General features: G+C 39.5%; 4 protein-coding genes and 1 pseudogene across 13 annotated transcripts; all 5 read right to left on the minus strand.

The window, feature by feature from the left end:
* Positions 1 to 4,954: 4,954 nt before the first annotated feature.
* Positions 4,955 to 26,327, minus strand: TAAR1 (trace amine associated receptor 1). Of its 4 annotated transcripts, none has more exons than XM_027551578.1 (3): positions 26,287 to 26,327; positions 14,700 to 14,813; positions 4,955 to 6,259 (listed from the first exon to the last, which is right to left on the minus strand). In XM_027551578.1, exon 3 carries the CDS (start codon positions 6,138 to 6,140, stop codon positions 5,130 to 5,132), a length of 1,011 nt encoding a protein of 336 aa, XP_027407379.1. In that variant the 5' UTR covers positions 6,141 to 6,259; positions 14,700 to 14,813; positions 26,287 to 26,327; the 3' UTR covers positions 4,955 to 5,129. The 4 variants fall into 4 exon arrangements, with proteins under 4 accessions (XP_027407379.1, XP_027407378.1, XP_027407377.1 ...); XM_027551577.1 differs by lacking the exon at positions 26,287 to 26,327 and adding an exon at positions 25,622 to 25,857; XM_027551576.1 differs by lacking the exon at positions 26,287 to 26,327 and adding an exon at positions 14,962 to 16,320.
* A 6,644-nt stretch (positions 26,328 to 32,971) lies between these two features.
* Positions 32,972 to 52,702, minus strand: LOC113898438 (pantetheinase). Of its 4 annotated transcripts, none has more exons than XM_027551582.1 (8): positions 52,471 to 52,702; positions 51,083 to 51,213; positions 44,443 to 44,635; positions 43,180 to 43,471; positions 42,401 to 42,762; positions 37,339 to 37,509; positions 35,991 to 36,125; positions 32,972 to 34,320 (listed from the first exon to the last, which is right to left on the minus strand). In XM_027551582.1, exons 1-8 carry the CDS (start codon positions 52,681 to 52,683, stop codon positions 34,312 to 34,314), a joined length of 1,506 nt encoding a protein of 501 aa, XP_027407383.1. In that variant the 5' UTR covers positions 52,684 to 52,702; the 3' UTR covers positions 32,972 to 34,311. The 4 variants fall into 4 exon arrangements, with proteins under 4 accessions (XP_027407383.1, XP_027407382.1, XP_027407384.1 ...); XM_027551581.1 differs by having other exon boundaries at positions 33,259 to 34,291; XM_027551580.1 differs by lacking the exon at positions 32,972 to 34,320 and having other exon boundaries at positions 35,806 to 36,125.
* LOC113898941 lies at positions 45,388 to 45,484 on the minus strand (annotated as a pseudogene).
* Positions 52,703 to 56,055: 3,353 nt separating the features above from the next.
* On the minus strand, positions 56,056 to 77,640 carry LOC113898439 (vascular non-inflammatory molecule 3-like). The gene is made up of 3 exons (XM_027551585.1): positions 77,103 to 77,640; positions 64,374 to 64,544; positions 56,056 to 56,286 (listed from the first exon to the last, which is right to left on the minus strand). The coding sequence occupies exons 1-3, from the start codon at positions 77,202 to 77,204 to the stop codon at positions 56,230 to 56,232; spliced, it is 330 nt and encodes a 109-aa protein (XP_027407386.1). The 5' UTR covers positions 77,205 to 77,640; the 3' UTR covers positions 56,056 to 56,229.
* Positions 77,641 to 85,401: 7,761 nt separating this feature from the next.
* Positions 85,402 to 114,638, minus strand: VNN2 (vanin 2). 4 transcript variants are annotated; one of them, XM_027551587.1, is made up of 7 exons: positions 114,409 to 114,638; positions 114,158 to 114,288; positions 99,610 to 99,802; positions 95,684 to 95,972; positions 93,620 to 93,993; positions 91,939 to 92,109; positions 85,402 to 86,001 (listed from the first exon to the last, which is right to left on the minus strand). In XM_027551587.1, the coding sequence occupies exons 1-7, from the start codon at positions 114,619 to 114,621 to the stop codon at positions 85,810 to 85,812; spliced, it is 1,563 nt and encodes a 520-aa protein (XP_027407388.1). In that variant the 5' UTR covers positions 114,622 to 114,638; the 3' UTR covers positions 85,402 to 85,809. The 4 variants fall into 4 exon arrangements, with proteins under 4 accessions (XP_027407388.1, XP_027407387.1, XP_027407390.1 ...); XM_027551586.1 differs by having other exon boundaries at positions 93,587 to 93,993; XM_027551588.1 differs by lacking the exon at positions 85,402 to 86,001 and having other exon boundaries at positions 91,999 to 92,109; positions 93,585 to 93,993.
* Between the last annotated feature and the right edge of the window lie 7,925 nt (positions 114,639 to 122,563).

A 122,563-nucleotide genomic window follows, 5' to 3' on the forward strand; every position in this document is an offset into this window, starting at 1 on the left:
TCTTTATTGAATTTGTTACAATATTGCTTCTGTTTTATGTTTGGGTTTTTAGGTTGTGCAGCATGTGGGATCTTAGCTCCCTGATCAGGAATTGATTGCATTGGAAGTTGAAGTCTTAACCACTGGATCGCCTAAGGAAGTCTGCACATTGGGGGATTCAGAGAAGACCCCTACTTGATCTTAGAGAATTTAGATGGATTCCTGGAGAGGCAATCCTCAAGATGAGTCTTTTAAAATGAGTAAAAGTCATGGAGATGGAAGAGGGGAAGGAGGCGTTTCAGCCATGGGGGCTGCAGGAGCAAAGACATAAGCAGGGAAAGCACAGGAACCACGAGGAAAATGGACTTGACCTCACACTTGTCTGGTTTCAAAGCCTGAGGCCATCCCTCTATGCGGGGAACTTCAGAAATCTGGCTCTAGACCAGCAAGCTTCAGAGCTTATACAAAGTGTTCATCCAAATTCATTAACTACTTGGACAATAAGTAGGTATTTTGCAGGTAAATATCAATACTATATATGTAGATAGAAATATATAGTTATGTTCATATATGCCTTCTATAGAAATTATTTTTAAAGAAATAAAAATTCCCAATATGCGAAACTGCCACAGACTAATGCAGAAATGTATCACCAGGTTAACTTTCTTCTTCATAGAACTTGGAATAAGTCTGATATTCTTTTCCATAATTTTAATTGTGGAATTTACTGGGAAATAGGATGATGTAATGTTGCTCTAGTCTTTTTTTTTTTTTTTTTAAAGATATGTAATATCTGCCAGGTACTCCATGTGTACTAAGCATATTCTGAATGAACACTAGCATAGCACATACCAATAAAATGACAGAGAATAATGCTAATAAAATGTATTTGCTGAGTATTTTTATGTGCAAGGCCGCATGCTAGGCAGTATCTCTCATGTAATGATTAATGGTCCAGTGAGACAATATTATTGTCCTTATTTTGCAGGTGAGTAATTCACTGGGAGCTTACAGACTTCATAAAGGGATTTTACGAGGAGAGGAATATGGAATAGAAGGTCAGGACCTGTCAAAGACAAATTTACCTTCTCTAAATGCTTGTTTACAGTTGGCCATGTACTCAATGACCTGTTTGAAACACTTTGGGAAATGAATATATACTTTATCTTTAAAAAAAAAAATCTTCAATTTGATTCTTACATTACTTAGATTATTTGAGTGCAACACTCAAAATATCTCTCAATACTGTTTTTTTTTGTATACTTTATAGTCTACTAAATTTAAAAACATAAATCACTCTTCATGAATCTTTAAACATTTCAGTTAATATTCACACTCTGATTGACAGTGTACAGTTAAACAAACTGATTCACCAAAATCCACAATTTATGGGAGTTTATATAGTTTGCTTTACTTTTTTGACAAAAATTATGACTCTCCAAAAATTGGATTATTGACTTCAAGAACCAAGTTTAAAATCAGGCTGGAACTTCCATTGCACTGATCTCTTAAGATGGCAATATTATTATTACAAAAAAATCAGTTCCGACAAGTTCCTTGCTAAAACATTTTTATTTTTATCTCTTCTTCAATGGAAATTTATTTGAATATTTCTCTTTGAGAAGGGAGTGGAATATGATACTGTTTTGAATGGACATTGTTTGGACTAGGAAATAATGTTCTATTGTGTTGTAACAACTGCTTTCTTTATGTTTACCATAATATCGTATGTCAAGTTCAAGTTCTTCTCGTGCATGCAACCAAAAGCTATTCCTACTGTGAATTCATTAGAAGACTATCTGGGAGTCATGAAATCCATGAGAGAATGGAGAACTCAGTTTGGAAATGAATACTTGGGTATCTGTGGAATCTGGGAGGCATGAACTCCAACAACTCCAAGAGCAGTCAGGTCACAGTCTCACCATATGAATAGAATGGAAACCCACATTTTTGTTTGTTTGTTTTCTGCTAATGATTCTGCTAAAAATAGTTGTCTTTTTCCCTTCTTTTAAGGTTCAGTTTCTAAAGAAAGACCTTCTGAAATTTTTAGTGTAGGTTTTCTACCCATCTCTTTAGTTAAGGGGAAAGGCAGAAGGCCACTCTCTTCCTTACAGTTCCAACAAATTATATCTAGTCTGGATGAGAAATTTCCCAAAGCTAATCGAATTCCAGTTGAGAAGCAGATTCTGGACAACCAAAAGACTAAAATACCTCTGCATGGAGGAATGGAAACTAAAATAAAGCTGCACATAGGGAAAGACAAGGTGAGCCTTTCTTCTTGTTTGCTGAAAGGATGGGTTACTGGTTGTTTTTTATTAAGAGTATTAAAAACAGAGGCTACAAAGAGAAATAGGCTATAGGGGATTTAGTACTAAGTCTAAAAGGTAGAATTATCTGAGTCATAAACTTGTTTCAAGAAAAATGTGGTCTCAATAGTCATTTAAAATAGATGGAAGACAAGGATGACTTATATCAACATTGTCAATGCTTAGTTGCTGAGTCGCTTAGTCATGTCCAACTCTTTGTGACCCACTGGACTATAGCATATTGCTCTAAAAATTCTGACTCATGAAGTACAGCAAAGACTGTAGATAAGAATAACTATTAGAAAAGAGATAAAGTTTAGCATTTTTTGAGGATACTATGACTGTATAATGAAAATCCAAGCAAGTCAACTGAAAAACTAGAATAAATTTTACTATACACAAGCAATAATAATTATATAGAAAATATGATGACTTTAAAAAGATATATTCATAACAGGCAAGACACACACACACGAAAGTATAAAACATCTAAGAATGTGTGGGAGCAAATGAAGAAAACCACAGAAACTTGCTATAAGGTATAGTCAGTCAGTCAGTTCAGTCACTCAGTTGTGTCTGACTCTTTGTGAGCCCATGAACCACAGTACACCATGCCTCCCTGTCCATCACCAACTCGTGGAGTCCACCCAAACTCATGTCCATTGAGTTGGTGATGCCATCCAACCATCTCATCCTCTGTCGTCCCCTTCTCCTCCTGCCCTCAATCTTTCCCAGCATCAGGGTCTTTTCCAATGAGTCAGCTCTTTGCATCAGGTGGCCAAAGTATTGGAGTTACAGCTTTAACATCAGTCCTTCCAGTGAACACCCAGGACTGATCTCCTTTAGGATGGACTGGTATAGAAAACTATCTAAATGCTTTTGTTCCCTTTTTAAAATTTAACAAAAATAGTTTCACAAGTAGAAGAGTCAAGATAGTTTCTGAAACCAGGAGTGATTAGGGACAACTTTCTTACCATATACTAAATGAAAAAGGTTTTCAAACTGCTTTTAAAATCTATGAGAACAAAATCTAGTCACATCAAGGAAACTAAATATACAGTCCTGAAAGAGATTGTAATAGATAGAAGGGTTTGTGAACAGAAATGCATATACAGGAACATGCATTTTTAAATTTTATTTAAAATTAACTGCTTCACCCTAACTTACCCATGAGCATAAGTCACAATTGGGAAACAAATAAATTCAAATCCGTGGTGCTGCTTAACACGATACAAATTACATGAAGTCTAGATTAGAAACAGTTCAAATGCAAATTGATATTTATGATTAAGAATGCTTGCTCACTTCTATTAGGGGATCTTACTTGAAATCACTACTTCTCCTTATTTTTCTTTTCTATATGCCATAGTAATAGACATGGGATACACTGTGTCCAATTATAGCTCTTCTTTGCCTCATGTTTAGCTGCTCTGATGAATAACTGCTTCTCTTTCAGTGTAGCTTGGCACACAACAAGTGAATTTGCTTTATTTCCTACAGCTTGTATTTTGAGTCCTATCACACCAGGCATGACCTTGAAATGTGATGAAATCCTCCCAGATGTTTTTGTGGGCTTCAATAACAGGTGCTGTGTGCTTAGTTGCTCAGTTATGTGTCCAACTCTTTGCAACCCCATGGTCCTTTAGCCCACCAGGCTCCTCTGTCCATGGGCAAGTGGGTTGCCATGTCCTCCTCCAGGGGATCTTCCCAACCCAGGGATCGAACCAAGGTCTCCTGCATTGCAGGCAGATTCTTTACCATCTGAGCCACTAGGGAAGCACAGGTAACAGGCATTTAATTTAAGCTGTTCAAAAAAAAAAAAAAGGAATCAAAATGAACTAAGTGGTCAACAATGGGAAAATGGTTAAAAAAATTTTTGTGCATTCATACAATTTAACATTTTGCAGTCATTACAAAATGATGTTTTTAAGAACTTTGAATGATATGGTTCTTAAGTAAGCTATGAATGATATTTTTATTTTTATTTTGTTTCTATATATTATTTTTATTTTCCTCTATTTTCCAAATTTCCTACAAGTATGAAAATCAGAAAAAAACATTTAAAAAATGTAAACATCAATAGATTTAAAAATCAGAATATGTATTAATAATTAGTAATAAATAGCAAATTATGTGTAAGCAATAGTAATATTCAATGTACACTTTTAGTTGACTTTAAAAAAAGGCATATATATCCAAGCAAATGAATGACAAAGTCCTTCTAATTGCCATCTCCAAATGTAGCCTCTTAGTTTCCACCACGGAACAACTGAGTAAGGTACCACTGTCGGTTTCATGGCAGTTCATGTAAGAGTAGGAAGTGTTCTTTAAAATTTTAAGTTCTTAATTTCTGGACTTGTAAAGCTTCAATATACATAATACGAATGGCAAATAAAAAGCAAGATGTAAGCATCATATCTCACTGTACAATCTTTGAACCAAATATTTGATAAAAGTCCCTACAATTGGCACATGTGGTTGATATTATGCATGTTCATAATGATCACCAACTATTTTGTAAAACACTCGAAATCAGTCCTTAATATTCATTGGAATGACTGATGCTGAAGCTGAAACTCTGATAATTTGGCCATCTGATGCGAAGAACTGACTCACTAGAAAATACCCTGATGCTGGGAAAGATTGAAGGCAGGAGGAGAAGGGGACAACAGAGGATGAGATAGTTGGATGGCATCACTGACTTGATGGACATGAGTTTGAGTAAGCTCCAGGAGTTGGTGATGGACAGGGAAGCCTGGCGTGCTGCAGTCCATGGGGTCGCAAAGAGTCAGACATAACTGAATGACTGAACTGACTGACTGAAATCATAATAATTCTATGGATTTATTCTGAAAATAATTTGCTCCTAGATGAATCTTTTTGGAAAATTTTACCAACTAGAATTATCTTTAGTGCTTTTCTGAACCAGGGGTAGAAAAATGCATAAATCATTGGATTAAAAGTAGAGTTCAAATAGCCAAACCAAATCAATGCATCGTTCAAAGTAGGTGGGATAGTATAGTCCAGGAAAGGGTCCATGACCATGCAGACAAAGAAAGGACACCAGCATGTTAAGAAAACTCCCATCACAATCCCTAAAGTCTTCGCAGCTTTCCTTCCTCTGCTTCGTGAAATTCCATTTCTCTCTTCCAACCCAATTTGAACCTTCTGCTTTGCATCATGAATTGATCTTGCCTGGCCTTTTGCTATGAAATATATTCTACAATAGATGCACAGCATAATAGAGCCAGGTATATAGAAAGAAGTCATAAAGGCCAGAACCCCAGATGTTTTGCTGAAGAAGACAGAGCAACTCCCTATGCAGTGACTGTGTTTATAATACATCTCTTCAGCTCCTTTGAAGTTTAGCTCCAGAAAGATCATCCCAAATGCAAAAAGAGCAGGAATACTCCAACTAATGAAGATCATCAGAGAAATAACCAAGATGTTGATCTTGGTTTTGTATCTCAGTGGGTCACACACAGCATAGTAGCGGTCAATGGAAATGAAGGACAAGTGAAAAATGGATGCTGAACTCAGCATAATGTCAGTGCTGGTGTGAATTTTACAGAAGACTTCTCCAAAAGACCAGTGGTGCTCAATGGATCTCACCATGCTATAAGGCATGACCAGGCACCCCAGAAGAAAGTCCACAGTAGCCATGGACTGAATGAGCCAATTATTTAGGGTATGCAGTTGCTTGAAGTGTGATATGGAAATAATAACTAGCAGATTGCCAACCACTGTGGTCAGAATTATGAGCACCATTAAACTGTACAGGGAAGCCCGGATGTCATTTGACCAGCTGCTTTTCACACAGGAAATATTAATTTTATTGTGGCAAAGGGACATCATTTCTTAGGACAATGCACTGGTTGTTATCTTTTCCTTAGTGGTTTGAGGAGTCTCTCTTCGAAATCCATGATCAGGTTAGAGTTCCTTCTCTTACTTCCATATATATATATCCCAGAAACCTGTGGGGGGAAAAAAGGAAATTATCAACAGTTTGATTCTTCTCACTTTTAATGCATTTACCTGTTACTTCTTGCTGAAAAATGATTATTTTGAAAAGAGGTTTTATTTCCAAGTTCAGTTCAGTAAGTTCAGTTCCTATAAGTTTTTTTAACATCTACTTCATGTTAGTCACTGTGTTGGAAATGTAAAGCTGAATCATTAGTTTGACATATATGATTCTGTAATACTCAGCTAAATTGTGGGGAACTTGCAATATATTTTGCAGTATATGTTTAATGTATATTATGTGTAATATATAACATTATGTTATATACTTGCATATTACAAAGATAAAAAGAGGAGGAGAGAGAGTTCAGAAGAACAAAGTAAATTCTGGTTATCAGTGAATAAGCTGTTATTATATTGGGAAAATGCTAGGAAATAGCAAGAAGTCTTAGAATTCCAGGAATCTACTCTCCTTTTCATCTCTTCTCACTCCCTCTGGGATGACAGTTTAAATCAAGACCACATAAGAATCTAAGTTTATCCAAAACTGGAATTGGAGGAATAAAATAACTTTGCCAACAAAGGTCCGTCTAGTCAAGGCTGTGGTTTTTCCAGTGGCCATGTATGGATGTGAGAGTTGGACTGTGAAGAAAGCTGAGTGCCAAAGAATTGATGCTTTTCAACTGTGGTGTTGGAGAAGACTCTTGAGAGTCCCTTGGACTGCAAGAAGATCCAACCAGTGCATTCTAAAGGAGATCAGTCCTGGGTGTTCATTGGAAGGACTGATGCTGAAGCTGAAACTCCAATACTTTGGCCACCTGATGCGAAGATCTGACTGATTTGAAAAGACCCTGATGCTGGGAAAGATTGAGGGCAGGAGGAGAAGGGGATGACAGAGGATGAGATGGTTGGATGGCATCATCAACTCAATGGACATGGGTTTGGCTGGACTCTGGGAGTTGGTGATGGACAGGGAGGCCTTATGTGCTGTGGTTCATGGGGTCGCAAAGAGGGGGACACGACTGAGCAACTGAACTGAACTGAAAATGGATATTTTAATAAATTTGAAACATTTCTCCCCCTAGTCCCTTTCTGCCTTCTATTCCCAGGAGGAAACATATCAAATGCACCTGTAAGATTTATTTTAGTAGACACCCAGGCCCACTTTATGACAGAACAAACAGCAGACTAAATATATTTATATTACTTGAATTGTATAATGTTCAAATTATAATTGAAATTCACTAAATAAATGATGGATTTTTTTTTGACTACAAAATTTATGTGCTCTCAACTAAACTAAAATTTAAAGTTTTTTTCTCCCTATTGCCCCCTTTTCCTTCTTTATTTTACTTTTGTTGTTGATATATTAAAGGAATCAAACAATGTTTAGAATGTTTGCTAATAATTTCTACCAATTAAGAAAATATCTCTGCCTGGTATCACATTGAGCAGCTTCACTCAGCAGGAACTAGGGTCCAAATATAAGTAAGGGAAGGTGGGGGGAAAAAAACTGACTGCTCAGTTTTAGAAGATTATATTCATAGATGATGAAAGAGTCATCTGGCAACTTTGTATGCCTTGTTCTTCATTCCCAGATAAAAATCAAATGGCTTCCTCCTCATAACGATACATCTTGTTTTCAGAGAGATAAAGCCTGAAGCATTTTATCTGAGAAAGTATTGATAATATCAATGACACTTCAGAAGAATAATCTGTCTGGTCAACTTTAGAACTTGATGCATAAATTTTGTGCAAGTATTTTTAAATGTTATAATTTATTTTTTAAATGCTGCTGCTGCTGCTGCTAAGTCACTTTAGTCATGTCCAACTCTGTGCGACCCCATAGATGGCAGCCCACCAGTCTCCCATCCCTGGGATTCTCCAGGCAAGAACACTGGAGTGGGTTGCCATTTCCTTCTCCAATGCATGAAAGTGAAAAGTGAAAGTGAAGATATTCAGTCGTGTCCGACTCTTAGCGACTCCATGGACTGCAGCCTACCAGGCTCCTCCATCCATGGGATTTTCCAGGCAAGAGTACTGGGGTGTATTTTTTAAATAGATTTATTTAAATAAATGTTCTATGATGATATTATGAGTTGAACACTTATCTAAGAACATGACATAATAGTGGTTTTCTTTTCTTCCAGCTTTAAGAATTTAGCTAGCTAGAAATGATTACTCTCTGTATTTACAAATTACGAAGTTGAACATACTATAGCAATACAGAAAGTTAATCTCTATGATATCTAGCTAGGCTTCCCAGGTGGCGCTAGTGGTAAAGAACGTGCCTGCCAATTCAGGAGACATAAGAAACTCCAGCTGGATCCCTGGGTCAGGAAGATCCCCTGGAGGAGAGCATGGCAACACACTCCAGTATTCTTGCCTGGAGAATTCCAGGGACAGAGGAGCATGGTGGGTTACAGTCTATGGGGTTGTAAAGAGTCAGACACTACTGAAGCGACTTAACATGCATGCTCTGATAACTAGTTAACTCAACAGTTCTGTTCAAATTATCTAATTACCTAATGTTTGAAAATGACACATGATTTTAAAATATATTGTTACGCATTATAGTTTGAAGTAGATTTGTCTAGCAAGATGGGATTTCACTGGTAGAGTGTCCCCAACTTCCCAATAAAAGGCCATCAACGCTAATTTCACCATGCCATTTGTCCCTGGTTCCTTCAACTACCAATGTCTAATGGCTCAGACTTTCAATCCCATACTAGTCTGTACAATTACTAATGTGAACCTATCTCCTAATCTACTCATCCACTACCCACTCACAAACCCTTCCATGTATTCCCTCTGGAGCTCATGGTCATCACCCTATTTCCTCAGGCTCTTTTTAAAAAACTTCCCTCTCTTTGTTCTAACTGAAACTTTCTTTCCCCTAAGGATATCTCTTTCCCTACATCCTTATCAAAGGTAATTGTTTCCTCTCCTGCATCCTTGGCTATCTTTTCTATTACAGGACTTGGAGGAAAAACATGTCCTCTTGTACTCATTGACATTGCAAATCATTATCCCTCCTTCCTTCCTAACTTCCATCCCTTGCAAACTTTGAAGCTCTGTGTTCAGACTATACCTCCTCTTGCTGCAGACTTCAGACTTCAAGTCATTTTTCTATATCTTGAAGATGTTAGCTCCTGGCCTACTCTCACTTTCTCCAAAGCTACTCCTGCTAAAATTCTTCATAATTTTCTTGTCCACATAAATGATTCAGTAATGGACTTTTTTTTTTAAAACTTTACATAATTGTATTAGTTTTGCAGCTCCTTACTCCTCTGTCTTCCAACAAGCATGTCCTCCACACGTTTTCTCTGCATAGCTATCTCACTTTCTTATTTAACTAAAGACACCAGATATGTACTTATGTTCACATTAATACAATGCAGAGTTTAACTTTGCATTAGACATAATTTGTTCTCTTCCTATAAATCCAAAACCTCAAATTAACTTAAGAATCTCTTAATTTTGATGACCTAAATCTGATGCACTATTATATTCTGTGTACCATAGTAGAGATGCTCTCAGGTATAGTGTGTTTATCTTATCATAATATTGCTGGAGATGATTTTTCTCTCTTATCTATCAGTCTATGCTGATGTCTCCACAAACAGATGGATTTTGCCATTCTTCCTGTTACTTACAGATGGAAACAATTTACTTGCAGGGATGTCCCATCTGGACATTCCATGCTGCTTCTGCTTAGTCACTTCAGTCATGTCTGACTCTTTGTGACCCAATGGACTGTAGCCCACCAGGCTCCTCTGTCCATGGAATTCTCCAGGCAAGAATACTGGAGTGGGTGGCCATGCCCTTCTCCAGGGGATCGTCTCGACCCAGGGATCGAACCCAGGTCTCCTTTATTGCCAGTGGATTCTTTACTATCTGAGTCATCAGGGAAGCCCAATGAGTCATAATTTAAATATTTGGAAATCCTGTGCATGACTAAAAACTGAATCACTGAACTTGCGAATCAAGCAGAGGAATATTACATACTCTAAGCTAACAGACAAACAGAAAGGCAGTCATTCTTTTTCAAGATATTATAATCAAATGCCTTCCTCCTGTCAGGCACTATGTGCTGAGGCAAGAATGGTGAACAGACACAATGAAATTCCCTGCTCTTCTGGAACTTACATTCCAGTTGAAGGATCAGTCAGTTCAGTTGCTCAGTCATGTCTGACTCTTTGTGACCCCATGAACTGCAGCATGCCAGGCCTCCCTGTCCATCACCAACTCCCAGAGTTTACCCAAACTCATGTGCATCGAGTCGGTGATCCCATCCAGCCATCTCATTCTCTGTAGTCCCCTTATCCTCCTGCCCCAAATCCCTCCCATATCAGGGTCTTTTGCAGTGAGTCACCTCTTCGCATGAGGTGGCCAAAGTATTGAAATTTCAGCTTCAACATCAATCCTTCCAATGAACACCCAGGACTGATCTCCTTTAGAATGGAATGGTTGGATCTCCTTGCAGTCCAAGGGACTCTCAAGAGTCTTCTCCAACACCACAGTTGAAAAGCATCAATTCTTTGGCACTCAGCTTTCTTCACAATCCAACTCTCACATCCATACATGACCATTGGAAAAACCATAGCCTTGCCTAGATGAACGTTTGTTGGCAAAAGTAATGTCTCTGCTTTTCAATATGCTATCTAGGTTGGTCATAACTTACCTTCCAAGGAGTAAGCATCTTTTAATTTCATGACTGCAATCACCATCTGCAGTGATTTTGGCATCCCCAAAAATAAAGTCTGACACTGTTTCCACTGTTTCCCCATCTATTTTCCATGAAGTGATGGGACCATATGCCATGATCTTAGTTTTCTGAATGTTGAGCTTTAAGCCAACTTTTTCACTCTCCTCTTTCACTTTCATCAAGAGGCTTTTTAATTCCTCTTCACTTTCTGCCATAAGGGTGGTGTCATCTGCCTATCTGAGGTTATTGATATTTCTCCCAGCAATCTTGCTTCCAGCTTGTGCTTCTTCCAGCCCAGCGTTTCTCATGATATTCTCTGCAGAGAAGTTAAATAAGCAGGGTGACAATATACAGCTTTGACATACTCCCTTTCCTATTTGGAACCAGTCTGTTGTTCCATGTCCAGTTCTAACTATTGCTTCCTGACCTGCATACAAATTTCTCAAGAGGCAGATCAGGTGATCTGGTATTCCCATCTCTTTCAGAATTTTCCACAGTTTGTTGTGATCCACAAAGTCAAAGGCTTTGGCATAGTCAAAAAAGCAGAAATAGATGTTTTTCTGGAACTCTCTCTTGCTTTTTCGATGACCCAGTGGATATTGGCAATTTGATCTCTGGTTCTTCTGCCTTTTCTAAAACCAGTTTGAACATCTGGAAGTTCATGGTTCATGTATTGCTGAAGCCTGGCTTGGAGAATTTTGAGCATTACTCTACTAGCGTGTGAGATGAGTGCAATTGTGCAGTAGTTTGAGCATTCTTTGCATTGCCTTTCTTTGGGATTGGAATGAAAACTGACCTTTTCCAGTCCTGTGGCCACTGCTGAGTTTTCCAAATTTGCTGGCATATTGACTGCAGCACATTCACAGCATCATCTTTCAGGATTTGAAATAGCTCAACTGGATTTCCATCACCTCCACTAGCTTTGTTCATAGTGATGCTTTCTAAGGCCCACTTGACTTCACATTCCAGAATGTCTGGCTCTAGGTGAGTGATCACACCATCATGATTATCTGGGTCATGAAGATCTTTTTTGTACAGTTCTTCTGTGTATTCTTGCTACCTCTTCTTAATATCTTCTGCTTCTGTTAGGTCCATACCATTTCTGTCCTTTATTGAGCCCATCTTTGAATGAAATGTTCCCTTGGTATCTCTAATTTTCTTGAAGAGATCTCTAGTCTTTCCCATTCTGTTGTTTTCCTCTATTTCTTTGCATTGATCGCTGAGGAAGGCTTTCTTATTTCTCCTTGCTATTCTTTGGAACTCTGCTTTCAGATGCTTATATCTTTCCTTTTCTCCTTTTCTTTTCACTTCTCTTCTTTTCACAGCTATTTGTAAGGCCTCCTCAGACAGCCGTTTTGCTTTTTTCCATTTCTTTTCCATGGGGATGGTCTTGATCCCTGTCTCCTGTACAATGTCACAAACCTCCGTCCATAGTCCATCAGGCACTCTGTCTATCAGATCTAGTCCCTTAAATCTATTTCTCACGTCCACTGTATAACCATAAAGGATTTGATTTAGAAGAGTAGTGGTATGCAATGCTAAAATTTGGGCTTTCCTGGTGGCTCAGTTGGTAAAGAATCTACCTGCAGTGCAGGAAACTAGGGTTCAATCTCTGGGTCAGGAAGGTCCTCTAAAGAAGGAAAATTCCATGAACAGACTAGCCTGGCACTGTCCAGTCCACGGGGTCACAAGAGTCAGACACAACTTTAGCAACCAAACTACCGTCACCAAGAATAAAAGCAAACATAGTGAATAATATTATCTAAATAAAGATTTAGTTTATGTCAAAAAGAGTTATGACAATATGACACAATATAATGCTTTCTAAAAAAATTTTTAAATAGAAAAAAGTAAATTTCAAGAAAACACTTAATATTGAAATTTAAATTTTCAGCTATTTCAATAATCTCTAGTTGTAATCAAAGTTAGTGAGTAGCTGTCAAGACACTTCTTGCTGGATCCTAAGATGCAAAATTAATGATTTAATTTTGGAACATTTCTCCAACTTCGTGTTTTAAATTTTAAAATTCCAAGTTGCTTTACCCAGCAAACGTTCAGTGTGATGGTTTTCATAACAGTAACAAAAGAAAAAAGTAAAATCATCTAAATGTATATTAGACACATAAACCTCAGTAGATACATGTTCAAAAAGATGGCAAATTGGTGGAGTTGACTCTTTTTATATTAAGACATAGAGAGATGTCCATGAGATCTTGTCAAGTAAAGAAAAATACGCAGAGTGTTTTAAAGTAGCATGCACTTGAACACACACAGTTGTATAAAAGCATGAAGCATAGGCATGGAATAATAGCTCCAACTGCTCAAAGATGGTAAGTTTGAAATTCATTAAATAAATAAATAAATAACAAAATGGGAAAAAATATCAATTTTAGCATTAATTTTTCCTAGGTGAAATAATGGATGAGTTTTACTTTCTTCTCTATAATTTTTACATTTTGCAAGTTTCCTACTATGAAATGCTTCATTTTCATTTTCAGAAAAAAAATATTTAATAAAATTAAGTAGGTTGTGAATTGTTTCAAATGAAACTTTCAATGAAACTTTCAAAAAGCTATTGATAAATGATTATTAATAAATTATATTATTTGTGCTTCATGTGTTTGTATAATTCTTCCCCTGAGTAAAGAATTTATTATGAAAAATCACACTTTTGCTAAATTTCTTAACTGACCCATATGCTGTTTTTGTTCTGTTATACAAAATTTGGAATCAAAATTAGAAATGGACTTGATAATAATGTTATTCACAAATATGTTTGCAGCTCTGTAATTTATCTAGTGTTTGTTAAAATAATGGAAGTATTTTTGAAAAATATTTATTTTAAAAGAAAGAAAGAGATAAAAGACAAGATTTCCAAATATTTAAGTCATAACTCATGGGGTCTCTAGGTGGAACATCCCTGGAAGCAAATTGTTTCCATCTTTAAGTAACAGGAAGCATGGCAAAATTCATTTGTTTGCTTAGACATCAGCATAGACCAATAGATAAGACAGAAAACAATCTCCACAATATTTTGATAAAGTAAACACACTATACCTGAAAGCGTCTCTGCTGTGTTACACAAAAGATAATAGTACATCAGATTTAGGTCATCAAAACTAAGAGATTCTTAAGTTAATGGATCTAATACATGGCACATATAAACACACACGCAGAGGTACACATATTAAAGCACAACATCATCCAGAAATGCACCAGCATTTTCCCCACCAAACAGTATTTGCCACAAATAAGCTTTTAGTTCTGCAGTTTCATATATAATAACAATAAGATACAATTTAATTTGTAATCCTGAAAAATTTCCATGAATACTCCATTATTACATTAAAACTAGCCAAACACAACACGGAATTTCCTTCATTTTACAAGGAAAGAACATTTTTTAAAAATTCTTTTTCGAATTTTCTAGCCACCCACAGGTGAATTTTTAATCAAGGTGAAATATTTTGAAAAGCTCATATAAAGTAAGCTATTTAAAATATATGTAACTATTTTTATCCTCTCCTACTAAAATGACAGTAGAGAATCTTTCCATCAAATAACCCTAAATGTTAATATATTTGTAAGTACGAAACCATTGATAACTCTTACTCCCTTGAGCATTCTCCCTGTAAAAGATCACCTGGGCCTCCCGGCTAATCTCTGGTTTACAAGGCTGTTCATTGTGTTCAGACCTACCTTCTCAGGAAAGGGTCACAGAGCAAGTGGATAAGCAGAAACACTACCTTTGGGAGGAGGCCATCCTCACTCGTGTCCTGTACACCTGCTGCTGGCTTGAGCCACTGCTGATCAATGATAGACTGCAGTTAATGCAGACAGAATGACGCACATATTAACATCTGGAAAAGATAAGCTGATAATAAATCTTTCTGAAACAGGTAACAGTATACTATTGAGAAAAATAGGTGAGAGGTGTGTTTATTCTAAATGAGCACCAGGAAGCTAGCAGTGAGCAAATTAAATAGAGAAGGTAAATATCACTGTTACTTTAAAAAGTATCTCAAGCATGAGCCACCAGGAACCACAGTCATGGATGTTAACGGCATATAAATGAAAACAAATGTCCATTAAGACTGCCTTAATTGTTGATTGATTTGAAAGAAAAAAATACTCCTGTATTAGGCATCTGTACAAAGGAGATAACTAGCACTAAAAAGCAAAAACAAAACCCCCCACTTTCAAAATAGATGACTTGTACTTGATAAAGGGCTGTTTTTAGAGATTAGACTGTTTTTAAACCTAATAACATAACTAGAAAATAATTTGAGGTCTAAATCATGGTAGGAAAAATGCATTTTAGCTCATGACTCAATACATATATAAATATGCATTCATAACAGAAGCAATGCTGTCATTAAAAATACCCTTACCTCATTCAATTCACTCTAATATTCTATTTTATCCAATTTCACTTTTTTAGCTGAGTGGGGTTTGTACCTCAATAATGTTACTAATCACAATTTTAAGAAAACCACTTTAGAGATGATACATATTTAGCCCACCCATTTTAAAATTGCTATATATAGAACTTCCAAAATGACCTTCTTTCAAAACAAGGAGCCAGTGCCTTCAACATGGCAAAATAAATGGGTGAACAGTATAGTTTCTCATCTATTTCTATCAATCTGTTATTCTGCCATAGGAAATCATAGAATCATTATGACAGCTTGATTATTGGTTCCAGTTCTCATTCTTCTAGTATCTCCACCTTTGTCTTTGCTTCACTTGGAATGGAAGGCCCCGCTTCCTTGTCCTTTGAATTTGAACTTTGCCGTTTAGCTTGTTTTGGCCAAAAGAATGTAGACAGAAATAAAAAGATGCCAGTTCCAAGCTTAGTCATTAAGGGCTCACCTTTTTATGAATGTCCTGTGTCATCCCCATGAGAAGAACACACCCCAGCGAAGTCCACTTCTCCAAGGAGGTTGAGGGGCATGTAGAGCAAACTGGGGCATGTAGCTACCCAGCATTTGCAGAGCCATCCTTGCTGACCCTACTGATTCATGCACTGAAGTGGCTATTATTTTAAGCTACTGAGTTTGGGTTTTTTTTTTTTTTTTTTTTTTTTACACAGCATTTTCATAGGAATAACTGAGTTAAGTTCTATTTCTGAAAGAAGCTACTGAGATCTATTACCCATTCTCTTCCCTGGAGAAACGCTAACACCAGAGAAGTACTGACACCACACGATGGGCCACCTATGATCTAAACAGCCATTAACAAAAGCTGCAACCATACAAAGAAAGAAAGTGTAAAATAAAAATTACCCTTTACTAGATGAAGATGACCTTTTACTAAGTAAATGTAACTCCATCTTCAGAAATTCCCGTATAAAAGGTTACTCAGCCATTAAAAAGAATACATTTGAATCAGTTCTAATGAGGTAGATGAAACTGGAGCCTATTATACAGAGTGAAGTAAGCCAGAAGGAAAAACATAAATACAGTATACTAACGCATATATATGGAATTTAGAAAGGTGGTAACAATAATCTGGTGTACGAGACAGCAAAAGAGACACTGATGTATAGAACAGTCTTATGGACTCTGTGGGAGAGGGAGAGGGTGGGAAGATTTGGGAGAATGACATTGAAACATGTAAAATATCATGTAAGAAACGAGTTGCCAGTCCAGGTTCGATGCACGATACTGGATGCTTGGGGCTAGTGCACTGGGACGACCCAGAGGGATGGTATGGGAAGGGAGGAGGGAGGAGGGTTCAGGATGGGGAACACATGTATACCTGCGGCGGATTCATTTTGATATTTGGCAAAACTAATACAATTATGTAAAGTTTAAAAATAAAATAAAATTAGAAGAAAAAAAAAGGTTAAGAAGTAACACCCAAGTTTATTTCTTATTAACAGTACCTAGAAAATATTATTCGTAGTTCCAAAACTAAGGCCAATGTGTGCCTAATTCACATATATACCTGTCATTTTATGAATGAGTGAAAAAGCACAATATCTCATGTACTGGAATTTATTAAGTTCCAGGAAATTAAAGATCTTATCTGCTTTGTTCATTTCTGTCTCTCCATCATCTAAAATAGTGCCTTCACATCATAAACATTCAATGCACATTTGGTCTGTGAACATCGGCTTCCTAATTATAAAATGAAGCATTGGTTGATTTCAGTTCCGCCACTGAATGGCTCACAGTGAAGACAAGATCCGCGTCTCTGGCCACACAGGCTACCTGCTGATTGTTCAAGTGGGGCACTCTTATAGAATTCATGAGCTCCATGAAGACAGGGAACATATATGCTCTTTCCACTGCTTTATCCTTAGGACCCAGCACATAGTAGGTGCTCAATAACTACTGATCAGTTGACTGAGATTTCTAGCAGATTAGATGAATATTCACATTGGTAGCACAAGAAAAGTCATAGCATGTGGTATTGATTTGGAAGGCAGCAACCTAGTGGTAATAGTTGAAGCTGAATCTGTGGTGGAGGATTAAAAGGAGAGACAGTGAGGAAGAGGGAGGAAATGAGCTGAAAATAAGGTGATAGGTTAAAGAAGTTGCCATTAGGGATTTTGAAGCAATTATCAGTGGATTATTATGGACTAGAGGGAGGAGGTCAAAGGAAAGCTAGATTCATGAGACTAGAAAGATAGTGTGTGTTAGTTGCTCAGTCATGTCCACCTCTTTTGTGACCCCATGAACTGTACAGCCTGCCAGGCTCTTCTGTCCATGGGATTTTCCAGGCAAGGATACTGGATTGGGCTGCCATTTCCTTCTCCAGGGGATCTTCCCGACCCAGGGATCAAACCCAGGTCTCCTGCATTGCAGTCAGATGCTTTACCGTCTGAGCTACTAGGGAAGCCCAAGAAAGACAGTGTGCATGGTGAAAAAATAGAAGTAGCTGGATTAAATTTTTTTGAGACATATGACAGTGAAAATAAGATGAAATAGAATATTATTAATATTATTTTGAAGAGATGAAAAGTTCAGGGAAGTATAAGGGCAACTACAAATTCAAAATAAAAGACTTAATTCTCCTTTTTGAAAATCAGGGAAGAGGCTCCCTTCTCTCCCTTTTCTTAGAGCACTTACTTTAGAAAATGTTTAAGTTCTTTCTCTGTCTCTATGAAATATATGTAAATCTTTTTAAAAGCAAAATAAGCTAACTCTTGCCAGCTTTATGACACAGGAGTGTCTTGCCCAAGGACCTGGGAATCACTCTTTGAAACATAATTCTGGAAGATGATACCACTAGCCCTTAGTTTCTGTGGACTGGTAGGAGCCTAACCTCAATGAACACTTCACTCCAAAGATGAAAGCTATCTTTTGTCATAAAGAAGAGTTTATATTTCCTCTGAATAAAGCCAGTTAGTTAGCACAGATGGTCACCCCAACTACCAAGTGAATTTGAATAAACTGTGCGTGACAAATGATGCTTTCAGTCCTTTTTCTTGAGGGCTGTTATTGTTTATCTTGAGCACAGGTATGTATTAGTCAGGGTTCTCAGAAAAACTGAACTAGTAGGTTGTATATACATACATATACGGACAGATTTATTATACAGCATGTGTGTGCTTAGTCGCTCAGTGGTGTCCACCTCTTTGCGACCCCATGTACTGCAGCCCGCCAGGTTCCTCTGTCCATGGGGATTCTCCAGGCAAGAATACCGGAGTGGGTTGCCATTTCCTTCTCTGGGGGATTATACAGCATTCACTCCTATAATTATGGATGCTGACAAGTTTCCAGATCTGCAGGGTGAGTTGGAAATTTGGAGACCGAGGAGAGTCAGTAGTGTAGTTCTAGTCCGAAGGATGACAGGCTTGAGACACAAAAAGGGTCCATACTGCAGTTGGAATCCAAAGGCAGAAAAAAAGCCACTGTCCTAGTTCAAAACCAGCCACACAGGAGGAATTCTCTGTTACTTGATAAAGGTTCGCTTTTTGATTCTGCTTAGTCCCTCGACAGATTTGTGGTTACCAGAGTTGGGGGAGGGGAATTGGATGAAAGTGGTCAAAACTAAAAAACTTGCAGTTATAAAATAAGTAAGTTCTTGGGATATAAAGTACAACATGATACATGTAATTAACACTGCTGTATGTCATATGGACTTACCAGGTGGCTCAGATGTGAAAAATCCGCCTGCCAGTGCCCAAGACACAGGAGGTGCAGGTTCAGTCCCTGAATCAGGAAGATCCCCGGAGGAGGAACTGGCATCCCACTACAGTGTTCTTGACTAGGGGATCCCATTGACAGAGGAGCTTGGTGGGCTACAGTCCATGGGATTGCAAAGAGTTGGACATGACTGAGCACACATGCATGTATGTTGTATATGAAAACTGAGAAAATCCTAAGAGTTCTTACCTCAAGAAAAAAAATTATTTCTATTTCTTTAATTTTGTATCTATATGAGATTATGAATATGTATGAAATTTATAGTGAAAAACACTTCATAATTTATGTAAGTCATATAACTATGTTGTACATCTTAAATTTGTACAGCACTGTGTTTCAGTTATATCTCAACAAAACTGGAGTTAAAAAATAAAGTCAGTTCATTATACACACATACACAGATAGTGTGAAGGCTGAGAAACAAAGTGCTACTTCAAATATTGAGATCAGTTCAGAGCCTTGAGGATAGACCAAATGTTAGCAGGTTTCATAAATCTCTTAAAACTCCATTCAGACAATAGACTGACTCATTAATAAAGTCATCCTGATGCAACTAGCTCTGAATATCTTCATAAATATTGTAGGAAGGATCTTTGGATGGGTTGTTTGTATATACGTTGTTTGGCTACCACAAATAGAAGAATGAAAATGTAATGGAGCACATGGCTTATACACTTTAGAAAGGATAGTTTTTCTTTCTTAACTGATATTAAGACACCACACCTTGAGTGTTAATTTCTTGCTAAACTTGAATCTCTGACCCAGATATTATGTTCACATGGACCTATTTTTGTAGGATATAGGTTTTTATACTGAATCCTTCCTCTTGTGCCTGGGTCCAGCCCCGGCAGGATCCAGGGGTACCCTCAGGATGACGGCCTAGGCGAAAGTATAGCAAAGCAGAGAGAGAGAGGCTTGATCTTCCTTGATTAACACAGAAAGCCAATAAAGCTCCTGGCATGGAACTTGCTCTGTTCACGGAGGCCGCAGGACGCCCCCTCCCTGGTGAAGACGCAGGGTGCCTTCCCGATCGGGTCTTAGAAACCCAGGCAAAAAAGTGAACTCAGAGAGCCCCTGTGCCCCAAGGAATCATCTTGAAAGAAGAACAGAGAGAGAAAAGGAGGGAAAAGGGAAAAAAAGAACGACATGGGGAGACCAAGCTTCGGTGAGCGAGGCCCATAACTTTATTTTCAAAAGGAACTTTTATACCTTGACTTGTACATAGAAGGAAATGAAAGATGCAAAGTCATACAGAGTCAGCCCAAACATTACATCTGTTTTGTCTTTATCAAAACCAGGATTTTTTTCTGCATATCTTTCCCATAAACAATGTTGTGTACATTATCTTCTGGCCTTGGAGGCCTGTGGACATTTTATGATCCTTTTTTGATACAGGCTGCTCAACCAGAAAACTTATTTTCCCTTGAAGTGTTTTTTCTTTATATTTCTAATCTATGTCAGCCTCAGAAAGTGCTAAACAGAGTTACATTCTCATAGAGCAAAGACGTAGTAAGTTACAACAAAGAAAGAACCAATTAGCTCAAAGGTCTGATGTGGTTAATTCCAAGGCTGCTACTTGTTTTTCTTACATTCCAACTATGTTAACCAATGCACTCCCAGGTGCACAGTGGGTAAGGGATATGGGCACTTGGCAGCAAGCATTGGCCCAATAATGAAATCCTACACCAGCACTACTCTAATAGTCTTTAACTCTTTGAAAGGCTCTATATTTTTAGAATGTTTTAGGCTTTCCATGTCTCTCACAGTGGGGAGGCTGTGAACAGTCACATGCTTAGCTGCAAGAGTCTAGATAAACCTGTCAGGCAAGCTAGAAAACCATCAGAGGGGTTTGAATTGAAACACTCTTATCATGTCCATTAACTAAAGCCCTAAGTTGATTTTTTTCCAGAGAGAGATGGTCGGGGATAGCCACCTGTTAATGTCAGAAGAGTTGGTGAAAGGCACAAAATAGTAAGACAAACAGATTTTGGTTTTGGGGTGGATGCTCGAGCAGATTCAGGGGGTCCCTTGAGGCCTGATCTGCCTTTGCCTGTCAGGTCTCTTCCACATGACCTTTGTCATGGGTGGGATCTCCCTTGGTGGCTCCCGGCACTCTTGCCTCCCAAGGACCCTAAAATAGAGTGACCCAGTATTAAACAACTTCAATCTTCTCATTTTTTTCCCCTCAGAGGAGAGGGGAGGAGGAATAAACTAGGACCCTGTGGATTTCCCACATAATAGTGGATTTCCCACAGTGTGCTACTCTAGACTTTCCCTTGCATCTTAGGACCTATTGAAGACAAACCATAAACATACTGCTCCTGGGGGCACAGCCTTAGCTTGGTTACTCTCAATAATAATAATAATAAAAGGGAAATAATAGGGAAGAAGAGGAGGGGCAAGAAGAGAGATGAAGAAGGAAGAGGAGAAAACGTGAGTGGAAGAGGAGGAGGAAAAAAGAGTAACAGGAGGGATAGAAGAAAGTGGAGGAGAAACAACATTTCCTGAAACAGTACCAGTCAATGAATGAAGAGCCTTATGAGAAAGCTCTAATTTATTTCCATAACAACTCTACAGTAATAGATACTATCTTGATAATTTCTTCACAAAGGAAGGTCATGAGAATTAGATACTTTAATTTATACTAAGGGGCAGCAGTGGATTTTGATTCCAGATTTGTCTTGACTCCAGAGTTTCAGCTCCTAACCACGATGAAGAATTTGGGGGAAAAAAGTTTGAGTGAAGGGTTTTCTTTTCTATAGCTGATTTCTCCCTCAGCCCCTTCAAACAGCTAGATAGCAAAAACTGAGATAACCACCCTATTGAGAACTTTGCTTAACATTCATAAGTGTTATGAATAAGTGGACAAGTGAATCATATCATTTACAAGTTAGGACAGGTAATGTTGCAACAAGTTCAGTTAAGACTTTAAAAATGATCTTCATTAAAAAAAAAAAAAAGGCAGATGAGATAATAACATACTAACAGTAATTTGGGGGCTTCCCTGTGGCTCAGATGGTAAAGAATCTGCCTGCAATGTGTGACACTGGAGTTTGATCCCTGGGTTGGGAAGATCCCCTGGAGATCTTCAACCCACTCCAGTATTCTTGCCTGGAAAACCAGTCAATCCTACAGGAAATCAACCCTGAATATTCATTGGAAGGACTGATGTTGAAACTGAAGTTCCAGCACTTTGGCCAGCTGATGTTAAGAACCAACTCATTGGAAAAGGCCCTGATGCTGGAAAAGACTGAGGGCAGAAGGAGAAGGGGTGACAGAGGATGAGATGATTGGATGGCATCACCAACTCAATGGACATGAGTTTGCACAAACTCCTGAAGACAGTGAAGTCCATGAGGTGACAAAGAGTCAGACATGACTGAGCAACTGAACAATAGTAATAGCATAGTAACAACAATAGTAATTTCAAAACATTTTCAAAATACTTTTTGTAATTGTTTTTGTCACTAAAATTATATTTTTCTCATCAGTCTCTATAGATAACTTTCACATATTTCAGGTAAAATTAAATTATAAATTTTTTAGGCTAATAGTTTTATTTTCTTGCTATAATGCTTTTATAATTGATCTCTACAACAACTAGTTTCCTAGTACTAAGTACACACAATGTCAGGTGTTTCCTTTTTTTCTTTTTTCCACTCATACTGCTATGGCAAATAAATCCTTAGTTGTCTTTGACAGAGCAAGATGAAATTTTATCATAGACGGGAAAAAAGAAATCAGCTGGTTCATAATTTCAGCTAAATCAACATCATAATCCATTAAAACAGAATTTTTGATACTAATGTTTTCATAACTCAAAGTTCATCCTGTATACAAAGCATATTGCCCAAATATTAACTATTTATCAGATAATCTACCACTATGCTAACAGGTGGCTTTTCTTTGCTTTGGCAGGAGTTCAAAGTTTCCAGAATATATTGATGGCTAAACAGCTATTAACACTGATAAAAGCACTTGCTATATTTCTGCAACCAGACAACCATACAGAGCTGATTTCAAAACAGAAAGATTAAAAGAGCTCAATCTTAACACACATAAGGGAACACAATGAACACATTGTCACTGATCCTTCTAAATTTACCTCCCAAGTCCAAAAAATTTCCACTCTTAATGTTGACAGTCCTCTCTCAGTGTCTCAAGGAAAATGTGTATTTTCTATGCCGTGTTAACTGATATCATCAACTGAGTTCAATCTTTCTTCAGGGTGTGTATATATATTTTATATTAATTGTGTACTTTCACCTTAGCCCTCTACCTATCACCCTACAATCTACCAAACTCTGTGGGTATTAAAGCTACAAGATTGACTATGAGGAATGTAGTGTGTTGCTCTTACAAAGGTAGCGAAAGTGTGAAAGTGTTAATTACTCAGTCATGTCCGAATCTTTGTTACCACATGGACTGTAGCCCACGAGGCTCCTCTGTCCATGGAATCCTCCAGGCAATAACACTGGAGTGGATTGCCATTCCCTTCTGTAGGGCATCTACAACCCAGGAGTCGAACCTGGGTCTCCTGCACTGCAGGTGGACTCTTAAAAATGCAATTAAAATCTAGCTTTAATAATCATTAAGCAAAACATCAGTACCCAGCACTTTAATCAAACAGGATTAACAGTGAGTCCCTCAGGAAGCTGCAGTCTAGCGTGGCTATCTAAGAAAACACTGATAACCTAGAAAGCTAAAGAATACACTGGACATGAAGCTCAAAGATTCATTTTTGAGAATCTGATACACCCACTTGTTGGCTCTTGGGTGGAGCTTGGTTTCAGTGTTGGTATGGAGGCTTTTAGATGAGTTCTTGTCGATTAATGTTCCTTGGAGTCAGGAGTTTTCTGGTGTTCTCAAGTTTTGGATTTAAGCCTCCTGCCTCTGGCTTTCAGTCTTATTCTTACAGTAGCCTCAAGACATCTGCATGTATACATCATGGATGATAAAACATCTACGTTAATGGTGAAAAGAGTCTCCACAGTGGGGAAAACCCAGAGAGGTTCACAGAGTTACATGGAGAAGAGAAGAGAGAGGAGGGAGATAGAGGTGACCAGGAGGAGAAGAGGGGGAATCAAAAAGGGAGACTGCAATCTAGCCAGTAATCAATTCTCTATTTGCTCTCCACGGTCTGGAGAGCACTCAGAGAGGTTCAGTGTTCTCCACAGACCAGAACACCTAGAGATTCACAGAGTTAAGTAGAGAAGAGAAGGGAGGGGGAGGAGATAGAGGTGACCTGGGGAAGAAAAAGGAGAGTCAAAAGGGGAGAGAGCAGTCAAGCCAGTAATCACACTCCTAAGTAAAAGTGAGTACTGAAGATTGGATTCTTAAAGGTACAGAATTGATAACAAATACCAAAAAGCAAAGATTAAAAATCTAGAGTAGAGGTTAGACTCTTAAAAATACAATATTACAAAAACAAAACAGAATCACAAAAGTCATAAAAAATATATATATAATTTTAAAATAGCATCAATTTTTTGGCAAGGTAATAGTAGGTTTTAAAAATGAAAATTAAAGGAGTACTAAACAACTTAAAAATTAAAAAAATTTATTAAAAATGATAATAGTAAAATATATCTAGAAATTTCTCTGGAGCTGTTGAGGGCAGTGTGGAGTCAATTCAGTTTCAGATAGTTCCTTGTTCCAGCTTATACTTCTCAAGGTCCATAGGTCCCTTCTGAACTAGCCAATCCTAATGGCAAGGTTTTAATCTGTTGCACCTGTCACTTCCAAAGCCGTTCCTTCTTCTTTGTTTATTTTGGCTTCCTCTGTTTGCAAGCCTCTTGCTTCCCTGGTGGCTCAGAGGTTAAAGCGTCTGCCTGCAATGCTGGAGACTGGGGTTCAATCCCTGGGTCGGGAAGATCCCCTGGAGAAGGAAATGGCAACCCACTCCAGTATTCTTGCCTGGAGAATCCCATGGACAGAGGAGCCTGGTGGGCTACAGTCCACGGGGTCGCTATGAGTCAGACACGACTGAGCAACTTCACTTCTCACTTCAGTATCTAACTTCCACCCTGACACAAGGGGGCGAAGGTGGTCATTTATTTAGGTTCACTTGTTAACTTGTGCTGCAGGAGGGAGGAACACTGCAAACATACATCACTGGCGTGTGCGGGGAGTGCTCGCAGTGTCTGGGCCACACTGGGCTTGCTCACAGCATGTGTGTTTTCCCGTCCATACTGCTCAGGCTCCAGGTTGCTCTGCAGGGGAACTGTCTAAAGCGGGCCCTGGGTTGCGTGCACTTCCCAGATCTAAGCCGCTCAGGTGCAGGTTCTCGGGTACTCCACAAAGACACAGACTCAGTTGGGCCTGCGTTTTGTGCCCTTCCCAGGTCTGAGCAGCTCAGGTGACCAGGTGCTTGGCGAGTGCACTCTCCCCAGGTGGGCAGTGCGTCTTATCACCTCCCTCCCCCCACAACCCCGTCCCAGCCGCTCAGTTTCCTGGGTGTACAGCGGAAGCACCTTCTCAGGTGTGCTGTGTGTCTCATTTGGGGAGCTTACCTCTGGCTGCGACTCTCCTGGCGATGTCAACTGTCCAGGATCCTAGGAAGACTTGTTTAGCAACTGGGAGCCTGCTCGAAGTTTGGTAGAGGATGCACCTTGCCTTCTGGCTCTGGCTGGTGCCTGCCTGCCTCCCTGCCTCCAGCGGGGGATGGGCGGGTCTGCTGCCAGCTAGCTCTCCTCTGGTAGTCGATCAGTCCTTTGTTCTGTGAGCAGGCCTGGCCGTTCCTTAGGTTAGAGCTTTTCACAGGAAAGTTCTCTCTCTCTCTCTCCTCTCTCTTTTTTTTCCTCTCTCTCTGGCTATCCCATGGTTTGGGTTGCTATATCATGTTAGCTCCCTCAGATTGCTCTCAGGGCATTCAGGCCCAGTCTTTACCTTAAGCAATGCAGCCCTGCCTCCCTGTTCAGCCCCCTGCTTGCTGATGTGAGTGTCTGGGCTGCTTCTCAGCTGGGAGTTGCAGTTAGACACATAATCTGTGGGTTTTATTAATTTATTTTTTTCTCCCAGTTATGTTGCCCTCTGAGATTCCAAAACTCCCCCACAGACCCACTGGTGAGAGGGTTTCCTGGTGTTTGGAATCTTCTCCTCTTTTATGACTCCCTCCCTGGGATGGGTCTCCATCCGTAACTCTTGTCTCTTTTTTATCTTATGTATTTTGTCTTACCTCCTTTTGAAGACAATGGGCTGCCTTTCTGGGTGCCTGGTGTCCTCTGCCAGTGTTCAGAAGTTGTTTTGTGGTATTTGCTCAGCGTTCAAATGATCTTTTGATGAATTTGTGGGGGAGACAGTGGTCCCCCTGTCCTATTCCTCTGCCATCTTGGATCGCCCCCAACACTTTGTGAAATAAAAGAAAATGTGCATTAAAATGTTTTTTAAACTACAAAATGCTGTACACAAAACATCAGTGATGCCTTTTACATACGCCTGGCAAGTACAGGTAAAAGTGCCTTTAGATCAATGAAAGATCAATGGAAAGTTTGAGCAACTATTGGTATTGGCTTGCAATTAACATATACATAGGATTGACAACAAAGTAATGGGGCAAGAGGCAAGAAGTATAGTGTAACTATAGATTAGAGAATAAAGGAAGGGTTAAAAACTTAACGTTCAAAAATGAAGATCATGGCATCCAGTCCCATCACTTCATGGCAAATAGATGGGGAAACAATGGAAACAGTGACAGACTTTATTTTCTTGGGCTCAAAATCACTGCAGATGTTGACTTCAGCCATGAAATTAAAAGACACTTGCTCCTTGGAAGAAAAGCTATGACCAACCTAGACAGCATATTAAAAAGCAGAGACACTACTTACTCTGCCAACAAAGGCCTATCTTAGTCAAAGCTGTGGTTTTTCCAGTAGTCATGTATGGAAGTGAGAGCTGGACTATAAAGAAAGCTGAGCACTGAAGAACTGATGCTTTTGAACTGTGGTATTGCAGAAGACTCTTGAGAGTCCCTTGGACTGCAAGGAGATGAAACCCGTCAATCCTAAAGGAAATCAGTCTTGAATATTCATTGGAAGGACTGATGCTGAAGCTGAAACTCTAATACTTTGGCCACCTGATGCAAAGAACTGACTCACTGGAAAACACCCTGATGTTGGGAAAGATTGAAGGCAGGAAGAGAAGGGGATGACAGAGAATAAGATGGTTGGATGGCCTCACCGACTTGATGGACATGAGTTAGAGAAAGTTGCAGGAGCTGGTTATGGACAGGGAAGCCTGGCATACTGCAATCCATGGGTTTCAAAGAGTCCCACGAGACTGAGTGACTGAATTGAACTGAACTAGCACTCTGGTGACTCACAGCAGACATTAATCATTTATTAAGTGATGTCTATATGGTAAAGTTGAAGATGAATGTAAGACACACATTTTTGAAGACTTTACATTCAGTGATAGACATAACTAGCATTAGCCACTATTTATAAATCTCTTCCCTTTCCTGGACATGCAGGGGAATTACACTTCCTATTTATTTAAATTTTTCGTGGCCATATGACTTTCTCTGGCCAATAAAATATGAGTGGAAATGGCAGGTATCACTCTGAGTGGAAGCATTTATAAGACATTGTACAATTTTTTCATGTTCTTTTCATGCTCTAGAAATTATGGGAGCACAGTTGATAAGGAAATGATACAAGGTGAAAAAAGCCTAGAGTTCTGATCTATGACGTAAAGGCTAGCTTCCCTAGAATAGACTCTGAATGAAGTAGACATAAAATTTTGCTTTGATGAGCCAGAATGCTTTTTATATTATTTATTACTGTACCATTCCCTAGTCTTTCCTGACTAAAATACATTCTAAAGAGAGAGAAAGTATAACACCATGAAAGAGTAAACCCCTCCCTCAGTATCCAAGGGGGATTGATTTCAGGATCTCCAGTGGATACTAAACTTCTCAAATGTCCAAGCCCCTTACACAAAATGGTTATTTGAATATAACCTATGCATATCCTCTAGTGCACTTTAAATCATCTGTAAATTGCTTATAATACCGAATACAATGTAAGTGGGTTTCCCAGGTGGTGCTAGTGGTAAAGAACCCTCCTGCCAATGAGGGACATGCAGGAGACTCAAGTTCAACCCTGGATAGGGAAGATCCCCTGGAGAAGGGAATGAAAACCCACTCCAGTATTCTTGCTTAGAGAAGCTCAAGGACAGAAGAGCTTGGCGGACTACAATCCATAGGGTTGCAAAGAGTTGGACACAACTGAAGTAACTTAGTCACACACATAATGTAAATGTTATGTAAACAGTTGCCAGCACATAGAAAATTCTGAAATTCTGAACTTTCTGAAAATTTTTTTCCAAATAATTTCAACCTGCGGTTGGTAGAGTCTGTGGGTACACTAACCACAGATACGAAGGGCCAACTTTACATATATTTGAGGCAAAAGGAGCTAGATGTTTTAGATTATCTTAACTACTTATTTTTGATTGACTTTGAATATATTATCCTCTCCAAGACTCAATGACACCTTGTAGAATGAAGGCAATAATGCTTATTTAAAGGATTGTTTCATGTGAGAAAGTGCCTGTTTTTAGTAGTAAGTTAATTCAAACAGGAAATCATTAGATTTAGGTGGTTCTAATACCTTAGAAACCTATGTGAGCAAATCAGAACCTAAGCCTGTAAGTGCCTCAAAAGTTAAAAAATCAAAATCTCAGTACAGTTCAGTTCAGTTCAGTTCAGTCACTCAGTCGTGTCTGACTCTGTGACCCCATGAATCGCAGCAAGCCAGGCCTCCCTATCCATCATCAACTCCTGGAGTTTACCCAAACTCATGTCCATCGAGTCGGTGATGCCATCCAGCCATCTCAACCTCTGTCGTCCCCTTCTCCCCCTGCTCCCAATCCCTCCCAGCATCAGGGTTTTTTCCAATGAGTCAACTCTTCGCATGAGGTGTCCAAAGTATTGGAGTTTCAGCTTCAACATCAGTCCTTCAATGAACACCCAGGACTGATCTCCTTTAGGATGGACTGATTGGATTTCCTTGCAGTCCAACAGACTCTCAATAGTCTTCTCCAACAACACAGTTCAAAAGTATCAATTCTTCGGTGCTCAGCTTTCTTCACAGTCCAACTCTCACATCCATACATGACCACTGGAAAAACCATAGCCTTGACTAGATGGACCTTTGTTGGTAAAGTAATATCTCTGCTTTTCAGTATGCTATCTATGTGGTCATAACTTTCCTTCCAAGGAGTAAGTGCCTTTTAATTTCATGGCTGCAATCACCATCTGCAGTGATTTTGGAGCCCCAAAAAACAAAGTCTGATATTGTTTCCACTGTTTCCCCAGATATTTCCTATGAAGTGATGGGACCAGATGCCATGATCTTAGTTTTCTGAATGTTGAGCTTTAAACCAACTTTTTAACTCTCCTCTTTCACTTTCTTTTTTTGTTGTTGTTGTTGTTTCTTTGAATGTATTTATTTTTTTAATTTTATTATTATTATTATTTTTACTTTACAATATTGTATTGGTTTTGCCATACATCAACATGTATCCTCTTTCACTTTCATCAAGAGGCTTTTTAGTTCCTCTTCACTTTCTGCCATAAGGGTGGTGTCATCTGCATATCTGAGGTGATTGATATTTCTCCCGGCAATCTTGATTCCAGCTTGTTGCTCTTCCAGCCCAGCATTTCTCATGATGTACTCTGCAGAGAAGTTAAATAAGCAGGGTGACAATATACAGCCTTGATGTACTCCTTTTCCTATTTGGAACCAGTCTGTTGGTCCATATCCAGTTTTAGCTGTTGCTTCCTGACTTGCATATAGGTTTCTCAAGAGGCAGGTCAGGTGGTCTGGTATTCCCATCTCTTGAAGAATTTCCCACAGTTTATTGTGATCCACACAGTCAAAGGCTTTGGCATAGTCAATAAAGCAGAAATAGATGTTTTTCTGGAACTCTTTTGCTTTTTCGATGATCCAGTGGATGTTGGCAATTTGATCTCTGGTTCCTCTGCCTTTTCTAAAACCAGCTGGAACATCTGGAAGTTCACGGTTCATGTACTGCTGAAGCCTGTCTTGGAGAATTTTGAGCATTACTTTACAAGCGTGTGAGATGAGTGCAAATGTATGGTAGTTTGAGCATTCTTCGGCATTGACTTTCTTTGGGATTGGAGTCCTGTGGCCACTGCTGAGTTTCCCAAATTTGCTGACATATTGAGTGCAGCACTTTCAGAGCATCATCTTTCAGGATTTGAAATCACTCAACTGGAATTCCATCACCTCCACTAGCTTTGTTCATAATGATGCTTTCTAAGGCCCACTTGACTTCACATTCCAGGATGTCTGGCTCTAGGTCAGTGATCACACCATCGTCATTATCTGGGTCGTCAAGCTCTTTTTTGTACAGTTCTTCTGTGTATTCTTGCTACCTCTTCTTAATATCTTCTGCTTCTGTTAGGTCCATACCATTTCTGTCCTTTGTCGAGCCCATCTTTGCATGAAATGTTCCCTTGGTATCTCTAATTTTCTTGAAGAGATCTCTAGTCTTTCCCATTCTGTTGTTTTCCTCTATTTCTTAGCACTGATCGCTGAGGATGGCTTTCTTACATTTCCTTGCTATTCTTTGGAACTCTGCATTCAGATGCTTATATCTTTCCTTTTCTCCTTTGCTTTTTGCTTCTCTTCTCTTCACAGCTATTTGTAAGGCCTCCCCAGACAGCCATTTTGCTTTTTTGCATTTCTTTTCCATGGGGATGGTCTTGATCCCTGTCTGCTGTAAAATGTCACGAACCTCTGTCCATAGTTCATCAGGCACTCTATCTATCAGATCTAGGCCCTTAAATCTATTTCTCACTTCCACTGTATAATCATAAGGGATTTGATTTAGGTTATACCTGAATGGTCTAGTGGTTATCCCTACTCTCTTCAATTTAAGTCTGAATTTGGCAATAAGGAGTTCATGGTCTGAGCCACCGTCAGCTCCTGGTCTTGTTTTTGCTGACTGTATAGAGCTTCTCCATCTTTGGCTGCAAAGAATATAATCAATCTGATTTCGGTGTTGACCATCTGGTGATGTCCATGTGTAGAGTCTTCTCTTGTATTGTTGGAAGAGGGTGTTTGCCATGACCAGTGTGTTCTCTTGGCAAAACTCTATTAGTCTTTGCCCTGCTTTATTCTGTACTCCAAGGCCAAATTTGCCTGTTACTCCAGGTGTGTCTTGACTTCCTACTTTTCATTCCAGTCCCCTATAATGAAAAGGACATCATTTTGGGGTGTTAGTTCTAAAAGTTGTGTAGATCTTCATAGAACCATTCAACTTCAACTTCTTCAGCATTACTGATTGGGACATAGGCTTGGATTACTGTGATATTGAATGGTTTGCCTTAGAAATGAACAGAGATCATTCTGTTGTTTTTGAGATTGCATCCAATTACTGAATTTCGGACTCTTTTGTTGACCATGCTGGCTACTCCATTTCTTCTAAGGGGTTCCTGCCCACAGTAGTAGAGATAATGGTCATCTGAATTAAATTCAGCCATTCCAGTCCATTTGAGTTTGCTGAGCCCTAGAATGTTGATGTTCACTCTTGCCATCTCCTGTTTGACCACTTCCAATTTGCCTTGATTCATGGACCTGACATTCCAGGTTCCTATGCAATATTGCTCTTTACAGCATCGGACCTTGCTTCTATCGCCAGTCACATCCACAACTGGGTATTGTTTTTTGCTTTGGCTCCATCCCTTCATTCTTTCTGGAATTATTTCTCCACTGATCTCCTGTAGCATATTGGGCACCTACAGACCCAGGGAGTTCCCCTTTCAGTATCCTATCATTTTGCCTTTTCATACTGTTCATGGGGTTCTCAAGGCAAGAATACTGAAGTGGTTTGCCATTCCCTTCTCCAGTGGACCACATTCTGTCAGACCTCTCCACCATGACCCGCCCGTCTTGGGTGGCCCCACATGACATGGCTTAGTTTTATTGTTAGACAAGTCTGTGGTCCATATGATCAGATTGGCTAGTTTTCTGTGATTATGGTTTCAGTGTGCTTGCCCTCTGATGCCCTCTAGCAACACCTACCATCTTACTTGAGTTTCTCTTACCTTGGACATGGGGTATCTCTTCACGGCTTCTCCAGTCAAGTGCAGCTGCTGTTCCTTACCTTGGATGTGGAGCACCTCCCCTCAGCCCTCCTGTGCCCACGCAGCTGCCACTCCTTGGATGTGGGGTTGGTCCTCTCGGCCGCCTCAGCCAATTACAAACAGCCCACTAGACTTTCCCAAATAAGCCAATTACTTAAGTTATTGCCAATTAAATAGTTTCTTGCTTTGGATCTCCATCTTTCCTGTAAAAGTCTTGTCCCTAACTCCCGTCAGAGGACCTCTCCTAACCATTTTTGGTTTGGTGCTGCCCTATTCAAACTAATTTTTGCTCAAATTAACTCTTAGAATGTTTAACATGCCTCAGTTTATCTTTTAACAGTTCATGCTTGAAAATCTTCATTATTATTGTCATTATTGTTCAGTCCTCAGCAATAATAAAATACAGTTGAAATATTTTAAAAATAAACACAGCTCTTGTTGGTTCTACTACACATAGATGTCCTAATGCAATGGATGCTAAAGAGCTGTTATGGGCTGGAATATAGTAACTATCCTTTGAGAGTGTGAGGGGTGGGATATTTCCTGGCTCCAGAAAATAAGGGTGAGGGGCCATGCATTCCTGCTGGGGCATTTTTATTTTGCATTTGTTTATTTTTTCCCTTTTTGCAACTTTGAATTTTTGGGGAGATCAGAGATCAAGACAACATGGGAATATCCTTATCACAGTGAGCAGACCACATGCATTTTGAATCCTCTCCAAGGACTGACTACTCTTGGAATCTAGAAATTCTGTTTTATTTATGTTTTTATTTCTTTTAATTTTTATACAGATATATTCCTAGATCTAAGGAACTTTTCCCCTTCAGTATCTTCTTCACCAACTTGAAAGTGAATACTTTTAGTAAAGGAAGAAAGAAAATACTATGGCAACATTTTGACAGTTTGGGGGATTTTTTATGAAAAAATATGAATTGAGATGGAGAAAATGTCCCTACCTTAAGCCCACACTAATCACTCTCTCCCAACTCCACTGGCTTCATTAAGTCTCTATTAAATAAGCCATTGAAGCAGCTGTCCCATCATCACAAAGATGCATTTAGTAAGGAATAAAGAAAAAGAGAAAGAGTTGGATGAAGAGAGTGACAGTCCATTGGTTCCTCCAGTCAGTGTTCTATGGCAGTTAGAATGTGTCTTCATGATCATAGTCTTCACATTCCAGAGCTATAGCTAGCTGCTTAACTGGCCCAGATCTTGGTCCTGGCATCTGGGTTCTATTCACCCAGCATCCTGTCTCAAACCTGCATGAAGAATCCCATCAGTCCAGGTCAACTGTTGTCAGCACACCACAAGACATGGAGTCCCATTGACCCTAACACCATTCATGTCCCCACGGGGTATGAACCAGATCAAGGAGCCCTTGCTTTCTCCAGCATCCATGCCCAGGAAATATTTGACTGTAGGAAATCTAAGTTTTCTAAGATTAAGCCAAAACCACAGTCCATAGTTAGGAAAGCTCACAAAGTCTTTAACCCTGGCCATTGAAATTTACCAAGTTCTGAACTATGACTAGAAAGAGAAGTACAGCAGCCAAGTGCTCCTGCCATGCCTGGAGGCTGAAGGAACATGAGACTGTGGAGCAGAAGAACTCAGACCTCCAAGTGCAAGTAGGCTTATTTTCCTGTAGGATAGCATTTTTGATTGTTGGCTTTTGAAGAGACACATAGTGTTTCCTGTTTGAGATCACCATACCCAAACAAACCTTTCTCCCATAAGCACTTTTCTAGAAGCACAAACAACACCGACTCACATTTTAATCTGCACCTGTGCCCACCTAGGTGCCCCTTCATAAGTGCTAGGGCCTCTGTGTATGGTCATTGGGTATATCTGTGTGTGTGCATGCAAATGTAGGAATGAACACGCGTCTTTTGCATTATCATCCATTATAAGAGGCTTCATTTTTAGTTTTTAAGGAAAGTGCCATACTTTTATTAAATTATGAAGAATCCTCGTGGTTTTCCTCTGCTGCTTTTTTCTTTCCGCCTTCCCATTCAGCACTGTTTCACGTTAGACCTTATTTACTTTTCCATGCGTCTGTCTTTGGATTGAGCTGTTGGTATCAAGTGAGCATCACAAATACTTTCAGCAGAAGAAATAAAAATTACAGTTAAAAAGCACATCAAAACTATCATTAAAAAATCTATATTCATTAAAGAAATCCAGAGTGAAAATAACCAGAGCTGGGTATGAATGTAGTAAATGGCATTTTTTTAGAGTAAATTCACTGCTGCAATGTTTAACTAAAAAAAAAATCATTTAAAGACAATGTAGCAAATTTGTCACAGGAAAAAATATCAGACAGTATATTAATATGAGCAATTCTTAAATGATCTCCAGGAAAATTTAATAACTAGGAACTAAAAACTAACGCAACATTGTAAAGGAATTATACTTTCATTAAAATTGTTTAATTAAAAAATAAAATAAAAAATGTTATTTCTTTCAGAAATGTCAGTAAATACCAAATGCAACAAAAGACTATGATGTGGTATCTTAGAATGATTGAATATTAATCATGTTTATAAAATTATATTCACTTGTTTGGGATATTAGCCTATTAAACATATTTGGTCATAAGTTAATCAAGGTAATCTTTTTGTGATGTTAATATAACAGAAAGCAAATGAAAATATTTTATTTCTCTTTGGGTGGAAGAATAAGAAAGACTCAAGGATAATTTGCCCTTATTGGTTTTCAATACTAAGATGCATTGTTCTTTAATACTTTAGAGCAGGAGATGGCAATGTTTCTCTGTAAAGGTAGTAAATATTTTCAGCTTCTTTGGCCGTGTAGTCTATACAGTCTCCATCACAAATACTCAGTTCCACACTGCATCATGAAAAACACCATCAACAGTACTGAACTAATGAACATGGCTTTCTTCAATAACACTTTAGGTATGGAGACAGAAATTTGAATTTCAAATGATTTTCATGTGTCACAAAATATTAGTCTTCTTTTAATTTTCTTTTTCAAATCTTCATAAACCTGAAAACCTTTCTTAGCTCACAGGCCATTATGAAGCCAGATTTGATAAACATCTACTTTATAGTCACCCTATTAATTTGCTTACAGGTTGACAAGACAGGCAAAGCTCTAAATAGGCAGTCAATCACCACTGAAAAGCATATAAAAAATCTTCAGGCTCTCGAGTAGGTTTCTAGATGTAAGCTCGGCTGCTCTCTGGGATACATTAGTGCTAGCTATTCAAGCCACACCCAATTGGCTTTTGAGTTTCTTGACTTTCTAATCAAAATATACAGAGTGGCTGAACTATTAGAAAACATATGCACTTGAACCAATCAGGGATGATAGGAGTTTAGCAATAAATACATCACAATTGGTTTTCCTGTGACAGTCCCATAACATTGTAAAAGTGAACATATATACAATACTTACCATGAGCTGGGAAGTTGTCTAAGCACTTTAACTGTAGTAACTTATTTAATACTCACTAAAAAAAAAAAAAAAAAAACCTAACAGATGGGTATAACTGTTGTTCTTTTTCAAAATTTTATCACTTTATCTACTTTATATTGTCTGGTGTGTGTGTGTGTGTGTTTCTAAACAAGAGAAAAAAATGTATTAGCAATTCATTGATATGAATGATCATGAGCACTATTAGCAAAATCCCAGACACATTCTTCTTTTCATTTTTGTTATTTTTAAAATTATCCAAAATAAAAATAGAAAGTTTAAATATTCTACCAATATAATGAGTACACAATAAGTATAACTATGAACATTACCCTTAGCGCTTGTGTCGTGAGGTCTGATAAAGTATTTGGTGCACTATCCTTCTCATATAACCTTCCGAAGAGAGTCACTGTCAAAACAGGTCCAGATGTTGGCTTCAGGCTGAACAAGCGTCCATCACTCGATACCTAATTAAAACACAGGGAAGCTGACTGAGAATAACTTTCAGTTGTACAACCTCACAACACACTCTTAAAATTCAGTACAACTGGATGAAGAAACAATGAAAATAATGGCCATATTCTACTGCATCTGAAATACTTGAAAAGGTACAGAGAAAAATTGGAGCTATAGAATTGGTACTTACTGAAATGTCTGTATTCTACATCTTACAATTTACTCATCTGAGAAGGCATCCCATGAGTTAATAAACACAAAACAATGGATTTGAGAATGTATGAGAGAACTCTTGTTCGCTCAAGCAAGAAAGACTCCTCCAAAGGCTCAGGAGAGCTTGACTAAGGGGCGTTGAGCTGAGCTTCTGTCATCCCTCATACTCATCACAGCCTCCCTATCTGCCCACTGTCCTCAACTCCCCACAGTAACTGTTTGGACCAAGAAAGGGGAGGAAGAGTGGCACCTGCAGGTACAGTCAGTGGGAGAATGTGGCTGAACAGAACACTTGTGCAAGAAGAAATTACTTCTGGCGTATTCTTTTTAAAAGGGTTGCTTCTTGCCAGTTCAGCCACTATCCAATTCTTCAGCTTTTCTTTCTTTCCTTTTCTGGATGGTCACCCAGGGCCTTCGAACACACCATGAAAAGAATTCTTTTCAACTGTTCTAGGCCATCCCTCCCCTAAACAAGGAGGCTTCCTCTGGTAGGACTCGTCATGCAACTCTTCTCTAGTCTTCTTTCTACTTGATAGACCTTAAACAGTCCAGCCCACTCCCTGAAGTCCCCACAGTAAAATATATTTCTTTACACTAGTTATTCTCTAAAATAGGGGTCCCCAACCTCCAGGATCTAATGGCTGATGATCTGAGGTGGAAATGATGTAATAATAATAGAAATAAAGTGCACAGTGTCATGTGCTTTTTTGTTGTTGTTCAGTAGCATCCCAAAACCATCCCCCCTACTACCCCAATGGTCCATGGAGAAGTTGCCTTCCATGAAACCAGTCCCTGGTACCAAAAAGTTTGGGGATTGCTGCTCTAAAGGACTTTTAGACAAGAGATTCCACGTGCTCCATGTCCTTGATGAGCCCTAAGTCCAATTTTACTCTCTCCAAATGAAGATTTTCATGATATTTGCAAGCACTTGGACAGGTTTTCTATTCAAAAGATGCTTCTTCTTACATTAAATCATTAAATGATTTGTCAATATTAAGCAAAGGTTTGTACCTGAAATTCTCCAGGTGCAAGCTGAATTTCACTCAGCAACACCTCAGGGAAGACATACTGGGTTCCAAACGTGCCACTGAGGGAGAACATTTCAAACCTGGTGGAAGCAGTCTCAACTGAGTCACCACAAGTGTGTAAGTCTGTTGTTTTACACTTCAGCAGAGTACAAATCTAGGAACAGAATAAGAGAACAGTAAGTTTAAAAACAGTTAAGTCTTAGGAAAGCCAATTGAAACACTCTCTTGATCTAGAAAAAAAAGTCTATGTCCTTTTGTTATATTGCTTCCTCATTAGACTAATCTGCTTCGTTGCTGACTATTACTGCAATTAGCAAAAAAGAAAAAAGGACTTCGAGCCCTAATGCTTTCTGTGTACATGGCAAGTCACTTCAGTTGTGTCTGACTCTTTGTGACCCTGTGGACCATAAGCCCACCAGGGTCCTCTGTCCATGGGATTTTCCAGGCAAGAATACTGGAGTGGATTGCTGTGCCCTCCTCTAGAGGATCTTCCTAACCCAGGGATCAAACCTTCATCTCTTACATCTATTTCTGCAATTCACTGTAAAAAGATTAAACCACATAAAGAAATCATAGGTCCTTGGTCTATAGCCATGAACAATTATACCTTACTGTTTTCAAGTTAGCCATGCTTTTAGAAATCAAGAGTGTTCAATTATTTTTAACAAGTTTAAACACTAGTTTAATTTCTATCTTATCACCTATTTCTAACAAAGAAGGAACTTTAAAGTTGTAGAGAACCCTAGAGTTGATCTAGAGACAATTCATGAACTGGCAGAGTCACATACCCTACACCTGAGCAAGGGCTGAAAGCGCTTTCGTTATCTGACTTAGTTACACTATACTACACTATATTACAAAGCTATCTGCGTGTAAATCTAAGTGTATGAATCATCTCACCATGTGGATGCAAAACCCCCAAAAGGAAGAACCTTCTTCACTTATCTCCATCTATACTGCATCTTCAAAATTTTACTCCAAGCTACCTTCATTTATGGCCTGACTAAAGCAATGTCCCTTAACTGGTCTTCCTCCTTCCATATTTGAAGTTGGAGAGCAAGTGTTTTCTAGCAAGTGTGTCAAGATGAGATACAAATAACTTTCACGTAAAGGTACATGAATACATGCTTCTATTTTTTTCCCTTGCAATCCTACTAAAACAAACATTATTATTATTGTGGAAGATCTGGACCCACAAGATTAGGAGAACAGGAGGAAGACAGACTATAGCAAAAGTTTAGAAGTTTGGGTGTTGACACAAAAATGGTAACTGAGGAAGCAACTCACATACCTATAAATAGACTATTGGATAAAAATATGTGGTACATATATACAAAGGAATATTTGGAAGGTTTGTTGCTAAGTTGTGTCCAGCTCTTCTGCAACCCCATGGACTGTAGCCTGCCAGTCTCTTCTGTGAATGGGATTTCCCAGGCAAGAATACTGGAGTGGGTTGCCATACCCTTCTCCAGGGGATCTTCCCAATCCAGGTATCGAAATGGAGACTCCTGAATTAGCATGGGGAAAGCCTAGAATCAACCTGTCTACACTGCAGAATAGGCTTCCTCGTGGCTCAGATGGTAAAGAGTCTGCCTGCGGTGCAGTTGGATCCCTGGGTCAGGAAGATGTCTTGGAGAAGGGAATAGTTACCCACTCCAGTATTCTTGCCTGGATAATTCCATGGAGCCTGGTGGTACAACCTATGAGGTTACAAAGAGCTGGACATGACTGAGTGACTTTCATTTTTGCTTTCACACTGCAGAATACTCAAAAGATTCCATCCCCGGGAGTACTAGGTATCTCAGTAACTGAGAGTATGTTGGGGTGTTTAATGAAAGGAAAACTGGTAGGAAGTTGTTAAGGGTGCCTCAATGCTGAGTCTCCAGACATGGATGAGCAACGACCCTTCCCCAGTTCCATAAAAGATGGAACCTTTATTACCAGAGAGGGTAAAGCAGACAATGTTTAGATGGAGACTCTGAAAGACTTAGTAAGGGGATTTTTTGAATGAGTCATGCTGAATAGTGATACCATGCCCTTCTACCCTGCATTTCCCCAACTTGATTCTCTTGTTGTTCAGTCACCCAGTCATTTCCAACTCTTTGTGACCCCATGGGCTACAGCATGCCAGATCTCTCTGTCCCTCCCCATCTTCTGAAGTTTGCCCAAGTTCAGGTCCATTGCACTGATGATGCCATCTAGCCATCTCATCCTCTGACACCTTCTTCTCCTTTTGCCCTCAATCTTTCCCAGCTTCAGGGACTTTTACAATGAGTCAGCTGCTGACTCTCTACATTCTGTTAAAAAGGCATTTTTTCCTTCAGGAATAGGGTTTCCTAATAAATTACAGGACAGGAGTCCCAGTTAAATCTGAAGTTTAGGTAAACTAAAAATACCAAAACCAGTTTTTAGTATAAATATGTCCCAACTATTACCTGGGCATTTTTTTTTTAATCTGTGTTTATCTGAATTTTGAATTTACTGGGGCACCCTGTATTTTTATTTGCTAAATTAAGCAAACTTATTCAGTAAAGGAATTAGAAGAATTTTGAAATATGGGAAACTGAATCATCCCCAAAGGAAGTCTCTAAAGACATTTGCTTCAGGGATTCTTCTAGTAAAAAGCCCAGCTAGACTGTCCCCCCATGAAGCTTAAAGTTGGCAAGTATCAACCACATGCTCAGTTTTCAAACAGTTTCAGTTAAAAAGAAAGAAAAAAAAAAAAAGGTCATCATACACGTGAAGAAATTTTCTAAATTTAGAATTTTAAATTTAAAAGCCTGTCTGACACCAGTGGTTTAGCTGAAGGATCACTGTTCAGCAATAATAACAGAGAGCTTCTTGGTTTTACTTGGAGCACTAAGCAACCTCCCAACACTAAGAAGAGACCTATGGCTGATCTCCTCAAGTGGAGTCAAGACTCTGGGGCAGGCAGAGAGGCAGATAAGACTGAGAGGGAAGGAGGGAAAAGAGAGGAAGAGTCGAAAGAATGCTGTCTTGTTTTATAATCATTTCTTTAAACCTAAAATAGATCATAAATAATAAAAATAATATATCCCAATTTTTTTATTTTAAAAAGCAGTATGGCAATAAAATACCACACATATGTACCACAAATATAATGCAATATATGTCAATATGCCATGTAATATATAATATTCATGTGGCAATAGATGCTTTTCTACAACATAATTTTTTAAACTAGTTTCCAATCATTGGACTTTTTCTACCTGTGTTCTTGATAGCATTTTTTCCCCCTTTCTTCTAGCACCTCAGAGCTCTGAGAAGGAATATTGATTCCTCCCACATTTTCATCCTTTCCTTTTTTGTTGCTCTTTCTCTTAGGCCTATAAAGATAATCAAGTTTCTTTCATCTATTGGAAAAACAGAAACAGCATTATCACGAGTTCTCTGGCTAGCTCCTATCTTGTTTCCTTTCTTCCTGAATCAGATACACTTTTTGAAGTGCATTGATTGATTCACTCATCCTTTCAATATCCTCACTTACTTCTCACTTTTCAACCCACTATAATCTGTCTTTCACTCTATCATTCTGAGCCCAGGAGATTCCAACAAAATTATGTATTATTCATGCAATAATGGTAAACCTATTGCACAAATACACTTCAGTTTCCTCCTTCTGAGAGTCTCTACTTACCTTACCTTTGATAAGAGTTCTCTTTAAATGTTCCTTTATTTCTCAGTCATAATTGCAGGTTCCTATTCTTCTGTTTATTTCCTGCCCAAACACAGGAGCTTCAAAAGATTTCACCTTTAGCTCACTATTCTTTACCATTAGTCGATTTTTGCAATTCACTCTTTCTTGTGGGTTTATTACAACTTTTTTCCTGCTGATTCTCAAAACTGTATTTCTAAATCTAATATCTCCCTTAAGTGTCATATTACATTCAATAGCCTATTGGATACAACTGAATGTCCCCAAAGTAATGAAAAGCCCACACATCCAAAGCTGAATTTACCATCTCTCCCACTACTATCCAATCTGCTCCTCCTCTCGAATCCTGATCCGTCAAAGCATCCCATTTATCCATCTTGCCAAAAAGCTGGTACATTCTAGACCCTTCATTCTGTTTTCCTGTTCCATCTCAAATCAGCTACTAAGATTGGTTTTCTAAATATTTCTTGACTCCGTATCCTGATTTTATTCATATGAACATAATCTTGGTTGAAGCCCTAGTAGGACTATTTTAATAATACCACTAGTCATTTTGCCCTACGTTTCATGATCCACGGTGCAACCAAAACGATGTACTCATAAACAGTTGTGACAGCATCATTCCCTTGCTGAACACCTTCTGGCAGAAACCATCACTGATAGAACAAAGTCCACATCTTAGGAATGACAGGTAAGGTCCTGCAGGGTGTGATCCTGGCTCTATGCTCATCTTCCATCCATCCTTGCTTCTTATGCTAACACTTTAGTGACTCAACTGCTTGCTCATTTCTGTACACCCTGCTCTTTGACACATCAACCCCCTTGCTCAGGCTCTTCACCTTATCTTGAATTCCCTCCCACTTTTTTTCACCTGGATAAAATAGCACAAACTCAAGCATCATGTCTTCAGAAACTTTCCTGGATCTCCAAATTAGACTAAATGTAGCTCTTTAGTATTATTACAGCAAAATGTGACTTCTTTGTTCAATCACATGCCAACCTATACTGAAACTATGGTCATCTGTCTTTCTCGGCTACTAAATTCCTCAAGAGGAGGGTCCATACTTACTCATCTTCATCTCATTAGTGCTGAATATATATCTGGTATGTGTTTGGCATTCAAGAAATGTTTGCCAAAATGAGCAAGCATTGGACTGACATTTAAGATCAAAAGTTTTAGCAAATAAAAATTTAGGATACCCAACTAAAAGGAAATTTCAAGTAAATAGCCATTTTTTTTTAGTATACACATAAATAACAAAGCAGGACATACTCATAATAAAAGTAATCCATTGTTTTTGAAATTCACATTTAACTGGGTGTCCTGTGTTTTATCCAGTAATTCCTCTGCCACCAAAGCAATCATTACCTGTAAATAATAGCTCCCTTCAACAGTATGTAGTCCATCAAATGCCCCCAGGGCATAAACTTCATCTGATCTTTTCTCAGACATCTTGTAACTTAGATGACAGCAGAGATCTCTCTGACAAACTGTGTAATTTCCTCCAATTTCTTTGAGCTCCAAGAAGGTGAATTCATCAAAAAAGATGATGCCTGTAAATTCCTGGTTTCCCACTGAGTGGGCTTCTACACCACTGGCATAGGAAGTCCAGTTCACCACCGGTGTGGGGTGTGGGTGGGAGTCCAGTTGTGCAAGGAGGAGTTTTCCTTCCTCTGTCTTCATATCATAATGAAATGCTCGTGGAGAATCAGGTGCATAGATTCCACTCCCTGGAAATGACATTTAAAACAGTAAAACAAAAAGGAGTTGCATGGGTGTTATATTCTAAACTCATATGAACATTTTACTTCTTCTAAGCTGTATCTTTCATTAATTTCAGTAAAATATACTGATAAAGTCAGACAGATGAGGTGAAATCCAGTAAAGTATGACACAAAGAATCCAAGAAGAAAATTTCATGTAAGAAGTGGTGAATTTTGAAAAAAAGAAAAAGAGTGTATATTCAAGTTAAATAAAACTAAACCAGTTTATGAAACAATTTGGGTTGAGATTGATTGTACAGCATGTCACCAGCTATATATGCAAACATTAACAGTTGGAGGAATTTTGGTAAGGAGTACGTGTTAGCTAGAAAACATATTTTTTTCCTTTTTGATTACATCAAAATCTTAAAGACTACACATTACCTGTCATTTTCTTCAAGGGGTAATGTAGATTGGATGCTAGGAAGTTGACTCTCATGCCCATAGCCCAAGCTGAGTGGAATTCAATAGCTGACAAATGTGGCAAAACATTCATCCAAGCTGTTGGGAAGAGTATGGTGTCCACATGGGAATCTCTCACCAGAGTCACAGCAGGATCGTGGAAGAGAATATCAAAGCATGTGAAAATGCCAAACTTTCCAAAGGTGGTGTTGAAAGTCACGACCTCGGGTTCCTTGGGTGCATTGAATTGATCTTCATTCAAGAAAAGATTTTGCTGCGATAAACAGAAGATGATGGGGGGAAATCTCTTTAAAGAAGTTGGCCCAGATGTCATGGCATCTAAAAAAGTTCAAGCTCACATTTATTAAACTGTGCCAACCTCATCTATGACCACTGTCTCCACAGGGAAAGAACGTTAGAGAATTAGAGATGACTATGCTGATAGGAAACTTTGGCTCAGGTTCCACATTTGATAGATATGTATAAGGAAATCCTTATCTATTAACACCTTCTTGAATATTATTATATAAGACATAAAAGAGAAATGATAGATAGCTTCTATTTGCCAAGTGCACTTAACAATTTTCTGCAGACAAAGAACTTTGCTCCTTTTCTCTTTGAAAACAAGACTGGTAAGTTTTTCATTCTAGCTTTACCCTTTGCCAGGTCATGTCATGAAAAGTACAAAATGTAGGGCTTCTCTGTTTGTTCAGTCCCTGGTCCAGGAAGATTCCACATGCCACAGGGCAATCAAGTCCATGCACTACAGCCACGGAGCCAGTGCTCTAAAGCCCGTGCTCTGCAACAGAAGCCACTGCAGTGAGAAGCCTGCACACTGCAACAAGGAGTAACCTCCACTCACCATAACTAGAAAAAAACCCACATGCAGCAACAAAGACCCAGTGCAGTCAAAAATGAATGAATAAATGTTTTTTTTTTTTTAAAGGAAAATGACCATCCATCATTAAAAAAAAAAAAAAAGACAAGTCCAAAAGGCAACATTTTATTTCAAGTCAGGTCACTCCTATTGACTCCCACACACTTCTAATGACACACTCCTGTGTTCCTAAATGTACAGGAAATATCCTTTTTCTAGGACCTTATCACAAATAATCATTACTTTCTGTGCTTTGTTTATACTGTTTTTAAAATGAGCTTATTATCAGCAATAATGATTGTTTCCCTTCTTGTTCACTTTATTTTGTTAAGCATTCAGTAATTGAATTATTTGCAAATAAATTCTACCTTATGGTAGCGTGCCACCAGTTTTCCCTTAGAATCAAACACCACATCAGTATTGTATTGGTAACGACCGTCAGGGGGACACTGAGGGTCGCTGGCGTTGCATGACTTCTTGTCCCCGATATTTGCCACAATGTAGATGGAGTTATCCTTGGCCAGACAGCTGAGTCTTTGTTGCACTGGGGTGTGACCAAATCTGTTATATATTCATTGGAAGAGGAAAAAAAACATAAAGCTTAGCTTTTAATAAAATTCAGAATGATAGTTTCTTAAATATATATGTAAACACAAAAATAAATTCTAAATAACATAGATAGAAGGGAAAGATTAACACAGAAACTTCAGAGGAAGTACATGTTTGTGGCAATTTGGTTGTAGAAAACTATTCTATGATGAGACTCTGGGCTATGCATTTTTTTCATAGCATTTATCATATCTGTAATTAATATATTTATGTATATGCTCATCTTAGGCTTCCCTGGTCACACAGCTGGTAAAGAATGCACCTGCAATGCAGGGGAGCTGGGTTGGGAAGATCCCCTGAAGAAGTGAATGGCTACCCACTCCAGTGTTCTTGCCAGGAGAATTCAATGGACAGAGAAGCCTGTCAGACTACAGTCCATAGTGCCGCAGAGTCGGACACAACTGAATGACTTTCACTTCATAATGTATATCACATCTTATAGATATTCTGGGACAAAGACCCATATCTCCTGTTTGCTGAACCCATGCCTGAAAGAAAAATGGCATTAAAAAGTATTCTGAATGATAGAACAATGTCTTGGAAGTAAGATGATTATAGGAAGAAGGCACCGAGAATCCTATCTTTCTACCTAATTCTAGAACTTCATCCGTTTCTTCCAAGTTGTACAATTTGTTGCATATAATTGTTCTTATGATCCCTTGTATTTCTGTGGTATTGGTTATAAAGTCCCCCCTTTCATTTCCAAAAATATGGAATGCTTCAGGGATTTTCATGCCATCCATGGACGGGGGCAATGCTAATCTTCTCTGTCTTGTTCCAGTTTTAGCGTATGTGCTGCACAAGAGGTGTGCCTGTTTAATGGGTATAGAGTTTGAGTTTTGCTTGATGAAAAGAGTTCTGGAGAAAGAGGACGTGATGGCTGCACAACAACGTGTTTGTACTTAATACCACTGACTACATTTAAGGATGGCTAAGATGGTAAATTTTATGTAATGTGTATTTTACCTCACTTTTTTTAAGTGGAGGAAACAAAGCCTTGGCAGTAGAAAAGGGAAATCTTGTTCAGGAAACTTGTTCAAGATGCAATAGCATCTTCAGGGGAAAAAAAGGGAATTTTAGAGATGCATTTTGGGTCATAGGAGAAGAGCTCTGCATAAGAGGTTAAGAAATCTTTTCCAAATGTTTTGAGAACAGAAGTCAAATGATATGAATTTTCTTCAAGATTAATAGGGCATCAGAACATAGAATGTACTAGAATATCAGAGTATAAATGTGGGGAATCACTAGGAAGCTGTTATCATAGTTCAGTTTAGAAGCAATAAGGGTTGGACTAGAGCAGTAACAGCCTCTATGGAAAAACAGAAATACTGAAATATTTGTTAATGCTTGATTTCTTTATTCCTTATCATGTTACCAGTAGTTGTCCCAGTAAAGCAATTAAAACACAATTTTGAACAGTAAGACCTCAGAATATATAACATATAGCCATATTTATTCCTTATTGGCATTAACACTAAAATAATAAATGGCTAATAGAAGGTACTAAAGAATATGTGACAAAGCTGTGATAACTGTTGGAAGAATGAAAATTTGGTGCCATCTGCTGGCAATATAATCAAAACCGTAGCAATGACCCACAAAACATATCCTTGAAAAAACCAACAAGGATAGAAAACATCTTTTAAAAATTATTATTTTAATGCATCTATATAAAATGACCATTTAATAATATTTACCTTCACTTGCTTAAATTAATATCTGAAATGCACAGATACAAATATGAGACATTAAACCATTTGAAACATATTTATCTCAAATCTTTTCAAATACTCTAAGTGGTAGAATAGGCACATGAAATAGAAGCCTACTGTTCTGGATTTATAAAACAGCTGTGATTGCATATTTTCCTCTTGTCTATATTAATTTTGAAAGGGTAGCATATATTCTAATCTATTTCCATCTAAACTAATTGTTCAGACTCTTTGTTATGCCCAGAAAGGCTCCAAAATTCTTTGTTAGACCACAAGTTTTGATTTGGAGTTTAAAAATGCATTTTGCTTATGTTAGTCTGAATCTGCTTCTCACTTAATCCATAATATTTTCCAAGCCCTTTATATACACATTTGAATGTAGAGTTCCAAAGAATAGCAAGGAGAGATAAGAAAGCCTTCCTCAGCGATCAGTGCTAAGAAATAGAGGAAAACAACAGAATGGGAAAGACTAGAGATCTCTTCAAGAAAATTAGAGATACCAAGGGAACATTTCATGCGAAGATGGGCTAAATAAAGGACAGAAATAGTAGGGACCTAACAGAAGCAGAAGATATTAAGAAGAGGTCGCAGGAATGCACAGAAGAACTGTACAAAAAAGATCTTCATGATCCAGACAATGACGATGGTGTGATCACTCACCTAGAGCCAGACATCCTGGAATATGAAGTCAAGTGGGCCTTAGAAAGCATCACTATGAACAAAGCTAGTGGAGGTGATGGAATTCCAGTGGAGCTATTTCAAATCCTGAAAGATGATGCTGTGAAAGTGCTGCACTCAATATGCCAGCATATTTGGAAAACTCAGCAGTGGCCACAGGACTGGAAAAGGTCAGTTTTCATTCCAATCCCAAAGAAAGGCAATGCCAAAGAATGCTCAAACTACCACACAATTGCACTCATCTCACACGCTAGTAAAGTAATGCTCAAAATTCTCCAAGCCAGGCTTCAGCAATGCATGAACCGTGAACTTCCAGATGTTCAAGCTGGTTTTAGAAAAGGCAGAGGAACCAGAGATCAAATTGCCAATATCCACTGGATCATGGAAAAAGCAAGAGAGTTCCAGAAAAACATCTATTTCTGCTTTATTGACTATGCCAAAGCCTTTGACTTTGTGGATCACAACAAACTGTGGAAAATTCTGCAAGAGATGGGAATACCAGACCACCTGACCTGCCTCTTGAGAAACCTATATACAGGTCAGGAAGCAACAGTTAGAACTAGACATGGAACAACAGACTGGTTCCAAATAGGAAAAGAAGTACGTCAAGGCTGTATCTTGTCACCCTGCTTATTTAACTTCTATGAAGGGGTACATCATGAGAAACGCTGGGATAGAGGAAGCACAAGCTGGAATCAAGATTGCCGGGAGAAATATCAATCACCTCAGATATGCAGATGACACCACCCTTATGGCATAAAGTGCCTCTTGATGAAAGTGAAAGAGGAGAGTGAAAAAGCTGGCTTAAAGCTCAACTTTCAGAAATTTAACATCATAGCATCTGGTCCCATCACTTCATGGCAAATAGATGGGGAAACAGTGGAAACAGTGGCTGACTTTATTTTTCTGGGCTCCAAAATCACTGCATATGGTGATTGCAGCCATGAAATTAAAAGACACTTACTCCTTTGAAGGAAAGTTATGACGAACCTAGATGGCATATTAAAAAGCATAGACATTACTTTGTCAACAAAGGTCCATCTAGTTAAGGCTATGGTTTTTCCAATGGTCACATATGAATGTGAGAGTTGGACTATAAAGAAAGCTGAGCACCGAAGAATTGATGCTTTTGAACTGTGGTGATGGAGAAGACTCTTGCGAGTCCCTTGGACTACAAGGAGGTCCAACCAGTCCATCCTAAAGGAGATCAGTCCTGGGTGTTCATTGGAAGGACTGATGTTGAAGCTTGAACTCCAATACTTTGGCCACCTGATGAGAAGATCTGACTGATTTGAAAAGACCCTGATGCTGGGAAAGATTGAGGGGAGGAGGAAAAGGGGACGACAGAGTGCGAGATGGTTGGATGGCATCACTGACTCAATGGACATGGGTTTGGGTGGACTCTGAGCATTGGTGATGGACAGGGAGGCCTGGCGTGCTGCGGTTCATGGAATCACAAAGAGTTGGATACGACTGAGTGACTGAACTGAATCGAATAAATGCAGAGCTCTGTCTTCGGTCTACTGGGAACAGAAAAGGTATTTTCTTTTCTGTTTAAAAGGTATTTAAAAGGTATTTAAAGTGTATTTCCTAAGACAAAGCATTCAATCTGAAAATATAATAAAAACTGTCAGTTATGGAAGACAACTTTTACTAACTTTTAAAAAGTGCACATGAAATATTCAGCAAATATTTGTTGGGTCCTACAACTACACAAAGGCTTCCCTGGTGGCTTAGTGCCAAAGATTCTGCCTGCAGTGTGGGAGCCGGAGAAGACATGGGTTTGATCCCTGGGTTGGGAAGATCCCCTGGAGGAGGGCATGGTAACCCACTCCAGTATTCTTGCCTGGAGAACCTCAAGGACAGAGGAGTTGGCAGACTATAGTCCATAGGGTCGCACAGAGCTGAACACGACTGAAGTGACTTAAGATGCACGCAGAGGCATGCACCACTACAGGGAACACCATGCTAGATATGTGGGCGTCTGGGGAAGAGACATTCTATGCAGAGCTGTCCACGCACAGGGTGGGAGATACAGGGTAAAGCAGGGCTGGTGCCCTTCAAAACCCTCTTCAAACTTCTACCATCTTCATCCAAACAGCAGCATTTCTTTGCCTAGCTTACCTTCATAGCTTTTAAATTATCTCCTGCATTTTTACTGATCTTTCTGAAGGCTTGTCTCCACGAGGACACAGGAATGATCCTTATAAAACTGAAGTCAGAGCATGTCACTTCTCTGCTCAAAACTCACCAATGGCTACTTTCTCACCTAAGTACCAAGGTCATTAGCATGGCCCATGAACCCTTATGCTATCAGGGCCCTCCAATCTGTCTGCCTTTCTGCCTCCATCTCCTACTTTTCTCCTACTTCTTCACATCATTTCAACCACACTAACTTTGTTGCTGTTTCTAATATGCTAGATATGCACTCTGACCATGGAACCTTGGTATTTAGAATTCCCTTGGCCTGGAAGGTTCTTTTCTCAGAAACCCATATGATTTCCTCCCTCACTTCCTTTAAGTTTTGCTTAGATACCACCAAGAAGCCCTCTGGTGACATAAAAATTTAAACCTCATTCTTTCCACCATATTCATCTTTCCTGTTTTATTTTTTCCTATAATATTTATTTCTACCCCATATTGTAGATAGGTTGACAAGTGATAGATAATTAAACAAATATCTTTTTTTTATTTCAATTGGCTGTTTCCACACTTGAATATAAGCTCCAAAGGACAAAGATTTTTAATTCTTTTTGTTCACTCCACTGTCCAGAACTGTGCTTGGACATAATAGGTATTCAAAAACTGTGTTAAATAAAAGCAAGAACAGAGATGTCATTGGTTGATGGGAAAAAAGAAAGACTACCAAACTTCTTGAAATGGAACAAATGCAACATCCTGGTGGGAATTCTCAGAAGGCCCTAGGAAATTTGGTTCTAGGGAAAAGTCATTCAGAAAGAAAGAAAGGCAATTCCTAATGGAAGTGAGAACAGAAGGCTTGTCATTTAGAACTGAACCTTGAGCATGGGACATGGTTAAATAAGAAATAATTATGATGCGATGCAATGCAATTAAAATAGTTTGTTAATATTAAGGTAAATAATATTGAACTTTGTCAAAAATCAAGGTGTCCCTATATGCAGACATAGTTGTTAGTTTGTGTGGTTTTGAGAGCTTTTCCAAAAAAGGAATTCCTACAATTTTAGCAATAGTGCATTTGGAAATGTGAGTCAACTGACATGATTCTCTTAAATGTATAGTTCATATGTTTTCCTTTATATTATAAGTAATAGCGTACTTTTATCAGACTTCATATTTCTTATTCTAGATTTGATTTAAACCACTTATATGGGACTTCCCTGGTGGTCCAGTGGTTAAGACTCCAGGTTCCCAATGCAAGGGGCCCAGGTTCAATCCCTGGTTAGGGAACTTGATCCTGCATGTAGCAACTAAGCTCCAGAACAGCCATATAAATTTAAAAAATAAAATAACCACCGACACAATTCTGCTCTATCCACCTCCTAGGTCCTCATCTTAAGCTTTAAGAATTTCATATACATTCATGTTATCCAACTGTCTTATTGATGAGAAAGGGAAAATTTTAATATTAAGCTGACATGTGACTCTGTTTCACTATTTTCTCACACTGTTTTAAAAGTACAGACCTACACAGGAAAGCAATTTTCTGCTCACTGGTAAGGAGTCAGAAGAGTAGAGTTTGGATATGGTTCTTCCTCTAGCCAAACACCCTGTGACCTTAAGTAGATTATACTATCATCTCTCCAGATTCATTCCCTCAGTGGAAATTCACATTGGAATTAGATTCTGATGTCATCTTATAGCACTAACTTCATATTCACTTTCTTAATACACATATTTGTAGGAGATGAAAAATTATAAAACTATCCTGAAACTTACAGATGATAGTGAAGCTTATACAATGATCTACAAAGTTTTCTCAGATTAAGTTCATGTTCATGGTTAAATTCTCCATAATACATTTCCTTACCTGTCAGGATTATTACAAGGGATCCAGTTCACTTGAGGGTCTGGGATATCCTCCAAGTATGGGTAGATAGATTCCCTGGTGAAGTTAAAACCATAAATGCCATCTTCTGGGGTCACAATGATATGTGCACCCTGTTACAAATGAAGCAGAATCAATATATTATTCAAATAAGCAAACAATAAAAGAGGAGGCCTGCAAGAGGACCTGAGTGGCTGAGAAAATTTGCTTTTTTTTTTCATCTTATTCTTCTGTTTTTTAATATATTTATAATTTATTTTCTTTGCCCAACCACTTTCATTTCCTAATCCCACAGTTATCATTTCTATGTCACTTTTTCATCATTTCATAGCTGTTAATATTTTTCCAGGCTACTCACAGGCTTGCCACCTGCTGCAGTTGTTAACTATAAACCTATCTCTTCCCTGAATAAAGCCCCTGCCTGACCTTTGGCCAGTTATCTTGCCTGAGTATGTAAGGATACTGATCACTCACTCTTCTGCTCCAGCCTCCCCCACCTCATACCCTACAAATGCAATCCCCATTTCTCAGAAAGGAGCTCTGATATGGTTATCTGAATGGTTCCAGGCCTAGAGGTACAACCTGAGCTCACCTGGGCAACTCTGGTGGAAGAATCACCCTGGAAGCTGCTGTGTGTGTGACCTTTAAGGAAACAGTTGAACTAAAGGTGAAAAAAACCTCAGAATTCTTAATAACCTTTTAAATCTTTGTAGGTACAAGAATGTAGGTTGATAAATACATGTATATGTATACATTCATGACTCTCACCAGACTTTATATATCCCTTATCTTTACCTGCTCTATGCATAATTTATTTCAACCACATTCATTCAAGCCACACATGCAAACTTAACCCTTCATTCAATTCAAGAACTTACTAAGCACTAACATATGTACTTTTGTAATTAGTATGAAGTATATAATATACACTGGTAAGTAATTTGCAACTTAAGTTTGTTTTGGTGTTACAAACTAACCTACAAACTCTTAATAGCACAAAAGTATGCCAGTACTCTAAGAACAGCTATTGATTCCTGACCCATTTATCCTCCAACCCTCCACCTGTAACAGAACAGAGCAACAAAATCAACAAAATAGTTGAATTCATAGCAAGTTCCTCTAAGATTTGTTGTCACTTAATAATAACCAAGTTGTGTTTTCCAAATGTTGCTCTCACTGTTAGGGAAGTATGTAATAATGTCTTTGCCCTAAAAACTAGGAGCAGGGAGGACTTTGATTGCAAAACAAGGTCTTGACTACCCTGAGACATAGGTCATTCAAAGGTGTAATTGACCCTGACAGTGGTTCTTTCTACTAGGATGCCACCCTTTCTCTACATAGGAGCCAGAATCACACTTGAGAAATGGTACCTGCTTCGATGCTGACGTCACTGCTCCCTCCAGAAGATCCAAATTCCGGTTCATTACTGCCAAGGCCTCTTCAGGAGACACTGGCACGAGGGTGGCATTAGGCAATATGACTGCATGCTCATAAACAGCTGCAATAAAGGTATCCAGGGAGCTGGCTCTGGAGACACAGAAAAACAAAACGGCCACATAGTTGAGCAACTGAGACATAATCATGCTGAAGTCCAGCAACTGCTGAAAAGCAGAGTAAGCGCTGTTATTTATAGAGAGAGAGAACACAGTGAATCACGTGGCTCCCAGAACTTAGTACTTTAAAAATATGTGACAAAAGCTAGCTTCAAGAAAGCCTTGTGATTTTTACACCGCCAGACAAAGATGTAAACAGATCTTACATAACAAGTGACCTTCTCTTCTTACAGGGCTCTGTGAGGATCAAATAAAAAAATGCATGTACTTTCCATCTGCTGGGGTTATCCTAACAAAGTGCCATACACTAGGTGGTTCAAACAATAGAAATGTATTGTCTTGCGGTTTTGGGGGATAGATGTTTCAGAGGACGGGATTAGCAAACTGGCTCCTCCTGAGGGCTGTGAGGGACAGATTTGTTCTGCCTCTTTCGTTGTATTTAGCTGTCTCCTTCCTGTTTGTCTTCACCCAATATTCTCTCTGTGGGCACGTCTGAGTACCCCAGACTTTTACTTTTTTTACAAGGCCACCAGTCAATGGCTTTAGTGCCCGTCCTACTCCAGTATGACATCATCTTAACTGATTACATCTGAAATGATCATATTTCCAAATAAACTCACATGCTGAGGTGCAGAGGGTTAGAACTTAAACATACGAATTTCTGGAGTTCATACATCTTAGAACTTCAAACCTAGTAGTTTATGTAAATAATTTGAAGAATAAACAGCTTTTCAATTGTGAATTATTATTACTATCACCTTGTGAATATTTGAATTTCATATTTTGTTCACTTTCGTTTCCTCAGAATGGTGAAGACTCAGGACAAAGAGGAATATTCATTGTCTATATGACAAATCACCCCCAAAAAATAATGGCTTCTAAGAGCAAGCTTGTATGATCTCACATTTTCTGTGGGTCAGGAAACCTAGGGCAGCTTGGCTGGGTGCCTCTGTCCCACAATTACCAAAGCTTGACTGGGAAAAGAGTCAGTTCTAGGTTCTAGGCTCACATGGCTCCAGGCAGGCCTCAGGTCCACATTGGCTGTGGCCCAACATGTTCCTTGCTGTGAAGGCCCCTGGTCGCACTAAAAGGAAACTCACATGCTGGCATCCAGCTTCCCTCAAACCCAGATAACAAGAGAACCACCATCCAAGATAGAAGCCGCAGTCTTTAGTAATGTCATCTAGAAAGTGACAGCGCATCAATTTTGTTATATTATATTCATTAGAAGTACGATGCAGGGAACCCAAAGCTGGTGCTCTGTGACAAGCTAGTGGGGTAGGATGGGGTAAGATATGGGAAGGGGATTCAAGAGGGAGGGAACACATGTATACCTATGGTCAATTCATGTTGATATATGGCAAAAACCATCACAATATTGCAAAGCAATTATCCTCTAATTAAAAAGAAATGTAAAAAAAAAAAAAAAAAACACCCAGTCAGTACACTTGTTGGGAGGGGCTTACTTACCCAAGGGCATATATGAGGCACAGATTACTGTGGACCATCCTAGAGGCTGCAAACCACACAAGTCATAGAGGATGAGTATAAAGAATGAGAGTGAGAATAAGAAGGTGATAGAGGGAGAGAGAAGAGGGGGGAAATAATATAAAATAGAAAAAAAGCTTAGAAATTTTGATATGGAGTTAGAAGGCAAATTTTAGTTGTAAATTAAGGAAAACTTTTTTTTTTAATGTCTACAGATTAGTGCTTATGATTGTTTTAGTTTTAGATTTCACTTTGGATGGTGTTTTTATTTGTTCAGGTTGAAGAAGAGTATATATTATTATTTTTTTAAACTTCAGGACTATCGTAACTTTATTCTGTGACTGCCAAAGCAGCCAAGAGGTTGTGTTGACCAGGTCCTCTTAAGTCTGTAGCAAATACCAGCTCCCTCTGCTTGCCGATCTCCTTTGGGTTTTCCCTTCTCAGGTGGTCAGAAACACATGTACTTTAGTACTTCACAAGAGTGTTGACCCAAAACAGACTATGGGATATTTCTCCAGCAAAGACAGGTTTGCAGAGAATTGCAATTCGGGATCTACCACCATGGTGAGCAGGGCAAGAGAAAGAGAACGCTTTTATAGAGATAAAAAAGAAATTGAGAGGACTAGAGTTAACAAAGAGTCCCTAGTTTTTCCTTGGCTGAGTTCTTGCCACAAACAGTCCTTGCCAGGAAAGGAGAGAGTGGTCTTCTTCCTGTATGGCTCTGCTGTTGTCATGGAACATAAGAACTTCCCCTTCTGGTCTCCCAACTCTATTTAATAGAGGTTTCCATTTATCCATTTTTTTTTCTCACAAGGAGATTGTAATCATTCCATAAGAATTTATAAAGGAAGCTCTGAAAGAAAAGTTAAAACTGGAATGAGTCACCTAGAGATTTAAAAAATATACTTCTTTGATCTTATTCAAATTAAAATTTAAATAAGAATCTCCCATTGTGTTTCCAGTCTGATATAACTAGAACTTCAAAGTCCTCTCTCTCATTTTCTCAACCAAAAAAAAAAACAAAAAAAAAAAACCCACAGCTGAACAACTGAAAAGCAGCAACTTTTTTAGATACTCCAGAGAACTGAAGTCAGCACACATCATTACCCCCAAAGTTAGAGAGACAGGCTTACCTGGGGTAGAAGTCCACTGAGGCAGCTATTCCTGGTACCATCACTCCAGCTGTGTTTGCTAAATTACTGGACAGGCTTGCAAGATAAACACGGGGTCGGGGGGGAGGGTTTGGAGGAGGTTTCAGTATTAGGAGGGTCCTCACATTTTTATAACTTTTACTCCAGAAGCCCAACCAGGTTCTCTGAGGGAATAATGAGGAAGTAAAACATCCTGTGCTGCTTCTTATAGGAGGAGGAAAAATGTACCTACTTTGAAATACATCCAGAGCATTCTGTTCTTTTAACCAAACCTGTCTTCAATGGAAGGACTTCCCTGGTGGCTCAGACAGTAAAGAGTCTGCTTACAATTGAGGGAAGCCCGGGTTCGATCTCTGGGTCAGGAAGATCCTCTAGAAAAGGAAATGGCAACCCACCCCAGTACTCTTGGCTGGAAAATTTCATGGACGGAGAAGCATGGTAGGTTACAGTCCATGGGGTCGCAAAGAGTCGGACACGACTGAGCGACTAAACTGAACTGAACTGAACCTTTCTGGGGGACAGTAAAACCCCATCTCTAATCCCCTTTAACCTGCCTGTCTCAACTAAAGGAGGAAAGAAAACAGCTGAGAAACACTTATGAAGGTCAGAGCCCAGGGACACAATCCTACTAAAAGACAGAGATTTAATAGGGCTATTAAATAGCCCTATTTAAGCTGATGGATGGAATTCTAGTGCAAGAACAACAAAAAATAAACAGATTTAATAGACAGAGGGCTAGATAACTCCTCCCCTTCTCCACATTTACTACTACATCAAGCTGGCAATTCCAGCCTACCTGACACGTACCATTTGGGAGAAATCTTTACGTGGATGATTGTTGTTCTTGCAATAGAATTCCATCCATCAGCTTATACTGGGACTGGTGCGCCAATAGCCTCTCTTAGGATGCCTCAGTTAAATCTTCTGATCCCTAACGTTACCTTAAAACTGGGTTTGCCTCTTGTTGTGTGTTGAGCCAGAAGATATAATCAACCTAAAGGGCAGAAGGAAGGAAGGATTTTTTTACTTGCAACAAATAAGAACACTGAGGATATTTCGAAATGGGGGAAGTTTTACACTAAGGGTACATTGGTATTCATGAAGGGCCTTGAGCAAAGAAGCATTCAGCATAGGCTTAGGGCCAAAGTTGGCAGACTCCAGGCTCTAGTTGGCTGGAGTTAGGAGTGCTAAATCACTTCAGTCATGTCCTACTCTTTGCGACCCCTTGGACTGCAGCCCGCCAGGCTCCTCTGTCCATGGAATTCTCCAGGCAAGAATACTGGAGTGGGTTGCCATTTCCTTCTCCAGGGGATCGTCCCAAACTAGGGATCAAACCCGTGTCTCTTTTGTCTCCTGCACTGGCAGGTAGGTTCTTTACCACTAGCACCAGGAGGGTCATCATCTCTTCTTAGATTCTAGTCAGCCTGGTGGTTGAGTGAGTGAGTCCTCAGTAGGTGTTTGGATCCTATAAAACAGCTCAAGAATGTGCTTCAGACTGATCTTTACTTTCGGAATTGAACTGGGAGTCTTTACAACTGATATACTGTCTCCAATATAGTCAAGTCATATTTCTGGCCTCTATATAGCTATCCGTTTTTTAATTTTTTTTAATTGGAATATAATCGTTTTATAATGTTGTGTTAGTTTGTACTATACAATGAAGTAAATTGAAGTAGCTATATGCATACATATATCCCCTCCCTCTTGGACCTTCCTTCCACCCCATCCCCATCCGACCCCTAGGTCATCACAGTGCTCTGAACTGAGCTTCCAGTGCTTTACAGCAGCAAACACAGCAGTGCATGTATGTCAATGCCAATCTCCTGGTTTGATCTCAGAGGTTCTTTAAAAAAAAATCTTTAATTTCCTTATTCCCTTAAAATCATTTTCTATGGAGACCTATTCTGCAAAGACAAGCATTGTGGCCAGGTTTAGATCACAAAATGGCTTAGGTCTAAACTGGCTTCTCTCATGTTAAGAAAGCTATGTCTGATTCTTTTCCTCTGGGAAGCCTCCCTATCCTGTCTGTTTACAGGTACACAAAGGAAAAAATGAACGTGGCAGTTTAAGGAATTAGATTAATTCTTGCCCCAGCACTGCCACTAGCTTGCTGTGGGACCTTGGAGAGTTCATTTCCCTTGTCAGTGATCTTCTCAGTTGATCCAGCTAATCTAGTTGATCTAGCTGATCCAGCTAATTTAGGTTCAGTTCAATTCAGTTCAGTTGCTCAGTCATGTCCAACTCTTTGTGACCCCATGAATCTCACCACACCAGGCCTCCCTGTCCATCACAAACTCCTGGAGTTCACTCAAACTCATGTCCATAGAGTTGGTGATGCCATCCAGCCATCTCATCTTCTGTCATTCCCTTCTCCTCCTGCCTCTAATCCCTCCCAGCATCAGGATCTTTTCCAATGACTCAACTCTTTGCATCAGGTGGCCAAAATATTGGAGTTTCAGCTTTAGCATCAGTCCTTCCAATGAACACCCAGAACTGATCTCCTTTAGGATAGACTGGTTGGACCTCCTTGCAGTCCAAGGGACTCGCAGGGTCTTCTTCAACACCACAGTTCAAAAGCATCAATTCTTTGGCGCTCAGTTTTCTTCACAGTCCAACTCTCACATCCATACATGACCACTGGAAAAACCATAGCCTTGACGAGACGGACCTTTGTTGGCAAAGTAATGTCTCTGCTTTTGAATATGCTATCTAGGTTGGTCATAACTTTCCTTCCAAGGAGTAAGCGTCTTTTAATTTCATGGCTGCAATCACCATCTGCAGTGATTTTGGCACCCCCAAAAATAAAGTCTGACACTGTTTCCACTGTTTCCCCATCTATTTGCCATGAAGTGATGGGACCAGATGCCATGATCTTAGTTTTATGAATGTTGAGCTTTAAGCCAACTTTTTCACTCTCCTCTTTCACTTTCATCAAGAGGCTTTTTAGTTCCTCTTCACTTTCTGCCATAAGGGTGGTGTCATTTGCGTATCTGAGGTTATTGATATTTCTCCCAGCAATCTTGATTCCAGCTTGTGCTTCATCCAGCCCAGCGTTTCTCATGATGTTCTCTGCAGAGAAGTTAAATAAGCAAGGTGACAATATACAGCCTTGACGTGCTCCTTTTCTTATTTGGAACCAGTCTGTTGTTCCATGTCCAGTTCTAACTGTTGCTTCCTGACCTGCATACAGGATTCTCAAGAGGCAGGTGAGGTGGTCTGGTATTCCCATCTCTTGCAGAATTTTCCACAGTTTATTGTGATCCACAAAGTCAAAGGCTTTGGCATAGTCAATAAAGCAGAAATAGATGTTTTTTCTGGAACTCTCTTGCTTTTTCGATGATCCAGCAGATGTTGGCAACATGATCTCTGCTTCCTCTGCCTTTTCTAAAATCAGCTTGAACATCTGGAAGTTCACGGTTCACGTATTGCTGAAGCCTGGCTTGGAGAATTTTGAGCATTACTTTACTAGCGTGTGAGATGAGTGCAATTGTGTGGTAGTTTGAGCATTCTTTGGCATTGCCTTTCTTTGGGATTGGAATGAAAACGGAACTTTTCCAGTCCTGTGGCCATTGCTGAGTTTTCCAAATTTGCTGGCATATTGAGTGCAGCACTTTCACAGCATCATCTTTCAGGATTTGAAATCACTCAACTGGAATTCCATAACTTCCACTAGCTTTGTTCGTAGTGATGCTTTCTAAGGCCCACTTGACTTCACATTCCAGGATGTCTGGCTCTAGGTCAGTGATCACACCATCGTGATTATCTGGGTCGTGAAGACCTTTTTTGTACAGTTCTTCTGTGTATTCTTGCCATCTCTTCTTAATATCTTCTGCTTCTATTAAGTCCATACCATTTCTGTCCTTTATCGAGCCCATCTTTGCATGAAATGTTCCCTTGGTATCTCTAATTTTCTTGAAGAGATCTCTAGTCTTTCCCATTCTGTTGTTTTCCTCTATTTCTTTGCATTGATTGCTGAGGAAGGCTTTCTTATCTCTCCTTGCCATTCTTTGGAACTCTGCATTCAGATGCTTATATCTTTCCTTTTCTCCTTTGCTTTTTGCTTCTCTTCTTTTCACAGCTATTTGTAAGGCCTCCTCAGACAGCCATTATGCTTTTTTGCATTTCTTTTCCATGGGGATGGTCTTGATCCCTGTCTCCTGTACAATGTCCATAGTTCATCAGGCACTCTATCTATCAGATCTAGGCCCTTAAATCTATTTCTCACTTCCACTGTATAATCATAAGGGATTTGATTTAGGTTATACCTGAATGGTCTAGTGGTTTTCCCTACTCTCTTCAATTTAAGTCTGAATTTGGAAATAAGGAGTTCATGATCTGAGCCACAGTCAGCTCCCGGTCTTGTTTTTGTTGACTGTATAGAGCTTCTCCATCTTTGGCTGCAAAGAATATAATCAATCTAATTTTGGTGTTGACCGTCTGGTGATGTCCATGTGTAGAGTCTTCTCTTGTGTTATTGGAAGAGGGTATTTGCTATGACCAGTGCGTTCTCTTGTCAAAACCCTATTAGCCATAGCCCTGCTTCATTCCGTATTCCAAGGCCAAATTTGCCTGTTACTCCAGGTGTGTCTTGACTTCCTACTTTGCATTCCAGTCCCCTATAATGAAAAGGACATCTTTTTGGGGTGTTAGTTCTAAAAGGTCTTGTAGGTCTTCATAGAACCATTTAACTTCAGCTTCTTCAGTGTTACTTGTTGGGCCATAGGCTTGGATTACCGTGCTATTGAATGGTTTGCCTTGGAAATGAACAGAGATCATTCTGTTGTTTTTGAGATTGCATCCAAGTACTGCATTTCGAACTCTTTTGTTGACCGTGATGGCTACTCCATTTCTTCTAAAGGATCCCTGTCCACAGTAGTAGATATAATGGTTGTCTGAGTTAAATTCACCCATTCCAGTCCATTTTAGTTCGCTGATTCCTAGAATGTTGACATTCACTCTTGCCATCTCTTGTTTGACCACTTCCAGTTTACCTTGATTCATGGACCTGACATTCCAGGTTCCTATGCAATATTGCTCTTTATAGCATCAGATCTTGCTTCCTTCACCAGTCACATCCACAACTGGGTATTGTTTTTGCTTTGGCTTCATCCTTCATTCTTTCTGGAGTTATTTCTCTACTAATCACCAGTAGCATATTGGGCATCTACTGACCCGGGGAGTTCCTCTTTCAGTGTCCTATCTTTTTGCCTTTTCATACTGTTCATGGTGTTCTCAAGGCAAGAATACTGAAGTGGTTTGCCATTCCCTTCTCCGGGGACCATATTCTGTCAGACCTCTCCACCATGACCCGCCCATCTTGGGTGGCCCCACAGGGCATGGCTTAGTTTCATTGAGTTAGACAAGGCTATGGTCCATGTGATCAGATTGGCTAATTTAAGGGAGGTCAACAAAATGCTGATCTCACAGAGCGACCTTGAGGATGAGATAAGATGAGCATCTGAGAATACCTGGGTGTATACCTATGCACACGTGTTTTATGTGCAATATCGTGACTTATAATAAGAAATATATATTTGAACTTTATCCTCATAGACGGAGGAGCGTCTCAGGCTACAGGTCATGGGATTGCAAAGCGACTAAGCAACAGAGCGAATAGCACTTAACACTTTTTCCTCCACAGAGCGTTTGAAATCCTTGGAATTTCTTGTGATTAAAAAAAAATAAAGGTGTCTTTTGTTTTTTTAATAAAGTGACTTTTGGAAAATACCTAAGGTTGAGAGCTGCTTGATAGGAGAACCAACAAAGTGTTTAGAAGCTTGGAACTTTCAGTCCCAACCCCCTGAACTCCAGAGAGGGAAGAAGAGCTAAGAATTGTGTTTAGTCACCTATGGTCAATAGTTTAATCAGTCATACCTATGCCATGATAAGGTTCAGAGAGCTTTCTGGTTTGTAAATGGGAAGACATATGGGAAGACTCTCATGCTCCAGAGGACAGAGAAGCTCAGAGCCCCTCTCCCATACCTCACCCTTTGCACCTCTTCCATCTGGCTGTTCTTGAGTAACATCCTTTTGTCATAAACTGGTAATCAAGTAAGTAAACTGCTGCTCTGAGTTCTGTGAGCACTCTGGGAAACACATCAAACCTAAGGAGAAGGTCCATGAAACTTCTAATCTATAGCCAGTTGGTCAGAAGGACAGGAAACGACTGGGTCCACAGCCAGATCTGACATGGGTAAAAGGGGACGACTAGATCCACAGCCAGATCTGACATGGGTAGAAGGCAGTCTTGTGGCATCTAATGCCACCTGCAATTAGATGAGGTCAGAATTGCATCTGACTGTTGGACTCCCGGCTGGTGTTGGAAAATTTATTAGTGGTGTGGGGGGAAAATTGACACATCAAAATCAGATGTCAGAATCATAGCTGGTAATCAGAAGTGGTATTAGAGTCAGAATTCTAGTGTGTGTGATAAAAGATTAGATCTCTGTTTCTCTACAGTTTCTAAGTCTACTATGGGTCTCAATCACTCAGTTGCGGGGACCCTGTAAGCCTATGGACTGTAGCCTGCCAGGCTCCTCTGTCCATGGGATTGTACAAGCAAGAATACTGGAGTAAGTTGTCATTCCCTTCTCCAGGGGATCTTCCTGGCCCAGGGATTGAACCCACATCTCTTGTGTCTCTTGCATTGGCAAGCAGATTCTTTACCACTTAGCCTCACCTGGGAAGTCCTCTAAGTATATGCACCTTCATATTAATATTTAATGGCTAGAACACTGTCAATCTCCTATTGACATTAATCTAATTGATAAAGTTGTTTATATTGTAAGACTATATATGTTTACCATAGGACTTAATAAGCCTTTTTTTTTTTTTAAGATCGTCTCTAATCATTATTATATGACTTGAACTGACTCTGATGAAAAAAATTTTTTTTCCTTCCAATGAATTATATAACTTTGCTGCCTCAGAAACACTAGCTGAAGCCATACGAGTGGCTTACTTTCCAAAGTAAGAGTTTCAATGAGGAAGACACAGCTGTGAGGGCTGAGTCTAGCAAGGTCCTTATTAATAAGTCATGGTAAATAAAATGAGAATTAGGGAGGAGAAAGGGGAGAGACAAAAATAGAGCTCAAAGAAATAAAAGACATGAGATGTTAAAAGATAAGGGCCAAAACAACATGGGATATAATAAGAGGGACAGTAGGTTGTTTAGTCACGGTAAGAGCTGAGAATACCCATGGGATGCAGTGATTCTGTAGTTCCTGGGACTAGAGAAGGGGCAGAGGTTGGCTATATAAGATGCAAGGGGTGAGGGGTGGTGAGGAAGCTGGGGCCACTAGATACTAATGCAACCTCCAAACAACTGTCTAGAAGAGAGAGAAGAAACCTGGAAAGAACCAACACAAGGCCCTTATGGGGAAGAAGCCCACATCCTGCACAAACAGAGGAGTCCAGAGTACAGGTTCCATCCGAGCCCCCGGAAAGAGATTCCAGGCATGAGGGAAACAGAGAGACCAAAGGCATTTTCTGCTGCCTAGAATGTCTCCAGCTTCCTGGAACTAGATTGAATTAAATCAAGTGAAAATAAACACTTGGGAAAAATCTAGAAAAGCGGTTGTCATATCTTTTAGGGGAGGGGAAATGTGTCCCCAAACTCGGAGTGATCCTCAGCCTCTCCCACACATCCTAGAGAGCTCCTCTTCTCTCAGATATGTGTATCTCTTCCTAGAGTTAATAAGTAATCAACCAGGAAAAGACTCAGGATGTCAGGGTCAAAGGGGCGAAGGTAACTGGGAAAAAGATGACAGGGTGGCCTTTTCTAGGGAAGATCCTGTCTAGCACAGGCTGCAACAAATTCCAGAGGATGAGAGGGTTTAATCAGGATTGGGTACATTCTAAGAGAATAATTTCAGAAGGAAACAGTGCATGTTCTGAAGTAGATCATTTATTCATTTATCTCTTTCTAACTTTCCATTCCTAAGTATCTAACTTCCATACAAATATTCCATAAAAGTAGAATAAGGAGATAATGGAACAATTTCAATTTGTTAAAAAGTTATTTAAAAGATACCTTTGTTTTTAACTTTCTGTATCCTAACTGACTAGGACCAAATACCCTCCACATTCTCCACACTAACCCTGTGCATTTACAAATGAGAGATACAGTATTTGCATACGTTAGAGCAGTTGCCACACAAAGACTCTTCCTGGCTCTCCTCCCATAGATACATGTTGCACCACACATGGACATAGTGACACACACTTAAGTGCACCCACACAGAAGACGACTGCAGCTCCCAGAGTGAGTAGGTAAAGTGTGCGCACTCATCCATTTCTTTTTAAGTCTGCTTAAGTTGGCTGTTTCAGCAAAGTCAGGACACATCTTCTAAACAGATACTATGGGCTGAGCTGTCTCTTTTTACCTCCCCTCTTTGCCAGGCTAGTCCTCAAAGGATGGCAGTGAATGGGGATCACTGTAGTTACCCAGGGCCCTGCCCTAAACATGGAGGATCCCTCTCAAACACTCTTCCATAAAGGGCTAAAGCCTAGATAGGCAAAGGGGCTTCGCCTTGGCTCTGCAGACATCCGTCTCTTGAAACCTAATCAAAGAAAGCAAAGCATTAACTTCAGTGCAGATTTGGTTTCCAGTCCAGAGGCCTTCTCTGACAATGTCACTCTAAAAGCAGCATGAAGTAGTCAAAAGCCCACAGACTTTGGAATCAGAAGCTCCCTGTTTCAGATCTACGTATGTAGTAATATCAGAAGGACTTTGGATGAACATGCAGTAAATAAATCTACTGCCCTGGTGATCTATGCAAATAAAGAAAACATTAGTTGTTGGCTGTCATTGGCAATCAATATTTTTATTTTAATCCCTCAATAATCTGTTCCTTTGATTCTCAAAATCACATTTATGTAAGAAAATAAAACCCCAAATTCTCCATCACAGCCTAAAAACAGTCTAGAACTACAACTTGTCTTCATATCATAGTGTCTTTGTATAAGTTGTTTATATTAGGTGAACCTCAGTGTTACAATGCTGTCTCATTATTTCAAATTTTCATTATGCCAATCTTCTCCATCTGTTCAAAGGAATTTATCCTCCTGGAAATCCTCTACCTCACAATGTCTTTCAGGGGCAAGCTGACTCCCACTGAGAACGATCTGTGGGAAAACGTAACTTGTTCCAAATGTGCCACTGAGGGAATCTTCAAACTTGGTAAAAGCTGACCCCACAGGCTCACCACAAGTTTCCAGGTCAGGGGTTTGACATTTCAGTAACATGCATACCTAGGTAGGAAAAGAAAAGAGAGGTGGTTGGAAATCTTGGAAATGTTTTCACAGCTAAAAATACAATTTCAAAGAAGAGAAGAATACTCTTTAGCTTGCCTCTTAAGTGCTTTCTTCCCCAGTTGCAGCTCATAATCTGTTAGTCAACCCTAACATTAATTTAGTGGGTCAAAATTAGCCCTTTTCTTTCAGTGCACCGAATGGAGTAGACTGCAGCGAAGTTGATTCAGTCGTGTCCTACTCTGTGTGACCCCATAGACGGCAGCCCACCAGGCTCCTCTGTCCCTGGGATTCTCCAGGCAAGAACACTGGAGTGGGTTACCATTTCCTTCTCCAATGCATGAAAGTGAAAAGTGAAAGTGAAGTCGCTCAGTCCTATCCGACTCTTCACGATCCCATGGACTGTAGCCTAGCAGGCTCCTCCATCCATGGCATTTTCCAGGCAAGAGTACTGGAGTGGGTTGCCATTTCCTTCTCCAATGGAGTAGACTAGAATTTTCAAAATTACACTGTGTTGTATATAATCATCAGTTCAGTTCAGTTCATTTCAGTCGCTGAGTCGTGTCCGACTCTTTGTGACCCCATGAATCGCAGCACGCCAGGCCTCCCTGTCCATCACCAAATCCCGGAGTTCACCCAGACTCATGTCCATCGAGTCAGTGATGCCATCCAGCCACCTCATCCTCTGTCATCCCCTTCTCCTCCTGCCCCCAATCCCTCCCAGCATCAGAGTCTTTTCCAATGAGTCAACTCTTTGCATGAGGTGGCCAAAGTACTGGAGTTTCAGCTTTAGCATCATTCCTTCCAAAGAAATCCCAGGGCTGATTTCCTTCAGAATGGACAGGTTGGATCTCCTTGCACTCCAAGGGACTCTCAAGAGTCTTCTCCAACACCACAGTTCAAAAGCATCAATTCTTTGGTGCTCAGCTTTCTTCACAGTCCAACTCTCACATCCATACATGACCACTGGAAAAACCATAGCCTTGACTAGACAGACCTTTGTTGGCAAAGTAATGTCTCTGCTTTTGAATATGCTATCTAGGTTGGACATAACTTTCCTTCCAAGGAGTAAGTGTTTTTCAATTTCATGGCTGCAGTCACCATCTGCAGTGATTTTGGAGCCCAGAAAAATAAAGTCTGACACTGTTTCTACTGTTTCCCCATCTATTTCCCATGAAGTGATGGGACTGAATGCCATGATCTTCGTTTTCTGAATGTTGAGCTTTAAGCCAACTTTTTCACTCTCCTCTTTCACTTTCATCAAGAGGCTTTTGAGTTCCTCTTCACTTTCTGCCATAAGGATGGTGTCATCTGCATATCTGAGGTTATTGATATTTCTCCTGGAAATCTTGATTCCAGCTTCTGCTTCTTCCAGCCCAGTGTTTCTCATGATGTTCTCTGCATATAAGTTCAATAAGGGTGTATTGTCAAGGGTGACAATATACAGCCTTGACGTACTCCTTTTCCTATTTGGAACCAATCTGTCGTTCCATGTCCAGTTCTAACTGTTGCTTCCTGACCTGCATATAGATTTCTCAAGAGGCAGGTCAGGTGGTCCGGTATTCCCATCTCTTTCAGAATTTTCCACAGTTTGTTGTGATCCACAAAGTCAAAGGCTTTGGCATAGTCAATAAAGCAGAAATAGATGTTTTTCTGGAACTCTCTTGCTTTTTCCATGATCCAGCAGATGTTGGCAACTTGATCTCTGGTTCCTCTGCCTTTTCTAAAACCAGCTTGAACATCTGGAAGTTCACGGTTCACGTATTGCTGAAGCCTGGCTTGGAGAATTTTGAGCATTACTTTACTAGCATGTGAGATGAGTGCAATTGTGCGGTAGTTTGAGCATTCTTTGGCATTGCCTTTCTTTGGGATTGGAATGAAAACTGACCTTTTCCAGTCCTGTGGCCACTGCTGAGTTTTCCAAATTTGCTGGCATACTGAGTGCAGCACTTTCACAGCATCATCTTTCAGGATGTGAAATAGCTCAACTGGAATTCCATCACCTCCACTAGCTTTGTTCGTAGTGATGCTTTCTAAGGCCCACTTGACTTCACATTCCAGGATGTCTGGCTCTAGGTGAGTGATCACACCATCGTGATTATCTGGGTCATGAAGATCTTTTTTGTATAGTTCTTCTGTGTATTCTTGCCACCTTTCTTGATATCCATATAATCATAGCCATGTATAATTTTTGTTTTAATTATTTTATAAAATGTTTGTTTCACTAAGTATCTTTTTGAGATATGTCTTGATGGCACTGGGTTATGATGTGCAATGGACTTCTTGCTCTGGACTCTAGTTGAAAACAGTTTGCAAAACACAGCCCTAAAGTAACCTAACAGAAAAAAAAAAATACATGGGGATTGTAGCTTTTAAAACTTTAACCCCGTTTGCTGAGAACTAATCAATCTGTTTCATGTTTTTACCTTGCAGCTCTAATTCTGTTCTTGCCAAGACTAAACAAAGTATTCTAGGGAGAAAAGTTCAATGACAAATGTAACACTATTCCAATTAACTGAATCCAGCACAATTTTTAAAGAAATGCAGTGATGACCTAGAAGACAAACTAGTAACAAAGCCATTCTTACATACTTGAGTGTTTCTACCTGTAAGTAATATTGGCTTTCTATTGCATACTGTCCGTCAAAGGACCAAGTGCATACACTTCATCAGTTCGTTTCTCAGACATCTAGTAAGTTAAGTGACAGCACAGGTCTTTCTGACAAAGTGTGTAATTTCCTGTGTTTCTCTTAAGCTTGGTGAAGATGCACTCATCAAAATAAATCATCCCTGGAAAATTCAGCTGCTCAAATGAGAATGGCTTGACACCTCTAGCATAAGCACTCCAGTCAGCAGCTGCACGGTAACTGGGTTCCCGTCGAGGTCAAGACTACGATTCTGAGAGCATCAGCTGGCCACTCTCTGTCTCTGTTTCCATGTTCCAGTGATACACTTTGACAGCCTCCGGTGCATAGATTTCACTGCCTATGGGTTACATGAAGAAACATGAATACTGGTTTCAAATTTTGCATGGCCACAAACTAATAGAATCATTTCATAAGAAATGAAATATAAAGTTATGAAAGCATAAGCATTTTCAAGATAAGGAAGGAAATACCTATTACACTGACCTGAGTTCAATTTGAATCTGTGTCCTCCATAAGAATCTGCTTACACTGAAACTATCATTTGACTTGGATCACTTTTTAAATTTTTTAACTTAAGCTCCCCTTTCTTTAGCCAACTTGACAACAAACCAAAAAGTTCCTCAGACATGAAGAACAATTTTACATATCCACCAACCTATCTAATTTGTTTGTGTTTGAGATTCTTCACCTGGATCAACAAATGACAAAACAATCGAGAGAGGAGCCTTCCCTTAAACATGGATTTTTAAAGGGTAAACTCTAAAAAGCTGATTAAGTCTAAAGTGATTTTATCACCCCAATAGCAAGATTTATTTCAATATTACTAATAGATGGTGGCTGCAACTTTCTTTAACGCTGCCTTTGCTTTTTTTATGTGACTTGAATTCTGTCTAACTCCAATTTCCCCTCATGTGAAATTGACAATACACTCTTTGCTTCCTTCTTTATTCCCAGGAATAATGTTCTTTAAATAATGTTGGTATAGAAACCCGTAGTCTTATTAATTTTGTGACATTAAAGTTAATAAAAGAGTCATTAAAGAACTTTTCTGGTGGTACAGTGGGTAAGAATCCACCTGCCAAAGCAGGGGACACAGGTTTGATCCCTGGTCTGGGAAGATTACACATGCCTCAGAGCAACCGAACACTTGCAGCACAACTACGGAAGCCCACACGCCCCACAAGAGAAGCCACTGCAGTGAGGAGCTTGTCACCCCAAGCAAGAGTAACCCCTGCTTGTGGCAACTAGAGAAAACCTGCTCACAGCAAGGAAGACCCAGACCAATGAGAAATAAATAAATTTAATCAATCAATTAATTTAATAATTAATAACTTTATTAATTAAATTTTAAAAATCTATTTTAATAATTAATAACTAATAAGTATATTGATTTAATTTAAATAATTGATAGATTTAATAATTAATTTCATTAATTAATTAATTTGGGGGGGAAGAATCATTAAAGAAATGCATGGCTTGAAAACGAAGGTGTTCCAAGACTGTGGTTGCCCTTTGGGGCAGCACTGGAGGGGGAGGTACCAGTCATGTGCACCTGATGTTGTGGCTATTGGTAGCAAGCAGGTTGACTCTCAGGGCTTGGGCCCATGCTGAATGGAAGGGAGAATGGAAGGGCCCACACTGAGAGGAGGGGCAGTGTACTGTACAGGCCTTGGGGTAGAGGATACTGTCAACCTGAAACTCTTCTACCACCACCACAGCCAGGTCATGAGAGAAAATGTCAAAACAAGTGAAAATGCCCAATGTCCCAAAGGGAGTGTTGAGAATCACATGTTCTGAATCCTTGGGAAAGTCAAACTGAACTTCAGGTGCAAAAAAGATTGAACTGTTAATGAAAAGCAAAGAAGGGGAAGATTCGTAAGAAAACTGGCAAATAAAAGTGATTAATATTTGCAAAATCTTTTCTTGCATGTATTTTAGTGTGCATATTTAAAAACATTACACATAAATTAGTGTAGATTATATCCAGTATACCACTGTCTTGTGAGTTTTCTTACAGGCCCTTCAGCTTGTCCCCTGGACTCGATTGATATCCCGGCTTCATAGACCACACTCTCAGGCATCATTCTGAGAGGTCCCATGAGATTGGAGGCCACGACCCCAATCTACCTTGCTAATGAAGGTCTCGCTCCTCCCACAGCCCCGCTCCTGGGAGATCTCATACCCTCTCAACCCCACCTCCATCAGCCCCGCCCCTATCTTACCCCACCCCTCACTGGTCTGACCACCAAAAAACCCCCAAAACACTTCATTTTTCTCACAACCAATGAATCATCCAATGAGATCATATCTACAAATGATATTTAAAAGATGAATATTTGTCTTAAAGTCATTTGAAATTTCAAACCTCACAAATTTCTGATGGTTTTCCACTCAATTCTTTAAGTACTAATATCATGGCGTGAAGTTTCAGTTCAGTTCAGTTCAGTCACTTCAGTCATATCCGACTCTTTGTGACCCCATGAATTGCAGCACGCCAGGCCTCCCTGTCTATCACCATTTCCAGGAATTCACTCAAACTCACATCCATCGAATCAGTGATGCCATCCAGCCATCTCATCCTCTGTTGTCCCCTTTTCCTTCTGCCCCCAATCCCTCCCAGCATCAGAGTCTTTTCCAATGAGTCAACTCTTCGAATGAGGTGGCCAAAGTACTGGAGTTTCAGCTTTAGCATCATTCCTTCCAAAGAACATCCAGGGCTGATCTCCTTCAGAATGGACTGGTTGGATCTCCTTGCAGTCCAAGGGACTCTCAAGAGTCTTCTCCAACATCACAGTTCAAAAGCATCAATTCTTCGGCGCTCAGCTTTCTTCACAGTCCAACTCTCACATCCATACATGACCACTGGAAAAACCATAGCCTTGACGAGACGGACCTTTGTTGGCAAAGTAATGTCTCTGCTTTTGAATATGCTATCTAGGTTGGTCATAACTTTTCTTCCAAGGAGTAAGCGTCTTTTAATTTCAAGGCTGCAATCACCATCTGCAGTGATTTTGGAGCCCAAAAAAATAAAGTCTGACACTGTTTCTACTGTTTCCCTATCTATTTTCCATCAAGTGATGGGACCAGATGACATGATCTTCATTTTCTGAATGTTGAGCTTGTGAAGTTTAACATGTGTTAATAAACTAAACTTTGTCATGTCTTCCCATGGTATGGCTAGGTTTATATAAGTGAGGTGAAGTAAACTGGAACTTAGACAATGTAATAGCTGCTGCTGCTGCTGCTGCTAAGTCGCTTCAGTCGTGTCCAGCTCTGTGCGACCCCATAGACGGCAGCCCATCAGGCTCCCCCGTCCCTGGGATTCTCCAGGCAAGAACACTGGAGTGGGTTGCCATTTCCTTCTCCTATGCATGAAAGTGAAAAGTGAAAGGGAAGTAAACCTTGTTAATTAGTAAGTCATTAGAAAATTTTCTCCAGCTTGATTTTCGCTCCCAAACTCCATCTACCCTGGACTCAAGAGTGCAGCCTTATGTTCTGCTCAGGTTTTTATTTGGCCTGATGTGTGCATATATGCTCAGGCCACACCCCATCCCACCCCCACCACTGAGGTTCCCAAACTCTTCTGTCCTCTGCTCAGGTGGCAGCCCATCCTTCATTCCCAGGAGATCGACTCAAGCGAGGCATGTGGTTGCTAGGTGGACTGAAGGAATAATAAGGTTTTTGTGGGGTTTCTAGGAAAGAGAAATTCAGTCTTCCTCTGGATTTTGTCCCATTAGGATATGCGCTTTGTAACCAGCAGCCATGTGGCGTCTGAAAGGATAGTCAGCTGAGAAAAAGTTGGAACTTTTTACAAGGATCTAAGAACTAGAGGGTGACTTCTCCTGGTGATCCCGTGGTCCACACTCCCAATGCAAGGGACATAGGTTCGATCCCTAGTCAGAGAACTAAGATCCTGCATGCACTTTGGCATGGCCTGAGAGGATAAAAAAACACACTGTAAAAAAGAAAGAGAGAGAGAGAGAGCTGTGGGGATGGCTGACATCTTCCAGGCCTTAAGATACAGACCATGTCAGAAACTAGACCTATCCTTTCTATGATTTATATTTTCTCAGGTACCTGAGCAAGGGCATTCCATTGCTTTTGTTGTTACTGTTTCAAATCAATTTCAGTTGGGGGTTTTTCTATCACTTCAAACAAAAAAAGATCTTAATGGAATGAATGACTAAAGCTTAATACCAAACACTAACAAATTGGGTCCAAAAACTAACAAACTGGGTCCAAAAACTTACTCTAGTATTAAATCATGTGATGAAACAGAATTTCTCCTTTCTCAGAGAATATTAAAATCCTGTGAGGCTATTAGCACATCTGCTTTAATATTCTGCCAGATTCTATTTTATGACTAATTCAAATTCAGAACCCTTATATAAAAGTCAAAGTAAGTTAAGTCCCCTTTTCAACTAAATGTAATAATTAAGGAATGTGTTTATAACGGTCCCCTTACCAACATTCAACAAACAAGTCTACATAGATATCACAAACAAAAATAAGTCAAGATCAGCTAAGGCACAAGTAATTCTCACCTTATGATAGTGAGCCATAAGCCTGCCCTCAGAATTAAACACCACATCAGTGTTGTATTGGTAATGACCATCAGGGGGACACTGAGGGTCACTGGCATTACACAGATTCTTGTCCCCGATATTTGCCACAATGTAGATGGAATTTTCCTTGGCCAGACAGCTGAGTCTTTTTTGTACAGGGGTACAGCCAAGCCTAATTCAATAGATATTGCCTTAAACTTACAGTGTATTAGTGATTTTTGAACATCCAAACTGATGCTTTATTTGCCTGTCATTATAACATACAACAGCTCTAGGTTAAGAATCAACAGCAAAGATTTAAAAGCTCATATGCAATCCAATAGCTTCCCAGGTGGTGCAGTGATAAAGCATCTGCCTGCAATGCAGGAGACACAGGTTGTATCCCTAGATCCGGAATATCCCCTGGAGTTCAGTTCAGTTCAGTCGCTCAGTTGTGTCCGACTCTTTGCGACTCCATGAATCGCAGCACGCCAGGCCTCCCTGTCCATCACCAACTCCCGGAGTTCACTCAGACTCATGTCCATCGAGTCAATGATGCCATCCAGCCATCTCATCCTCTGTTGTCCCCTTCTCCTCCTGCCCCCAATCCCTCCCAGCATTAGAGTCTTTTCCAATGAGTCAACTCTTCGCATGAGGTGGCCAAAGTACTGGAGTTTCAGCTTTAGCATCAGTCCTTCCAAAGAACACCCAGAACTAATCTCCTTCAGAATGGACTGGTTGGATGTCCTTGCAGTCCAAGGGATTCTCAAGAGTCTTCTCCAACATCACAGTTCAAAAGCATCAATTCTTCAGCACTCAGCTTTCTTCACAGTCCAACTCTCACATCCATACATGACTACTGGAAAAACCATAGCCTTGACTAGACAGACTTTTGTTGGCAAAGTAATGTCTCTGCTTTTGAATATGCCATTTAGGGTGGTCATAACTTTCCTTCCAAGGAGTAAGCGTCTTTTAATTTCATGGTTGCAATCACCATCTGCAGTGATTTTGGAACCCCAAAAAAATAAAGTCTGACACTGTTTCCACTGTTTCCCCATCTATTTCCCATGAAGTGATGGGACCACATGCCATGATCTTCGTTTTCTGAATGTTGAGCTTTAAGCCAACTTTTTCACTCTCCTCTTTCACTTTCATCAGGAAACTTTTTAGGTCCTCTTCACTTTCTGTCATAAGGGTGGTGTCATCTGCATATCTGAGGTTATTGATATTTCTCCTGGCAATCTTGATTCCAGCTTGTGCTTCATCCAGCCCAGCGTTTCTCATGATGTACTCTGCATAGAAGTTAAATAAGCAGTGTGACAATATACAGCCATGACATACTCCTTTTCCTATTTGGAACCAGTCCCCTGGAGTAGGAAATAACAATCCACTCCAGTATTTTTGCCTGGAGAATCCCATGGACCGAAGAGGCTGGCAGGCTACAGTCCGTGGGGTTGCAAAGAGTCAGAAAGGACTGATCGACTGAGCACACACATGCAATACAGTCTTCTTCTTTATGAAAACTAACCTATTCTAGTTGCCAGATTCACAACAGCAGTGCAAGACCGAAGCACAGAATGGGTAAAAGAGGAAGAGGAGAAAGAAGAGAAGCAACATATTTTCTTATGAAGTTCTCCCAGGAAGACAAATGAAGGGCTTTTCTAATGGAGAGAATCTTTTCCATAATGCAAGCCACGTTCATACTAGGAGGCAGTAAATAGTTGGTCCCAGGCCAATCATCCTCCAGAAATGCAGCTTTAGGTACTAGAAATATTTTTTAAAAGGAAGGAAAAGAAAAGGAAAAAAGGATTTCACCCTTTTGTCTGTGTCCTTACATGTCAAGGTAGCATAATAGCTTCCCTTCTACCTTAGAGGGCCCTTGTGTGAAACCCTGGGGTAAATGCACACTATGAAATTGCTTTTCAAAGTAATGCCCAGACCTTCCAAATTGGGACTGTTTATCCTAGAAGTAAAAAGGGGTTGAGGTGAGTAAATAAGTAAGACTACAGCTGGCTTCAGATACTTAAAAGACTCTAATTTGAAGATGAGTCACATATTTGAGCATGCTATAGAAGCAGTATGGACACCAAAGGAAGTTATGAAAGATTTCAGTGGAAAATAAGATCCAAATTTCTGCAATTAGAATGTGCTCAGAAGTGGATTTACTAGTCATGGAGATTTCAAGTAGAAGACGATGCTTCTAGGCACTCAGAGTCCGTTCTGTTAGCATGACTCAGTGGAAATGGCCATGTTTGAATTCCAGCGAGGCTAATTACCAATTGTAAGACCTTAAGCCCCCTTCTTTTCTTCATATTTATTTATTTTATTTTATATATTTTATTTTTAATTTTTATTATTATTATTATTTTTTTACTTTACAATATTGTATTGGTTTTGCCATACATCAACATGCATCTGCCACAGGTGTACACGTGTTCCCCATCCTGAACCCCCCTCCCACCTCCCTCCCCATACCATCCCTCTGGGTCATCCCAGTGCACCAGCCCCAAGCTTCCTGTATCCTGCATCGAACCTGGACTGGCAATTCATTTCTTATATATTATACATGTTTTAATGCCATTCTCCCAAATCATCCCACCCCCCACCCCCACAGAGTCCAAAAGACTGTTCTATACATCTGTGTCTTTTTTGCAGTCTCGCATACAGGGTTGTTGTTACCATCTTTCTAAATTCCATATATATGCATTAGTATACTATATTGGTGTTTTTCTTTCTGGCTTACTTCACTCTGTATAATAGGTTCCAGTTTCATCCACCTCATTAGAACTGATTCAAATGTATTCTTTTTAATGGCTGAGTAATACTCTATTGTGTATATGTACCACAGCTTTCTTATCCATTCATCTGCTGATGGACATCTAGGTTGCTTCCATGTCCTAGCTATTATAAACAGTGCTGTGATGAACATTGGGGTACACGTGTCTCTTTCTTTTTTTTATTTATTTATTTATTTTTTTTACGTGTCTCTTTCAATTCTGGTTTCCTCGGTGTGTATGCCCAGCAGTGGGATTTAAAGTGGGAGATACTTCCCTGGTGGTGTAGTGGCTAAGATTATGTGCTGCTGATGCAGGCGCCCAGGGATTCAATCCCTAGTCAGGGGACTAGATCCTACATGCCCGAACTGAAGATCCCGCATGCTGCAATGAAGATTACAGATCATGTGTGCTGCAAGTAAGACCTGGCACAGCCAAATAAATAAAAATAATAAAAATAAATGTATATTTTTAAAATATGAATAAGTAAATAAAAGGGGAATAGTTATACCTGTTACTTAAACTGAATGAGACAATGTGCTTAGTGTACCAAGTGCAGATTCAGGAACCAAGTAGGTGCTCAATATTGGCCATTATGGACTTTGTAACAACAAGACCGCCCAGGGACACTGATGACTTGATTGCTTGTAGAGGCCATTCAGACTCTCCATGGTTTCTCAGTCCCCCTACAATTGATGTTGAACTGATCTTTGAATAAAAAGGACAGATTTATGATTATTATTTCAGACCATTTCTTTTGTCTTGCCTTCAGGAAAAACAGTAATACTGTCAACGTGCATATTCATTAAGGAAGGCCTTAATAAAACTGTTATATATTTTATTTTGGTTTTTTTTTTTTTTTGGCTAGATAATTAGGGCACTTTAATGTTTCCTATTAGTTCCCCATGGGGAAAGCTCCAGGAAGCAAGAGATGTGTCAGTATTCTAAATGATAGTATTTAAATACACAAGGATGACTATATGGACTTGAATTATCCCTTTTAGAGATGAGTGTGACTAGGGAAGAAATGGTGGCTTTCTTTACCAATATTAGCATTTTCTTAAATACTGGATTTTTTCTTTCTACAACACAGAGCTGAAAGCTTGCCATTTGAATGTCTGAAAGACTCAGTAATATTAAAGTTTCATCTGTCACCTACTTTCCTTACTTAAAATACTTCAGAGACTAATTAATCAGGCTTTAAGACATCTTTCCCCTAGGAAAGTCAGTTTTGCCAGCCCAGGCAAATAGAGTGTATTTCAGTATAAGCCTCTTGAGTTATTGCAAATAATGAGTCTTTCCTGCTCTGGGAAAAGCCCCATAAGCAAGCAAACATTGAGTCATAATTACGTGGTTACTGTAAACACAGACTGTGTAACATTTTGAGAATATTTTTCCAAAGGTGAAAATCACAGGGTGAGACCTGACTCACATATAAGAGCTCTTATGTTGCAACATTGGACTTGACTTTCCAATTAATTTCAAATGGTCAGAATTATTAAAGAAGTTTCTCTTTTTGTGCACTTGATAATAGCTTTAAGCAGATGCCTGTAAATTTAAAAATTAGCACATTAAATAACTTTTTAATGCATTGATTTTGTCATCATGTATGATCTATTTTAAAAAGTAAGTACACCTAAAATGATTTATTTTCATAATCTTTCTTATATTTTATGCGATTTTCTTTCAGACAGTTATGCTTAAACTACAGCTATAAACAATTGCTACACTTTCTTGAAGGACAAGAAAGCAAAATTTCAGATCCAGCTCCTGTTTTAAAAAAAAAGGAATAGTTGTTTTTTTTAAAGTAATAATTAGCACTCAAGAGGGCACCATACTGTATAGATTCTATGTATTATTTCACTTTACATTCATTTTGTGGGGGTGGGGTGAGGTCAGAGGAGGGATTTGGCCATGCTGCATGGCTTATGGAATCTTAGTTCTCCAATCAGTGATTGGGGAGGGCCCCAGGGAGCCAATCAGGCCCTTGGTAGTGAAAGCTCAGAGTCCTAATCATTGGACCACCAGGAAATTCCCTACACATACATCTACTCTGTAAAGTGAAGTAGGAAAGGAAATCATATTATCTCTATTTTACTTTAAGAGTTAAGGTTTTCTGTCCCACATCACTCAGCCAAGAGGTGGTAGGATGTAGTCGCAGAAAAAATATCTCATTTTCAAGCCCTGTGCAATTTCCACTCACCATACCGATGACATTGCATGCCGATATCAAAGCCCTTTGGAACATAAATACACTCATCTTTTTACCATTCCTGCAAAGGAGGCTGGAACCCTTACTTACAAATATAAGTCCTAGATTTCACAACTTTCTCACTTTGTTGAAAGCCAGTTAATTACATCTATTATAAAACTTGTGTGTACACATATTATTCATCCATAAATAACCAACCAGACATCATCATAAATCATTTCCCAAACAGGAGACACGCCAGATGGTGCACAATACGAAGAATTAGAGAAGTCAAAGTCGGGTGCCACAGACTGTCAGCAACAACACTAGTCAAGCTTAAATATTTGCTATGTTACAATATCACAACTTTTTGTTTAAAGATCAAAAGGTAATGACTTCACCTCTGGGGTCTCTGCATGGAATCCAGTTTGCTTCAGGGTCTGGGATATCCTCCAGATAGGGATAAATGGTCTCCCTTGTGAAGACCCAGCCATAAATTCCATCTTCTGGGGTCACAATGATATGTGCACCCTGCTCAAAACAAGTAAAGGAGCAAAAAAATTTTTACTGAAGTCGAAACATTTACATTCTTATGAAGTTTCAGATTTTCTTTCCAATGTCCCAGCCAGTGTGCCTGGCTGCCAGTTTAAGTGCTTTCTCTAAAACATCTATATTCTTGTTCATCAGGAGCAAAGCTTCTTCTTTTAGCACAGGTGTTTCTGTTCTGTTTGGTAATATAAGAGCATGCTCAAACACTGAAGCAAGAAAAGTGTCCAGTGCACCAACTCTCAGGACAAAGAGCACCAGAATGGCCACATATTTTGGAAAATATGATATAATCATAGATAAAATTTAGTGCGCTTTATTAAACTCAGATTCTTGTACTTTGTATCACTGGAAGAGCTTTTATGTTAAAGACCTGCCTATCTGCTACCGCTACTTATACTATCTCAGGAATAGATTATACAACACAGTGTTGAGAAAGGATATTGTGCAAGAAGTACATAATTGGATTGACTCTAGTGCGTGATGCTACTGTTGGCACTATTAAGAGGTCCACACAAATATAGAATTGGAAGCAGTGAGCCAAGCAGATGAGTCCACCCCATTCCAAAACACACTTGGGGTTGAACTCTTTTCTTTTAATAAAATATTTTATTAAACTATTTCAATGCTTTCAACCAAAATATTTTATTAAATGGCTCAATATTTCCATTAATAGGACCAATGTGGAATCATTGTAGTAGGAACTATCATAGCAACAATTCATGAAAACTTGCATAGTTAGCTGTGACAGACAAAACAGAATCTAAGGCAAGCCTCAGTTTTAATAGAGCTCCCAAAATAACAGGAGAGAACATTTGTATACATGCTAATGACTGAACTCAATGTTTATGACCAGTGGCCCTGAAGTGTTTGCACTATAAGAAGCTATCAGCAGAAACCGCAGTTGACGGTTTCTCTTGGAAAGCCTGCCTAATAGTCTGAAATATTGGAACTTTACCTGAACACTGTGTAAAATATATATAGATGACAATATGGTCAGTGATGGTGAGTGCCCACCTGGCTGAGTCTCTGGGCCTCTCTGGGACCCAGCCAATGCTGTGAAGTTTATGTGCAGAAACCAAAGAGCTGGGCTTTGGGGGCATACAATTTATTCCTCTTTATAGGATCTGCTCACTGTTCAAGGGAGGCCTTCTTCCCTAAATATTTATACATGACTCAAAATCTAATCTTCAGGAGGTTTTTTCCTTATGCTTCATCTGATGTAGGGAAACTGGCAAGTTTTGGATATTTGTGTCTTTTTTGTTTCTTTGGTTGCTTCAGTTCTATAATTGTAAACCCTTTAATTCAAATAACCTTTTTTCATTATCAGAATATGCTTTCATTTTCCCAGGTCCTCTACTGAGTTTCCATGTAACTTTATGTCCTGAAATAATAATATCAATCAGGTACAAATTCATTACAGAAAAAAATAATCGAGGACAGTATTAGAATTACATAAGACAGATGGATTGCTTTATAATGAGAAGGAACTTATTTTCATGTCAAGTTGAAATTCTACCTGTTGCTTCAGTTGACCTGACTTTCTGAATAGAATCAAAAAGAAACAAAGGAATTTCCCTTCACACTCCCTAATTCCAGGAAGTATACCAACTTTTTATTATTTTGAAATCAATAGAAACATGTTTCAAATATTTTGTTACCAAGCATGGTTAGTAATGTCTTGCCTCATATATATATGAGTAGGAAGTGATTATGGATACAAGTTGTTTAAACAAGGTTTGAACTTAAATATTCAAGTACCTAACTTGAATGCCAGTTCAAAATTATTATGGCATTAGGATATTTAGAATCTAAAGTTCCATATTAAATAAATATAATTATGTTTTTATTAATAAATATTTAAGTCGCAAAATTTTAAAGTAGAGAAGGACCCCTGGAATAATGTCTCTGAGAGTTCATTGGCTCTCCCCAGGTCTTTAGTTCCGATATCCATTACAAAACTTGCTCTCCATTTTTATTGTCAAAATCCTGATTCTGTGGCCAACCGTTTCTACCAGGCTCACCATCAGCCCTTCTGATTTAACTCCTAGTAACCTAAACTTCCATCAATCCTGCAAACCATAAACTTTCCTTAACCCTTGTTTTCATTAAGTAAAATGCTTCCCCATGTGTATATCAAATCAAGGCAGACAGTCAGAGCCTTCTCCCACTCTGATCCATTTTATCTTTCCTAGTCTTAGCCAAGACCACTCTTCTTTTTATATTTTAATACATATACTACCACTCTGATCCTGGATTGATTCCTCACTAACCCCTGCCCTTCCAACTCAAATTTCTCACTTCTTGCCTTTGTTGTTGCTCACTTCTCTGAACTCGAATGCACTCATGGTCAATAGCCACAGTGTTAATTAGTTTCCATTCCTTATTCTATCATTTAGCCCCTACAGCAGATCCTTTTCTACTTCATACCTTTAACTTCCCTCTATGAACTGATAACTACTGCCTCTATCTTTAGCTCAACTTCTTTCCTGAACTCCAGGATTGTTTATCCAACTAAATAGACTTCCACAAGCTCCTACAAAGCATCAGTCCGCTTGCCAGCATCCATACCTATCAATTCCGTCTCCTATCCTCTCACTATCAATGACTGCTCATGCCCCTCTCTAAGTCCATTCCCTGTCTTTGTCCACCAGATCCCAAAGACAGTGCTTTGGAAATTCTCTCTTCGTTCCCACCATCAATTTTTCTTTGTCTATTGGGTTAATTATCCTGTTGTATCCCCTACCCTAAAAAAAATAAAAATAAAAACTACCCTCTCTTGATCTGACATCACCTTCCAGTTCCTGCCTCATTTTCTGGCTCCATTGTACAACAAAATTGCAACAGACTGGTTCCAAATAGGAAAAGGATTTCGTCAAGGCTATATATTGTCACCCTGTTTATTTAGCTTACATGCAGAGTACATCATGAGAAATGCTGGACTGGAAGAAATACAGGCTGGAATCAAGATTGCCAGGAGAAATATCAATAACCTCAGATATGCAGATGACACCACCCTTATGGCAGAAAGTGAAGAGGAACTCAAAAGCCTCTTGATGAAAGTGAAAGTGGAGAGTGAAAAAGTTGGCTTAAAGCTCAACATTCAGAAAACGAAGATCATGGCATCTGGTCCCACCACTACATGGGAAATAGATGGAGAAACAGTGGAAACAGTGTCAGACTTTATTTTTCTGGGCTCCAAAATCACTACAGATGGTGACTGCAGCCATGAAATTAAAAGACGCTTACTCCTTGGAAGAAAAGTTATGACCAACCTAGATAGCATATTGAAAAGCAGAGACATTACTTTGCCAACAAAGGTCCGTCTAGTCAAGGCTATGGTTTTTCCTGTGGTCATGTATGGATGTGAGAGTTGGACTGTGAAGAAGGCTGAGTGCTGAAGAATTGATGCTTTTTAACTGTGATGTTGGAGAAGACTCTTGAGAGTCCCTTGGACTGCAAGGAGATCCAACCAGTCCATTCTGAAGGAGATCAGCCCTGGGATTTCTTTGGAAGGAATGATGCTAAAGCTGAAACTCCAGTACTTTGGCCACCTCATTCGAAGAGTTGACTCATTGGAAAAGACTCTGATGCTGAGAAGGATTGGGGGCAGGAGGAGAAGGGGACAACAGAGGATGAGATGGCTGGATGGCATCACTGACTCGATGGGCGTGAGTCTGTGTGAACTCCGGGAGTTGGTGATGGACAGGGAGGCCTGGCGTGCTGCAATTCATGGGGTCGCAAAGAGTCGGACATGACTGAGTGACTGATCTGATCTGATTCTCTGTCTTAATTCCTTCCCTCCCATCAGGATTTTGCCTCTGACTTAATCACCTTGTCAAGGTCATCATTGACCTCTCCTTTACTAAATCAGTTGCTCAGTTCTCATTCCCAGCTTCATTGCCATGTTGGCTACCTCATTCTTAGAACACTTTCTTCCCCCACAATCTCCTGGTTTTCCCTTCTTCTCCATCCTCCAAACCACTAGCAAAGTAATTTTTAATTGAAGCCTAGTTGATTTACAATGTTGTGTTAATTACTGCTGTACTGCAAAGTGATTCAGTTACATACATATATACATTCTTTTCCATATTCTTTTCCATTATGCTTTATTGTAGGATACTGAATATAGTTCTCCATGCTTTACAGTAGGACTTTGTTGCTTATCCATTCTATATATAAAAGTGCAAAGTAATTTTTAAAACTATTTAGTTCGTCATGATACTCTAAAATCCCTTGATGGGTCTTTTAGCTTCAGAATAAAGTTCAGACTTCATTTGTTCTTCAATGATCTGATCCTTGCCTATCTTCCTGGCCTCATATGTTTTCATTATCTCTCCTTATTCTTCCTCTTTTTACCCTCCCCTGCGTCAATATACAGAGAAGGCAATGGCACCCCACTCTAATATTCTTGCCTGGAGAATCCCAGGGACAGGGGAGCCTGGTGGGCTGTCGTCTATGGGGTCGCACAGAGTCAGACACGACTGAAGCGACTTAGCAGCAGTAGCAGCAGCCTCAATATATTGGTCTTTGCTTACAGCATGCCATTCTTCCTCGTCTTTGCTGGCATGACTAACTCTGCCTAGAATGTCATGATTGACTTACCCAGCTGTAGCTGACAACTCTCTTGTCTCCCAAGGAAAAATTAATCCATCATTACATTCTATACTTTTCATCATATGTGTTAAATAAGATGCTTGAATGCATGACACAGTGTGAGGTGTGAGGCATATTCCACTTGCTCAATATTTGATTATTACGATGAGTGATAAAGATGATGCTCTGTCTCCTCTTCTAGACTGATTCTTGGAAAAGTAGCTTTTGTTTTATTCCTCATTACCATCCAGCACAGGATCTTCCCAGTCAGCTGTAGGAATCTAAAAAAACATTGTTGGACTTCTTAAAGGGCACAGAGAGACATCCCCAAGAATGATCAGAGAACCTTTATTTATAATGTGAAATAATATTAATGATAAGTATCGTGAAGTCGTGAAGTCACTCAGTCGTGCCTAACTCTTTGTGACCCCATGGACTGTAGTCCACCAGGCTCCTCTGTCCATGAAACTTTCTAGGCAAGAGTACTGGAGTGGGTGCCATTTTCTTCTCCAATAAGTCTATATCCCCAAAATAAAAAACCTAAGCAAAACCACAAAAACAAATGTAGGGACAAAGACTGTTGAAACTGATGATTCAGAGTCAGCTGACTTTACCTTTTGATTCAGTTTGTCACTGAAAAATCATGTAAATCCCAAAAAGTATATACTCAAAGTCAAAGATATGTGGCCACAAAGCCTGTGTTCTCACACAGGAGCACCCAAAGTTTATAGTTTCAGCAACCCTCCTGTAAGTGAAGAACATGGCAGCTCAGAAGAAGCCAGAGGATGGGCCTGTTATTTTTTTTTACCGAAGTCTGGGTGAGGGGGCATGAGAACATGCCTGGGACAACCACTGTATCACCACTGACCGCTTCCACATTTTGTTCTTTACTACATTATCCCAGGTGGAGTTAGTAGTTAAGAACCTACCTACCTGCCAGTGCAAGAGACTTAAAGAGACTCGGATTCAATTCCTGGGTTGGGAAGATCCCCTGGAGGAGGGTATGGCAACCTTCTCCAGTATTCTTGCCTGAAGAATCCCATGAACAGAGGAGCCTGGTGGCTACAGTCTATGGGGTCGCAAAGAGTCGGACACGACTAAAGCGACTTAGCATATACGCACATTATCAAACTTACCCAAGATTTCAGGGCAGCAGGTTTGCCATGCCCACCATATTCATCAGTAGGAAAGAAAACAAATGAATATTGTCTTATCTGTTGTATCAGACAAGATACAACCAAGAAAACAGAATCTGCACCAGCTATTTTAAGGGAATTTAATGTAGGGATTTGGTTAAACAGGTATTTGGTGACTGAAGGACAAAAAGGAACACTGGGGTAACACAGGCAATAACTACCATTCCTGGCACTCATGAACAAAAGGAAAAGGAGAGTGTAGGAGCTAGAAGCTTTCCAGAGAACCCTGTGGAGCTGAGGCTCAGAGCCCTAGGGTGGGGTGCTCTGCGGCTGGTGTAATAAGCCAGCTCCTCAGGGGAAGGCCCCAACAGAGCTGGGACTCATCTCTTAAGGGGATAATGGTTGCTGCTGTTATTTTTGAAGGAGGGCAATGACATCAGTTCTGGGTATGGGAAAAAAAAGCAGAACTAAAAACTAGAACCAACTGGCACTGGAACAAATGACTGCTGTCAGGCGCAGGTACACTGTACTGTCATGTGGGCAAACAGAAGTTCCTCTACTCCTTGTCCAGTCTCTGGTGTCCCTCTAGTGCCGCCTATTGGCAGAACCTAACAGGGAGCCAGGGGGCAAAGGAGAAATGTGTTTGCCTACCCTCAACCTCATCATCACAAAGAAGAATACGGTGGTGGGTTTGGAGCCGAGACAATAGCTAACTAGCACACTAATGTAACTGGACAACAGACACTGTGAAAATGCATGAAGTAAACTGATGCTCACTTGCATAGATTAAATTCATAATTCCTTATGCAAAAATAAGAAATACGCAGAATATGTGTAATTTGATGCCATATATACAAAGTTTAAAAAGATGAAAAATAGTACTCAGATATTTTTATGCACATGTAATCAACTACCAAGAAGTCATAAGAATGATAGAAAATAATCTTAGGATAATGACTTCCTCTAATAAAAACAGACAACGCAAGGAGAAGAATGCATTTGGAAGGAAATACAAAAAGTATCCACTCTGTTCGTAGCATCTTATTCCATAAACTGGGCAGAAGGTACATATCTTTCACTTAATGTCTTGTACTATCCCTTTATTATTTTTTCTAGTATATTTGGATTTCTTTTACATTAATAAGATATTCAATTTACGAATAGGTTCCTAGTCATGAGGCATGAGTTAGGACTGACTGATAAGGCACACATCTACTCTCCATCTACACACTTCCTATTTTTATTTTCATGGGTCAAGAGCGTATTTATACTAGATGTCTCTGAGCAAGAGTAAATTATAAGCAATTTCTTTTACATCATGTCCCAGTGACACTGCTCTCACTAATTCACTGATATGTTCTATACATCCCTAAGACACGTAAATCTGAATTCATATATGGTCATATTGGGAGTATGGTCTGGCCAATGAAAGATTTATATCTCCTACAGTAGGATCTACAGAACTGTCATGTCCCAAATACAGACAGACATCCATCTGGGGCATCCATTCTTAGTAATTTAATTTTTTTAATTAAATTTAATCCATTCTTAGTACTTTAATTTTTTTTCACATGCACATTTTATTTAAAAAGTAGCTCTTTCTAAAGAGCTACTCCTTTAGGTACATTTCCCTGAATCAAGGCCAAATGCAACTACACTTGAGTTGTTTGGTAAATAAAATGTGCATGTGAAAACCACTGATGAGATACGGATTAAAACATTGTAATGCAAACAATTTACAGTTAAGTGCTCTTAGTTTTCCTTGGGACTGGTGCTATTTGTTTTTCATTTTTGCTTTCGCTTTTAATGAATTCTACTATAGCTGACAACTCTAAATGTGAATCAGGGGAAGAACTGTCCCTTAGAATCTGTGAGGAAATCCTTGTTTATATCTTTCTCCAACCAGTGAGTTTAACTTCAGGGGCTGACTACCAGTCAACACTGAAACTTCTGAAAGTGAAATATGATTGTGCATGCATCATAAAGCACACCACAAAACCATTGCATAATGTCTAACTTCCTCAAGCAAAATTGACAAATCTGAAATGGTCTATATTTTATGAAGAGATAAAAGAGCATACAGTTTTGATGATTTTGGAATATTTACATACATGTACATTCCCCATCACTAAAAACAGACTACTCAATGTTGAAAATAGTGTTACTATTAACTGTCACGGTCTTTGTTTTATGGTATTTGTGACTTTAAATTAAACCATAGCCGTTAAGTAGGACTATTTGGAGCTATGACTACCCAAGAAACTGGACTGGGTATTAGTTTTTCTAGAACATCTCAAAACAACTTTTTTGTTAAGATAAACTTAAACATTGGAGTTTATGTTTCCAGTGGAATTCCAATGGGTTTGTTTCCATCTGATTAGAAAGCAAATCACCCCCACAATCATTAGCACAGAAAACTGAATAAATTCAAATTGTCTTTAATGTCAAATGGAATTCAGTCATAAATCTCTCAGTTCCCCTCATTCCCATCAGTACTTCTCTCTTCCAAGGCCATCATTACATTTAAAATGTCTCTGAATCTCTTCTGCTCCTGCTAACAGACACACAAGTAGACACATATTATATGGCAAACAAGGCTGGAGCCAGAATTTGATCCACATCCATCTGGCCCAAACATCAATCATACCATTATACCATACTGTGACATTTCAGCATAGCCAAATAAAAAAGGCAAAATTACTGTAGCCCTTAAAAATAATCCTTGATGAAGAAAAAATATTTGGAAATCATTGGTCTATACTAGTGAGCTAGTCATTCAATATTTCTTAGTAAATCTGAGATGAATCAATGAATATGATAAAGCAATGTTCTACAGCATCACAGCATCCCGCAAGGTTATGATCATTAATAATGTGGGAATCATCAGGTACGCTGTTGCTGAGTTGCTGGTCCCGCCTGAGATGGAATGTGCGTCCTTGGCGTACCATCTCCCAAAGAGCGACACTGTTAGGACAGGCTCAGATAATCCATTCTTGTTTACCAAACGCCCATCTTCTAGTACCTAAAGAAAAAGTGGGAAGAGTATAGCCAACTTAATTAAAATATACATTACAAGCAGACTCATGATTCTGAAACCATCCTAGATATCACAGTTGATCAAGTAGGTTACTAGGAAAAGGGCCTGGGGCCAGGGCTTGGGGAGCAGGTGGGAAGGGTAGGGGACAGCTATTTTATATGTAAGGAAGACTAGAGCCTTTCTATAAGGTTCAATAATTGAGTTTACACAATCAAATGTAACACAACCTTTAACAGAGTCAGAAATCATCAGTAGCAAAAATTTATCAAGTCCAATTATATTCAGGATAACCAGGAGCCAGAAGAGTACAGATAGCACTCTTCCCTCAAGAAGCTTAAAAGTTAATGGTAAAACTGAGCAGATTCCAAATATAAAGAGAGAAATCAGTATAATAGTATCTTGGCAAGAGAAGCAGGTATGTGCTTAGGAAGTCTGAGAGGGAATAGCTGAACTGGTCAGCTTCCCAAATTGGGAAACAACTTGCTACAAGGAGGAGCAGTTGGGAGTTTCTCCCTGGGGTTATATTATGGAAGACTGTGCCAAGTGGAAATCAAGCAGCAAAGGCTCATTCTAAAACAAATATGTTTTTCCTTCTGGCTTACTTCACTCTGTATAATAGGCCAATACAGTATACTAACGCATATATATAGAATTTAGAAAGATGGTAACAATAACCCTGTGTACGAGACAGCAAAAGAGACACTGATGTATAGAACAGTCTTATGGACTCTATGGGAGAGGGAGAGGGTGGGAAGATTTGGGAGAATGGCATTGAAACATGTAAAATATCATGTATGAAATGAGATGCCAGTCCAGGTTCGATGCACGATACTGGATGCTTGGGGCTAGTGCACTGGGACGACCCAGAGGGATGGTATGGGGAGGGAGGAGGGAGGAGGGTTCAGGATGGGGAACACATGTATACCTGTGGTGGATTCACTTTGATATTTGGCAAAACTAATACAATTATGTAAAGTTTAAAAATAAAATAAAATTTAAAAAATTAAAATAAATAAATAAAAATATGTGTGTGTGGCAGGGGCTGGGAGGGGTGAGGTGGGTGGCCTTCCCCAGACTCACAGTGTGCTAAACAACGTGCATGCTTTCTCATTGCCATTTGGTTAGAAGCAGTGAGATATTCTCCCCATTTTATAGGTAGGAAATTCAGAGGTTAACTGACTTGCACAAACTTGCATAATTAGTTTCAGAGACCAGTGCAGTGGTATGTAAGCTCACAACAACAGACTGTTAAATCTCCAGGAACTTTGACAGCTGGTTGTTAAGCATGGCTGTTCTTGAAATTGATCATGGTAAGAGTATTTATACCATGATAATTGGCAAATCCCACAAATCAGAGCTTTGTTTCTCCCGTAGAGAGTGGCTTGTTACAATTTATAGTGCATCACTAGTTGAAGGTTAGTGAAGAGAAGACTAAACCATATGATCTAAAAGAAGAGCAAGGATTAGATATGCAAAAATTGTGAAGTCACAGAGGCTTCTCTGTAAGGGAGTAATGTATGGAAAATAATGGAACAAGAAGAAACACAAATAGACAACAGAACAAGAATAAAGAAAATGAATTTATAGAAAGAAACACAAATAGACAGACAACAGAACAAGAAATAAAGAAAATGAATTTATCAGTTGTGGAAAGGACAATTTGGATGGGGGAAGAACTTAGAGGGTAAGAAATTAGATGCTTCATAACTAGAAGTAGAAAATAGCTAAATATCCTCAAAGATAATTACTGTGGTGACACATAAACATAAAAACACAGCTCACTAACAAGCTGTCAAATGCACAAACTGTTGGTAGTTAGTTTTCATTGTTTCTAAATTGTTCCTTGTTTACTAAATTGTTCGTTAAAGGAACAAAAATGAAATACCAAAGGTATATTTCAAATTATAGTTGGGTGAAAGTTTGAAACAAGTTAAACACAAATATTTAGTTTTCTTGTGACTTTTCATTAATATAGTAAAATCGTGTCTATGTTAACTTCCTTGGGATTAACTTTTCCATATCAGTGATTGTCTCTTAGGTTCTAGCTAGAACTTAGCATTTTTACTAGTTTCCTGTTACAAATTTTCCTAAAATATACTGTATAATTAATTGACCTCCTAAGTAGTATATACTCAATATAATTTGATCTTTTTGATTATTCTCTTACACTGGTAGTTCTTACCCACCAAAATCAAATCAATCAAGCAACCCACCAAAATGTGGGACTATGGAAAAATACAGGTCTCACCCCCAGAGACTCTGATTTACAATGGGACCTGGTCTCTTACTCCTCCAGTCTGTCTGCACATTGACCTATACTTACACTATGTTCAGTACATGTGGCCTAATTCTGGCAACATTTTCCTCTAGTTGTTGATAAATGGTTAACTAGGGAAACCTTCTGAGGTAACTAACTAAAAATACATCCTGATACTAGTACAATGCTTCACTGTACAAGTGCTTTCACATGCATTCCCAAATCAGTGAGGAAGATATTCCCCCACTTTATAGGTAGCAAATTCAGAGGTGAACTGACTTGCACAAACTTATATAATTAGTTTCCGAGACCAGACTTCTGATAATATACCAGTGAAAAAGTGAAAGTGAAGTCGCTCAGTCGTGTCCAACTCTTTTCGACCCCATGGACTGTAGCCTACCAGGCTCCTCTGTCCACGGGATTTTCCAGGCAATAGTACTGGAGTGAATTGCCATTTGCTTCTCCAGGGGATCTTCCCAACCCAGGACTCGAACCCAGGTCTCCCGCATTGTAGACAGACGCTTTACCATCTGAGCCAAATAGTAAAGCAATGTTTCCCAGAGTCGTGGTTAGTAACACTTCATTCTCTTAGCTAGGACTAGGGGTGGAGAAAAGATAAGAAGTAAATGTGTTGAAATCTCTGCAGAAGTGATCTTCAAGATAATGTGTAAAATGTATGTTAATGGAGAGTCCATAACCAGGGAAACTGGGGAAACACTCAGGAAAACACGGTTGGTGTGACTCTTATAAAACTCTTGTCATCTATGGTTTTAGAACTGATATCTCTAGAAACAGCAAGTTAACAGATCAGCAAGTTAACATGATCTGCAAAGTTTCCAGCGAAAGAATAACTAAAAAATAAAATTCTTGATCATTGATATATTTTTTTTTTTTTTTTTTACTGTTCATTTGGTTAGTTGGTTCTTCCTTTTGTCTATCTTATGTGTTTACTTAGTGTCTATTCCTTAGAACCTGATGAACTTCAGGGAAAGTCATGCCACAGAGAATCTACACTTGTGAAACGAAAACCAGTACCCTAACTAGGAAACATCCTCCAAGGAACTGTTATACCAAACCCCTGCTTGCCAGCAGACAAATGCCTCTTTTATTGCTCTGAGGAGTCAACACACAGTGTATCTCATTTCTTCCTTTTGCAAATGAGCTGCAGTAGATGAGATATGCCCCAAATGATAAATATAATGTAAGTGCCTAATTTATTTAGTATCATTTTTGGCCATACCATGTAGCATGCAAGATCTTACTTCCCTGATCAGGGATCAAACCCATGTCCCCTTCATTCGAAGTGCAAAGTCTTAACCACTGGACTGCCAGGGGAGTCTCTGTAAGTGCTAAATTTAAAGAGTGAAGTCAGTCGTGTCCGACTCTTTGTGACCCCATGGACTGTAGCCTATCAGGCTCCCCCGTCCATGGGATTTTCCAGGCAAGAGTGCTGGAGTGGATTGCCATTTCCTTCTCCAGGTGATCTTCCCGACCCAGGGATGGAACCTGGGTCTCCCGCATTGCAGGCAGATGCTTTACCATCTGAGCCAGGGTAGATACAATCCCTCCCTCTCCTTCCTCCTTCTATCCAAAAATAAAGGGCCAGTGTCCAAGGATGGGAGGTAGCATGACTAATTCTGAGAATTTTGAGTTGAGATCAACAAACAGTATCGAGTTAAGTGCTTAACCAGTTACTATTTTGTTTTATTCTCTCATTGTTTCCTACTGCCTGAAACCATTTGTGAGGAACAGTTTAAAATTCTCATCAGCTAGCACCACCTGCTTCTTCAAGTATATTGATGTGGTTCAGAGTGATAGTCACATGGCATCTCAGACTTTGGAACTTTAACGTGATCCGGAAAACGCCAACAGTTTTTTGTCTTTCTCCCATGGATGAGACTCTTCTGTGAGATAAATGTTCTGTCCTCTTTTGGAGTAATTCCTCAAAGAGATACAAGTCTAAGAGTACATGGCATGGGGAAAATTTTTCAAAATAGTACCCAGAAAATTAGATTGTGTGCTCAGTTGAAATGGCAAGGCTTAGCTAGGTGGGATGAGTGGTGACAAGGGAGATCCAAGAGGGAGGGGATGTATGTATACATATAGCTGATTCACTTCGTTGTTCAGCAGCAACTAACACACCATTGTAAAATAATTATGCTGTAATTAAAAAATGAAATGAATGGCAAGGCTTGCAAGATACAGTGCACACATACCGCTAGATCCCATGTCTTCCTAAGCTTACCTGAGTGAACCCTACCCTCCCTCCTTTCACTTCCTTGAATTTGCAGATAATTTCAACTTATCGACACATGTTTGTGCCAGGCTATCAACTTTTAACAATTGGATTTCAGTTCCAGATCTCTTACATCAGATCTGATCATGGTTTTCTACAGGCGGCACCAAAGTTTTTGTTCCAGCCTCAATGTGCTCCTGAGATTCTCTGCCTTACTGGGTTCTATGGCAGCCAAGGATTCCAGTTCCCTGAGTTTCCCAGCCTTAAGGCTGCGCTGTATGTTAAACTGTTGGTGTCACAGAATTAAACATTTTTACAAAATATGACATATTCCAATCTGATAATACAAGCAGACACAGATATATTATCATAAGCAGTCTGCAATTTTAAAGATTCCCTTGCTTGATGCTTTGGACTAATTAGCGTAGATCCTATTTTTCTTTTGTAAAAACAAAAAATGCAGTGATTCCATTTTAGTTTCTAAAACTCTGCCACCATTTGTCACAGTTCGATGAAGACATTAAATTCCAAACTTGTGGGGTGTGTGTATGCACATGTGTGTATATGCACCATGTACTAAGTAGCAGGTATCAACCTGCAGAATCTTAATTTTAATTTGAGACCAGCTTAATTTGTGGATGAACTAGCTATGACCACTGTGGTTTATGAAATAAATATTTGATTTTCTGCTTGTCTTCACATGTTAGAAAAAAGAAATTAAAACTCTGTAGGTAAATATTCTGCAATGAACGGTTTCTCAGACTCATAGGCCTTAGGTATCTTATTGTGTTATTCCAACAAGGTGTCATCACATAAGAATTAGTTGCTGTAAGTTACAAATATGGTCACAAACCGCCCCGGCCCTTTATCCATACCCTTTGCAATATGATTTCACAGCTCTTCCCATTGAGAATTCAGCATCATTTATTTCTTCACCCTTTGAATCTACATTGGTCATGGGACTTGCTTATGGTAGATGAAATATTTGCAAACGTGGTCCAAGCAGAGACTTAAAAAGAACTTGCCTATTGTGTCTTTCTCTATTTATGCTCTTGGACTCCTTCATTTAACATGTGGACAAGCCCAGGCTTTCTGGAAGATAACGGACCACAGAACGTGCCTCCAGTCATTTCAAGACATGGCCATCACAAACCAACAAACTCCAGCCAACTCACTTGCTAGCAGTAGATGCATGAATGAGCCCAGCCAAGATCAACTGAGCCCCTTCTAGTCCAGTAGAACAGCTTAGTTACACCCAGTTCACAGCAGCAACCACACTATCAGGGCTAAAGAAATGGTTATTGCGTAAAGCCATGAAATTTTGAGGAAGTTTGTTACGCAGCAAAGGTTAACAGAAACTGTTTTCTTAGCCTGTTTTGTTTGACTTCAAAAAACAGATAAAATGAAGAAACTCTTAAAATTCTCCTACCTCAAATTTTTCAGGTGCCAGCTTGATTTTAGTAAGTAGCACTTCAGGAAAAACATACTCTGTTCCAAATGTGCCACTTAGAGAGAACATTTCAAATCTCGTCAAAGCAGTTTCTACTGGCTGTCCACAAGTTGTCACATCAGTAGATCTGCATTTCAGCATTGTGCATACCTGTGTAGAAGAGATGCAGATAAAATCCAACACCTTGAATCTAAGTTACTTGTACTAGAACTGTTGACTCAGTTTACAGCAAAGAAAATATTTTCTCCATTTGCTAAAGGGATTTGGATCATACAATTACTTGATTTATTGGAAATGGCAAATGATTAAGAGCCAACCCACACATCCTGGGCAACCAGTGGATTGAAAGAAAGAAGCCAGTTTTCATAATAGGAAAGAACAAATCCGACTCCATATTGGATCTGGTTCTTTTACTTTAACCTTTGTATTCTATTGTTTTTGCTATAAGTCCATCACTAAATGGAGATTGGTGCACTCAGTTATTCAGTCATGTCCAACTCTTTGCAACTCCTTGGACTGTAGCCTGCCAGGCTTCTCTGTCCATGGAATTTCCAGGCAATATTACTGGAGTGGGTTGTCAATTCCTCCTCCAGGGGATCTTCCTAAGTCTCAGATATCTCCTGCATTGCCAGGTGGATACTTTACCACTGTGTCACCTGGAAGCTTAAATGGAGGTTGTCTATAAGCTTAAATTATACATAATGAACTGTCTCTGAGAATAGTGCCTTTCATGTAATAAGCTAAAATACCTTTGTTTAGCTCATAGGGAATATCTAGACTAGGTCCACTTATGAATGACTACAAGAAGAAAAAATGTACATTTCCCTTCCAGAGTCTGACTGGAACCAGGACTTTACCTTTTTCCCTTTCAATATAAAAGAAGCCTGACTTCTACCTCAGGAAAGATGGTTCTTTGGGACACTAGTCCACCACCTCAGTCTGCTGGCTTTCCAAATAAGGTCACTGTTCCTTGCCACAACAACTCATATCTCAATTTACTGGCCTGTCCCACAGTGAGCAGTACAAGCTTGAACTGGTATCAGATATAAACCATTCATCTGGCATGTCAGATAATGGCATTTGGTCCAAGAAAGTGGAACTCTTTGGGCAACAGAAGTACTAAAGTCAAAAGGATGATTAGAATTTTGACCATCTTTTTTTTCATATCTGTTTCCTTAGAAGAAAGCAATGAGGCACAGAGTATAATAATAAAATACAAATACATAGCCATCACGATACAAAAAATGTGCACTTTAAAATTTGTCATTGGAAGGGCAGGAAATGACTAGGAATATGGTTACAAGAGCAGTTAAAATAAAAATGATATCCCTACTTATTGTTAGTTTTAAAAGTTAAAATAAGACTTTATATTTAGATATGTCAGCAAAATTACTTAAGGAAGCCACTTAAATATGCAAGCTAGTTCATTAGTCAATTAGAAAATCAGGTTAATATTTTAATGTGTTCAAAGCAAGCAATCAGATGATACTTAGCTCCCCTGCAAATATCATATGATTAATCCCAAAGCGTATGTGTGTGATGCTGGCAATGCATGGAGTCAAGCCAAGAAAAAGCACTTGATTCCCTGGGACAAATATGAAAAGTTAACCCGGGAATTTACTCACACCCAAACACTCGTTTTCACTTGAGTTGAGATTACTTGCCAATATTCTCTTCTCCTTCTCCCATGAAGTCCTGCAAAAGCTCCTAGAACATACACTTCATCCCCCTCCTTTGCTAACATTCTGTAGCTTAAATGACAGCAGAGCTCTTTTTGACAGACTGTAAGGTTTCCTGCACTTTCAGAGAGTTTTGTAAAGTTGAACTCATCACGGGAAATACATCCCCTGAAGGAATTTTTAGGTCCTGGAAAGGGTGTGATGGAGGTGGCGTAGGCACTCCAATTCATGGCTGGTGGGTAGGTCGAGGAGTTTCGGGGATGGGAATCCACCTCTGCAAAGAGGATCTTTCCTGACTCTGTTTCCATATCATGATGGTAGACTTTGGGAGAGTGTGGTGCATAGATACCACTGCCTGTGAATGGAAGACAAGTCTTTAAAAAAAACAAAAAACAAACCCAACACCCCAAGTTCCCCCATCAAAACTGAGCATATGGTCATGTCACAAGATTAGTTACGAAATAGCACAAGGCACTGAACACCTAAGTACTTCTCCTATTCTCCACTGGAGGAGATTAAATTGAATGATCAGTGGTCTCATTCAATAAACTTTGAACATAATTTATTACCATAACAGAAAATTAAGCCAAATATTAAAACCACTGAATCATTGAAGTGTTTGAGATGTGCATGCTAAGTCTTTACAATAGTGTCTGATCCTCTGAGATCTTGTGGGCTATAGGCCACCAGGCTCCTCTGTCCATGGGATTCTCCAGGCAACAATATTGCAATGGGTTGCCATTTCCTCCTCCAGGGGATCTTCCCAACCCAGGGATAGAACTGACATCTCCTACGTCTCCTGCGTTGGCAGGCAGGTTCTTTACCACTAGCACTTTGAGAGGTAAGGAAGGTAATATAAAAGAACAGTCCCTCCTGTTCTCCATTGAGGTGGTTTTCAAATATGTCCAAAATTTCTTCATCATTCCTCTCTCCAATGGGTGGATCTAATTTGTTTTACCTTGAGTGTGGGCTTGGCTTAGTGACATACTCCTAATGAATATAACGTGGTAGAAATGATGGTAGAAATGTCATAAAAAGCTGTGTAGCCTTCCCCTGTCTCTCTCCATCTTTCTCTCATTGCTAGCTCTGGAGAAAGTCAACTGCTATATCATGAGGGTACATCACAGAACCCTATGGAGAGGCCCACGTGACAAGAAATGAAAGTCTCCTGTCAACAGCCACTGAAAAAGAGAGGAACCCTACCAAGAGCCATACGAGTGAGCCATCCTGAAAGCAGACCTGCCAGCCCCAGTCAAGTCTTCAAGTGACTTTTAGCCCAGGCAAAACCTTGATGTAACCTGAAGAGATGGCCTGAGCCATGACCACCCAAGCTACTCCCAAGTTCCTGACCAACACAAACTGTGAGATAACAAACGTTTGTGGTTTTAAGCCACTTCCACTTTTTACTTTTTGAGTAATTTATTGTACAGCAACATGTCAATAATACACTGCTCTGCCTTCACCAGTTTTAGAGCACATCTTGTTTAGTTTCCTACTTTGCTACATACTGCTGCTGAATAGTCACTTCAGGCACGTCTGACTCTGTGAGATGCCATGGACTGTAGCCCACCAGGCTCCTCTGTCCATGGAATTCTCCAGGCAAGAGTACTGGAGTGGGTTTTTATGCCCTCCTCCAGGGGATCTTCCCAACCCAGGTGTCAAACCCAGGTCTCTGCATTGCAGGCATATTACCACTGAGCTACCAAGGAAGCTCTTGCTACCTACTAGCTGATGCCTTTAGCAGGTTACTTGCGTTTTTGTGTGTATCAGTTTTCTAATCCATAAAACCAGATTGATAATACTCAGCCCACACATAGAGTTGTGAAGATAAATGAAATAATACACATAAAAGTCTTAACACAGACATAGCTATTATGACCAACAGTAGCTGTTCTTTTCTTCTTTTTTTTTTTTGGTGAATGAATACAAGCTTAGTGAGAAGTCCCAACAAAGGACTAAAAAAAATTACAACTGGTCGTATCCAAAGCATGAGTTTCTCCCCATTTAGAAATATAATCTGCAAACCTCATCTGGTCAGGGATTACCTGTCATTTTTAGGCTGACATTATGTGTGTTTGCTGCAAGAAGATTAACTCTCATTCCCATTGCCCAAGCCGAATGAAATTCAATAGCTGTCATAAAGGGCAAAACGTTCATCCAAGCTGTGGGAAACAATATGGTGTCCACGTGGGAATCTTTCACCAGGGTCACAGCAGGATCATGGAAGAGAATATCAAAGCACGTGAAAATGCCAAACTTTCCAAAGGTGGTGTTGAAAGTCACCAACTCTGGCTTTTCAGGGACATCAAACTGAATCTCACGGTAGAGGTGGTACTGTAACAAACACACAGGATAAAACCAGAAAAGCCTTATTTATTGAAGAGATGACACATGAAGACCCTCCAAGTTAGTAATTACCTGCTCAACAGTGGGAAATATATAGAAGGTGAATGCCACTGTGATTGGAAGCTAATTTTCAAAGAAAAATATGGAGAAATATAGTTTCTCTCTGTCTCTGTCTCTCTTGCTCTCCTTTTCTTTCTCTCTCCCCACTCCTATCCCTCCTTACCTCCGTCCCTCTCTCAATTAGGGGCCAAATAGCTCCCCATGAATTGCCAACACTATGTGTTTCTTGAAAGCTGAAGATATACCTCACTATTCTTTGAGTCCCTGATACCTAAAAATAAAATTGTTGTTGTTGTTTAGTCGCTGAGTTGTGTCCAATTCTCTGCAACCCCATGGACTGTAGCCCACCAGGCTCCTCTGTCCATTGGATTTCCCAGAAAAGAATACTGGAGTTGGTTGTCTTTTCCTTCTCCAGGGGATCTTCCTGACCCAGGGATTGAACCCAAGCCTCCTGCATTGGTGGGTGGATTCTTTGCCACTGAGTCACCAGAGAAGCAGAAATATAATAGATACACAATAAATATCTATTAAGCAGGTGAGGGAGGCCCCATCCCTCTTCACCATGTCCCTTCCAAAGTAATCTCAGGGACTGTTACCCAGTTTTGAAAAGTGTTGTTAAACATAGATGTTTTATTTCATTCTGATTTCTTCCAAGTCAGCTTGAGAAACAAACCTAGTCTAATTTGATAATCAGGATCAATAGCTTAATAAAATCATTTGCAAAGCAGGAAAAGCTGAGAGTTGGAAGCAAGATTATTAAAACTCCTCTCAAAGTTTATTTTTGATCTAAAAAATTTGTAATTGAAATTTACTAGCATTTTAAGAATCAGTCGACAAAGTTCTCTTATCAGATCCATATGTCAGAGGATATGGGTCACGAACTGTTCTGAGGTACCCTGATGGAAGAGTAAGAGCTTCTCACTTTAGGATGACTCAGGTCCTCACTAGCTGCCCACATCCTGTACACTGTGCCATCCTGCCATTTACTGGGTCTGGTTAAGTGGGTTGATCAACTATGTTATCAGTTTAACTAGGTAAACACTTACAGAATAGAAGAGTAGCTGCAAAATTAGCCTTTAAAATGATACTAACAATGTAAACACAGTCTCCAAAATAACAAAAATGACAGTCCTATTCCCAATTTGAGACACATTTGTGAGAACATAAAAGTTTAATTACAATTGAAAACAACTTGTCAGACCCACAAGATCACATAGAAAACTCTTTGAAAGTTTTGGGTCTTATTTATAAACACACAAATAAATGCATAAATAAATATAAACATATTTTTAAGGACTCGTGTTAATTTTTTTTCCATATAGGTATGTGATCAAAAACATTTGAAAATCATTGATGCCATATCTTTCTTCTTGACTAAAATTTATTTTTTACCTAGGACTTCCAGGAGATAATTTCTCCACTCAGAAGATTCTGTGGTTCAAATATAAGATGATTAGAAAAAAGAATATGGGACAGGAAAAGGGACATTCACACTGACCTGCACACCCCATATTCATGTAAAAGGTCAATCTCTCTCCCTGCCCAATTTGGTACAAAATTATGACATTAAGTTATTTTATTCCTTCAGGTTATTTTACTCAGATTTTAAAGTAAAAATTTTATAATTTGACCTTAAATCAATAAAAGGATAATTAAATCAACTGGTATAGAATCTAAAAAAGAAAGATCATTTTTGTAACTTGATAGAAAGCAAAGAAATTAGCTTCTGTGAAACTAATTCATACAATATGAAAACATCTTTTATCATTTTAGTGTTAAATGGTATCCAGGTCAGGAAGCAACAGTTAGAACTGGACATGGAACAACAGACTGGTTCCAAATAGGAAAAGGAGTACGTCAAGGCTGTATATTGTCACCCTGCTTATTTAACTTATATGCAGAGTACATCATGAGAAATGCTGGGCTGGATGAAGCACAAGCTGGAATCAAGATTGCCAGGAGAAATGTCAATAACTTCAGATATGCAGATATGCCACCCTTATGGCAGAAAGCGAAGAGGAACTAAAGAGCCTCTTGATGAAAGTGAAAGAGGAAAGTGAAAAAGTTGGCTTAAAGCTTAACATTTAAAAATTTAAGATCTTGGCATCTGGTCCCATCGCTTCATTGTAAATAGACTGGGAAACAGTGGTTGACTTTATTTTTGGGGGCTCCAAAATCACTGCAGATGGAGACTGCAGCCATGAAATTAAAAGACGCTTACTCTTTGCAAGAAAAGTTGTAACCAACCTAGACAGCATATTAAAAAGCAGAGACATTACTTTGCCAACAAAGTCCGTCTAGTCAAGGCTATGGTTCTTCCAGTAGTCATGTATTGATGTGAGAGTTGGACTATCAAGAAAGCTGAGTGCCAAAGAGTTGATGATTTTGAACTGTGGTGTCAGAGAAGACTCTTGAGAGTCCCTTGGACTGCAAGGAGATTCAACCAGTCCATCTTAAAGGAAATCAGTCCTGACTATTCATTGGAAGGACTGGTGTTGAAGCTGAAACTCTAATACTTCAGCCACCTGATATAAAGAACTGACTCAGTTGAAAACACCCTGATGCTGGGAAAGACTGAGGGCAGGAGGAGAAGGGGATGACAGAGGATGAGATGGTTGGACGACATCACTGACTCAATGGACTTGAGTTTGAGTAAACTCCAAGAGTTCGTGATAGACAGGAATGCCTGGCTGCTGCAGTCCATGGGGTCGCAAAGAGTCGGACATGACTGAGCAACTGAACTGAACTGACTGGTATCCAGATGGCAGTCATCTCAGTATCCTTTGTATCAATATTAAAATTATTTGTTTTATATATGCAAAAACTTTATCTTGATTCTGGACTTACAAAACCTTTCTTACAGATCTCAGTCTACAATTTAATCCACACTTCTAAAATGTCATTTTTTTTATTGCTCTTTTTAAAAAAATATTGGTAACATTGTATTGACAAACCTAGATGACAAACTTAGACAGTGTATTAAAAAGCAGAGACATTACTTTGCTGACAAAGGTCCATCTAGTCGAAGCTATGGTTTTTCCAGTAGTCATGTATGGATTTGAGAGTTGGACCATAAAGAAGGCTAAGAGCCAAAGAATTGATGGTTTTGAACTGTGGTGTTGGAGAAGACTTTGAGAGTCCCTTGGACTGCAAGGAGATTCAACCAGTCCATTCTAAAGGAAATCAACCCTGAATACGCATTGGAAGTACTGATGTTGAAACAGAAGCTCCAATACTTTGCCATCTGATGTAAAGAGATGAATCATTGGAAAAGGCCCTGATGCTGGAAAAGATTGAAAGGAAAAGGAGAAGAGGGTGGCAGAGGATGAGATGGTTAGATAGCACCACAGACTCAATGGACATGAGTCTGAGCAAATTCCAAGTGATAGTGAAGGACAGAGAAGCCTGTCAAGCTGCAGTCTGTGGGGTTGCAAAGAGTCGGACATGACTTAGCGACTGAACAACAATAAAACATCGTATTATAAGGAAATGAAGCTCTATCTCCTAAACATAGAATATACCCTTCTCAAAGGAGGCTCCATTTTACACAGTCACCCCCTCTTACCTTATGGTAACGCGCCACCAGCTTTCCCTTTGCATCATACACCACGTTGGTGTTGTATTGATAATGGCCATTAGAAGGACAAGTGGTATTATGGGAATTACATGGCTTTTTGTCACCCATATTTGCCACGACATAGATAGAGTTGTTCTTGGCCAGGCAGCTGAGTCTTGCTTGTACTGGTGTATGACCAAATCTAAATGAAATTTTAATTAAAACATTTCAGTGTCGAAGAGAGAAAGGCCAATACTGTATGATATCACTTATACATGGAACTTTTTAAAGTCAAACTTGTAGATACAGAAAATAGAATGGTGGATATTGGAGGTTAGACTGTGGGAAATTGGGGACATGTAGTTTAAGGGTACAAACTTGTTACTAATAAATAGATAAATCCCAGAGACTGAATGCATAACATAGTGCTTATATTCATATATATGCATGTATGATAAACTTTAAAGTTGCTATGAAGCTAAGTCTGAATTTTCTCACATACACACAAAAAATACTAATTATGTGACATGATAGAGATCATATTTAGAAGTCACAAGTTAAACCTGAATTTTTTTCCAAATTCTATCTATTACTCCAGCAATTCATTATTCACTCTGCTGTAGCAAGTTTTCATCTCTTCAAGAGATCATTTCATCAACACACACATATACACTGGTACCTCTCATCTGTGGAAAATAAATAAAATAAAAACCTCTCTTGACCCCCACATGCCCTTCTAATTTATTTTTTTCTTAGGTCCCTAGGTTCTTAGGTCCCTCTTACAACACAACTCCCTGAAAGAGCTGGCCCTCTTTCTGGATCAGCCCATATTCTCGCATTCCCTTTGGAAGTGCTCAGATCAGGCTTCGTTGCTATCATCCCTCGTGAAAACCCCTACTAGTGAAGTGATGACAGCCACATCTTACCTTATCTTGTACTACTTCTGCATCAGCTGATGGAGTTACACTCTCCTCCTGGCAACACTTCACCCCACTTATTGGACCCCACTCTCTCATTCTCCTACTCACTGGGTGCTTTTCTCCATCTCCTTTTCTGGTTCCTCCTCTTCTGCCCTGAGTCTAAACACTGAAGTTTCCTGTGGCTCAAGCATTAGATTTCTTCTCTTCTAACTCATTCCATAGGTGAAGCCATTTTGGTGTTAAATATTGTCTCTCTATTAGAGGTAAGTTTCTCTTCTTTTTCTAAGGAAACTTTATTCTTTTATTATTTCCAACAATAATCCAGCTCCTAAAGTCTTGAATTTAAGATGTATTGGGGAGTTTGGTTCTTGGTAGTTTGGGAATAGGCAAATGAGCTCTCATTCTGGGTCGTGGAGGCGAGGGTGTCTCAGTTTGTTAGTGGTGCAATCCAAAGCTACATTTACTATCTGGGTGGTGGAACGCCACTGGAACCCCCTGGAAATGGTAGCAGCAGAGCTGCACCACAGCTCTGAGGGCCGTGACCTTTGGACTCTGGAGATTCCAAGACAATGAAGTGACAAACAGCAGAATAAAAAAGAAGGGACATGATTTTTCCATTTGTGCCTTTCTTTCTAGCTGTGACTCTGTGGCCTCATGTAGCAGTTATGCAAAATAGTCTATAATTCTTATCTTTGGATTTGAAATGAGAGTAAAAAGGAATGCTTGCATGGCTTATTGAAAAATCTGACTACTGTGTCTTTACAATGAACAGAATAACTCTATATGATGAAACTAATGTTTCTGTTCTTACTATAGAAATACATTTTTTTTCCAAAGTTTGTAGATGATTAAGGACATAAAAAAATGTACTTGACAGGTCTCTTGTTTTACCCAGAATAAAGAATATGCAGACGTGCGGTTACATCTGTGAACAGATCATTCTTTGAGACAGTTCTTCCTCCTCTGAGGACCAAGAGTTTTGCTCTTTAACATTACTGACCAGTGTGGAGTTGGCACACCTTTGTGTGTGCTCAGATGGTCAGTTGTGTCTGACTCTTAGCGACCCCATAGACTGTAGCCTGACAGGCTCCTCTATCTATGGGGCTCTTCAGGCACGAATACTGGATGGGGAGCCATTTCCTCCTCCAGGGGATCTTCCCAGTTCAGGAATAGAACCCACGACTTTTACATCTCCTGCACTGGCCAGCAGATTCTTTACCACTAGCGCCACCGGGGAAGCCCAGCATAGCTTTATTGATAAGTAATTAATATTACTTGAGAATAGTCACACTAAATGTGAAAGGAATAGAGTGAGCGCCATGCTAGGATATCTTTTTTAAACTAAGTATGATTATCAATATTTAAAAATGCAACTACTATTCTTTTATAGATGATAGATATTTTATTTTATTTCCTAAAGCTTTGTAGGTTTGAATATGAACTTTATTTGTAGAAAGCAAATAAGAGGAAATCTGTAAAAGCATGTCTCAAAATAATTACCTATTTATCCATCCTATAAACTACATTATGACATGTGTTTCATTGAGCACAATGTGATTTGAAAAAAAAGTGAGATTATGGAGGACCCAGATTTACTTAGATATTTATAGACGGTTCCTGATTTGAACTGCCACTGGCAAAGTACATTCATGACCTCACCAATAAGAATCTGATAAAATTCACTTTTGATTTTTAAAGCACAATTAAGTGTTCTGGCACTCCACTCCAGTACTCTTGCCTGGAAAATCCCATGGATGGAGGAGCCTGGTAGGCTGCAGTCCATGGGGTCGCTAAGAGTCGGACACGACTGAGCGACTTAACTTTCACTTTTCACTTGCATGCACTGGAGAAGGAAATGGCAACCCACTCCAGTATTCTTGCCTGGGGAATCCCAGGGACGGGGGAGCCTGGTGGGCTGCCGTCTATAGGGTCACACAGAGTCGGACACGACTGAAGTGACTTAGCAGCAGCAAGTATTCTGGAGCTTGCGTTTAACAGGCAGTTTAAATTCAAACACCAGATGACTCTTTCTCATGACTGCATTTCTGCTTCCTTACTGTAGATCTCTAGACATTTGCTGGTTACATGGGTGAATGAGTGAATGAATAAATGAAAAGGAATGGATTGATAAGTACTCTTATCCATGTTAATAAATCTAATTTGAAAATGTTTTTCTCCCTGATTTTCTACCTCCAACCCTGACCTTGTATTTCACGCCAGACTCAAATATATATCCGCCAGGGTTACATTTCCACTTGGATGTCTATTAAATTAAAGCTCAAACTTCAGATGCACAAAATTGATTTCCATAGTTCCATCCCAGACTTGCTATTCCTTCAGTGCTCCTGTAACCGACCAGGACTCTAGGCCACCTAACCAGGACAGACTACCACACCCCACCCCCACCCTGCCATATCCTCTACCTGCCTCTTTTTTGTAGAAAAACTTTAGTCTCCTAGGCCTCCCCTGAGTCACAAAAATTTAACTCAAGAATAAATGATTGTAAGAATGTAAAGACATAGTAACAAAAAAATAGCAGTTGGGCCAGGAGGACTGGTAACAATTTAAACAATGGATCAGGCATACAGGAGCACAGAATGTTAGGCCTTCCCCTGAGGACATAAAAACCAGTGTCTGACACACATTCCTAGTTGTTTTGCAGACACTAAAACCCTCACCAGATGGAAAAAGCTAAGTGCATGAAGGCCATGAGCATGTAGCGGCCAGACTGGCTGGAATCTGAGGACTGATGATGTTAACCCCTGTGACATCATCCTGTTACCTCTCCATTAGCTAACCAGAGAATTGTGCATAAGCTGATCACATGCCCTGCAACTCTCTCCCTTACCTTGACTTTAAAAACCCTTCCCAAAAATCCATCGGGAGTTTGGTTCTTTTGAGCATTAGCCACTGGTATTCCTGGCTGGACACTGAGCTTTCCTTCACCACAACCTTGTATCAGTAGATTGGCTTTCCAGTGCCTGGACAAGAGGAACCAATTGGTTCACCAACACTCCCTATGTCCATAAATGGCAAGTTTGTGTCTCCAACTGCTTAGGCCAAACATTTGGGAGTCACTCTTTTGTTTGTTTGGAGAATTTTGTTTTGGCTATGAAGCATGGCTTGTAGGATCTTAGTTCCTTGACCCGGGATTGAACCTAGCCCCCTAAAGTAGAAGTTCATAGTCCTAACCATTAGCAGTAATCTTTGGTGTTGGACTACTTTGTTTACTTTTATTTGTTTGGTTTTTTCTCGGAGGTGGGGGGTGTTGCAAAAACCCCTATATATCTTGGCTCCTCCCTTACCTCTTTGGAACAGTCCAAAGAGGTATCTGAGCCACTGGATCCCAGGCTTAAGGCCTTGGTAAAGTCCCAAATAAAATATGATTTTAGATTGTACTTGTTTTCTTCCATCAACACCCCATTATTATCTCTAAATGACATTCTACATAATAAATGAATTTGTTTACATCTATCTTCCCCCACAAGAATATTCATAAGCCATGGGAAGGGCAAAGACTTTGCTTTAATAAGTGCTATATCTCCTATTCTTAAAATAGTATCTGGTATATAGCAGGTGCTCAATAAGTGGCATTGCTGCTGCTGCTAAGCTGCTTCAGTCATGTCCAACTCTGTGTGACCCCATAGATGGCAGCCCAACAGACTCCTCCATCCCTGGGATTCTCCAGGCAAGAGTACTGGAGTGGGTTGCCATTTTCTTCTCCAATGCATGAAAATGAAAAGTGAAAGTTAAGTCACTCAGTCGTGTCCAACTCTCAGCGACCCCATGGACTGCAGCCCACCAGGCTCCTCCGTCCATGGGATTCTCCAGACAAGAGTACTGGAGTGGGTTGCCATTGAATTAAATGTGACTACACTGGATGACCTCATGTGAAGAGTTGACTCTGATGCTGGGAGGGATTGGGGGCAGGAGGAAAAGGGGACGACAGAGGATGAGATGGCTGGATGGCATCACAGACTCAATGGACGTGAGTTTGAGTGAACTCTGGGAGTTGGTGATGGACAGGGAGGCCTGGCATGCTGCAATTCATGGGGTTGCAAAGAGTCGGACACGACTGAGCGATTGAACTGAACTGAACACTGGATGACAGTGCAAACCCATTTTCTTTCAAAATTTCTTTTTTGTAGCATAGAGCTATGAAAGAGATATTTCAATGCTTTATTTCATAGAGCTATGAATGAGGAATAGAGGTAAATACCTCTATTCCACCTGGAATAGACCTTTCCTCCAACCTTCATCATGTGGCTCTAGTGGTAAAGAATAAGCCTGCCAATGTAAGAGACATAAGAGATGTGGGTTCGATCAGGAAGATCCCCTGGAGGAGGGCATGGCAAACCACTCCAGTATTCTTGCCTGGAGAATCCCATGGACAGAGGACGTGGGCTAATGTCCATGGGGTCAGAAAGAGTTGGATAAACTGAAGCAACTTAGCATGCCAACCTTCACCAGTTTTCATAGCTACTGTGATATTTGACTAGCCCATACATTGGCAAAATATGTTTTTTTTTTTTTTTTAACTAAGAAATCCATCTCAGAATCCTACTGTGAGATGAAAAATAAATGGATTGTCCCCTTCTCAAAACTTCTAGTCAGAAAGACTGTCCAGCTGTCGCCCCTTTTCTTCCACAACAAACACCATGGGGAGCATCAGCTCAGAACAAGAAGAACAGGAAAGTGGAGCTGCTGACTGTCATGGAACCCAATAGTCTCCTCGTTGTGTGGTTAAGCTCTTTAGAGCTGAGAAAAGCCGTTTTCTGATAACCCTTACATAAGCTTCAGACTTATCAGTAGTGCCTCAAAAAGCATGGTCTCCATAATCGCCAGCAAAAGCATGGCAGAGGAATGTTTAATAAACTTAATTTGAGGTACCAGAGTGAAAAAAAAAAGTATAAAAGGGTAAGAGATGGTGAGAGGATCTAAGAGTTGAGAAAGAATGAGTATGAAGTATAGAAGTGTGCAACCTGTACCTCAGTAATTCAAGCCTTAGTAGATAGTAGAAGTTATATATTAATATACTTATATATTAAATATTTTATGTTGGAAAGTTTCTAAATTAATTTACCCCAGGAAATTTAGCTTTATGAGCCTAGGAAACCGCAAAATGTCAAAGCATAAAGTCTTATGATTCAGGTCTTTCTGCAAAGGGAAACAGATTCTAGAGCAGAGAGACTATGAAACTGAAGTCTGGTACCATCAATAGAGATTGTCAGAGAGGTGTTTAACAGGAGGATTCCTACGTGCTGTTTCTCACAAGTCCTTTGTTTCTCTTTAAGCGGAACAGCACGCTGCTCCCAGGAACTGAGGTCATTATGTGAGACAGGCTTGAATCTCCTTTAGTAAACATTCTCTTTATGACAAAACTGCTTAGTCTCGATCCCCTTTCTTGACATATGGATTGTCTCCTGACCTTGTGACCATTATTAATCCCTTGTTCCCTTGGTAACAGTTGCTGTACATTTGGTTTTCTGATCTTTATCATAGTCCAAAGAAACTTCTTGCACCCCAGCCTATATATACTCACATAAAAATTATTAAAGCACCTTTGCTCCATCAGAGCTTAGGTCCCCATGTCGTTTTTGTTTCTCTCTCTATCTTTCTCTCTCTCTCTCTCTCTCTCTCTTTCTCTCTCTCTCTCCCCGGCTAATTCTCTGGAGCGTAGAAACCTGTCATGTTCACTCTCCTGCCTGGGCTTCTAAGACCCTCTCGAGAAGGCGCCCTGTGCCTCTACCCCCTTGAGAGTGCACCTATACAAAAAATCTCTTGCCAAACTGCAGAAATTTCTCAAACCAAAGCACAAGAAGTTTATCAAAATGTTCAAATCTACCCATACGAAGGACCGAAAGGCCAGCCTGCAACATTAAGACCTTATGTGATAGATGCACCCCTTAATCTAACAGGAAGGGACTTACTTATGCTATGGCAAACTCAGACATACATTCCACGTTTTCTCTTAGGGCCACTGCTCATTTAACAAACAAAGCAATTATTAAAATAACTTGGAAAAATGACGAGCCTATTTGGACAGAGCAATGGCCCCTTATGAAAGAAAAATTACAGGCTACTAAGGACTTCCCTGGTGGCTCAGACAGTAAAGCATCTGTCTACAATGCAGGAGAACTGGGTTCAAGCCCTGGGTTGGGAAGATCCCCTGGAGAAAGAAATGGCAATCCACTACAGTACTATTGCCTGGAAAATCCCATGGACAGAGGAGCCTGGTAGGCTACAGTCTGTGGAGTCACAAAGAGTCAGACACGACTGAGCGACTTCTTTTACTTTCAAAGAACTTATAGACACACAATTAGAATTAAACATATTGAGGAATCTTACTCTCCTTAGAACCCTCCTATTCCTATTATAAAAAAGAAATCTAACAAATGGCGTCTCTTAACAGACCTTAGAAAAGTTAATGCATCTGTGAAACCTATGGGTGCTTTACAACCAGGGATCCCATCACCTATTACTATTCCTCAAAATTGGCACATTATTATTACTGATTTACAAGATTGCTTTTTTAATGTACCTTTATACCCTTTAGACCAGGAGAGATTCACTTTCTCTCTCCCTTATCCTGATCATATTGGGCCTCATAAAAGATTTCAGTAGATTATGTTACCTCAAGGTATGCTTAACAGTCCTACTATTTCTCAAAATTTTATAGCCAAAATTTTACATCCAATGTGACAGTATTTGGAGTCCTAGATAGAGTGGGCTGTGTATCCCAAGGACATGATAAGAGTTAACTTTAGGTTTTTTCTTAGGCCTGTTTTTGTTTCCCAGGCAGAATTGGAACTCCAAAAAAGTATTTTAACAAGTTAACCTTTTCCTAACTGCATGTGTAAGAAGAACCAACTTTGCAAATTCAAAAAAGATTTTATTTTAATCAGTTTTCTCTGGAGTCTAAAGAATATCATGGCCATTCAGTGTCAAAAATATAATTTCTCCTTTTTGTAGTTACAGTATATTATTAATTTTATATACTGGTTGAGGCAATCAACCCAATAATTCAAAACCACAGCCATATCAGATCAGATCAGATCAGTTGCTCAGTCATGTCCGACTCTTTGCGACTCCATGAATTGCAGCATGCCAGGCCTCCCTGTCCATCACCAACTCCCAGAGTTCACTTAGACTCACATCCATCGAGTCAGTGATGCCATCCAGCCATCTCATCCTCTGTCGTCCCCTTTTCCTCTTGCCCCCAATCCCTCCCAGCATCAGAGTCTTTTCCAATGAGTCAACTCTTCACATGAGGTGGCCAAAGTACTGGAGTTTCAGCTTTAGCATCATTCCCTCCAAAGAAATCCCAGGGCTGATCTCCTTCAGAATGGACTAGTTGGATCTCCTTGCAGTCCAAGGGACTATCAAGAGTCTTCTCCAACACTACAGTTCAAGAGCATCAATTCTTCAATGCTCAGCCTTCTTCACAGTCCAACTCTCACATCCATACATGACCACAGGAAAAACCACAGCCTTGACTAGACAGACCTTTGTTGGCAGAGTAATGTCTCTGCTTTTGAACATGCTATCTAGGTTGGACATAACTTTCCTTCCAAGGAGGAAGTGTCTCTTAATTTCATGGCTGCAGTCACCATCTGCAGTGATTTTGGAGCCCAGAAAAATAAAGTCTGCCACTGTTTCCACTGTTTCCCCATCTATTTCCCATGAAGTGATGGAACCAGATGCCATGATCTTTGTTTTCTGAATGTTGAGCTTTAAGCCAACTTTTTCACTCTCCACTTTCACTTTCATCAAGAGGCTTTTGAGTTCCTCTTCACTTTCTGCCATAAGGGTGGTGTCATCTGCATATCTGAGGTTATTGATATTTCTCCCAGCAATCTTGATTCCAGCTTGTGCTTCTTCCAGCCCAGTGTTTCTCATGATGTACTCTGCATACAAGTTAAATAAACAGGGTGACAATATACAGCCTTGACATACTCCTTTTCCTATTTGGAACCAGTCTGTTGTTCCATGTCCAGTTCTAACTGTTGCTTCCTGACCTGCATACAAATTTCTCAAGAGGCAGATCAGGTGGTCTGGTATTCCCATCTCTTTTGGAATTTTCCACAGTTTATTGTGATCCACACAGTCAAAGGCCTTGGCATAGTCAATAAAGCAGAAATAGATGTTTTTCTGGAACTCTCTTGCTTTTTCCATGATCCAGCAGATGTTGGCAATTTGATCTCTGGTTCCTCTGCCTTTTCTAAAACCAGCTTGAACATCAGGAAGTTCACGGTTCACATATTGCTAAAGCCTGGCTTGGAGAATTTTGAGCATTACTTTACTAGTGTGTGAGATGAGTGCAATTGTGCGGTAGTTTGAGCATTCTTTGGCATTGTCTTTCTTTGGGATTGGAATGAAAACTGACCTTTTCCAGTCCTGTGGCCACTGCTGAGTTTTCCAAATTTGCTGGCATATTGAGTGCAGCACTTTCACAGCATCATCTTTCAGGATTTGGAATAGCTCAACTGGAATTCTATCACCTCCACTAGCTTTGTTCGTAGTGATGTTTTCTAAGGTCCACTTGACCTCACATTCCAGGATGTCTGGCTCTAAGTCAGTGATCACACGATCGTGATTATCTGGGTCGTGAAGATCTTTTTTGTACAGTTCTTCTGTGTATTCTTGCCATCTCTTCTTAATATCTTCTGCTTCTGTTAGGTCCATACCATTTCTGTCCTTTATCGAGCCCATCTTTGCATGAAATGTTGAGGCAATCAACCCAATAATTCAAAACCACAGCCAAATACCAGTCCCCAAACAGATTGCTAGATGATTTTTTTTTCTTTTGGACAGAAATATTTCCTAGGAATATTTTCATCATTATCGCTTTCCTTTCTTTCTATAACTATTGTTAATATAGCTTTATTTGTTTTAAATTTTTTAAACTTACCACAAGGAAATATTTTAACAAAAGCAGAAAAACATTTCAAGACGTTGAAGGACACCTCCATTCCTTTGCCTGTTTGGTATCAAGATGGGTTAACTAATAAATGGAAATCTAAGAAACTAATCTCAGGGAAAAGGGTATGCTTCTATTTCTCCAGATGGATCCAACAAACTCAGATGGCTTCCTCTTCGGAAGATTCAACCTAAGGGGGCCCCCAACATTCAAACTAGAGACAAAACAACAAAAACCCTAGGAAGAAGAAATTCCAATACAAGCCATGGCAGCTTTAAAAATTTCCAAAAAACACCGCACTCGACGTTATTGACCTTATGGTCTCCCTACTTGGGGACAGATAAAAACCCTTACTAATCAAGCTGAAAATCTGGTTTCTCAACAGGGAATGCCTTGGAATTATATATATATATATATATATTCCCCCCCCAACCCCACTATGCTTGCTTTGCTTGCTTTTGCTTCCCCTGTTCAGGCTGACTTGATTCATCACATTTATTGGGCTTATACACCTAACCCCCCTTTTTTATTGAATGGACAGATATAGGACCAATCGTATCCACTAATGATACGTGCCCCCTCCTTGGAGCTTGGAGGGGCTGTCTCATCCTGAGAAAGAAGGAAGACTAATTAACATTTCTCTTGCCATGATATCCTTCCTTTATGCATGGGCCCAACACAATTATGTATTAATGTTAATCAACAAACTTGGGCTTTCGTCCTGCCTCCAAAAAAGAACTTCCACTCATTGCTTGGATTATTTACTGCCCTTTCTTTGTCCATGAACCATGTTTATACTACTGAAACTTTAGGGAAAGAATTAAAGAAAGAACAAAGAACACTATGCAAAGGGTTTACCAATAAGAACTTTAAATATATTCCTGTTCATTGGGACAAATGTCAGGCCAAATTAGGAAAATTAATGTTTATGGCTAATCATACAATTGACTATTGGGGACCCGATGGTATGTGGTTATCTAACTGCTCAGATGATATTAACAGCCTGTGTGTGATTATGTTACTCAAGTAGCATAGAAGGTTACTAAGACTACAATGGAGCATTACCATGACAGAGGACTTCTTGGGTGGCTTGACGGTGGAGTGCCCCCCCCCCACTTCCTTGGATCGTCCTTGATAAACAGATTGGGCCTGAACAATGGGACATCTGGAAACTTGCTGCAAGCACCGAGGAACTTGGGACTTGGACGGGACATTTCACAGGGACCAGTCGTAGCCATAGCAATTATTTCTTTCGCTATAATCAATCATATTGTATACAAACCTGTGTTCCACTTACTTTTGTTGTAGCTATACAAAATTGTAAATTGAAATTTACAATTCAATAAGACTTTACGTTCTGAAACTTGCATAAATTGTAAGTTATATACTTGTCTTAACTCCTCTATTTCCTCGCGAAATGACTCCGTTTTGATTCTTCGATCTCGACGTAGTCTGTGGTTACCAATAAATCTCCAGCATCCCTGGAAAGAAGGTCCCATGGCTGGACTTGCTTCCAGGTTATTTACTAAATTGCTCCGACGATCTAAACGATTCATTGGATGGCTGATTTTTGGCATTTTGGGATTAACAGCTATTTGCACCACTGCTGCTGTCACTGATGTTGCTTTACAAACCTCAATTCAAACACATAATTTTATTCAAAATTGGACTAAAGATGGTGGGCCACTCAGGCTTAGATAGATGAGGATATTCAAGAGGAAATACAGGAACTAAAAACAGCCATCAAATTGGTTGGAGATCAATTAACAGATGTACAAAAACAGGTGATGCTAAAATGTGATTGGAATTCTACTCAATTTTGTGTTACTCCTGTTCATTTCAATAATAGTGCCTACAACTGGGAACAAATCAAATTTCATTTACAAAGCATACATGATAATGCCTCTCTGAATGTACAATTATTACAAAAAGAAATATTTGAAACCTTTTCCAATAATCTGCTGTCGGGAGCCAGCGTGAGGAGCTCCACCTGTGGCAAAGGTCATGAAAAAGGAGGCTTGGCATATGCAAAGGCAGGATCGAGCCTCAGGAGTCCCCCTGGATATTCTCAAGCATCTACCCCCAAAAACCAGAGTCTGCCTACTTTACTGCTTTGTGCTCTCACCTCTGACTTTACTGGGGGCTGTCTCCCACCACCATCTCGCTCTCTCTGATAAAGAGTTAACTTACAGCTCCAGTTAATGAGTTCCTGGGCATTAGGTGTGTTTAAATCCAAACCCCTCAGATAGCTCTCTAACTCGCCTGACAAGTTTACCCGGACTCCTACAGCTATGCATACGATTGTTTACAGTCTCTCAGCCTCGAGAGGCATGGGAAGCTTAAGATATTCAAATAGCTTAGAGCCTCTCAGAGAGTTAGAAACTGTCAGAATAAAACTAGTAAAAGATTTCATTGATGAGCCAATGCTTGCTGCCAAGTTTCCACATACTCTGTATTGTATCCTTGAATGTGTATTAATTAATATAGTTGGAATGTAGAAAAAATAAGTAGTGGCCTTGGTGTTAGCAACTTTAGACCCTTAAGGTAATAAATTCTTTCCTTTGTTGTAAACCCACTGCACCTCTGCCCTGTAGGAATGCAACTTTATCTAATACCTTCGGAGGATGGCACCAAACCTTAAAATAATTACTCTTAGAGAAAATAAGTCTTATGGATTGACAAACCTTTGTCAAGAGTCATAAAATGTTAATAGGCCTTCTGGCCAGAAGATGATGTAGATCACCTAAACCATTTGTACACAATAAATTTGCAGGAAAGAAACCCTGGTTTTGATAAGGATCAAAGATTGCTGACTTTGCATGATTTCACATCCCCTATTATCCTCTATGTGCAACTTAGGGTATAAAAGCCCCTGTTGAAAATAAAGCTATGGGCCTTGCTCATCGAAGCTTGGTCTCCCCGTGTCATTCTTTCTTGTTTCCTTTTCCTCTTTTTCTCTTCTATTCTTCCTTCATGCCAAAATAATTTGGAGCGCAGGGGGTCCTCTGTGACCACTTATTTGCCTGGGCTTCTAAGACCCACTCGAGAAGGTGCCTAAAGTGAGACACCTTCCGCCATTCAAGAGGGCGCCTGCAGCCTCCGTGGTCAGAGCAAGTTCGGTGTCAAGAACTTTATTTTTTTCCCGTGTAAACCAGTTATTATTGAGCATCTAATAAATCTCTCAGCCTTTGCTATCCCTCAATCGCCGATGCCGTCATCCTGAGGGAATTCCTGGATCCAACCGGGGCTAGACTCCAGCAATCTGCCCTCTTCCACTAATTTTAAAACTTTAGCTGAACAACTAGCTGATCAATTATCTGGGCTAGACCCACGCGGATGGTTTCAAAGCATTACTCACAGCATTGGGTCTGGAACTGTAATTTTGGTGACTGTCTTGACAATTATATTTGTCATCTACCTTTGCCTTCACGCAAAAATTGTTAAAACTAAACAAACTCTAATGGTCAGAACTCTTTTTACAAATATTATAAATAAATAAGGGGGAATTATCAGGGAATGTTTAACAGGAGGATTCCTACGTGCTGTTTCTCACAAGTCCTTTGTTTCTTTTTAAGCAGAACAGCACGCTGCTCCCAGGAACTGAGGTCATTGTGTGAGACAGGCTTGAATCTCCTTTAATAAACATTCTCTTTATGACAGAATTGCTTAGTCTCGATCCCCTTTCTTGAGATATGGATTGTCTCCTGACCTTGTGACCATTATTAATCCCTTGTTCCCTTGGTAACGGTTACTGTACTTTTGGTTTTCTGATCTTTATCATAGTCGAAAGAAACTTCTTGTATCCCAGCCTATATATACTCACAGAAAAATTATTAAAGCACCTTTGCTCCATCAGAGCTTAGGTCCTCGTGTCGTTTGTTTCTCTCTCTTTCTGGCTAATTCTCTGGAGCATAGAAACCCGTCATGCTCACTCTCCAGGCTTCTAAGACCCTCTCAAGAAGGCACCCTGTGCCTTCACCCCCTCAAGAGGGTGCCCGGTGCCTTCGTGAGCAATGCAAACCCTGTGTCAAGGGCTTTATTGGTTCTCTGCATAAACCAGGGAATATCAGCCTCTTTCTCTCTTTCACTTTCTTATCATCGACTCTGGACCACCAGGTTCTGGTCCGTTAAAGGACCCCAACAAGAGACCTTGGAATATTTTCTGAACACAACCTACTGTCTACTTCAGAAATTAATTTACTATTTATATTCATGAGATTGTCTTCCCCTTAGTTTCTAATCCCAATGATAAATATTTATATATTTCTCCAAATTTAATAAGCATATTAGATTATAAATAATTGTTAAATGGTATCTAAGTACAATTTTAAAAAATCAAATGAATGTCTATATATATATATATATATATATATATATATATATATATATATATATATAAAACTTATACCACATACATGAACAGTTAGGATTCATCATTTTCTGTAGTAAGCATATGCATTTTAGAGAATCACAGTACTTTGTACAAACAACTATGACTGGGACTTCCCTCGTGGTCCAGTGATTAAGAATTCACCTTCCAGTATAGGGGGTGCAGGTTCTATCACTGGTTTGGGATCTAAGGAACTAAGACTCCACATGCTGTGGGGCAATGAAGCCCAGGCATCACAACTGGAGAAGTCTGCATGCTGCAACAAAGACCCAGCATAGCCTAAATAAATAAGCAAATATTTTTTAAAAAATAGGATGTTTCAAATACCTGTGGGGTTCTTGACATGGAATCCAGTTCACCTGAGGATCTGGGATATTCTCCAGATAAGGGAAAATGGTTTCCCTGGTAAATTTCCATCCATAAAGTGCATCTTCTGGGGTCACGATAATCTGAGCACCCTGCTCAAAACAAGTTAAATCAAAATTATTTCTCTGTGTATATAGACAATTCAACACTCCAGTCTTCATCAGCTCTCATGCCTGTCTTATGAATTACGATTAGCAGAAATAAAAGAATACCTGCTCAGCTGCCTGCTTAATTGCCTTCTCCAGAATATCTATGTTCTTGTTCATGAGGAACAAGGCCTCATCCGGAGAAACAGGTGTTTCTGTGTCATTTGGCAGTATGACAGCATGTTCATACACTGCAGCTTTAAAAGTATCCAGAGTGCTGACATGTAGAATTACTAGGGCAAAAACTGCCACAGAGGTTTGTAAAGAGGAAGTGATCATGGCCAGGGTATCCTGAGTTCTGCAAGTGAAAGTAACATTCATGTAGTATTTATAGAGGAAGGAACATTTATGTAACATGTGACTGCCAGCTCTTATCTTATAATCTCATGAATATTATGTCTCATCATTTTGGAGGAAAAAAATTTCAGTTCCATGAATACAATCAAAAAGTATTACAAGGACTGTACAACATGTACTATTGATAAAGTGTAATGACACATTTCAAAAGAAGAATTCAAATATAACACAATTGTACCCTTTTATTAATAGAAAGAAAATAGTTAACTGAATTAACTCTCATGTGAAAACCATGATACAATAAATATCAGTTTTAAAAATTACAAAAACCAGATAATAATTTTTTTTCTGTTCTGTTGAAGGATCTACATTGTGTTTATTTTCAGAAGATGAGAAAACTTAAAAAATATTTACTACTAGGAGAATGCAGTACAGGGTGATATTGGGGGCAAAATTCACCCAGATCAACACTCTGACTTACTTATTAAAGACTCTGAATGTTCACTCCATAAAAACAAGATTTTGTGTCTGGTTTGCTCATTGTTGCAACCTTAGTGCCCAAAGCACTGATCCTCCCGGAGCTGGTCCCTGGTGTTTGGCCAGAAGAGAAATCAAGAACCTCTCCTTAGGGAGCCTCTGTCCTTAGGGAGCAAAGCCTCCTTCCTCCCCCACTCATTTCCTTCCTTCCTTTCTCTTTGGAAATAGATGCAAGGGAAGGGGAAGTATCTCACTTGGGCTAGTCATTACAAAGATCATCTCTGTTGTAAACTCAGATAAAATGGAATTTTCATTTTTTTAGGGGCAAATGACCACAAAAATGAGCTTTAAAACACACATTCACATACATTATGTGACCACTGATAACCTTCTGAAAGAGGTGGAAGTGTTAGTCGCTCAGTCATGTCCAACTCTTCACGACCCCATGGACTGTAGCCCACTAGGCTCCTCTGTCCATGGGATTCTCCAGGCAAGAATACTGGAGTGGGTTCCCATTTCCTTCTCCAGGGGTCTTCCTGACCCAGAGATTGAATCCAGGTCTCCTGCATTGCAGGCAGAGTCTTTACCATCTGAGCCACCAGGGAAGCTGGCCCTTCCTAGGACATCCATATTCTCCCTTCTCCAGTCCAATTCTATCACACAAGGATTTAGTGCATTTTGTTTATTTGTCTGTTTGATTTTGGTTTTTAATCTGTCTTTCTTTCAAATACTTTTAAACAGCATAAAACAGTAGAAACAAATAAATAAAATTCTTGATATAGGTGAGGTCTAAAGGTTATAAACCAGGTCTGCCCAAATGTTCTGCATTGAATAGAAATGTTTAGTAAAGAAATAACTTATTACCTATATAGAATAGAATACTGAAAATAATTTTTTTAGAAAAATGTTCAAGTCTTTTAATGGATAATGTGAAGAGATTTTTTATCATCTATTTTCATACAGTAAATCATGAGTGCCTTTAGAGTCTAGAGAGTGTGTAACACAAACAACACTTTATAGGACAGGAATTGGAGGCATAGAGAGACAGTGGTTTAAAAAAGGGTGGAGAACTTCTCACTCTTTATTCCAGAATCTTTTCCTGATAACTAAGACATCAGGCATACATCCATACTCTAGTTTGACATCTGTATCCAGGTGTCTGAACATTCAGTTGCATCTTTTAAGGAGTCCTATTCAAAATGACCATCTTAGGAAGATCACAGGTAAATCTAAATATTGCACAAATACTTGATGTAGCTGTTGGAAATAGCATGTACAGTCATTGATGGTATTTCCTCATAGGTTGCAAGGATGACACATCAAAAATAAGGAAGCAAAACAGAAAAACCAGGCCCTTCTTTTAAAATTGTTTTCTCTTGATACTATATACTGAAAAAAAAAAAACAAAAAAAACACAATGTAGTTGAGGCCTTTAAGCCCTTGCATTTTTATCAGTATAATTTGGGTCATGATCTACTTCCTTGTCATTTAATCTAATTGATTAATTTCATTTCATTTCATCCAATTGGTAATACTTCATTATCTTTTTTGCTTAGTAGTATTTAGGTAAGCTGGTGAAAATACACAAACAATCCTTACTTTTGGAGGGTAGGAACAGAAACAGTCTTATTTGTCTTTCGAATCTCAGTGTCTCCAAATTTCCTGGATGTTTTTCTCTTTGTCGCTATACAGAAGAGATATAGTGTTTTGTTTATTAGAGGTTTTTGGCTGGAGGGTGAAAGGGGAAATGGTCTCTGATGCAAAGTCAGGGTGATGAAGTTCCCTTTTTTCTCTGTAGCATTTCAAAATTGTCTCATAAAAATTGAGAATTTGAATAACAAAATATTGGAAGAGTCAGAAACTAGTAAATGAAACAGCAATTTAAATATGGAAAGATCTATAATATATAAGAAAAAGAGAATGAATTTTACAAACATTTGCCATACAGTAGGTGATACACTTTTAAATCTTCACTAAATTCAGGACCGAGAACTTTAAGAGTTTACATTTTCATCTTCATAAACCTGATTGCTTAAGTAAGGCTGAATTAACTTCTTTAGTTTAACTCAGCTATAAAATAATGTTACCTGGCCATGGGGAACAGTGATCAATTATAATTTATTGCTAATAAGATCTATTCCCTAATTTACCAGTTTGTGATTAATGTAATTCATTACAAGGGTGAAAAGTTCCAATCAATTCAGTTTTGTATGAAGAGTCACTATAAAAACTAGACAAGAGCTCAAATATTTGTTTCTAACTGGGATCTGATCGTCTCAAAATAGTACTCAACTGAGCCTGGTTTTCTGGCTCTAATAAGTAAGAAGAGTAGAAATGTAGTTTCTTTTCTTTTCTTCTTTTTCTCATTTTTGACAGTACAACACAGCTTGTGAGATCTTAGTTCCCCAACCAGAGATTGAACCCAGACTCACTGCAGTGAAAGCACCAATTCTTAACCACTTGATCACCAGGGAATTCCCTAGAAATGTAGTTTCTGCTTTGTATTCCACTTCTCTGAACCTCTATTTCTCACCTAAAAGTTCAGGTAATCATACATGCTCTATCATTTTCACAAAGTTGTCCTGAGAGTCAAAGACACGTGAAAGTCCTCTGCAAGATTATGATGGGATGACAGTAATTAACAAAAAGGGGAGACAATTTATGTTAGGGCCACAGAACCACTATTTTTCAATTGAAGATCTAGTCCATTTGGGGCACTGTGCTGAGGATGAAATTAGGAACACAGCACCTGGGCACCAACTCCTGGAGCATGCACAGCTGGACCTGGCAGACGCACATCCATGGGCCAGTGAGAGCACAATAAGAATACCAAGGCCCAGAAAGGCAAGGAGTAGCTCCTGGCTCTGACTCAAGCCTCAGCACTTCCTGGTTTCCAAGGTTGAAATAACATTAACAAAGACTTGTAAATATCATGTACAGTCATTGATGGCATTTCCTCATAGGTAGCAAGGATAGCATCAAAAATAAGTAAACAAAACAGAAAAACCAGACCCTTCTTTTAAAATTGCTTTCTTTTGATACTATATACCAAAAGGAAATAAAAAAAGATAATACTGTACCCCCAAAAAAGTATTTAGTGGTAAAGGACAATGTTTTGTCCTCAATGGGGTTGTGCTTTGGTCTTCAGCATGCCTCTCTGACTCAGTCTCTGAGAAAGAAAATGCTGCTTGAGCCAAATCAGCCTGAACTTGAGCAGAACCAGCCTGAATTTTAACTATGTTTTGGAGTTATACCCCACCCAAATGAGGTGCTCCTCCAGCTCTGGACTTGAAAGGGTGTTCAACTGTTCAGACAGTTCAAGCAACTCAAACCAAGAGAGAATCTTAAAGAGTAAGGATTCCATCCTGGTTCTCCTAGAATGGATGGAAGGGTTGGGCATAGGAAGTTGCTAATCGCCACCTGTTTTTGACCTCTGGCAACAGCGATTTCACATGGTTCAAACTACCCTTCTGTTTTCTTGCTCTCAAAAGTTTAGGACCATGGTATGACAAGCTATAGAAGTCTCTTTGATCTGGCTTCTATCAGTATGCTCCCACACTGTCCTCAAAAGAAAAAGAGTTACAAGCTCTATTTTTAATGATTTCACTTGCAAATCCTTTATTTTGTTCTAATCCAACTCTGCCAGAAGTTCATTGACTTCACCAACAGGAACTTCTGAAATGTCTCTTCGTTGGTGCTATAGACTAAATGTTTGTGTTCCCCCCACAAACAGATTCACAAATTCATATGTTGAAATTTAAACCCCAGTGTGATTGCATTAGGAGGTGAAACCCTTGAGAGGTGATTAGGCAATGAGGGTGAAGCTCTCACGAATGTGATCCCTGCCTTTATAATGGAAACCCCAGAGAGCCACTTCACCCCTTCTACCACATGAGGACACAGGGATCATTATCTGTGAACCAGCAAATGGGTCCTGCCAGACTGGAATCTGCCAGCACCTTGTTCTTGAACTTAGCCTTCAGAACTGTGAGAAAGAAATTTCTGTTGTTTTAAACTACCCAGTTGATGGTATTCTCTTGAACTAAGACAGATGGATTCAATGCTTTGGGTAAAGTCAGGATGATTGCCACAAATGACACGAATCCATAGCACCTGAATCAAAGTCACTTGTTTATTTAGATAGGCAGATGTAGAAGCCTGCATTTGAAGGGGTTGTTGTTTTGTTGCTAAATTATGTCTAACTCTTTGCAACCCCATGGACTGCAGTATGCCAAGATCAAACTCAGGTCCAGTGAGTTGGTGATGCCATCCAACCACCTCATTCTTGGTCACCCTTTTCTCCTGTTTCCCTCAATCTTCCCAGCACCAGGGTCTTTTCCAATGAGTTAGTTCTTTGCATTGGGTGGCCAGGGTATTGGAGCTTCAGCTTCAGCATCAGTCCTTCCAACGAATATTCAGGATTGAGTTCCTTTAGGATTGACTGGTTTGATCTTCTTGATGTCCAAGGGACTCTTAAGAGTCTTCAGCACTACAATTCAAAAGCATCAGTTCATCCATTTTTTTTATGGTCAAACTCTCACATATGTACATGAAAAATCAAAACTACTGGAAAAACCATAGCTTTGACTATACAGACTTTGGTCGGCAAGGTAATGTGTCTGCTTTCTAATATGCTATCTAGGTTTGTGCTGTCTAGCTTTTCTTCCAAGGAGCAAGCGTCTTTTAATTCCATGGCTGCAGTCACCATCCGCAATGATTTTGGAGCCCAAGAAAATAAAATCTGTCATTGTTTCCACTTTTTATCCTTCTATTTGTCATGAAGTGATGGTACCGGATGCTATGATATTAGTTTTCTGAATGTTGAGTTTTAAGCAGATTTTCACTCTCATCTTTCACCCTCATCAAGAGGCTGTCTAGTTCCTCTTCACTTTCTGCCATTAGAGTGGTATCATCTACATATCTGAGGTTGGTATTTTTCCTGGCAATCTTCACTTCAGCTTGTGATTCATACAGCCCAGCATGTTGCATGATGTACTCTGCATGTAAGTTAAATAAGCCGGCTGACAATATACAGCCTTTTGTATTCCTTTCCCAATTTTGACCAGTCCGCTGTTCCATGTCTGGGTTTAACTGTTGTTTCTTGGAGCGCATACAGGTTTCTCAGGAGATCGGCATGGTGGTCTGGTATTTCCACGTCTTGAAGAATTTTCCACAATTTGTGATCCACACAGTCTTGGAAACCCACTCCAGGATTCTTGCCTGGAGAATTCCACAGACAGAGGAGACTGGTGGGTTACAGTTCATAGCGTTGCAAAGAGTCGCACACAACTGAAGCAAATGAATACACACACACAATCAAAGGCTTTAGCATAGTCAATGAAGCAGAAGTAGATTTGTTTTCTGGAATTCCCTTGCTTTTTCTATGATCCAATGGATGTTGAAAATTTGATCTCTGGATCCTTTGCCTTTCTAAATCCAGCTTGTACATCTGGAAGTTCTAAGTTCATGTACTGTTGAAGCCAAGCTAGATGGATTTTGAAAACTACCTTACTGGCATGTGAAATGAGTCCAATTGTATGCTAATTTGAATATTCTTTGTCATTGCCTTTCTTTAGGATTGGAATGCACACTGACCTTTTGCAGATCTGTAGCCACTGCTGAGTTTTCCAACTTTGCTGGCATATTGGGTGCAACATTTTAACAGCATCATCTTTTAGGAATTGAAATAGCTCAGCTGGAATCCCATCACCTCCACTAGCTTTGTTCATGGTAATGCTTCCTAAGGCCCACTTAAGTTTACACTCCAGGATGTCTGGGTCTAGGTGAGTGACCATGCCATTGTGGCTATCTGGGTCATTAAGACCTTTTTTTTGTATTTGAAAGGGTTCGTCTAGTCAAGGCTATGGTTTTTCCTGTGGTCATGTATGGATGTGAGAGTTGGACTGTGAAGAAGGCTGAGCACCGAAGAATTGGTGCTTTTGAACTGTGGTGTTGGAGAAGACTCTTGAGAGTCCCTTGGACTGCAAGGAAATCCAACCAGTCCATTCTGAAGGAGATCAGCCCTGGGATTTCTTTGGAAGGAATGATGCTAAAGCTGAAACTCCAGTACTTTGGCCACCTCACGCGAAGAGTTGACTCACTGGAAAAGACTCTGATGCTGGGAGGGATTGGGGGCAGGAGGAGAAGGGGACGACAGAGGATGAGATGGCTGGATGGCATCACTGACTCGATGGACATGAGTCTGAGTGAACTCCGGGAGTTGGTGATGGACAGGGAGGCCTGGCGTGTTGCGATTCATGGGGTCACAAAGAGTCGGACACGACTGAGCGACTGATCTGATCTGATAGGATATAAAAATAAAACTGAAATCTCAGGTACTTACACGGGGGAAAAAAAATGAAAAGATAGGTTAAAAATAGAAAAGCATCAACCAGTGGTACATTTACTGTTTTGTTGAGCAATATGAGGGCACCACAATAATTCACCAATAATTTACCTTGTTCTTCATGGGCAAGGATGTGAAAAAGCATGTTTGTTGCCTGAGGTAACTACTTACAAGTTTGGTCTACGTGAAATCCCCCACCCACGCCTGGCTGGATCCCATCTGCTTTCTTCTTTCCATGACCTGTAGCTCCTTCAGTCACCTCTGAGTTTCTGTTTTGGTTTACTTTCTGTATAGAGAGCAGGTGACCAGGGGAGGCTGACACCTTAGGCACCAGGAAAAGGAGGTGGTATATTATTCTAGTGTGGCAACTCTGATTACTGGGTTTTTCTTTCAAGCAGTCATAGAGGCCAGATGGAACTATAGGGTTGGCCAAAAAGTTCATTTGAGTTTTTTCCATAAGATGTTACTGAAAACCCAAATGAATTTTTTGGTCACCTCAATACATGATTTATACTGAACAATGACAAAATAGCCAGGAGAGGTAATAGAACAATAGAAGCTGGGCACTTCCTAGCCTTCAAGGCCTAACTACAGTTGACTCCTACATTTATTCCATATTCTTTCTCTTTAGCATATTTTTCTTCTATTGTAAAACATATCCAGTCTTGGACTTCCTCCAGGTAGAGATAACTAAATTCTGCATGGTCTTGCATCTAATTACTATTTGCTTACATGGCATGAATTTTTTCCCACTGTATTGAGTGTCACGATCATATCAAATAATAGCTAAAGTATGGACCCTGAAGACAGAATTCCTGGGTTTGAACCACTCCCTGTGTGTACGGCCATGAGCCAGTTACACGTCCTCTCCTTACATTTCTCTCAGCTGCAAAGTGTTGATAAGTGGGCTGAATAGCTTTTGCTGTTATTATTATCTCACACTCAAAAGGTGGAGGCCCTTTGGTGAGGGTAATGTCCAGTACAGCTTTGACATGGGTCTTTAAATCTCTCAGGTCAGATGCCTACCTGTTCTTGGCAACTAATTTGCTAAAAGAATGTCAATTAGTTCACTTCTCTATTTTCTCATTTTCTCAAAATCGT

This window comes from Bos indicus x Bos taurus, chromosome 9, assembly GCF_003369695.1.
Source record: "Bos indicus x Bos taurus breed Angus x Brahman F1 hybrid chromosome 9, Bos_hybrid_MaternalHap_v2.0, whole genome shotgun sequence".
Classification (NCBI taxonomy): Eukaryota; Metazoa; Chordata; class Mammalia; order Artiodactyla; family Bovidae; genus Bos; species Bos indicus x Bos taurus.

What these genes read in the sequence shown, in the direction of transcription:
- TAAR1 (XM_027551578.1), bottom strand. Translation starts at nt 6,140, where the DNA reads ATGATGTCCCTTTGCCACAATAAAATTAATATTTCCTGTGTGAAAAGC.
- LOC113898438 (XM_027551580.1), bottom strand. Translation starts at nt 52,683, where the DNA reads ATGATTATGTCTCAGTTGCTCAACTATGTGGCCGTTTTGTTTTTCTGT. An exon ending in TGACGTCAGCATCGAAGCAG is followed by an intron (nt 51,214 to 52,470) that starts GTACCATTTCTC and finishes CATTTGTAACAG; the next exon opens with GGTGCACATATCATTGTGAC. An exon ending in TTGCACCTGGAGAATTTCAG is followed by an intron (nt 36,126 to 37,338) that starts GTACAAACCTTT and finishes TGTTTTAATTAG; the next exon opens with GTATCGAGTGATGGACGCTT.
- LOC113898439 (XM_027551585.1), bottom strand. Translation starts at nt 77,204, where the DNA reads ATGGAATTTATGGCTGGGTCTTCACAAGGGAGACCATTTATCCCTATC. An exon ending in TCCATGCAGAGACCCCAGAG is followed by an intron (nt 64,545 to 77,102) that starts GTGAAGTCATTA and finishes TTTCCTACCTAG; the next exon opens with GTATGCATGTTACTGAAATG. An exon ending in CCCCTGAAAGACATTGTGAG is followed by an intron (nt 56,287 to 64,373) that starts GTAGAGGATTTC and finishes TCTGCCCTTTAG; the next exon opens with GTTGATTATATCTTCTGGCT.
- VNN2 (XM_027551586.1), bottom strand. Translation starts at nt 114,621, where the DNA reads ATGATCACTTCCTCTTTACAAACCTCTGTGGCAGTTTTTGCCCTAGTA. An exon ending in CCATGTCAAGAACCCCACAG is followed by an intron (nt 99,803 to 114,157) that starts GTATTTGAAACA and finishes AATTTCATTTAG; the next exon opens with ATTTGGTCATACACCAGTAC. An exon ending in TGTCAGCCTAAAAATGACAG is followed by an intron (nt 93,994 to 95,683) that starts GTAATCCCTGAC and finishes TTCCATTCACAG; the next exon opens with GCAGTGGTATCTATGCACCA.